The sequence below is a fragment of the Vidua macroura genome, chromosome 13 (assembly GCF_024509145.1).
Source record: "Vidua macroura isolate BioBank_ID:100142 chromosome 13, ASM2450914v1, whole genome shotgun sequence".
Lineage (NCBI taxonomy): Eukaryota > Metazoa > Chordata > Aves > Passeriformes > Viduidae > Vidua > Vidua macroura.
Window position 1 is genome coordinate 18,553,753 of NC_071583.1, and position 142,680 is coordinate 18,696,432.

Sequence of the window (142,680 nt, forward strand, 5' to 3'; positions counted from 1 at the left end):
TCTAGGCTGGGGACAGTGTGGCTGGGCAGTGCCCAGGCACAAAGGGACCTGGGGGCACTGGTTGACAGCCAGCTGAACATGAGCCAGCAGTGTGCCCTGCTGGCCAAGAAAGCCAATGGCTCCTGGCCTGGATCAGGAATGGTGAGGCCAGCAGGAGCAGGGAGCTCATTCTGCCCCTGTACTGGGCACTGGTGAGGGGACACCTGGAGTGCTGTGCCCAGCTCTGGCCCTCAGTTTGGGAAGGACATTGACACACTCGAGCACCTCCAGAGGAGACAGCGAGGCTGGAGAGGGGCTGGGAACACAAACCCTGTGAGGAGCAGCTGGGGGAGCTGGGGGTGCTCAGCCTGGAGAAAAGGAGACTCAGAGGTGGCCTTATCACTCTACAAGTTCCTGAAAGGTGGCTGTGCTCAGGTGGGGTCGGCTCTTTCTCCAGGAACTGACAGAACCAGAGGAGACAGTCTCAAGCTGTGCCAAGGGAAATACAGGTTGGAAGTTAGGAAAAGGTTTTTTACAGAAAGGGTGATAAAGTTCCAGCATGGCCTGCCCAGGGAGGTGGTGGAGTCACCATCCCTGGATGGGTTTAAACAAGCCTGGATGTGGCACTTGGTTTAGTTCAGGTGCTGGAACATGGGTTGGATTCGATGATCTTTGAGGTTTCTTCCAACCTGGTGATTCTGTGAATCCTGTGAATACACGACAGAAAATTCTCCACCTTTCCCATCTTCCTCTAGAATCTCCTGCTCCACCTGCGCCTGGATCTCCACGCCAGGAATTATTGTCTTGGCCACAAAGGCGGAGTCTTCCCTTAGGAACTGGGAAGAAACCAAGCCCAGGGAGCAGAAGGAGCAATTAAATCCATCTGGGGAGAGTTTTCCTCCCCCTTTGTGCTCGCTGGGAAAACGCTGCTCGCATTTGTAAAGCCGTGAAACACTTGTCCCATTGCAAACGCCTTTTCTTTTGCCAAGTGAACTCTCAAAAATTAGATATTATTGTGGGAAGCGCTGCCTAATGAGCCAGTGGCATTTAGAATATTCCGATTTTTCATTCCTACCATCCAGCTTTCCAGCCCTGAGAGTGCCATGAATAGGCTGTAGAAGCGCATGGGGTGGTCACAAGGACAATGGACCGGGGTTACAGCTGTTCCTGCAGCTGCCAGAGCCCCACCCGCCCCGAGCTGACAGGGAGGGACAGCAAAATGGCACTGCTGCACGCCGGGTGGCACCCCACTGTCACACCCAGCGCCCCACGGAGCTCTGCCCAGCAGGATCACAGCAGCACCAGAGTATCCGATAGATCTATAGCACTGTTCATATTTGATAGGAATAGAATAGAGAAACATATAGAAAAATATTATAATAATAGAATAATAGAATGATATGTGTTATTACTATATTGTTATACCACTGTATTACAATATTGCTATATTTTAATATTATAATAATATAATATTTAATATATTACATTACATCACATCATATTACATTATATATTATATTGTATTATATTATATTATATTATATTATATTATATTATATTATATTATATTACATTATATTATATTATATTATATTATATTATATTATATTATATTATATTATATTATATTATATTATATCGTATTATATTATATCATATTATATTATATCATATTATATTATATCATATTATATTATATTATATTATATTATATTATATTATGTTATGTTATGTTATGTTATGTTATGTTATGTTATGTTATATTATATTATTATATCTAATATATTATCTATATAGTATTATATATATTACAATATACAATGTAAGAGGTATAATATAATAATATAATTATTATATAATATAAATTATTAATATAATTATAATTAGCAATTACTTATAATCTATAGCATTATAATTATATTTTACTAATATAATTATATTATTAATATATTCTACTGACATTATTATGTTATTAGGAATAATAATATTATAATAATAATTATGTATATTCCTTATATTATTAAAATATAATATGATATGATATGATGTGATGGAATGGAATGGAATGGAATGGAATAATATAATATAATATAATATAATATAATATAATATAATATAATATAATATAATATAATATAATATAATATAATATAATATAATATAATATAATACAACATATTTATATATGATTTCTATATTATACATATTGATATCAAACCACTTGGTGTAGTTTGAACAACACAGCCAATGATATTTGATCATGAATAACCAAAATGGGGTAAGTTACAACCACTTTTAGAGGTCAAGAATTTATTTTGAGGGTCCAAAACTTTGCTTAGATTGCTGCAGTTTCACCTTCTAAAGCCTTTTATTAATTTCATAGTACACTTAACACTGAGTATTTTTTTAACAGATTCTTACATTCACACCAGGATTAAAAATATTAGTCAAGATTTCTTATTTTACACATGAAAAAATGTAAATTTTGCTCCTACGCCACCAATCCAGACCAGGAGCAGACTCAGAGTTCAGCCAAGCTGGCGATCAGCAGGTAGCAGGTCATGGAAAGTTCAGGTCCTCTCGGAATCCTCCCTTCAGGTTTTTCCCTGTGCACAGTCACAGAGCCTGCCTTTGGTATTTACACATCACCAGCTTCAGATGATTTTAACGTCAGTAAATCCTCAGGATGCAGCTGGGATGGAAATCCTGGCGAGTGCCACCACCCACAGAAATGTCCCAGTTCAGTGGTGCCATTCGAAGGGCTCAGGCTGCTGCCTGGGGATGTTTTCAGTCTGTTTTTCTTGACCAAAATGAAGCAAATTGAGCTTTTTCTTAGCAAAGCTTTTTTAAAAATATTTTGGATTTTTTTTCTCTTTCTCTGGGAACAGCGTTCAGAAAAGTAAATTCTGCCCCTTACCAAAAAAAAAAAAAAAAAAATCCACCAACCAATTAAAATCCAAAAAAAGCCACCAAACCCCACAACCAAAGAGAAGCATCAATTATCCCCTTAATCACCAAATCTTTTTAATTAATCCAAGGTGGGAAGTGGAAGTTTGACCAAAACCATGGTACACTTGCAGTGGTTTTAAAGATAAATGTCATTAAAAGTCATTAAACTTAAAAAAGTTTGGGGAAAGTGACCCACACCTGTCCTATGAATGTGGAGCAGGACATGGACTGCTCAGAGCTCCGTGCCTGGCTCAGAGTGAAGCCTGGTGCCTTCAGCACCCCCAAAACCAGCACCTCCCCACGCCAGGATACTGGAAAGCTCAAGCCAGGAAGGCAGGTGTTCCCAAATCCTCTGGGAAAACATGCAGCTGGCAGAAAAGCCTATCAAAATCATCACAGAATGAATAGATATTAATGGGAAAATAGAATTAGCAGTAATTAGTTCAGCATGGGGAAAGCTGTCTGATCCTGCCTCTTCTATTTTTCCACATCAGATATATTTGATAATGCTCTCTTCCCACACCTCATGCTTCCCAAATCCAAAATGCACTTAGATACACAGACAAAAAGAAAAGGAAAAAAAAAGTCTTTGTGCTACCTGTACCCCAAGGAGGGGACCCAAGCAGGCTGTGGCAGCCTGACCTTAAAAATGACACTTCACAGCACTGGAGCAGCATCTAAACAGAAAAAAATCCTGTGAACACTTTGATCTGGACAAAAAGCAGCACATCAGAGTGAATCCAAAGGATAACATTGCTCTTATTTCCATTAGACACCACCTAGAACTGCAGAAGAATCTTCTCTTCCTTGCTCCATAATTACAGGAATTTTGGAGCATCCTATTGAAACCCCTTCGGAGGTTTCTCTGCAGTGTGAATGCAAGGAAACTTTAAATGGAAATGCAAAGGGAAATTCAATAAAACGAAATAAACCAGGAGACCCCCATGAATCTATGATGTTTTCCCAAACGCCTTTGAGCTGCAAAGGATCCAGGTGTATGTGGATGAATATCAGAAAGTTTCTAAGAATAACATCTGTCAATCACTTAAGTACTTCTTAAATAGAACACAAACCACAAATTCAGTGTCATTATCCTTCATGCTACACCAGCTTTTTCTGTCCTTTTGGCGCTCCCAACACCTCTGATTTCAAAAACACAAACGTTTCCTTGGTGTCATAGCTGATAGCAAATAAAAATTTTAACACTTGCCCATGCTTTTTTTCCAGTTCCCTGCTCCGTGTCTCAGGAGCTGTGCAACAGCTGGAGAGGCAAATGGAAGCAGACACATTTACAGTGGATCATGTTCAGCCCCAATGGACTCTAAAGCTAATTTATCTGTCCAAAACCTCCCTGACACTTCTACATTTGAGCAGATTATTGCAAGGAAGAGAAAACCCCCAGGCATAAACGGAGAGTTCTGAAGGAGCTACGAGTTCATCAAATATTATTCTCTGTGAGAAGAGTGTAAATTTTTATATGTAAGCAAAATAATACATTTCCCTCAATGGGAGTCAGACTGGCAAATGGGCTGAATTTACTGGAGTCCATATTCCACAGGAAACTGGAAAACAGGAAGACAGGAAATTTGCACCTCAAAACTTTTTTTTTTCCCACCAAACTCCAGACAAGGAGCTTGCCATGGAAAATTGTCGTGCCCTCTGTACTGTGCTCAGGGCGTGTGGAGGGGTGAACCTGCCTTTACAACTCCACTGTCTGAGCTTCTATGTGGTTACAAGAGGAGTTATAAATCCTGAAAAAGCACATTTTTCAATGCTTCTACACTGCAGCATAGATCCTAAACCTGTTGGAGCATTTATTTCAAGGAAGAAAGGAATTCTGTGCTTGACCAAGATAAGATTAGCCTTAAATTAACTAGACAGCAGTGATTCAGGATAATGATTCAACAAAAGGGGAACAGCTTTAAACTAAAGAAGGAGAGATTGCCATGAGATGTTAGGAAGGAATTCCTGGCTGGGAGGGTGGGCAGCCCTGGCACAGGTGCCCAGAGCAGCTGTGGCTGCCCCTGGATCCCTGGCAGTGCCCAAGGCCAGGCTGGACAGGGCTGGAGCAGCCTGGGACAGTGGGAGGTGTCCCTGCCATGGCAGGGGGTCATGGGAATAAACCACATGGGCTCCATTTTCCTCGTGGTGGAAAAGCCCATTCTTTATTCACCTCACTCCTTTTTATACAGTTTTACAGACCTCATGTGGGACTCCCATTGGTCAGGAGCTTTTTGCCAATTACTTTATTGGTTATTAACAAGCTGTTATTCTGTATTGATTGGTCACTCAAACCCCCGGGGTGTACGTGCAGGGACAGTTGTTTGTGAGAGACAGTTTTCATTTTTATCTAAAGGTGTAAAACCAGTTTATACAGGTGTAAGTTGGTTTTTACCCAGGAATGGATGGTTATGTTGACCAACTGCTCACACCAGGATTGCTTTCACACGGGAACTTGCAAAGTGCTGGCTTGACTTAGAAGAAATGACAAGCTAATAGAGCAGGCCTGATTTTATAAGGCTTTTCTTTATGATTTTTCTACCTTACTACAACATGGGGTGGCATGGATGGGCTTTAAGGTCCCTCCCAACCCAAACCAGTCTGGGATTCTGTGGTTTTAAAGCAGAACAGGGCTCTTGGTGCTTTCCCTGGAAGCAGCACCAGCCCCACAAGCACAACCTGCTGGGATCCCACAACATCCTGAGATGCCAGACCTGGTCCTGCCCAGGGCAGGATTCCAGACAGGAATTCCATCCTTGAGAGCCAGACTGGAGGGCACCCACCTCACCTTTGTTAAGAACCCAAATATATTTAGTTACTGGTTGGAATTAGCAGGTGTTACTTAGAGCAGTGGTAAAAAGGGATCCTTTAATCAGAAACTGGCCTGTTAAAGTAACTGTGAATTTCCTCTAAACCTACTCAGCAGGTGGGTACCTGCCCTCCTCACACTCCCTCTCTCCCTTCATGTCCAGACTCCTCAAATTTATCCTGCAAACAAGCCCTGGTCCAGACACAATCACAGAATTTCATCTTGTCTCCACTGCAATCCACGTTTTCCTTCCTCATTGACCATTTGCAAATAAATCAAACAAAATGAGTCCCCAAGCAACTGCTGACTTGGCCCAAAGCTGAATAATCCACATCAATTCTGGCTGATGGCCCAGCAGAGCTACAAAGAATGAGGTTTTTCTAAGCTTCTGACATGCTTTTTATACAACTAAATAAGTCCAAAACCTCCAAGAAATTAGGTGTTTGCACAGAATGTAATAGAGCTGTGGAACTCCTCTGAAGAGATTCAGTTTTAAAAAGCAAAAAACAACAACAACAACAACAAAAAGAACCCTCAAACAAATTTGTGGGAGAAGCCTTTCCAAAGAGGAGACCTCTGGATCTTTTTTACCAAACTCTTCCTTTATTCCCTGTTGAAGATACAGTGCTAAATTAAATACTCCCTTTGACCCACCCAATTAAACTTGCTCTGAGTTCCACCATAAATTAAACATTCACCATTTAGGCAGGAATAAACAGCTCTATTAACCTATATTTGTTTCCCTCCAATTAATCCTGTCTGACAAACACCACTTGTAACCTCGCCTGACACACGAGAGTGTTTCAGTTTTTCAAGCACCTGTGCAATTTGAAGCATAAATATTCATTGTGGCAAAATTAACGTGCACTAATTATCGACCTGCTTTGCCTAGCAAGAGGCAGGATGGCAAAGGGGGCACTGAGATTTGTGTTTTTTACAGAGCTGAGCTCACAGACAGCTGCCTGCAACCAGCACTTACGTAAAATGGGAATTTTCTACAGCATCCAACATTTTCTTCAGCATCCAACCTACTGAAGTTAGAGCCCAAGAGGTTTCTAAGCACTGTTGGGATAATAATAACAAACAGAGCAAAGAAATTTAGCTGCAGTTTAATGCAATATTCTATCTTCCTCCTCTTCAGATTTCAGAAAGCCACAGACCCAAAGGGAAACTTGTCATGAAAAGAGGGAATCAGTTTTATTTCCTCACCAATACTTATTTTTTTTTAGTCAAACATTGCCATCCAGTGGCAGGAAAAACAGTGCTGGCACTGCCAACTAACAAATCCTGTCTCTTTTTCCAGTGCCACCTGGCCTCAGAATGACACAGGCAAATTAAGTTGTTAATTTTATTTCCTGCTGCCACATTCAGTTCTAATTTCACATTAGACAGCAGAAGGATTATGTAGGTAAAAATGCTCCTCTCTACAAGCTCAGCAGAGCAAATGCTGAGGTTTGAAAAGCATTTTTAAAATTTTCCTCGATGTTTCAGGGACTTTTCTGTTCCTACCCTGGCACCTGAGGCAGCTCAGAGTCTGTCCCAGCTCCCACTCTGGGCTGGAAATATGAACTGAACCCTTCATTTCTTTCTCCTGCATCAGGCTCTTCCATCAGATTCCATCAGATTCCATCAGATTCCATCAGATTCCAAGATCCAGCTACTCCCCAGCCCACCCTGCACTTTACTGCGGTCATAAGCAAACCCAACTCAGCTTTTTCCCCTACAGAAAACCTTCCCTCAGAGCATTTAACCAGCCACTAAGTAAAGGACTGCTGTAAATTAAACAACTCATTAAAAAAAAAAAAAAAAAAAACTGAAAAAGCTAAGCAAGGATATACATTCTGCTTAGCATAAAAAGTCATGTCCTGGTGGGATAATTCAGGGAAAAAAAATTCAGGAGATGAGACTTCTAATTAGAAACTGGGTGGGAAAAATTAAAAAATCCATACGCTTTCAAATTCCCAGAAGTCGTGCAAGTCGTTAACCTTTTAGCAGAATCCTCTAATTATGCTCATTTCTATTGTTAAGAAAAGATCACAGGGAGTGAATCTGCAGCCAGCATCTCTGAGCAGGGCCCTGATCACTGCAGGGTGCTCAGGAGCATCCCCAGAGGTGCTCAGGAGCATCCCCAGACAGGTTCTGGGCTCCCAGCTTGGCTGGAAAGGCATCAAATCTCTCATTTTGGCTTGGGTTTTTACAGAACAGCTTCTGGAGCAGCAAAATCCACTGTTTCAGCCCAATAATTTAGGCTTCACTCATCTTCCCTCGTTTAACCATCTGAATGTGGCTTAGAATCCTTGAAATTGGTCACTACACTTTCATCAAAGTTCTCCATTGCTCCCAAATAATTAATTATTCCCATATTCCAAATTCCCATTCATTATTCCCATCTGAGCAACTGCAGCTGCTGATTTTTCTAAGTGGGATAAGAATGAAATTCCTTCCACATCCCAATAAATGTCCTGGGGCATTTTGCTGCTAAAAGAATTGGTGATTGGTTTTCCTGGGAAGGAATATTTTAGCCAAGAGAAAGGAGAGGAAGTGGTCAGTTGAAGCAGTAATATTTTTGGCAGTTTGTTTTTAATTTTTAGGAAAAAAAATATTCATTGTACATCCTAGCACAGTGGGATTTTTGCCTGGTTATTTTAGTTCACACACACACACACAAAAAAAAAAGACATGTTACAAATTGAACTGGAATTCCACCTGTAGCACAAATTCTGAATTATCAGCATTTGAAACACTTACTTGACAACATTTTATCAAAATACACGAAGACTTCCTCCAAATAACAGGATTAAAAATACACATTCAAGGGTCAAACAGAGTGGAAAGTGAGTTTCCACATTAAAATGGAAAGTTTTTTGTCAGCCCAGTGCTGGCAGAGGTGGATGCTGTGCTGGTAAACCTCTCACAGGGTGCAGAACCTCGAGGGAGCAAAAGGTTTAACACAGACACACCAAAAAAAATGCAGAATATAACTTTCCCTTGGGAGAGGGCAAAGGGAGGGAAGGAACAAATACCTGAACTGTACTTTACTGAGTGCTGCTGAAGCAGCCTGAAAATCTTGAGATCTCCACGAGTTTCCCAAAGTTCCTCAGCTCCTGTGACGCTGAGCAGAGTGCAGGATGTGCACGGGAGGGGTCAGCTGGGGAAAAGGCTGCTCAGAAATTTGGGAAGCTGCAGGGCAGGTTTAACCCAGTCCATGAGGTGGCCTAAGAGATGATATCAAATCTCACAGGGAATTGCACATTTGATTTGTTTCATTCACACTTCCAGCCCCACAAGCTGGTACAGGCAGCTTAAAAGTGCCTTTTCTAGAAGGCTGGGTAGGTTTTTATTAATTTTTGTTGTTGTTTTCATCTGGGGTTTTTGCCAGTAGAGGCTGCTCTTTCGTTTTAGTTCAGAAATCACACCCCAGTCCCATAAACACAGCAGTCCAGGGAATCACATCCTGTGGAAATTGCTCCTTCTAGTGAAATCAGGAACACTTGAAATTAAGAAAACAAACACGTGCTTTACTGTAAATCCTACCTCACTCATTTATCTTCCAGTGCTTCTCAGCAAAACTTTCATCATTTCTGTTCATTTCATTCAGGTCAAAGGATTGAAAAGTTGCAACTTCATTCAGCAAATATATTAATTTCAGCAATATTTATCAGCTTTTCTACAATATTTATTGCTGAGATATTTGTGCACCTCAGGAGAAAGAGAGATTTCTTTTCTCAGCTCTGCAGCATGGAGAAAACTCTTAATCCATCTTTGCAAATGGGGAAAGTCTGGAAAACTTGGCTGGGAAAAGATGTCCAGCTGTGCAAATCTCACTCACTGCTTGCCCTGCATTTTAGGTTTGAGGATCTGAAGCATTTATCAGAGATTTTTAAGGAATATCACTTCTATTGCAACAACTCTCCTTGTTTTAGAAACAACTAAAAAATCCCTGAACACTCCAGGAGTTTACACTGACTCCAGGACTGCACAATCAGCATTACCCAGGAAAATGGCAGGGTAATAAACACAACAAAGACAAGGCACAGAAAGGAAATTAAGAAGTAAAGGCAGTGTTCTACTTCTACTGCAACAACTCTCCTTGTTTTAGAAATAATTATAAAATCCCTGAGAACAAGTGGGTTGTTGGGTGAGGAAGCAGCAGCAGAATGTGTCTGCAGGGGGACAGAACTTCATCCCAACAGCCAGGCCAAAGAGCAGAGCTCACAAAAAATGGACTGGGCTGCTGGAAGGGAAACTCTGCAGCTCTCAGGAAATCTGAATTGACAGGAATTTTAGATTTTCTTCAAAGTTTCACCGACAAGATCTCGCATGCAGGGACTGGCAGGCTCTGGGGTTACTCACCTGTCCTTTTTCAGAGTCTGGGAGGAGTTCACAGCAGGGATTTATGTGTCAGTCCAGCAAGAGGTGAAGCAACTCAGAATTCCCAGCCCTGCTGTCTGCACACATCAAATCCTCCCTCCCCTGTGTCCCTCACCCTCTCCATCCTCCACCTCTGCCCATCCACGTTAGTTCATCATTTAAAAATTGCACAAAGCAGTCCTGAAGGCAGCAGAACTTTCAAAACTTTCAAAATTTCTTATCAATTTCTGGACTGTCTTTTGAAGCCTGGAAAAGCTTTCCTCGCAGAACTGAATTCTGAAATTATTGTCTCACAATCTCCTGCTATCATTTGAAATAATACATGATATTTAAACCATCTGAAGAGAATTTTTTTTTCAGCACTTCAAGAAATCCTTCAGAAGTGTGCTGATGCTTCCTCAGAACAGCAGAGCTTCCTTATCAGTAACCAGGAACACAGGAAAGCACAATCAAACAAGAAAAGGAGAGTAACATTACATTAACCAGGGGTCATGATCTCAATTCTGTTTTTCCACGGAATGTTTCCTAGGAAAAACCAGAAGGAAACTAGAATCCTTCACTTTTAGCAATTAACTCTAATTCTTAGTGATTTTCCACATCATCATTCACGTTCTTCCTTTATTATTCCTGCTGAGTATCACCATGAAAATATTGTTTTTAACTGTAAACACTCCCAGATGAAGCATCCGTGCAAAAAACCACAGCAGCAGAACCTGCACTCATTATTCCACGTATTGGGAGGAGTTCTGGAGGTGATGAACTTTATTCCTTCCAGTGAGGGACACCAGGAAAATGCCCCTTCTGCAGCAGGTTAGGAGGCAAAGCTGGGGAAGCAAGCACAGCAAGGTGAAAATGTATCCATGTATTTATGGCTTTTATTCCCCTTCACTTCCTCACGACAAGAAACAAAGATGTAATTCCTCATCCTAATTCTGAAGAGTTTTTAAAGCCCCCTCTTTTTCCTCACACACTTATTTTTAACACATATTTTCACCTCAGAGCCATGATTTAAATACTTGTTTATGTACAGATGTATTTAAAGCATGACTTAAAGGCAGGACATGGTGAAAAAGGGAATTCTTCTCCCTAGCTGCAGTGCTTCTGCCTGGATTTAGGAAGTTATGATTTCCTCTAACCTGATCATGAGGCTCTAACTTGTGAAGTATTAAATCAAACCCATCCTTTGGAACTTCCCCCCATAAATTCAGCATTCTGTTCTCAGTGGCAGCAATCAGCACAAGCATCAAACATTTCTTTTTTTATCTGCAAAAACCTGTGCCTGGCAGATGTAGATCTGTCAGCAGGGCATTTTCTGCCACACAGTTTCTCTGGAAGCCTGTAAAAAATCGATGAGAATGCTGTTTACATTTTCAGCTGATAACTTGTACGGACATATCCTGTTCAAGCTTCCTCATGGACCTTTCCAGGGATTTTTTTGGAGATATCTAAGTAGTGATTAGAGCTGGAGGTGACGAAAGCACTGAAAGATGAACATTGCCAGTCTCCCATCAAAGCAAATCATGCATATTTTCTTGGCTCTGCTGTTTTTCCTCATGTCCCCTCTCTGCAGGTGCCCAGGTCCTTCCCTTTCCCTGGAATTCCTTGGTTGTTGCAGGACCATTGTCCTGCAGGCTGTCCCAAAGTCCCCCAGCCAATGTCTGCACTTCTCCCCACAATTAAATCCTCCAATTAAATCCATTTAAAGCTTTGTTAACCCCTCGCTGGCAAAGGCTGCACACAAACACAATGCAATAAAGCACAAATAATCCAACCACCCTCCATCCAACCCTCCTGAGGCTATCCTGGTGCCTTAGAAGCCAAAGTGGCTCTGGTTGGAGCCCAGGTCAGCTGAAAATCAGCCCCAGAGGAGCTCAGAGCTCTGAGTTCATGCCCTGCCTGTGAGCCCAGTGAGGCCACAGCTCCAAGGATGACCCAAGGGACACACACCAAGGGCTGAATGCTCCCTCAATGCCAAGGGATGAGCTTTTCTTTTCTTTTCTTTTCTTTTCTTTTCTTTTCTTTTCTTTTCTTTTCTTTTCTTTTCTTTTCTTTTCTTTTCTTTTCTTTTCTTTTCTTTTCTTTTCTTTTCTTTTCTTTTCTTTTCTTTTCTTTTCTTTTCTTTTCTTTTCTTTCTTTTTTCTCTCCTCTCCTCTCCTCTCCTCTCCTCTCCTCTCCTCTCCTCTCCTCTCCTCTCCTCTCCTCTCCTCTCCTCTCCTCTCCTCTCCTCTCCTCTCCTCTCCTCTCCTCTCCTCTCCTCTCCTCTCCTCTCCTCTCCTCTCCTCTCCTCTCCTCTCCTCTCCTCTCCTCTCCTCTCCTCTCCTCTCCTCTCCTCTCCTCTCCTCTCCTCTCCTCTCCTCTCCTCTCCTCTCCTCTCCTCTCCTCTCCTCTCCCCTCCTCTCCCCTCCCCTCCCCTCCCCTCCCCTCCCCTCCTCTCCCCTTCCCTTTTCCCTTCTTTTCCCTTCTTTTCCCTTTTCCCTTTTCCTTTTCCTTTTTTTTCCTTTTTTTTCCTTTCCTTTCCTCATTCACCCCTAGACATTGTCCCCCTGGCAGGAACAGCAGGATGCTCTCTCACAGGACTGGCAGCTCTTTGAAGAGGCAGTGAGAGGTGAAACTTTCAGTGAATCTGTGCTAAATGACAGGTCAACAGGAAGAGAAGGCAAAGTGAGTGTTTAAAAGGTACTTACTTCTACATCTTTTTTTATTTTTTTTTTAATGAAACATCACAGAGAAGATACTACTCTGTGTAAAAAGTATCAGCCAGGTTTTCAATTTAGAGAATCCCTGCACATGCTTTTGTGGTTTTCTCTGTCTTCCCTTTTTGTGAGCATTAGCAGGGAAGCCTTTAAAGTTATTTCTTCTAAAGCTTTCCTCCAGGGTTGAATTTCTGTGCAAACTTAGAGAAAATGGGCTAAAATCTGTGAATATCTGTCACTTCCAGGATGAAATCCCTGCTGTCTCTGGACACCACACCAGACTTCCTTCACCTGCTTGCTGCTTCAATCCAGACACTTCCTATATTCAGTTTTTCATCACCAGCTTATTACAGGAAGAAATTTTAGGGAAAAAAAGAATTCAGGGCACCACAACGCTGTGCACATGGGCTGATGCCTCAGGTTTAGCTTTTATATTTTCACATTCTGAGCTGCTTTAGTATGTGGGTCTGGGCTTCACATCAGGGGATGCTGAGCTCTCTGCACAGAGCAGGGAGACAAAACAATTCCTGCTCCAGCTGGGCACCAAGGACAAATGATCCAAAGCTCAGGCCCAAGAGCACAAACAGCGTGGGCTGGAGAGAGAAAAACAAGCAGGATGGGAGTGCCTGGGCTAAAGCTGGAATGGGACAATGAACTGCAAGGTGCAAATGGAGCAGAGCTGATCCCAGTGAGAGCCCCCGGGAGCGCTCGTGCATTTTGGGACCATTTTGGTTCCTCTTGGGTGCAGCCCTGGCTGGGCTCTGGTGCTGCCCAAGGTGGATCCATGGAGGAGATCCTTTGAATAAATCCCTGCTTTATTCTTTAGCTCTGTCCAGCCTCTGTTCTAGCTCAGCCTTCTCAAGGCATCAGGGCTGGCCCTTCAGTGATGCCCCAAACAGACCCCACAAAAACAAAGGAAAGGCATCCACCCACGGGTTTCTGACTGCAAGACTTCAAGGTTACAGCATTAAATGCCTTCCAGTTCTTCAGGTTTTAGAGATATTCTCTGTTTGTCTCAAAGCAGCAGTGGGAAACCACATTTCTGGGTTTGCTGGTATTGCTGACAGCCCATTTCCTTTCACTACCAACACTTTGGTTTGTTTGCTCCAAAAACCAAACAGACCTGGGCTGTTTCTTCTTCTAAACTCAAAATAAAGTCTTCAGTCACTCTTTATTTTGGATTTGTCTCCTCATTGAAGCTGGTTGTTAGAGAGACTAATAATAATAATACAACATCATTCTATTTCTACTTCTTGATGCTTCCTGTAGTTTTCTTTCTTTCCATTCCATCTACTTTCCCAGAATTTGTTCTTCCTCTCACGTCTTCATCGTCATTATGACAAGGCAAATGGAGAAAGAAAGAAATTAGGTTCAAAAAGCAGAAAGCTTCTTCTTTGCATCCAAAAGTAGCCAAAAATGACCAATTTTAAGGACAGAAACAGGACTCAGGTGAACCATGGTCACAATCTCTGAATAAGTTGTGGATTTTTACAGATCCTGAGGTAACTCTGGGACAGGATTTGTGTTGCACTGGGCATGGTTCCCATTCAAAGTGGGAACAGCAGCAAAACTGCTTCCATGCAGTTCTGACCAGGAGTATGACTTTATTTCAGCTTTTCCTGATTATTTCCATGATGTATATCCACTTACAGAGATATATTTTATGTATTTATTGTGTAGACCTTTCAAAGAAGTAATTTGCTCCTGTAAATTTTACATCATCTCAGTCTGGACAGAGCATTACCAAAGAATTTCTTCTCATGGAAAAAGGGAAAAATCCTCCTGTAAAGATGTAAAAATCCTGTAAAAATACTCCTTTTCCTGTAAAGATGTTGCCTCAGTTCCATGAAAGCAAATAAAAGGGAATTATATACCTGATTTAATTCTATTGTAAGAGATTGACCTGAGGGATTTCATGCCTGTAATTAAAAATTCTCAGTATTTGCTGGTGATGAGGTCTTACAATTATAATGATAATGATAATTTCTTGTACTGCCTAGGAAATAATGTGTTTATACAGAAGAAATGAGAGCAGCACCCTGTGGGGCAGTTTGCTGCCCTATGATGGTGCTTCATGAGCACCTGATGGAATTAGTGACCCTTCAAAGCCACTTCCGTGCACGCCTAGATAAATGAGAGCATTCTAGAATTAGCTACCCAAATAAATGCAGCGAAATACATTTCCACCTTTCCTGTGACCCAGCAGAATTAGGAGATCATTTCTTGTCAAAGAAATCACAATGATTTCCCTGGGGGCAAACCCAGGGCTCATTTGTTTTCTGCTCCTGTTCTGATTCACAATGCCCAGGAAGAAAATGGGACTGGAGGGCTCTCAGGAAGGAAATTAATGTCATTAATGTGGGAGCCCAAAGCTCTGTGGCTGGAAAAGAGAGGTGATTTATCCCTGCTAATTTACTGGGGGAGAGCAAGGACAACGCTCAGAAAAAACAGTCCTAGTTCATAAATATTCTGGATTTAGAGCACGAGCTGCAAAGCGGAATGATGAAATGATGATGTAAGACCATGAGAGGCTGAGGTGATGCCTTTTGGGCTACCTAAAATCAGAGGCCAGGCTGAATTAAGGGAATAAAAAGCAGTTCTATTTATTGAAGGGCCTTCAGAGTAGACAAAGCCCCCCAGGGCCTACACCCAAAAATGGACCACGGGTCAGGGTTTTTCACATTTTGAGCTGGGAAGGGGCTCAGCCTGGAGAAAAGGAGGCTCAGGAGGGACCCTGTGGCTCTGCACAGCTCCTGCCAGGAGGGGACAGCCAGGGGGATTTGGGATCCAGTCCCAGGGAACAGGGACAGGAGGAGAGGGAACGGCCTCAGGCCGGGCCAGGTGGGACTTGAGCAGGAATTTCCCCATGGAAAGGGAGCTCAGGCCTGGGAACTGCCCTGGGGGGTTGGGAGTGCCCATCCCTGGGGGTGTCCCAGGAATTCCTGGACGTGGCACTCAGAGCTCTGGGCTGGGGACAAGGTGAGCATGGGGCACAGCTGGAGCTCTTTTCCAATTTTTGTGATTTTATGTGCAGAAAAGTAGCTTTGGGAATGTTATCATCCTTCGTTACTCAGCATTACTTCTACTTTGCATTCCATTGTATAAAATGGAACACAAATTTCCAATGGAATTCATGGAATGGAATGGAATGCCAATTTCCAATGGAATACAAATTTCCAATGGAATAGATGGAACAGAATGGAATACAAATTTCCAGTGGAATCCATGGAATGGGATACAAATTTCCAATGGAATCCATGGCATGGAATAGAATGCAAATTTCCAATGGAATCAATGGAATAGAATGGAATACAAATTTCCAATGGAATACATGGAATGGAATGGAATACAAATTTCCAATGGAATGCAAATTTCCAATGGAATCCATGGAATGAAATGGAATACAAATCTCCAATGGAATCTGTGGAATGGAATGGAATGCAAATTTCCAACAGAATCCATGGAACAGAATGGAATACAAATTTCCAGTGGAATCCATGGCATGGAATGGAATGCAAATCTCCAATGGAATCCATGGAATAGAATGGAATAAAAATTTCCAATGGAATCCAAATTTCCAATGGAATCCATGGCATGGAATACAAATTTCCAATGTCACCACAGCCACTGCAGCTCTCAGCTCACCTGTGACAGCACAAAGGTTCCTGCAGTAAAGTCCAGATTTTGACACTTTGTCTGTGCAGAAACAAAATGCCCTCAGCTTCTCTCTTCCCCAGGGCTGCTAACTTTATGTTAGCCCTTCAGTTCAACACACAACATTTACACAAGACTGCAAACAGGGGGATCAGCCTTCACGTGGAGGCACAAGAGCTGAGGAATATTGGATTTTGCTCCCTGTCGAGGCTGTAATTGGGTCTGGGGTCTTCAAGGAGGCACGAGCAGCTGTTGGTTGATATAAGGTTGTTTATTGCAAGAATGCATCAGTCTTGAAGGCAAAGACTACAAGGTGTTGAAGTCTGTCCTAAAAGCTAAAGCTAACAGCTATTTTTTTAGCTAAAACCTAAAGATCCTTCTAATACAGGAGGTTTTATATACACAAAACAACCAATCAGATAAAAGCACAATTCTAAAATATTCTTTCTAAACCAATCTGAACTTAATTCTAGTGTGCAAAAGTAGTATGAAAATAGTGTCCATTCTTAGCTAATAATATAGATTTAGTTATATACATTAAATTAATAGATAGATTTAATTATATTGATTATATAATTAATAGATTTAATTATATTGATTTTATAATTAATTGTATCAATTAATTAAATTAATTCTATAAATAATTAATTATTCACAGAAATGTATATATTTAAATAAATAATGTGATTATTATATATTATAATAATTATAATAATATAGATATTATATACCATAATAATAATATATTATAGATTATAATAATTATAATAATATTATCTATTCACGCAAATGTACTATCTGCTTTCTTACTTAAAATTTACATATATCAGTTTATCTATTTACATGAATAGTTCTATCTATTTACACATATAGTTCTATCTGTTCTAGAGACGTAAGCAAAGTTTTTACTATGTTTTTGTTATGTTTTTATTATGTTTTTGTTATGTTTTTACTATGTTTTTCTTATGATTTTTACTATGTTTTTGTTATGATTTTTACTATGTTTTTGTTATGATTTTTACTATGTTTTTGTTGTGTTTAGGGCTATGTTACTGAACTTTAAGCTGGTCCTTTACTAGCTAGCATTGTTTCTTCAGGCACTTAAAATGTATTTCTCCTTACTTAAAACTATAACTTACTTAAAACTTAAACTTACCCTGCTACTTCATATCTATGTGGCTCAATATATCTTAATTTCTCTGAAGGCTTTAATTCAACCCCTGCATTCATCTCTCTCTCTCTGAAGAACTTGGAGAGGTTTGCATTCCAACACCTCCCCATGCCCCGTGGTGTACCTTAAATGGGATTATGTTCAAGTGTATACCTGTGAGCAGAGGACAAATCGTTCATTTAGTGGCTTTTTTCCCCCTGGGATCATTTTCTACTTTGTTTCAGTTTTATAGATAGATAGATAGATAGATAGATAGATAGATAGATAGATAGATAGATAAAACTTGTTTCTAGGCCATGCTTAGGTTTGTGAACTTAATTTCTTGCACTTCAGAGCACTCTGTGTTCAGAATGCTTTCCACTACTAAAATTCTGCTGAACTTTGCCTCAAAACAAATCTCTGTTCAAAGTTGTATGAACAGAGAAATAACAAAATGCCTTCAGATAAATGCACAGACTGGGGCAAAGGAAGGGGAGGAAAGGAATTTTGAGTTCCAGCAATCCCTTTCTGAGCTCAGCTCAAGCTGCTCTAGAAAACTTTTCACCTTGAACTCCCCTCCCAGTTCCACCCCAGAGATGCAAGGATAAGTGCACAGATGAGACCAACCTTTTTGTTTTGAAACAAAATAATAAACAGTACATGCAGTAGAAGGTGAAAACAACAGGATAAAGTGTCTGAAAAAGCATTTAATCTGCCACTGAAAGCCCTTCTGTCTCCCTCAATCCATCTTGCAATTATTAAGAACCCTTATCACTCATAAATATTTTTTTTACATAGGTTTTATGTAAATAGGTTTTAAGTAGACTTTTAAATCTAGGGCAGGGCAATGAATTCCACAAACACCACACCTTGTGCACAAAACAGCAGCAAAACGCTGCAACAGTTTCTGGTGCTATTTTTTACATTTTTCACGAGTGTAAGGCATTTCTCAGTGTACTTTTTTTCCCCTCACAAGTACAATCCAGGATGTTTCCCAAAGATTCTCCTGCATGGCCCAATTGCCCTTCCTCACAGCACAAAAAATCAGTCTGATTCATGAGGAGAGCAACTCCCAGATGTGGTCAAGCCATGTGGATTGTCACCTATGTTCTTATATTATCCTGAACTTAATTTATGTATTTTACTGGAAAGAGCCCTAAATACCTGGAAAAGTGAATTTCTGTGGCTGTAGCACAAGGATCTGTGAAAAGATTTGTACCCATTTGCTACATTTGTCCATTTCAAGAACTCTGTAAGAACGAGCAAGGATGCTAAATGAAACCTGGCTCCAGATTTTTGGTGTCTTTTTGGTCAAATTCACCACAACTGAACTGAGATAATTTGGATACAAACCACTTGGAAATATTTTAGCATTTAGCACCTTTCAGCCCTGAAAAGCTTACGAGGAGCAGCCACGGGAAGAGACAATTCCCAAAGACAATACTTGCAAAAGAAAGATGCAAAATGCTGCCAAAACCAAGCCTTAAAATGATTCAGATTCCTTCTAATGGCAGCAAAAACAAAGAGGAAAGCAATCTCTGCCTCCAAAACCCTGAGAACAGCTGAAACTCCCTCTTTCCTTGGAAGTTTAATTCTCCTGAAAAGGGATTTTGGATTTTTTATCAGCTTTGCTTTCAGTATTCCTTCACACATTTTCTGTGAAGGATATGTAAGCTGAAATTAAAGGTATTTGCCAACCCTGTGACCTCCAAAGTGCTGATGGAGCTGATGCCAACCTGCACTGTGGTTCCTGAGATGCTTTTTGTGCCATCACCATCCTCAAGAAGCATTAATGAAACATTTCAAACAGCTTGGTTCATTTTCCTCTCCCCTTAAAGCATATTTAAGATACAAATGTGTGATCAGAGAATCAATTTAGGTGGGAAAAGACCTCTAAGAGCATCAATCACACCCAGAAGTGCCAAGTCCACCACTAAATCATGTCCCTGAGTGCCACCTGTAGCTGCCTTTTAAATGGCAAAAACCACATTTACTCCTCTGTCACAAACAACCTAATGGAAAATTAATATAGAAATATTTTGTTCTGGCTGCCAGGTTTCTTCCTGTTGCTTCTTCAGAGCCAAGTAATAATTAGGGGGGAAAAAGAATTTTAAAAGAGGGAAATAATCAGAGTTTAAGTGGTTCAATGTTTAGACCCTGCACTTAGGAAACAACAGAGATCTGACATAATCCTTTTAATCACTCCTGTTGCAGCTACAGCACCTTTCCCCCAAGTGATCACATTCAGTGGTTGTATAAAATCTTTTTCCTCATAAAAGCTGTTGGCTTGGTTAGGAAGGCATCTTGGCTTTAACCTTAATTCTTAGTGTGAACAGATTTCACTTTCTCACTCATATCTGCAGTTTTTGGCATCAAATACAGTATAAGAATAAATTAAAAGTTGTTTAGGTAAGTCCACTTAAATTGGAGTATTTTTACAGATCTTAGGTTGAATCAAGTCACATTTTACAGATATTAATATACCCATCAATTGGGAAACAAATCCAATATTTTCTGTGTTACAAGGACAAGGATCTCCTGCTCTTTCCTCTGTCAGATATAAGAACTGGAAGCACGTAGAATAATGTATTAGAAAGGCAGCCTGATTTGAGCATCTTAAAGACTTGGCTTATGGAAAATAAATGTCTAATGAGAAAAAATAAAAATATTCTCAGCACTAAGAACCTGTCACAACAGCACTCAGCCACCAAGCAAAGAAAATTGCACTCAGACTTAAAATAATATTTTTAGAATAATATTCTCTCTGCTTTTCAGATAAATTAAAATCAGCTAAGGTTTCAATTCTTGGAAGTGAGGCGATTTTAGTGCATTTGCTACTTTGAAATTGATTCACCTCTCAGACAACAAATGTAGATTGGAGAGCAATTAGTGCCTTTGAAGGGCATTAAGAGACCTGCTATGTGCCACGTGCCCACAGCAGTTTCTTGCTGCAGCATCTGCTACCTCGAGAGGAAACTTGTTGTGCACTGCACGGACTGGTTTGGGACCTCAAAGCCCCTCCAGTGCCCCCCCTGCCATGGCAGGGACACCTCCCACTGTCCCAGGCTGCTCCAGCCCTGTCCAGCCTGGCCTTGGGCACTGCCAGGGATCCAGGGGCAGCCACAGCTGCTCTGGGCACCTGTGCCAGGGCTGCCCACCCTGCCAAGGAACAATTCCTGCCCAATCTCCCATCCAGCCCTGCCCTCTGCCAGTGTGAAGCCATTCCCCGTGTCCTGGCACTTGTAAATCATCTCTCTCCATCTTTCCTGCAGCCCCTCCAGGCCCTGCAAGGCCACCCTGAGCTCACCCCAAAGCTTCTCCTGCCCAGGTGAGCAATGCCAGCTGTGCCAGCCTTTCCTGCCAGCAGAGCTGCTCCATCCTCTGCTCCTCCTGGAGCTCCTCTGGGCTCTCTGCAGCAGCTCCAGGTCCCTCCAGGGCTGGCCAGGCTGGGGCAGCTCTGCAGGTGGGCTCTGACCTGAGCAGAGCAAGGGGGTGTTGTACAGGTTGTTACAGGGCTCAGAAGAGTAAAAAGCACACAAAAATTACCCAGCATCACAGGAGGGAAAAAAAAAATGAATAATATCAAATCCAGACGAGAAATAGAGGATAGTTACAGGCAGGTGGAATGCAAATAATCCAGCTGGCACATGTACAGCTATAAAGGGCACCCTGGGTTTGCTAAAGTGGGAGGGAATTATTGGCCAGGAGTTATTAAATTTGTACAGCTTCTCTTTGAGATGTGAACTAGACAAGGTTGCACCTATTGCCTGCAAAGGGATTTCAGGAGTCAGAAACAGCCAGCCTGGAATGCAGCTCCTTTGTCCACCACAAAGCACCCAAGGAAAGTGGTTTAGTGAACTGCAAAGGAAACTCGGGAGTGTTCTGATCCCCAGGATCAGCCCCACAGCATGGGCACAGCACCAGATTGTTCCTAAAACAACCCCATAAGTGACACCCAACTGACACCTCTGCAAAATCAGTGTTAAACCAAATCTGCGTTGCCACAGGTTTTATATTTTCATGTGGAAATGGGGTAGAAGGGAAAATGCAATTAGGAATCATAATCAAGTGTGCGAAAAATGAGTGGGAGAAGTTGGTATAGGCAAATTATTAAATATTATATATATTACCTATCATCACTTACTTGCAATCATAAATTCATACATGTAATATTTGCTTCCTATCCTGTGAACTGAGCTTAGGAAGAAATTAAATATGAAAAATAGGATGCCCTGAAGGAAAAAATAATGGGAGAATGACTACATTTATTTATGTAATGAGAATAAAACCACACTCACCTCCTTCTGACATACATAAAGCCATACAGAGGAATAGACACACAGTTCCACACTAAATAAAACATTTATAAATACACCCATTCACTGGGAATTATGGATCTGGACAATGAAAATTACACATTTCCACTTCTCAGGCTGTTTTTCAGCATCACCAAAAGGAGCATCACTAATTATTTTCCATCAGAGACCAGAAGAGCTCTTCACTGCCATCAGTAGAACTTCTCCAGGTGCTGAGATAAGAAACTGTGAGCACAGCTCAGGAACAACCTGCTGAGAATCACCTAAAAAACTCTGAACTCTTTCCTCCACTGCTCCTCCTCCAAGGAAATATTTCTGCCACCACTGCAGGCACAAAGGAGAGTGGCTCCTCAACACTGATTTAATTTTTTATTTCCCTTGCGGTACTGAGCTCCAGAATTCCCTGAAGCTGAGCTCGGGCTTTGTGTGGAATCTTGCCCAGGAAATGCAATCAGCCACTGTTCCTTCCTACTGAAACCATCTCAGAAGAGTCTGAAGCACTGAATCATAAATCAGTGAGCTCTCCTGGCAGGTCTGTGTCATTCCCTACATGATTAATTCTGAATATATCACCCAGAAGTAATGTGTACGCTTATAAATATCTAACATATATCTTGTCCACACACACACACACATCCAGGATATGTTGGACTTCCTGAGGCAAGGACAATCCTGAGGCAATTTTCAGGATGAAAAGTTTTTCAAAAACTTCTCAATGAAGAAAAGCAGGGAGTGGGAAGAAGCAACTTTTCATCCCTAAAAACTCAAAGGTATCTGTGAAAACAACTCAGTTTCTCTTTGCTGAATTCAGTCGAGGCCAAATTCAAGTTTCAGCTCCTCCAAGTCTCTTCAGGATCTAAAATAATTTCCTTTCCTCTTGCCCCTGGCCCCCTGCCAACAAAAGCCAATTGAATGTTCTCATTTCCACCATCTTCCTTCAATACACAGGGGCAGAACATAATTTTATTTCCCTTATCTTGAACATGAAAGTCTTTCTTCTTCCTTCCCAAAACACAATTACCAAACACTAAGAACTTCATTAAGTATCTAAAACTTAGGACTTTTGACCAGCAAAAGTGAAGCTTCTCAAAATTACTCATTCCCCCAGACTGCTTTTCAGGACACAAAACTCCTCATGTTTTCTAGTATCAATAAGACACAGATTTAAATTCATATTTTAAAACTGTAAGCATCAGACAGTGGCCTATGAGCACTTTCATGTGGTTTATGGTGGCTTAATGGCTAAAAAGAGCTCTGTGGTTCACTAAAAAAGCACCTGTGTGTTTTTAAAAGGCATTTATGTTTCAGTGCCTGGTGTGGAACGAGGCTCACCTTTCAGCTCCAGCTAAAAACAGATCATCACCTGCAGACAGATGGAATTAGAAAAGAACAGAATCCTCTTCCTGGCCAGTTTCTGTTCTTCCACAGAGACAATCAGCCAGTTTTGTTTAAAATTCATGGGCAATTACCCACCTTAACAGCTCCAGTGTGGCGGCAAGAATATAAACAGTATTTATGTTGGAAATTACAGCAATGTAAAGCAAACATTCACTCAATAGCATCAGAAGTAAAGAAAGACAGTGGAAAACAGCAATCAAAGTCCAGAATTTCTGGAAATCTCCAGCACAGCCAGCTCTTAGAAGGTCAAAAGCAGAGATGCTGGAACAGTCCATAGGAGAAGCATTAATATGAATAATCTATTTATGTGGTGGCTGAATACTAGAAAACACAAACAAACCAAAGAAATCCCAAAAAAATTCCCCCCACAAGGTGTTTCCATTCTTTACAAAAACTATAAAAAGAAAAACTCTGCAGAGTCACAGATCTGAAAAAAAATCAAGGTTCTTTTACTTCTTCCTTTCAGGAGCTTCCACAATGCTCCCATGTTACAGAAACTGATTTTTCTTGTCTCTTGTCACAGTCTGAAATAAATTAAACTCATCTCCTTTGGAGAAAACTCTGCATATCAACATCCATGCATGGAGAAATGGAAGTATTTTCACTAGGAAATATTGACTTTGATTGAATTAGAAAACTGAATCTGGTTTCTTTATTTGGCATTAATCACGGACGTGACCTTTTAGTTTTCGGATTATGTTCTGTTCACGACAGGAAAATTGGGGGGTCTGGAAGGAGGATTATTTATTTTCACCAGGGATTCACCCTCTACCCTTTGTATCCCTATGTGGAAAAGCTCAGACTGAATGCAAAGACCCCAAAAAATGAATGACAATGAAATTTTGTCCAACCTTCCCATACTGGCTTGTTCTGTGACTCAGCCCCACACCCATGCCCATCATAATTTGTAGGCTGACTGTGTTCCCTGGCTCACAACAACCCCCAAACCATGCAAAGAGATTTAAACCACAGATGCAAACAGTCAGCTCAGGATGAAAGTATGATTTCCCACACCAAAAGTTCTTCTTTTCATATTTAAACTGAATAACTAAAATAGCATTATTTGTAATGACACTTTCTTAGCCTTATTCCCTTGGTTAAAATATCAGAGGTTTATTCAATATATACACTGCCATAATAGATTTATTTCATGGTGTTAAAAAATGGTCAGACTATTTCCAGGCTGCCTACCTCATTCCTTCCTCCACTTCCATTCCCAATGAGACCCATCAAGGTTAACCACGACCCCCTTTAGTGTTTTACCCCATAATCTCATTTATTCAGTGCCTGAACTTCACATTAGGGGAGTAGTGACCAGAGTGAAGAGGAGGTGGAATTCCCATCCCTGGAAGCTTCCTAAAATTGAACAGAGCCAGGGCTGGCCAGCTCCAGGAGGGGCACGAATCCCTCTGGGACAGAGTGTGGATTGGGAGCTTTCTTTCAGGATTTCTGCCTGAAAGAGCTGGAATTGGGAGGTCAGGGTGTGATATCCCAGCTCAAACAATCCACTGGAGGTGGAAGACAGGGAAGGAGCAGTTTGCTCTGGATGGATGTCTGAGTGATTACACACCACCTTTGTCCCTCAGCACTTTTCTTCCTCCCCTATTCCAGAACCAAGGAGCTTTCAGACAGCAAAACTCCTTTTTTTTCCCCTCCTGCTTATGGTTAATATCTCTTCAGCCCTTGTGACACAATAGAGCCCTTTGAAATGGGTAGAAAGCTGTTTCTTATCTCCACTTATCTTTGCTGTGCAGTTTCTCTGACAGCAGTGTTTTATCCCATGCCAGAACAAATCCCTCGCTGTAAGCACAAAGAAACACTGAGCATATTTATAAAATAGAATAAATCTCCCCGTTTATCTGGGGCAGGGCCTCTCACAATCTGCAAGACAAAAATCGGGCAATTTCAGTCCCAAAAGCCAAGTTCTCAAGTGTTTTCTGAAGATTACTATTTTGAGATTTCTAGGGAAATTTTGCCACTTCACAGATCTCTAAGGGTGTAATTGCTGCTGATATTCTCAGGAACTTGCAGTTAACTTTTCCATGTGAATGTGTTTGACCTATGGCTGAAAAATTGACCAGCCAAACGGACAGGTAGGGCATTCACCTACACTTAAACAGATTTCCCAGAGGTGCCTGGCACGTTGGAACTATAATGGGAATTTTATATGGGATAAAATTTTATTTTATAATTGGATTTTTATATGATTTATACATCCCAGAGCTCCATTTCTCAGAACTGTCCAAACAAAACACCCACCAGACTGTCCAAACAAACCAAAAAAAAACCCAACAAAAAAAGGTCACTGGAGGCTGTTTAGCAAAGATAATATCCATTATACCTCTATTCGTTGATTTATATTAAAGGCAGCACCAGAAAAATTAAATTCTTTTTTTTAATTAATTAATTTATTTAAAGTATTAAATACTTCATGTTTATATAGCAATGCCGTGGATCCACTGATAACAAAGCAACCCCTAAGGATAAAAATAACACCCAACAGGTGAAGAACCAGCACAAAACAAATGTGGAGTCAGAGTTCAAACCTCACACCAGAAGTCCTGGTCAGGGAGTATCAAATTTAACTTGCCTGACTCATTTTTCTGCAGCCTGACCTGAGGGAAAGGGGATATGGGTGAGTCCATTATAAATTCATTTATAGAAGCATTTATAACTGCACAAACGTGGCTGGGACCCACGTGCCTCCTTTTTCAGCTCCATGAATGCTTAGGATGCTCTTAAGATGATGTTTTGCAGCTCAGCTTTTGCTTTGCAGGTGTTTAATTTGAGACTAAGAAACGTGGGCTTCATCTTCCACTCCCAGGATCTATAGGTGCACAGCTTCACATTTATTGGGCTCAGTCATAAATATGAACACAAATAATTATATAAATAATATAAATATATAAATAATATAAATATTATATATGCTAACTAAATGTTTTGGTAATTTTAAAAAGAGAGACAACCAAAAGAGAGAGAGGGGGATAAAGCCAATCCAATAGGCAATTTTTCAATGAGAAAAAAAAATTGCTAAGTGAATTTAATGACATTAAGTAGTCTCCCAAATTGGCAAGTTATGCACAATAACTGAATGGTTTATGTGAGTTGGAAGCAGCAAGTCACTGAGATCATTAAAGAGATAAAGCTTACAGATATTTCAAATACGTGCTGGCAACAGAATGCTTGCATCCAAAAGAATCAATAGAAGAAAATACAGAAAAACCACCCCAACCCAGATTTCAGCTATCATGAATCACTACTTTTGGCATAATGGGCATCAAAAAGAATTCACAAAGATTCACTCATCTGCATGAGTGGATTAATTTACTATTTATTATTTATTATAAATACAAACCTGTCAATTAAATCCAAAAATCTACTTTAATAATTGCTTGCAGTACTCTGAAGTTTAATATGCAGAATTAAAAACAAGAATAGTGGGCATGCCGACACAATGAACATTTAAAAAAACCCTGGCAAACACTCAAACACTTGCACTATTATTAGCCTGTTGCTCAGTTTTCCCAAATAAAAAGTAATGGTGGTGTAAATCAAGAGGGCTCCATGTCTCAGACCATAATCCATTTGCTTTGTTTGAAATTCCATCAGAGCTTGTTTGAAATAGGATTTCTTCAGAATCCTCCAGCAAAAGTAGCCTGGGTTGGAAGTTTTTAAGAGGAAGCTTGAAAAGCCTGAGAAATTTGTAACAGCCTGCTGAATTTGTAGGAGTATTTTGTGAAACTCTTATCGGTAATCCTCTGTGAGCTTGTTCACATGTTATGACAACTTTTGTATTGCCTGGCAATGCAAATTACAATTTCAAAATAAATACAGAGCTCTGGGCATGAGACAATAGAGGCACATCCCCGGGCTCCTTCCCGTGACAACTGGAGCTCTTCCAGGCTGTGACCAGCAGGGTGTCCTGGGGACAGGGAGGCCAGTGGCATCCTGGGGACATCAGGAAGAGCACTCCCAGCAGGTCAGGGAGGGATCCTGCCCCTGTGCCCAGCCCTGGGGGCACATCTGGAGTGACCCGGCCCCTGTGCCCAGCCCTGGGGGCACATCTGGAACTATCCTGCCCCTGTGCCCAGCCCTGCGAGCACATCTGGAACTATCCTGCCCCTGTGCCCAGCCCTGGGGGCACATCTGGAGCCATCCTGTCCCTCTGCCCAGCCTTGAGCAGAGACTGAGAGGCTCTGGGGTCTCCTCCCCGGGGATATTCCAGAGCTGTGTGCACACAATCCCATCCACATGCCCTGGGATGGTCCTACTGGAGCAGGGAGGTGGCACCAGCTGAGTCCCTGTGGTCACTTCCAGCCTGAGCCATGCTGGGATTCTGTGCTTTACTTTGGTCCTTTCCATATAAATGCAAATTCCAGTTCTACCTTCAGCAGCACAAAGCCCCTGGCGTTCTAAAGGAGGTTAAATCCAGTTTGGAACAAACACGTTTGCTGGGAGACAGGAACATCTCACAGCAACACTTCAGCAGGGGGTTAAGGCCTCCATCTCTGGTGGTGCTTGCAGGAAGCTTTGTCTGCATGGAAGAGGTCCAAAGGAGAATAAACACACAGAACAGTTGCAAATCAGTGTTATATAAAAAGTTATAAACATCCCTGATTTACAGTGTGCTACCTGAAACCTGTTTGCACTCGGCAAAAAGGTCAAACAGCAAAGGAGACTGAAGAGGAAACTGCTGCAGAAACATCCTGGGGTGGGCAGTGGGGCTGGGAGCACACAACTTGTTCTTCAAGTGCTGTGTACAGGCCCCAGCAAGAAAAGACTTTCATCTCTTGCACAACCATTTCCAGGGCAAAGGCTCTCAGCACAGAATGCCAGCATGGCTCAGGTGCCCCCTCCTGCTCCAGCAGGGCCATCCCAGGGCACGTGGACAGGGTTGTGTGCACACAGCTCTGGAACACCCCCAGGGAGGGACACTCCACACCCTCACTGCACAATCCAGCCGGTGCGTGGTCACTGCCCAGGGGAAAAGTTGTGCCTCCTGTCCAGGTGGAACTTCCTGGGCATCACTTCCCCTCTTCTGTTTCTCAGCACCACCGAGCAGAGCCTGGTCCCTGCTCTGACACCCAGAGACAGGACCCAAGATGGGTCCCAAAACCCAAATTGGGCTTATCATAATTGCAGTGGGACAGGGAACAATTCAAGAGCAAAAAGACTGCCTTAGTAACACCAAGAAAGGAGTTAATGGATGTAACACTTTGCTGAGAGTTGCACTTTTTGGCAGTGGATATTATCCTCTTAGGCTGAGGGCAGGCACATGGGGATTTCCTGTACTTTCCTGTTTGCTTATGGTGGAGAGGAATTGTGCAAAGCTTACAACTCCTCTTCACCAGTTTCTCAAACAATGAAGTTACCAAGTGCCCACCAATGCTGTTTGCAAAAAAAACACCATTGCACAATTTCTTTGTGACCTACATAACAAAATTCCCCGTTTGAATCCACGGAGAGTTTTGTGCAACACATTTCTAAACGTTTTTAAAACTCAGGGAAAAATAAGCATGATCTTAAAGAAAGGAATGAATATTAGTAAGATAGTTGCAAAAAAATCTCCCAAACCCTATGTGTATGTTTAACACAGAGCAGATGTACTGGACCTATGTGAATCACAAAAACATCAGTTTAGCTAAATATGCAATAATGTGTTACGCATGTGGGATTTTTCTAGGTCTTGAAGTAGTTGTGTAAGACAGCTCCACTAAAAGAAACTCCAGGTACTGCTGAGTCAGCCCCAGTGCCTGTCACCAGAGAAGGGTGACAGCCCTGGGACTGATGAGGGCTGGGATGCTCCCAGATCGGGACGTGCTGTCTGATGCTCCGCAGACTCTCGGGTTACCTCGGGTGAGCCCCCACGTCACCTCCCCGCTGCAGCCAGCTCACATTTCCACAGGTTTGCGGCCACACCCGGGGCTCTCCGGCGGGCGGGGAGAGCAGAGCGGAGCGCCAGAGCCGGGCTCTTCCCCGGAGAGAGCGGAGCGTCCCTCGGCAGCGTCCCGGAGCGCCGCGGCGGGAGGGGGCCGGCATCCCACCGCATCCCACCGCTTCTCAAAGCATCCCACCGCTTCCCAAAGCATCCCATCGCTTCCAGAGCATCCCATCGCTTCTCACCGCATCCCATCGCTTCTCAAAGCATCCCACCGCTTCTCAAAGCATCCCACCGCTTCCCAAAGCATCCCACCGCGTCCCAAAGCATCCCATCGCTTCCCAAAGCATCCCATCGCTTCTCACCGCATCCCATCGCTTCTCACCACATCCCATCGCTTCCCAAAGCATCCCATCGCTTCTCATAGCATCCCACCGCATCCCACCGCATCCCATCGCTTCCCACCGCTTTCCATCGCTTCCCATCGCATCCTCCGCCTCCGCCGCGCCCCGGCCCAGCCCAGCCCAGCCCCGGGCAGGAGGAGCGGCTCCGCCCGGCCCCGCTGCCCGAGCTGCCGCGGCCGCTGCCCGCTCTCCTCCTGGCTTTGGTGAGTGACCAGCGGCGGGGAAAGGCAGGAGGGAGCTGGGGCGAGGGGCAGCGGGAGGGATTGGAGGGATTGGAGGGATTGGAGGGACTGGGGGCATTGGAGGGATTGGGGGGATTGGAGGCTGGGGGGGCACAGGCGGCTCCTCGGAGCTCGCTTGTCCCCCCCGAGCGCAGCGAGAGGAGCGGGGGAGGAAAGCAAACAGGAGCAGCACAACTCACCAGCAAACACACCCCGCTTTTGAGAACTCTCCTCAGCACAAACTGGGAGCCCTTGGCAGATTCTGGCTGCTCCTTACCCGGCGCATCCCAGCCCAGAGCAGCAGAGGGGAGCGTGGAGCGAAGGGTCTCCCGTCGGGGCAAACCAAGCTGAAGAAAAATCCCCAAAAGTGCAGCAATACCCTGTAGGAAGCTCCGCCAGCTTTTCCCCCGGAGGACACTTGTCCAAGCTGCAGATCCAGCAGCTCCAAAGGTCCCCAGGCTCGCCCCCTGCCCCCGGGCAGAGAGGAGCCGCTGCGGGTCAGGCCAGCAAGGCCAGAGCACGGAGGGGATGCTCAGATGGACACGGGAAGGAAGGGAAGGGAAACAGATGGATAAAGTCCAGATTCCCCACTGTACTTAACGGCCACACTTGAATTAAGATGGTTCGGGGCAGTTCCTGTCTGCACAGAAAATATTTATGCTCTTCTTTCAAGCATCTTTCTGGTGAGGGAAGGGAAGGGAACATGGCAGGGAAGAACAGGCAGGGAGGGGTGGGTTCCTTGTTTTAAGGGAGAACAGTGGCTTGGCTGAAGAAAGAGGACGAGAAAGAACTTAAACCCTCACCCCCTTCTGAAAACAATTGTGCTCTTGCGAGGAAAAATCGAAAATGCATTATTTTCATACAGACCTTTCCTCAAATACAAGTCCAGCACGTCCTGAGGAGTCTGGCCCTACAGCAGGGACATAACCTGCCCTAAACCTTTTCCCATTCTTGATGCAGCCTTCCCAGGCTTTCCTTTACACACAGGAATGATGGAGAGGAATGGGAATTCTTGGATAAGATGTTTTTAAAGATTTTACTTGCATGACACCAGGCTCTCTCACTATTTAGAAACCTTGTGCCTCTTTACCATCTGCTTAATCCCACAAAAATCATTAAAGCTGCCTGAAAAAAAAAAAAAACAAAAACAAAAAAAAAAAAAAAACAAAAACAAAAAAAAACAAAAAATAAAAAAAAACCAAACAAAAAAAAAAAAAAAAAAAAAAAAACAAAAAACAAAAAACAAAAAACAAAAAACACCAAGGAGCTTGTTTAAGTCCGGTGTGTATTTCTATAAAGGAAAAGTTTTGTATTTTCAATGAGTTATTGCTAAAATATGAAGGAACTCATCAAATTACTACTGTAAATTCACCAGATGTTTGAAGAGACTGAAAATACAGGTTCCAAATTAAAGATGAAAAAAAATAAGTGACCTAAAATAAATGTTTCAGTAACAGGCTTTACTTTTATTCCCTGTACAAGGAGACAGTGACTCCTCACACCCACTAGGATTTTTAAATCTGTGCATTTCTGTGATGGATTTCACACAGTTCTAAAGCACCAAAAGCTCACTTGAGCTGAATTCAAGTAAATCCCCAAAGACTTTTTATTGTGATTCAACCTCACCATTGAAAGAACTCCCAGCTCTTATTCACATACATTATTTTTTACTTTTGTGAGTAGTGATCTCCCAAGCCACTTGGAAAGAACCAGATCTTTATGTTTGAATGACAGGGTGAGTTACATTTTTAAAAGTTAATTGTATTTCTAATGCAGAGGGATGAAGCCCACCAAGTTTTACAGTTGTCAGGGGTTGGAGTCAGCAGTAGCACAAGGTGAAGTCCAAAAAAATCAAGGTTTTTTTGCTATCCTTGTAGGAAAGATGTCCTGCTAGACTGAGTTGGGATAACAGGTTCCACACCCAGAACAGAAAGGCACCACTGCAGCTGCTCAGCTTTAAAGGAGCCACACTCCAGGGAAGTTCCCCTTTGTTTGTAAGGGATTTACAGCTCAAGGGTTTATTTCCTGCATCACAGCACAAAGGGCTTTTCTGCCATTACAGCAGTGATTTCACAGGTCTGGCACCTATAGCAAATTCTCTTTTTACACACAAGTGATGGAGAAAAGAATATAAGACAGCACAGCAGTACTTAAAGAAAAATACATTTAAATACTGTTGCTAAGAGATCACATTGATGACAAATTAGTTGATATTGATAATGTTTAGACAGGCAGGGAAAATTAATACCATATCTGGAAGCTTTGGGATTCTTGTCAAGATGAGTTTTTCCTCCAATCTCTTGGCAAAAATAATCCATATTTGGGAAATGCTATCACAAGGACAAGACTGGATTTTGTCATGGAAAAACTGACATTTCGAACAACTTAAACTAGAAAATTGAGCTGCTAAAAGAGGAGTTTTATGGAAGTCTGAGCTTACATTTGGAAGGCCAAAACATTCTTTGGAATGTGTCCATCTTCTGTTAACTCTTTTTAATATTCATGGAATACAGGCCAAGTGTTAAAGAGAGTTGTTTAAAAAATGCCAGCCAGCATCAAAAAAAGTCTGTTTCTATCTCCTGATAATTTCAGGTTAAGGCTGGAACTTAAACATAATAAATTTACTTAGGAAAAAAAAGGAAGTAAATACAGTGGTGGGTAGAAAATTGTTTCATTAAGTAGCTGGTTCTGTTGCTTGAAGGATACTGAAGCTACTCTTCCAAACTGTCCTGGCTGGGCTGAGACATTGTCATTTGAGTGGGAGCAACAGGCAGGTTTACCAAGTTTTTTCATTTACGTTTTATCATAAATATTCCTTGAATATTGGCAGGCATTGAATAGGGACTGTTCCCTTACAGAGAAATAAATGAGTTTTTGAGAGGGAAATTAATCAAACTTTTAGTGTGTTAGTACTTTCAACAACTCAAGGATAATTTAGGGGGAAAATCACTAGAAATAAATAAGCTTCTTAAGTAGAACAGAGTGAGTAAAGGCCATCTGAATTAAAATCTCACTTTCTGCTTGAATTTAGTCTGATGAACAAGAATTTTGCTTTTTGGAGCTGTAATTTCTTAAAAATCTATCAGCAAGAAACATGCCAGTTTCTGGAAACTTTCTCCCACTCAGTCAGGGCTTAATAGATTGCACCTGCACTAATGAGGCACCGAGGCATCCACTTAGCATCTCCCAGTAGATTCTTGCTCCTTGGAAATGTAATACAATAACAAATCATGATTGCTGAGCCTCCCTGTAGGAAAAGCTCTTTACAAACAGCAAAAATTAAGGAGGCATTTCATGGTAAGGTCAGGGTTTAGAATTTCCACAAAGCAATCCAAAGTTTTGGGCTGGTTTTTTTGGGGTTTTTTTGTTTGTGGTTTTTTGTTTGTTTGTTTGTTTGTTTGTTTGTTTTGTTTTTGTTTTTTGGTTTTTGGGTTTTTTTGGGTTTTTTTTGTTTGTTTTTTGTTTAAACCTGTTCTGTCTTAGTGAACTTTGTTTCAGTGTAATTAAACTGTGCAAACATTAAACCCCATTTATTCATTATTATTGCTTTCTTCTACTGGCAACTGAGTTAGAGATAAGGAATTACATCAGTAGCTCCTGAAGAAAGGGCACGTTAACCTGCTTTGGAGCAGGAGCACCCCTGATCAATTCTGCCAGTTGCTCCCTAAATCCTGCCCTATCCAACCTCAGCAGTGCTAAGGAGAAGGTTGGGGAAGCAGTGAACACCATTTACTGTATTCTGCTGTTTTATTCACAGAATCCCAGAACTGTTAGGGCTGGGAGGATCTCTGGAGATCATGCAGTCCAAGCCCAGATGCAGTTCATGCATTCCATAAGCAACCAAGAGAGCTGTCTAACCAGGCAGCTTTCTTTGCTGGTATTTTTTTTAGTTGAAGACTTAATTAAAGTTGCCTCTTCTCCCTTTATTTTGCCATGCATTTAAATGGAAGTACATGGGGGTGAAGTTCCAGCATCTTACACCAGCTCCTTGCCTTGGCCATGCCCCCTACACTTAAACACACTTGAAGAGGTGGAGACAAAGACAGCCTGGGATGCTGGTTTAAGACACGCTGGTTTAACACCCACGGAGTCATTTCTGTCCCCAACATCCATGGAATCATTTCTGTCCTCAACATCCAGGGAGTCATTTCTGTCCTTAACACCCATGGAGTCATTTCTGTCCTCAACACCCATGGAATCATTTCTGTCCTTAACACCCATGGAGTCATTTCTGTCCTCAACACCCATGGAATCATTTCTGTCCTTAAAACCCATGGAGTCATTTCTGTCCTCAACACCCATGGAATCATTTCTGTCCTCAACACCCATGGAATCATTTCTGTCCTTAACACCCATGGAGTCATTTCTGTCCTCAACACCCATGGAATCATTTCTGTCCTTAACACCCATGGAGTCATTTCTGTCCTTAACACCCATGGAGTCATTTCTGTCCTCAACACCCATGGAATCATTTCTGTCCTTAACACCCATGGAGTCATTTCTGTCCTTAAAACCCATGGAGTCATTTCTGTCCTCAACACCCATGGAATCATTTCTGTCCTTAAAACCCATGGAGTCATTTCTGTCCTCAACACCCATGGAATCATTTCTGTCCTTAACACCCACAGAGTCATTTCTGTCCTCAACACCCATGGAATCATTTCTGTCCTTAACACCCATGGAGTCATTTCTGTCCTCAACACCCATGGAATCATTTCTGTCCTTAACACCCATGGAGTCATTTCTATCCTCAACACCCATGGAATAATTTCTGTCCTCAACATCCATGGAACCATTTCTGTCCTTAACACCCATGGAGTCATTTCTATCCTCAACACCCATGGAATAATTTCTGTCCTCAACATCCATGGAACCAATTCTGTCCTCAACATCCATGGAGTCATTTCTGTCCTCAACACCCATGGAATAATTTCTGTCCTCAACACCCATTTCTGTCCTCGTTCTCAGGAGATGCTCGAGGTCTCTGTGAGCTGTGAGCAGCTGGCACAGAGGAATTGTCCTGGCAGAGCCTGAAGGAATCCAGGATCACAGCACTCCCCAGGGTGCTCCTGTCTCCTCTGCCTATGGATGCTGCTGGCACCAAGGACACAGCTCCTCTCCCGACACCCACCTGTGAGTAAAGCACAGGCAAGAAGGAATTTGACCTCTCATAAGGTTGAGCTTACACCCTGATTACTGGAATAAAAAGGATGAAGTTAAATGAAGTATTGCATCACTGAGTTTCAATAGGAAATGCTGATTATTGAACAATCTGTTGCATTGTATTGCTCTGGCCATGTTTAGAGTTCTGAGGGTGAGAAATCCCGTACATACCTCAGTGTGAGTTGTGTAAATACTTTGAGCAAATATATTCCAATTTCCTTCCTTATTGCTTTAAGAGATTTACCAGAATATAGACAAGCTATGAAATGGCACAGAATGTGTGTTACCCTCACAGACATTTTTCATCAATGGACTGGAGGCAGAATTTGGTCAGTTGATCATTTGCTCCAAGATGCAAAATATTATTAATCAATTCTGCACTGTGGATCAATACATGAAGTTAGCAGTTGGGAAGCAGAAGAAGCTTATTAATCCTGAAAAAATCTTATTATTTTGCATTTGATCTCAAATAGGCCTGGCATCTTTAAATGTTTGAAATCTGTGTGAGCCTAAATTGTGTAGGAAGAGATTACTCATTACCTATAATTTGAATGACTGCCTACTGACTGCCAACTGCTGGATTCTCAAACTGTTAGACGGAGGTTGTAAATAAGCACTGGCTTGTTTAAATTATTTGGTACAAAATATGTTAATATTGCTTTTTACTAGCACATTTTAAATTGGTTTGCCAATATGGAGTTTATGTTATGGTCCATGATCAGCTGTTTAATGAGATATAATGAATTAAAACTGTGAGGAATTAAATTTCTTCTTCAGATTGTGGGATCTGAAGAAATAGATGAAGCTCTATGAAAACTGTTTGGGATTGGTTAGTGGGGTTTCATAAAACACAAATTACCTGTATTTAAAATGTTGTAATTTTTTTTTATTTAGGAAAGCCCTAAAAGGGACAGTGCAAAGCTGAGGCACAAATTAGCTTTATTATCTTATTATTACAGCGACTGAGTATGTTTTTCTTTCTTTCCTCTAGTTCTGGAAATAAAAACCCCCAAGCAACCCAAGACGTTTTCATCCAGGAGTGCAAGCCATGACTGAAGGTCCAAGGCCTGGACGCCCACTCCGATTCTCACTCCGTGTGCCCGCAAAAAAGATGTCCAACAACACAACAGAGGCCTCCAGCAACGCTCCCCCAGCGCTCCTAGGCCTGCTCCTGGGAGGCATTTCCCTGGTCACCGTTGTCATGAACATTCTAGTGCTGTGTGCCGTGAAAATGGAGAAGAAGCTGCAGACTGTGGGTAATTTGTACATCGTGAGCCTCTCCATCGCCGACCTGATCGTGGGGGTGGCCGTGATGCCCCTGAACATCGTGGACCTGCTGAGCCCCCAGTGGCCCCTGGGGCTGGCAGCCTGCTTGTTCTGGCTCTCCATGGATTACGTGGCCAGCACGGCCTCGATTTTCAACCTCTTCATCCTGTGCGTGGACCGGTACCGCTCGGTGCAGCAGCCGCTCAGGTACCTCAAGTACCGCACCAAGATGAGAGCCTCGCTCCTCATCCTGGGGGTCTGGCTGCTCTCCTTCACCTGGGTCATCCCCATCCTGGGCTGGCACGTTTTTGCCAACAACGGGCAAAGGACGGTGGAGGAAAACAAGTGCGAGACGGAGTTCTTCAAAGTCACCTGGTTTAAAGTGCTGGCGGCCATTTTCAACTTCTACCTGCCCTCCCTGCTGATGTTGTGGTTCTACTGCAAAATCTTCAGGGCTGTTCGAAAGCACTGCCAGCACCGGGAGCTCAGCAATGGGTCTTACTGGGCTTCCATGGAAAAAAACACCATGCATCAGACCAAGACAAAGGATGAGAAAAATATTTGCCTCCAGGAGCAAATCTTAGGTGAGAACACCCCTGGTGCAGACAAGCAAAGCTCCCCAGAGCCCCAAAAAGTGGAGGCAGAGCTTCATTTCAGCCACCCAGCCAAGGCTTCGAAGGCCCTGTGTGATGGGAAGGTCCTGAAGTGGAGCTGTTTCTCTCTCACCACAGCCAAGCCTGAGCCCGGCTTGGATAGAGCAGGCAAGAGGGGGGCGTGTGCCACAAAAAAACCTGGGGATAAGGAGCAGCCTGGCTGCCAGGACAGCGACTCCAGCGGGGCATCAGACAACCACACCTTCACCGAGGCGGCCCCCCAGGCAGAGCCCAGCCCTACAGGAGCCTGCTGTCCTCAGGGAAGGAGCGAGCGCAGGGACTCCAGGGGAATGACGTTCCTGAGGAAGACCTGGCACGCCCTGCACAGCCATTCCAGGAGCATCCACCGGCACGGGAACAGGGAGAGGAAGGCAGCCAAGCAGCTGGGGGTGATCATGGCAGCCTTCATGATCTGCTGGATCCCCTACTTCGTGTTGTTCATGGTGATAACATTCCACGACCACAACCAGCTCTTAGAACTGCACAGGGGCACCATATGGCTGGGCTACATCAACTCCACCTTAAACCCATTCCTCTATCCTCTCTGTAACCAGAATTTCAAGAAGACTTTTAAAAAGATCCTTCACATTCATTGATGCTGGGCTGGGGTTTTGGAGCTCAAGTGCAGCCCAGGAGTTCAACCAGACAAAATGTTCCGGTTTCAAAGGATGGGTACAGTAAAAGACTGTGGCAAACTGTAATCTGTAAAGAAGTGGCAGTAAAAGTGGGAAATGTGCATTTAATAGTTTTAACACATTTGAAGAGCAACTTCAGGTCACGAATCTGAAAAACTCAAGGTCAGTACATGAACTGCTACACTGTTGTCAACCTTTTACCATTTGAGACCACCACTCCCATCACAGAAATGGAGGCACAATAAACCTCTCCAGTGATTGTAACTTATTCAGCTACAGAAAAGGAAGAAATCACATTTCTGTTATTGGCCAAAAACATTTTTCTCTTTCAACTTACTCCATTACATACATTGCTTGTGAAGTGAGATTTGCAAGTGGAGGTACTTTGCACAATCGAAGAAAGAAACTTGCAACTGTTTAAAAAGACTCCCCTATTTATTTATAGCTTCCTCCAAAGCACAAACTTTTCATTAAGTGTCAAGTTTTAGTGTGTATCCTACTGTATCTCTTTGATATCATGCTTATATTAACTGTACATTAACTTTGCTGAAAAAAAGTAGATTTTTTTATGTCCCAAAAGAGTTTCTGTGCTCAATATACTGTCACCATCTGCTCCAGAAGGGTGTGCTGCTGTTTCTAGACTTGAGGAATATAGCTGATTATACACAAAATATGTTTACCTTTTCTACCTTTTATATTTAATTGTATTTCACAAATCTTGCTGTCGAATATTTCAGGAGAAAAACACAATAATAGAATTCTCAATGTTTGATGAAAAGAGTTTAAGAAGATGTTGGAGTACAACTGAAAGCTGGGCTGGCTTTGATGTTACAAAGAAAAAAGAAATTCCTCTCATTCCTTTTGTTGTGCTGAAGAATTTCCCACATTCTGAACAGTTGCTTAATTGTATTTAAAGGATTCAATATTAAAAGAAGCCCTAATATATCTGCATTTTAATACATTGGGGAAATGTGCTAAAGGAATAAACTTAAATTCAGGCTATATCAGTGTATCATGCAAGGTTCAGAGATTAACTGACTTTGGTTTCAAGTTGCACTCAGGAAAAACTGCAATTAGGAATCTTAAATTTAGTAGAAATAAGGCAAAACGCAGAGAGAGAACATAAAACCAACAAAATTCATTGCAGAATTCAGACAACTTTTTCACTGCAGGAGGAACACCTGCACAAGTAGTAAAATGCACCTCTTTGGAGTAGAGAACAGAACTTTTTGAAACACATGCTCTAATCCCTGACCTTTCACAAACAATTGCTGAGGTTCACAGCCATTTAATTGTTTTTTTTCTATTCTGATTTCCAACAGCAATTCTGGCCAAAATGGATGGTAATTTAGATGATCCCTGAGGAAATAAAAGTCAGCCACAGTGATTAGTGCTGAAAAACACATTTACCCAAGGGCTGCTGAGAGGTATCATGAAATCTGTCCTGTTGATCATAAAAATTGCCTTTTCTGACCTTAAAATGTACTAATACATGAAAAATCCTCAGCAAGATCATTGAAAATTAGTCTAAAAATGGTGACTGTAACAACCAGAACCTTTGGTAAAAATAAACATTCAAACAGCTAAACCCTGCAAAATAAAGCTGCCTGATTTTTTTTTTTTATCTCAAGCCTATTTACCCATGATCTTTGTGTAACTGTGTTAACAGTAAAGACAGGGGATTTGTGATAACCACATTTTATAGCTATTAGATAACAATAAAACAGAGAAATGGGATAGTGTCTATTTTAAATAGCAAGTACCTAAGAACATTTCTGAGTTTGTTTCACTGAACAGGCAATTCCAGTGGCTCTGGATGTGAAGGAAGCAGATGAAAGCAAATTTCAGTAAATGGAGAAATGGAAGAAGCCTCCCACCAACAGAAGGCCAAGGCTCGAGAGAATATTTCAGGTGTGGTTTCCTGTAAAATGTTCTCAGCGTGTCCCAGTTGACAGCCAAGGTCAGAGGACACGGAGCTTCAGAGAAAATGAGAGTCTGGGGATTTCTTGGAGATGTGAAAAACACGTTCACTCTCTTGTAAAAATTTTAAAAGTTTAATAAAGGACCATAGGACCATAGAGCAAAGGTTGTTATGGCCGGGTGCATCTCGGCTCTCAGCCAAGAGCACACCTGCTATTTTGGAAACACCCTTTATATTCCATTTCTATTGCATCAGCCTGTTACATACTCATAAATTATGCATAGTAAACTTTTCCCCAAACTAGTTTACAAATTCCAAGAACTGTTTAGCATGGCTCCTCCTCAGTTCCGCCTTTTTAGGGCATGCACATTCCTTGGTTGTGGCTTCAGTCCATTCTTATCACCTCCAGTTACGGGCTTTGGGCCAGAACTGTCCGTGGTTTTGGTCCAAAACACGGTCCGTATTTTCTTCAGACGGGGAGTGCCGATGGTTGGCAGATCTGTACAGGTGTCCTCATCCTGTGCTCACTGGGTGTTATCCCATCCCAGCAGGCATTTTAACACAAGCACACTTACACCAGCTATTTCACTGAGCTTACTTAACAACAGGAATAGAAACTGTATCTTTATAACCAAGTCACTTTAACATCACACATCTAAAATCCGTTTTAGTACCTGCGAAAAGCCAGTATTACAGTATGTGTCCGTAACAGAGAGGCGCTGGCACTGAGTTTAGCCGCACAGGCCGCGCTCGGAGCGCTCCGCGGCCGCTGGGGACACCTGGTGGGACGGGAGCAGCCGCGGGCTGCGCGGCCCGCGCGGAACTGCACCGCTCTTCCCTCCGCAGGCAGGAGCGGAAACGTGACTGCAGGTGCGCGGTTAGGCGCTTTCCCACCAACTAAAATTAAATTCAATTACTGAGTTTCCCACTTTCCCAACTAAAGTTAAATTAAATGATTGGATTTTCTGAGGGCTCTGCTGTGTGCCGGGGAAGTTGGCGCAGCACGCGGCGCCGGGCACACGGCTCCAAGCGCTGCGGGACACGGGCCCGCCCGACCGCCGTGAGGATGCGGGGGATGCTACCGAGGGCGGGCGGCACCGCCGCATCCCGCCGGGACCGGGACCGGGATCGGGATCGGAACCGGAGCCGGCATCGGGCCGGAGCCGCCCTCCGCGCCCGGCACGCCATCATCCCGCGCCGCCCGGCCCGTCACATGCGCTCGGCTGCTGCAACATCACCGCCGTGCGCCGGCCCGCCATGCCGGAAGTGCGGAGCGAGCGGCGCAGCCGGTAAGGGAGAGCGGGCATGGAGCGGGCGGCTCCTGCCGGCCCGGCACCGGCCCGGCCCCGGGCACCGCCACCGGCACCGCCGGGTCACGGCACCAGCACCGTCCCCGCAGTGCCCCTTGCACCCCCGCGCTCGGTGTGTCCGGGCCTCAGCCGGCTCCCGGGGCTGCAGTCACGCGTAGCCGAGGCCGGGCGGCCGGGGCCGTGCCGCTGTGCGGTCAGGTCCCGTGTCAGGGTGCGGGGATGGTGCCATGTCCGTGTTCGGGGCCGGTACCGGTGCCGCGCTGGTGCTCTGTCGGTCCCGGCTCGCTGTGCGGGGCCGCTGCCGGTGCCGTGCCGCTGTGCGGGTCCCGGGGCCGTGTGGCTGTGCGGGGCTGGTCCCATGTCTGTGCTCGGGTCCGGGCCCGGTGCCCTGCAGGTCCTCTCTCAGTGCCGTGTCGCTGTGCAGGGCCGGTCCCTGTACCGGTCCCGGAGCTGTGTGGCTGTGCTGTTCCTGTGTCCGGGCCCGGTGCCGTGCTGGTCCTCTGTCAGTCCGTGTCGCTGTGCGGGGCCTGTGCCGGTCCCGGTGCCGTGTGCCTGTGCTGTTCCCGTGTCCATGTACAGGGACAGTGCCATGGACGTGTTCGGGGCCGGTCACGGTGCCATGTGGCTGTGTCATTCCCGTGTCCGTGTTCGGTCCCGGTGCCGTGTGTCGGTCCCGGTGCCGTGTGGCTGTGCTGGTGCTGTTCCCATGCCGGTCCCGGTGCCGTGTGGCTGTCCCGTGTCCGTGTTCGGTCCCGTTCCCGTGTCGGTCCCGGTGCCGTGTGGCTGTCCCGTTCCCGTGTCCGTGTTCGGTCCCGGTGCCGTGTGGCTGTGCCGGTGCCGGTGCCGTTCCCGTGTCCGTGTCGGTCCCGGTGCCGTGTGGCTGTCCCGTTCCCGTGTCCGTGTTCGGTCCCGGTGCCGTGTGGCTGTGCCGGTGCCGTTCCCGTGTCCGTGTTCGGTCCCGGTGCCGTGTGGCTGTGCCGGTGCCGTTCCCGTGTCCGTGTTCGGTCCCGGTGCCGTGTGCCGGTGCCGGTGCCGTTCCCGTGTCACGGAGCCCAGCCGGGCGCTGTGCGTGTTTCCGCAGGGCTCCGCCGCCGCTGGGCCATGGCCGCCGCCCGCGGGGCTCCGTGCCCCGCCGGGCTCTGCCCGCTGCAGTTCGCTCCCTTCAGCAGCGCGCTGGACGCGGGCTTCTGGCACGAGCTGACCCAGAGGAAACTCAACCAGTACCGGCTGGACGAGACGCCCAAGCTCATCAAGGGCTACTACTACAACGGTGAGCACGAGCCGCCGTGCCCGGCTCACGCAGCGCGCTCCTGGCGCGCCTCTGAGCCTCTGGCGTGTTTCGGGTGTTTGCTGAAACGCTGGAAGGAATGGCTGGGAATTATGTGTGTTTCACTGTAATTTACATCGACAAAAAAAGGGAAATAACCTGAATATTTTGGTTTAAAAGGAGCTTTTTTTGTTGCTGCTTTTTTTGTCCAGGTGATCCTTTGGGTTTGCCAGCTCGATTGACACTGGAGTTCAGTGCCTTTGACATGTAAGTACAGGCTGTGGTTTGCCTTCGTTTGTGTGTGGAGACACTTTCCTGGCATAACATTGATATATTAGTTAGAGAAACTTTACGTGAGAACAGACAACTCTACGTGAGAATAAATAAACAACCTTTTTACCAAAGGCTCTTGTTACAGTCACCATCATGTTTAGACCAATTTTCAATGATCTTGCTGCGGTTTTGTCGTGTATTACTTCATTTTAAGGTCAGAAAAGGCAATTTTCATGAATAACTAAATTAATTGATGTACTTTATAACAGTGGAGAGACTGCTTTGAGGCACAAAAAAAAATTAACTCCTTCTGGATGAATTTAAAATATTCTGAATTCTCAGATTCACTCACTTTCTACGTGTACATTTATATGAAATACTATTTTTTTTCCCATTTCCTCAGCTTTTTGCATTAGGAAGGTTTTTTTAGTCATTTGACTCCTTGGCTTATAGCTTAATTAGCATTTCAAATAGGTTTTAAGGTCCCTGGTTGTTACACTGTAATGTCCTCCAAAGTGTTTATCTATTATGACTGGAAAAATACCAGGTTTAGAGAGCAGTGTTAAAGGACGCAATAAAATCCATGAGATCTGTAAATTAAGGAAACATTGTAGGATTTTAACCTAATATATCTCAAAAATAAAATACTGATTGCAACAGCAGCTTCTCCAGCTGATGATGTTACCAACTATAGAAGCTGCTCAATCTTTTGTCTGGCTTGGGTTTCCTTTGGGATGTGTTCTAAACATCAAATTTTAACTAACTCTTTATGTGAGTACAAAACTGGCATCTAAGTTCAGCCTAAATTAGTTTTTCTCAGTGCAAATCCCATTTGTGACAGGTGGGTTCTGTTTGAACAGAAGTTAAAAGCTTCAATCCCTGATGGAGTGTCACTCTGCTTGGAGAGATCACAGATGCCAGATGTGGTTTTGAAGCCATGATGGAGATGTGTGTTTGCACATCTGGTTATTATTCCACCAATCCATGTTCATAAGGATTAATTAAGTTGTTAATGTTAATTTTGTTGCTGTGCCTCATCATTTGATTGAAGTTAACACCATAAGACAGATACTGCTGCTGTTGATGACTGTGTTAATTCCCAGAGTTTTCCTTCTTTTTTCCAGGAATGCTTCAATACCAGCACGTTGCTGTCCTGCTTTTGGAACGTTGTATAACACCAACACTTTTGAGACTTTCAAATCCTGTGATAAGAAAGCACTTCTGGACAAGGAAGCAAAAGAGGTGAGACTCAAAATCAAATCACAGTGTTTCCAAATCCCTTCTACCCCTTGAAGTGCTTTATACTCTGCCCCAAATTTGGAGATATTCCAGTCCTGAGCAGCCTCAGAATTTTGCTTATTCTGAAAGAAAGAGTTTGATGTTTGCTTTTTACTGTTCTCTACAAAAGAGTAGAATCTAACTTAATTAATGGTAACTAATTCTACATGGGGAACTCCATCACATTTTAAGCTCTGCAATGCTCTTGAAGCTGCCAGAGACTTAAGTTCTGCAGAGCACATATTTAAAATTGGCTTTCATACCCAAAAGCCAGCAGTGCCTGGTTTAAACCTCAGATTACTGCAATTTATCTGTGTGACAAAGAGATGGGGAAGCTCCACAGCAGCAAGAAGCCTGAGATAAGAAAGCAAGAAAAAGATGGGTGAGAGGGGCTGGTCTGCCTGCACTGCCACCAGTGTATTTAATGTCATGGCCTGGGGAGAGGTGAAGGTCAAATTTAAGATGCTTTACTTTGATCTGTCTTTTATTCCTTTAATTAATTGCCTTGAGTAACAAAGTTTTCATGCATATCTTCACTCCAAACTAGGAATTTTTTGCACTTCTGTGGCCTCATAATTCCCTGTTGTCTGACCTTTAAAATCCTTTTAACACAGATAATTGTATGAATTAATTCAGTTTAAAAAAATGCCAAAGAATGTGTATCTCCAGACTTCATAGGTAGCTGGAAGAATTACAGATTTTTGCAGCTGTTCTCATGTTCTCTGGTGTTTCTTTGCCCTTTTTCTTCCTTCTTGTCCCCACAATCCATGACAGATTTGGGAATCAATCAAATCTGGAGCTGCTCTGGAGAACCCAATGCTCTTGAACAGGTTCCTGCTGTTGACATTTGCAGTGAGTACAGACAATTTGTGTCTCCTCCTTGTAGTGGAAGTAGTGAAGTCATTTCTTTTTAGGAGTATTCATATATTTTGTATTAATGATAATGCTGCATTAATATATTTTTATATTATTTTCTACAAATGTATAAGATTACCGATGGCCTTACAGATAGCAGTAAAAGTAGAGCAGCTGTTTCATGTTGAAGAAATTGAAAGCTTTACTAAATGCTCCAGCTAACAAAGCCTGAAGGATTGTACACACATTGTCTCTTGAAATCTTAAATAAAAACATATACAGAGAATGAAGTCTTTTAGTATTTTTATGATTTTTTTAAAATCATTGTGATGTAAAGACCCCTGTGTTTTCCATGGTTAAAATCCATTAATTTAAATTAGTATTATATAATTTATTTTGATGTATCTCCTTATTACCTAATTTTACAATTTTTTTTCCCCTAGGATTTAAAAAAGTATCATTTCTATTACTGGTTTTGCTACCCTGCTCTCTGCTTCCCTGATGGAATTCAGATAACTCAGAAACCTGTCTGCCTTGGGGACAGGTTCTCACTAAATCAGGTATTCAAAATCCGAAAGATTGAGAATTCTGCAATACTGGGAACTTCTGGGAGCTTTAAAACTCAGTATTTTTTGTCACCACATCCTGAATTAATTGTAGACTCCTAATTTCTTTTTAAAACTTTACTTTTTTCTTTTTTTTTTTTTTTTTTTTTATTTCCATGATGGTTTGTTGTTTACCTTTTGTTCCATGATTGTTTAAATTATCTCAGTTTAGGTGCAGGTATGGCAGACAAATCCTGAAGAGGTGATTATGCTAAGCTATATATTTTATATTTATTTCTGAGATATATATATATATATATATATATATATATATATATATATATATATATATATGTTAAGCTGTATATAAAAATGAAAATTAATATGTAGTTATGTATACAGCTTTGGTTTTGAAACTCATTTAAAAGAAACCTTTATAAAGAGGCATCCCCTGAGTGAGCCAACTCATTAAAATTACAAAATTCTTAATAAAATGTGTGTTTAGACAAGAAAAAGAAGTTAATTTTTTAATTTTTTTAAGAAAAAACGAAACAATTTTTAGTTTCTTTGATATTGCAGTGCAAAACTGTTAAAGCTGTTGGTTCAGTTGTGTTGGCACTTTCAGGTTCAAGCCCTGCAGAAAGCCTACGATGACCTCTGCCAGGAGGAGGGCGTGACAGCCCTGCCTTATTTTTTAATTAAATATCATGATAATTCTGTCATGATATCCCTGCTGAAAAAGTGGGATGGCTTTTTTCAAGACCAAGGAGGAAAGGTAATGAGAATTTTATATAATTTTATATAATTAAATGTTTAACCTGTGAATGGTTTGAGGCTTTAATACTGAGCTGGGCACGGTGGCTGTGTCTTGAGGGTGGCTGTAAAATGATTTTTATGCTGTTTTGCCTTTGATTTGTTCTCTTGCTGACCTGTGCCCTGTCACTTTCTGATCATCCCAAAATCAGTGCAGAATTTTGAGTTGGGAGCAAGGCTTCAGTTGCTGGGCTTCCCTCCTAATTGTGTTTTTAAAGCAGCAAAGGTGCATTTATGCAATGAGCATCCAGTGTCCCTGAAGAGGCCAAACTGAATAAATCTCAAAGCTGTGGCAAAAGCTTCAGTAAAAACTAGTGTGCCCATGGATTAAATACTTACAAATATGCAAAATGTGTCTGCAGGCCTGCTCTGCCCAGAAGTTTTATTTAAAAATGCCAAGTAACCTTTGCATGACTGTGCATAGATGAGTTCTCATGTAGAACAATTTGATTTGCAGGTGACAGTTGGAGTTTATGATCCTTGTAATTTATCCCAGTATCCAGGATGGCCACTGAGAAACTTCCTGATCCTGGCAGCCCACAAATGGTACCTATTTTATTCTTTCCCACAAAGATTGTTTATTGGTTGATATTAAATGAGATCTATTTCTCCATGGTATTTCACTCAAATCACCCGCTTGAGATTTTGTTGTTTCCCTTGACATTATCTACTTGGAGTGATTCTGATTTTGTGCATTATTCTGTTTTTTACTTCTGTCAGTCACAAATTCCTATTAATCCTAATCCTCACATGGATGCATGCACCTGGCAAGGCCAGCTTCACACCTTGCCAGTACCCTCCAGCAGTGTCAAATCTTGCTTAAAATACTCTGTGAGTTTAAAGAATTAATTAGTGTCAAGTAATAGCAGACTTACATTTTAAAAATCAGATATTCTTAGGTTTTCTTTTTGTACCACTTTAGGTTTTTTGCTGGGGAGAAGAGTGGAAGAGGAGACACAATTTTACACTCTGGGTTTTGAAAGAAAGGATTTAAATTATCAAATGAATTTGGGTTTCTGTAACAAAACTGTAATTAGGTTGCACTTCCATAGTTTTGAGTGTTACATTTACACAGCCTTGGGGTTCAGAGGGGTTTAGGCACTAAAATTCTCATTTTCTGTTTAGGGATTTGAATCATAAGGAGGAAAAATGATACTTATTGAGAACTCAGAGATCTTGGTGCCACAGCAAAGTCCCAGCGTGTCACCTGATGTGTGCTCTGGTGCTTTTCTGCTTTTTATTCCCCTAAATCTGCAGTTTGTGCAGTGCTGGATAAATGCAAGGACAGGCTGACAGTGGCATTGCTTTGGAGCTGTGTCACACCAAACCAGTCATTTTCTTACACTTCAGGAATTATTTCTCTTTCTGTTCCTGATAAAGACAACAATGTTCAGTACCAAGACAAAAAGCCACATTCAGAACCTGCAAAAGACTAAACCTGTGTGAAATGGTGTTAAAACAAGTCCCTTTTCTATTAAAGAAGTTGCATGTCTGTCTCTGTTTCTCTTTGATTTTAATGGCAGGGGCAGTGCTCTGCAGAGGGTTGAGGTGCTCTGCTTCAGAGACAGGACCATGCAAGGGGTGAGAGACATCACACACAGCATCATCTTTGAAATCAAACTGCCAGAGGCACCCCTGGGCCCAGGTAATCCATTAAAAACATTTTTTCCCCTTTTTTTTTTCCTTCCTAATCACTGCTGACATGGCAAAATAAACTACTACTACAAAATGGTTACTTATGCCAAGTTATTTCAAATGGATTTTAAATTGTTTGAATTTCTGTTAAATGTCTCTAAAGGAAATGGTTCCTTTTTTGACTAAGAAAGAAGAGGAATATTCTCTCTTAATTTTTTTCCTCCTGTAATTGTGTTTCTAATTGAAAACTAAGAAAAATCCTGCTGGTGGCATAAAAAATACAATAAAACAGCAGTTTGTGTCATTTTTTTTCTTGTTGAATTTGTATACAGTCCCTCAGGTAGGAAAAAAATAATAGTGAATTTATGGGATGCAAAATTTCTGGGGAATTTCTAAAATGATAAAAACCTGCCCCAGAGTGGAACTGTTCCTTTAATGCCATGGTGACACATCCAGGTGTATTTTAAAGCAGTAGACTTGAAATGTTGAAACATAATGTCAGATTGAATTTCTAGGTACAGGAGAGTATCACAAAATTTCTCTACCTCAGGCAAAAAGTTATGAATGCTTCAGATATCATTGTTGCAAATTCTTTAATTATATATGATTAAGATACATAATTCTCCACTGAATTTGTAGATGGGTCTAGGGACCATGAAATGATGACTGAAATTGGCAAAATTGACTGAATAATGAATTTTCTGAGCTTGAATTGAAGATCTGATGGGGAATGATGCCAGCTCTGTGCTAGCTTTGAAGCTGAGCAAGCAAAAGCAGCACAGGGGACACCTGGGAGCAAAGAAATTCTCCAGGAACTTTCAGCTGATGTAAACAGCACAATTTGTATAGCAGGTTGTAAAGTACAGGTTATTTACTGGCAGGTTTAAAATAAGGTTTTTTTCCAACAAGGTCAAGTCCAAAAAAAAGTTCTTTTTTTCTGTCCTGTAATATTAATGCTTTTATTCTTTCTTGATTTTTTTTGTTTTGGTTTGGGTTTTTTTGTTGTTGTTGTTGTTGTTTTGTTTTCTTTGGGTTTTTGTTTGTTTGTTTTAAATATTTCAAACAGATTGTCCAAAAGCTGTTGGATGGGAGAAAAACCAAAAGGGAGGCATGGGGCCAAGGATGGTGAATCTCAGTGAATGCATGGATCCAAAAAGGTTTGGTTTTTATCTTTTAAATTCCCACGGTTTTCTTTCCTTGGGTTTAAGCCGTAGCAAGTTGAAATGTGAAATAGGTAAGAATATGCAGTAAAACATCCACTGGATATTGGAGGTGAGGACCTTCAGAGAGCAGTGCACTGCCTGCAGCAGAAATCTTGGCAATTCTGGACTCTAGTTGAGAATTCCGAATGCATTTATTTAAAACTGAGTGAGATGTAGGTCAGAGTGTTGCAGGCCTGTGGAATTTCACTGAATTCTTTAACCTGCAGGGTGCTAATGAAAATAAGCATGGGGGAAAGTTCATCCTTTGGGATTTGTCAGAGTGGGACAGGAAGGAGCTCAGGAAATGTGACTTCAGTAATTTTTATCATTCTGTACGTGATGTTTGGGCAATAGGTTGAAAAGAGTGGGGTTACAGAGTGTCTGCATGCGTGTCCTTGCCTTGGAAAAACCTCTTGGTCTGATGGTTCAGGTTCACATTTTGCCCATCAAGCAAAGCCATTTTTGTCAAGCATTTGTGGAAATTCTCAGAGTCTTCACAGACATTTAATAAAGTTCATTTCAGGGTTCTTAATTCTTTAGGTTTCTTGACCTTCTTTACTTGTGTAAATTATCTAAGTGCTTCCCAAAGAGGTGTTGGTAAAATGCCAGCCTTGCCAACTGCCATTTAAATCCTTGTTGGACAAATAATTTTCTGGATGCTGAAAAGATTTTATTTATGATGTGTGAGGGAATGAAACTTGCAGGAATCTGAGAGCTGTGGTGGTCTGGCTTGGTGAGAGTTTTAACACCCTGTGTTTGATGGGTATAAAAATCTGCCCCTTGCTTGAACACACATTTCCTACTTCATTTTCTTTCTCAAACTTCCACAAAGAAGTGCCCACATGCTTTAGGCACAAGTGGAGTATTTCATGTTAAGGGCAGGTGTAACTGGGTACAGGAAACCAGTTTTAGTCTAAAAAAGAAAAAAAATTTATGGACAAGTTATCTGTCTTAGCACTCAGCTTAACAGGAATCTTGGCTGAGATACCATTTTTATTTTCATACTTGCATTAATTTTATTACTAAAATCTTAGTTTTGGATTGTTACTTTTTCAGAAGCCTTTGTCTGTTTTTCATATTACCTATGTGTTACACTGCTGAATTCTTTCTCTCCTTTAAAAAAAATTCTTTTAAGTTAACTCATTCAGCTGAAATATCACTAATTCCTTTGCTGGTGAGGCACAGGAGGGTTCAGAAGTTGTTGTTATTTATTCCATGGCACAGGTTGGCAGAATCATCTGTGGATCTGAATTTGAAGTTGATGTGCTGGAGGTTGGTGCCTACTCTGGATTTGGAGAAGATTGTGGCTGCCAAGTGTCTGCTGCTGGGAGCTGGCACCCTGGGCTGTAGTGTTGCAAGGACCTTGATGGTAAATCCTTAATCTCACCAATAATCTCCTGTTTCTCATAAGATCTATATTTGTTTATTTTCTTTTGTCCAGCTGCTGTGACACATCGGAGACAAATTGCATTCTCTGCATCAGAATACACAGAATGCACATCAGTTATATTATAAATTGTAGGGAGGAGGTGAGAGCTGTACCTAAGGGAAATAAATAACTCAAGTTCTGCTGACATGAGATAGTAAGGGAACCTTGGCAGAATATTTTGAATTTATATTAAAAAAAGAAATCCTGGAACAAATTAACAAGCTATAAAGACCAAACTCACAGTGAAACACTTGAAATGACTGTGCTGGTCATTCCTTTCAGGGATGTTCACCCCTTTCCACAGAATTCAGCAGGATTTGAGGGATTTCTGTTAAATGCTATATTTGGACCTACTAAATTGTCCGTTCCCTTATTTCAGTTATCTCAAATAATTGCAAAAGCTTTTGTAGCTTAAAAAAGTGGACAGAACTCAACGTTGAGTGTGTGGCATTCCTCAAAAAGATTTCCCAAGGCTTTTGTAATTATCTTTATTAACTTTTGTTCTCCTTTAGGGCTGGGGGGTGAGGAAGATCACTTTTGTGGACAATGCAAAGATCTCCTACTCCAACCCCGTGCGGCAGCCGCTCTACGAGTTCGAGGATTGCCTGAGTGGGGGCAAGCCCAAGGCTCTGGCAGCAGCAGACAGGCTGCAGAAAATCTTCCCAGGAGTGGTGAGATCATTATTTCCATGTTGCTGTCACTGGGGAAAAAAGGAAAAGAAAAAAAAAGTGACTTTAAATTGCTATTCCAAGTTTTAGTAGTTAAATGTTAAAAACACCGCACAGGTGTTCTGAAATATTTCAGTTGGTTACTGAAATATTTTACTTCAAATTTCTGTTCCTGGAAACTTTATTGAGGTAAATATCTGTAGCAATGAAATAGAATTAAGTGATTTTGTAGCTTATTGATAGTGAAGTGAATTTTTTTTCCTGTCTAGGGTGTCCTAAGGAGCTTTGAGTAATGCCAGGTCAGACATATTAATTGTTTACTCTGGGAGCAGGTCTTGAGGGAAGTAATAAATGTATTTTTGAGATTTCCTATTATGTTTTAGACCCCAAATTTGCAGTTTTCTCTAAATTGATTTTCTACATTAGAAGATATTGCTTAGTTTTTAACTGCCAGCAAAGAGAACAACATACAGTCCCCTTTTTTAAATGTCATTCTAATATTTTCTAAGATGGTAACTAAATATTTTGGATAATTTGGAGGCATTTTAAAACTTTTCTTAGATTCCTGAGATTTTGGGACTCAGTGGAATGAGCAAGATCTTTCTTTGGGGATATGTATGGACATTTACTCCTCTGTAAAATAATGCCAATGTGCCCTTTGAGCTCTTTTTGCCATTGTTGGGCTGCCAAAGTGCACCTCAATCACTTTGGCTGGTGACTGCTGTCTTAGTTCTGAGGGACATTTATTCAGATAAAATTGTTGGAGCTGCCAGACTTGACTCTATTCCTACAGCTACAATGCCTGGATTGAGCTTATTTTGAAATTCTGGTAGGATTTTAGTATTTACAAACCACATTGACCATTTTGTGGTGCAGTTAGTTCCAGCTTATTTATTTTAATTTCTTAAACAAAAACTTTCCCTCCTGAGTCACCAGCAGTGTCAGCTGAGCTGATCTAATCAATCAGCACAGGCTTGATGAGTTATCCATGAATACTTGACTCAGGCACAGCATGGAAAAGGCACAGCCTTTTGGAGGAGATCATGACCCTGAAATGAAAGCCTGCCCCAGTAATTTCCTGATGTCTGTGGTGATGGTACAGAGGGGAAAAAAAGGTGGATCCTTTGGTATGGTTAATGCAGCTGTTCCCCACAGTCATTTCTCCAAGCTGCTAGGTGGGCCTGCTTCTTTTTATCCTCGGGGATATTTATATATTTATATATTTATATGTTTATATGTTTATATATGTTTATAATTTATGTATTTATATATGTTATTTATGCATGTTCACCCTTCTGGTCATTTGACTCACCTGGATTTATGAGTTGTGCAGGTAATTAATTGGGCTGTGCAAAGGCACATTCCACCAACCTTCCTTTCCTCTCTTCCCATGGAATTTTATGCTTGGTTCATCCAGTTTTTACATTTTGGTTTTTACCTTTTCCTGCAGCGCCAAGCAGGGAGGCTTTGGCAAGGCTTGTACTTCTGTAACATAAATGAGGGATCCATCCTTGCCTTCCAGCAGATGGTGGCAGCTTGTGCTGACACATTTCCAGAGGAGTGAATGAATTGTTTGCACTGTACATGCATTGTGTAGATGCTGATTTGGCTCAATGTTTGCTCTCAGTATGTCCTGCCCAAGGAAGGGGCTGGAAGAGGGAGATGTTTCTGCTACAGGGACAAACTCCTCCAGCTCTGCTGTGACAAGTCTCAGAAGTGCTTTTTGCTGTCTCATGTTCCCACATGGCTGGGGAATTACAGGGAAATCATCTGAGGATGTTGTTCTTCTCAGGAATTGAAAATAAAGAGCAGCGTGTGTGATGCTGCACGTGGCGGTGACTGAGGCAGGATTTAGCAGCAGAAATGCGAACTGCAGCCTGTTAAAATCGTGTGGGAAGGGGCTGGAAAGAGACTCAGGACACAAGTTTTAATCACAGATCATAATCATGTGTAAATGTGGCTGCTTGGCTTGGGGGTGGTGTTTGTAACCCCTGGGATCAGGAGCAGTTCCACTCTGTTCTTGTAGTGATTTGCTAGGCCTGCTAAGACTTTGAGTCTGTTCTGCATAAATACAGACTGAGAAACTCCAGCACTGTGCTTTGGTGCACAGCACTGCCACACAGAGAGGTGGAAGGAGCAGAGCTGCCGTCCTGACAAAGGGATACTGAATTTGTGCTCTGATTTGTGTTGAATTTTACACCTGTTTAATCACAGGGTTACCTTCTGGTGATTTTCTGTCTGCCTCCCTCCAGAGCTCTGAGGGCTATAACATGAGCATCCCCATGCCAGGCCACAAAGTGAATTTTACACCTGTTTAATCACAAGGTTGTCTTCTAAACTGATGATTTTCTGTCTGCCTCCCTCCAGAGCTCTGAAGGTTATAACATGAGCATCCCCGTGCCAGGCCACCCAGTGAATTTTACACCTGTTTAATCACAAGGTTACTTTCTGTACTGATGGTTTTCTGTCTGCCTCCCTCCAGAGCTCTGAGGGCTATAACATGAGCATCCCCATGCCAGGCCACCCAGTGAATTTTTCGGAGGTGACGATGGCCCAGGCTCGGAAGGACGTGGCGCAGCTGGAGGAGCTCATCGAGGCCCACGACGTTGTGTTCCTGCTGATGGACACTCGGGAGAGCCGCTGGCTGCCCGCTGTCATCGCAGCCAGCAAGAGGAAGGTGTGCTACAATCCAGTCATTTCCTTGCCTTTCAATCTCCCTTTATCCTAAATCCATTTCTGGCCCTGAGCAATGGCCTTCTGTTTCTTGATAGCACAAATGAGCTTCCCTTTGCCAGTGCAGAGATCAGTGTCCCTTTAGTGAGGGCTTCTCTGGATTACAAACTTTACACTGAGCTGTAAGTGTGTGGAACTTGATCACTTAATCCTCCTGGCCTTGCACCTGTGGTCATTCTCTCTATTTTAGCTGTTTAAAAACAGCACAGAAATGACAAAAAGAGCAATTTTGCAAAGCTTGTTGTCTCCTTAACAGAAGTCCGATCCCATTCTCCAGAGGACTGACTCTCCGTGTTTGTTACAAATTAAAATAAATAATATTAACCCTTCACACAGCCCAGGCAGAGTGTTCTTGGCATTGTGTTTGTGCTACTCATGGACACAAAATTCCTGCTACCTACTGAGCAGCAGTTTATTGGGAGCAGGAGTTTGAGGCAGAAATCATGCGAATAAAGCAATTTCTGATTTTTCTGTTCTCTATCAGAGCCGCCAATATGAGCATCTTGAAGTTCACTTTTTGAATCTTTTTGAAAACAATTCAAATCAGCCAACTCCCAATTATTATGTGAATTGGCTGATTTTTATTACTATTTGATATTGTTATCACAAAATATTCACGTTGTTTGGGTACCATATAGCACTTTTTTTCTTCAACTCAGCCCAAACTCTACTTTCAAATGTGTTAACAGTTTTTCAAAAATTCCATTTCAAAATTCCAAAATTTGAAGCTGGGAAGTGCCAGGGCCAGCCTACTCTTCCACATGGTATGGTTGGGAATTTCCAGCAATATGTGGAGTTTTATGTGCATATTTTATATGAATCCTGTCTGGTTTAATCAGGATAAAGTAGTTTTATGATCTCCAAAACTTCTCTCCCATGTTTTCTTAGCCAGCAGTGCCCCTCTACATTTTTCTTGCAGCATTCATATAATTTTAAGGATAAATTTTGAAACTTTTTTGTGTTGGGAGTTCTCTGTCACTGAAGAAACACAGCAGGGAAATCTCGAGGTGTCCAAAGAAATGCTCAGTATTTTATGTTGGTAAACACTCAGTGAGAGCTCTGCTTCAGATGTGATTTTGTGTACTGCACAGTTTGGCCCCAGAGGTCTCAAAAAGGAAATAAAGGAGATGGTGAGAGATGATTTGTGTACAATGCACACCACCAGGTCTGGGTAGCAGCAGGAGTTGTTCTCCCCACTTCACCATTCAAGTGCCTTGATGATCTTTGCCATTCCTGCAGTCCTTGCCCAAAACAAGCACCTCAGACAAACCAACCCCTCAAATGCTAAATCCTCATGTCAGATGTTAAATCTCTGTTCCTGCTGAGCACTGGCCCTTCTTAAAATTTGCTTCTTTTTTATTTTGGTAATCCATGCCAAAAAATACTTTTCCATTTGTCTCTTGTACTTTTCCATTGTCTCTTTATCAAAAGCAGATGATTTTTTTTTAATTAAGGCTCAATTAGTTAGAATGAAATAGTTACCTGCCTGTAAGCTGAGAAGAAAGGAACAGAAAGATTGCAGTGGGGATTCTTTAACAATATTAGTAATTTCTGCTATTAGCAGCTCTTAGTCATATTTTGGAAGTGGAACACCATATTCAGGTTTTACAGGCAGATGCAGTGAGAAGAAGCAGTCTTTTAATTGCTGTAGCCCTGGACAGATTGAACAGCAGGGTTCCACTTCAGGACTGAGGAAAAATAAACTACTCCAAGGCTGAAAGAATATGCAGAAATAATTGGAAATACTGAGAACGATGATGAGACTCAAAGCTTGCTAATTAAGATGACTAATTCTTGAGAGAGCTTCCCTCAGAGTTCTTCTTTTAAATAATTCCTGGCTGGGAGAATGGAAAACGAGGAAGTGCTGCACCAGAATTTCTATCAACAGGAGCTGCAGATGAAGCAGTGCATCTTCCTTTATATTTGGCTGGCTGCAGCCACCACTGTGTTCATATTTGTGCTCCAGATTCCTCTGTGCACTTGCCACAAAGTGGAGAGAAAGGGGAAATGAGGACAGAGGAATTGTGCAGCACAGCTGCTCCTGCTCCCCATGTGACTAAGCAGATGCAGATGAAGCCCATAAGTGATCATTAATTGCTTTCCTTACTGAGCAGAAATTGCTTTGGATAACAGATGGCATTTCATTGCTTGAAGCTGCTGCTGCTTTTTTGTCACAAGTTTGTGTAACAACTAGAGGGAGTCATTCATTCAGAGCAGATTGCCCTGAAAGGCTCAGGGAAGGACAAGGCTTTGTGACTTTCTGAAACAGACTTTTATTTTGGTTTTGGTTTTTTTCTAAGGGCTTGACATGTGGAATTCTGCACCTTTCACAAACTCTGTTGTTTATGGCTAAGGTGGTAAATATGCAGTTAATGGGTTGATCATCCATCTACAGCGTGTGGGTTTTTTGGCATTTATAGTGAATAAAAACCTCGAGGCTGCTTTTTTCTTCCCCTCCCTTTTTGGCTCACTTAAAATCTGTTGTTCTCTCTTTATTGTTCACAGTTGGTCATCAACGCTGCCTTGGGATTTGACACTTTTGTTGTTATGAGACACGGCCTAAAGAAACCAAAACAGCAAGAATCTGGTGATTCACATTTCAGCAACGCCTCTGCTTCTTCTGATCTGCTGGGATCCTCTCTTTTCTCAAATATCCCTGGCTACAAACTGGGCTGCTACTTCTGCAATGATGTTGTGGCACCAGGGGATGTGAGTAGAACCTTGTGCAAATGGTGATTATGTCTCTCTTCCTTTGGGACTGGAATTTTTATTTGGTTTTAATGGTGTTTCATAAAGGGATCTGTGCTGTGTTGATGCACATGAGGTAGAGAAATAGCTGATTTTCATTTGGAAAATGACAGATATGATTTGCACAGCACTAGAGGTGTCCTGTACAGGGCACCTTTGGAGTTGTTCTGCCTTCCCTTCAGAGCTGTCTGTGTTTGTAGTCCACCAGGGATCGGACACTGGACCAGCAGTGCACGGTCAGTCGGCCTGGACTGGCCATGGTGGCTGGAGCCCTGGCAGTGGAGCTGATGGTTTCTGTCCTGCAGCATCCAGAAGGGTGAGCCATTGCTGCTGTTCTCTGAGCAATCAGACCAATTGAATAGAATCTTTAGTGAGGAGGAGGAATTGCACCTCAAGAAGGACAATTCTGTGAGGGGGATGTTGTCTGGAAATTAAAATTAATGCAGTATGCAGTGTTCGAGGGAACTGCTTCATCAAGTCTTAAGTTTTTCTTCTGTCTCTGAATTTAACCTCAGAAAAGTATTAAGAATCTTTCAAAAGAAGAGGATGTTGCTCTTAGTAATCTTGGATTCCTTTTCCTTTGATGAGGAGCTGTTGTAATGTGAAGGGCTTCGAGATAAGCCCCGTGTTGCAAATCTTATTTAAAACTCTGTGTGTGATACAGAAAATTACTCTGAAATTCTGCACCTTGAACGTGAGGCTTGTTTTCTCTCATTAAAACCTGGGAGAGAAAAAGTGACTTAGGAGTTGAAGATGAGTCTCAGACTGATTTATATGTATTTCTCATGCTGAGTCTTGGTTCCTACGAAACAGACTTTCCACGTAGATCCCTTGACTCATTCGAAGCTGTAACAAAATGTCTGGAAGCTGACTGGAAATTCTGAGTGTGTTGTCTTGCTCTAATTTTCCCTGTTGTGTTTTTGGCAGTGGTTATGCTGTGGCCAGCAGCAGTGATGACAGAATGAATGAACCACCCACTTCCCTTGGGCTTGTTCCTCACCAGGTAAATAATTGGTGATAAAACCTTTTGTTGAAGAGCTGGGAACTGATCATCACAGATGTTGTGTCTTTAAAAAACTGCTGATTACATTCCCCAGAGGACTGACTCTCCATGTTCATTAAAAATAAAAATAAAAATAAATAATTAATAATTAATATTATATGTTATAATATTAATATATTAGTTATATATTATATAATAATATATTGTATTATATTAGATTGGATTAGATATTATATTAGATTAGATATTAGATTATATATATTATATAATATTATTATATAATATATTATATATATATTCTGTAGTATTATGTACTATTATTTTATATATTAAATAATATTATTAATAGAGATATCATATTATTTGTTAATAAATAATTAATATTAACCCATTACACAGCCCAGGGTGTGTGCTACTCATGGGCACAAAATTCCTGGTACCTACTGAGCAGCAGTTTGTTGGGAGCAGGAATTTGGAGCAGAAATTAAGTGAATAAAGCAATTTCTGACTTTTCTGTTCTCCATCAGATCCGCCAACATGAGCATCTTAAAGTTCACTTTTTGAATCTCCTCAGAGTTTGAAATCAATTCAAATCAGCCAACTCCCAATTATTATGTGAATTGGCTGGTTTTAATTATTTATTATTGTTATCACAAAATCTTCATGTTGTTTTGGTATCATACAGCACTTTTTTCTTCAACTCAACCCAAACTCTACTTTCAAATGTGTTAACAGTTGTTCAAAAATTCAGTTTTAAAACTTCAAAATTGTGGTGTTATTCGTTGTACTGCAGAGTTTGTTAAGTTCTGTGCCTGGCACACAATCTCTTCATTGTAATAAACAGATTAAAAAGGGTGATCAGTACTCCCAGGAGTTCACAACTGAAGTGATCAAACCCTGCTGCAAAGCGTTTTCAGAGCTCCCTCTGCTAGCAGAAATAGTGGTCTGGAATTTTAAAATTGCCTATCAGTAATACCATATTAACATCATTATTGAAGAATGAACAACAGTTAAGAGTTCAGACTCTAGAAATGGGGAAAAAATGTGTTTAAGCTGTCACACCATGACTTTTTATTTTTCGTGGAGCTTTGCACTCTGAAAAGGCCAACTGCAGATGGTGCTGTGCCTCTTTTTCTGGTGAAATAATGCTGCATTTAGGCAGTTGTGCCATTATTTGTACAGAAAAAAGCAGTAATATGGACACAGTATAAATTCACTATAAGTTTTATTGGGAGTGACTGTTTGAACGTGATATTCTTGTTATGGAGTGTGTATATGTCCAGTTCATGTTGAATTTTGGAAATGGTTAAAATAGTAATGTGATTTTTTTTCTTTTTCATCTTCTAGATCCGAGGATTTTTATCCAGATTTGATAATGTTCTTCCAGTCAGCCTGGCATTTGATAAGTGCACAGCCTGTTCAGCCAAGGTAAGGCTGAGTCTGTGCATTTCTAGGTCAATTTTGGGGAACTTTTTGACATTTTCTCTGACTTCTTTAGGGCTTGGAATCTGTTCCCACTTCAGCTAAAAGTTCTTTTTCCCTCATAATCTTCTTTTTTAGCTGTTTTCCAAGTTTCTTTGGCATCACCTCTTAGCATGGTGCTCTTTTTATCTCCACATAAATGCTGCCATCAGCTGAAGAATCCAAGCAGAGATTGACCAAGACATTTCTGAAAAGGTCATCACAAAAATACTGTCATTATCTTTCAGCTTTGTAGAAAGAAATGAGATTGGTCTTATTTAAGAAATCCTTTCTGATGTCTGAAATTGAATAAATACCCCTTTAGCCTTCTGCAGCTTAATGTCTTTCCAAATAGGCAAAATTGTCGAAATTTCTGGTTTGTGATACGAAACCGACAAAGAATGAACAATTGAGGGGAAAAATTGCTTCTTACCATTTCTTTATTGAGCAGATTGTTGATTTTGCTGCTGGTGCTGCCAGTCCTGAGTCACCTCAGAGTTCCCAGCTGTTTCTTGGCTCTCTGGGGCAGCTCTTGCATTGTTTCCCTCTCCTGTGGCCTTCAAAAGTTCCCTCTGGCAAGTTTTTTCTGGCCGTGGAGTGCAACTTCCAGAAGTTTTCCCTGGGATCTCTCAGCAGGGAGATTCAGAGGGTTTTTGCCTCATGGTTTGGAGTGCCATGAATTTATTTCACCCCCCCTGTACCTTGAGGAAGTGCTTGCAGGAAGTTCTTTCTGTTCCTTTCTCTGCCCTCGTCCTCCTTTCAAAGAGCCATCAAACAATAATGGGGCACTGGCATCTTTAGGAGAACTTGCACAATATCTTCTTCTCCAGTGATCCTTTTTTCTTCCCCTCTGGGCTGTCTGGGTACATCTGACAAGTTTTGAAGGACTCTCAATGTGCATTTTCTCTTCAAAAGTTGAAGCACTAAAGTTGAGTGTTCCTAAAAATAACAGCAGCTGGATCTACACTGCTGAAGAGCTGAAAGCTCAGCAGTAGCTGAAACCTTGATGGTGGAGAATTTAAACTGTTAGAAGAAGCTTTTTTCTTTCTCTTTTCCTCTTATTTTCTCCTTATCTCCAATTCAGGAAACAGTGCCATGTAAAAACAATAAAAACGTACATCCACGCAGATAAATTCAATGCAGGGATCAATTTTTCCTTAGCAAATCATTTCCTCTTGGAGGTCATTTTAAGAGAGCCCCGTTTTACATAAACAGACTTGATGATTTAATAAAAACTGCCTTGGATTTTAGCAGCTGTGCTATTCCCAGAGAGATCACTTTTCATGTGGTTTGGGGATTGAATTTCTTGTGTGCTGAAAAGGTTGCTCCATTGGCTCACGGATTTCCTTACAGTAGAAACACAGCTTTTGTTTACTTTGCTAACTTTATTTATTAGCATAAGAATATGTCACCCTGCATTATGGGGAAATCTGATGCTGATGCTTTGAAATGACAAATCCAATTACGATTTAATTGCAGTCTCTATGTTGGTTTGTTGTGTGAGGGTTTGTTTTTTAATAAGGTAATTTAGTATTTCATCCTGCTCCATGTCAGAATTACTGGAGGTTCAGACTTTCAGCACAGATAGAATTGAATTTGCTGGCATTGTGTTCATTGTGTTTTCCTTTTGTCAGCATTCTCCTTCTTGAGATCTTGTCACTCTGTAACTCTTAAAGCACAAAACGAATGAATTGGGAATTTTAGAAGAATTCCAGTACATCCTGAAGCCATCCAGCCCAGCTAGAGGACTCAGGAGAAGCTGCTAATGATCTGCATGTTTGGAGATTTGAGTCCTTTTCATTTTGACTCAGGCATTTCTTCATTTCTCTGCTTTTGAAGCTGCAGAGGCCAGACATGCAAGCGGCCAACTCTTCCTTACCCAGAATTGTCCTGCCCAGGCCACGCGCCAGAGAAGCTTCCTGCAGGCAGTTGTTCAGGAGTTTTGGGATGGTCGCAGCAGGAAACCAATCTGTTTTTATTCTGGGCCAATTTTTCCTTGTATGATTCCCCCTCTGTCTTATTCTGCTCCTGCAGAAGCTGTGCTGGAATGTCAAATATCCCTGTCAGAGCTCAGGGCACCGAGAGAGCAGCGAGAGCTCTTGTGGTGCCAAACTTGTTCTGGCACCAGCAAGGGAGACTCCTGAGTTCTTTAGGATGGATATTTGTTGGACAATACTTTTGTCTGACTTAGAGATGGGACAACTGAGAGGCACTTTGAAAACCTTTATTCCATTTTAGTCTCATGAGAAGAGTGAGACAATACAGATGTCGTAATTCACGCTATCACAATTAGAAGCTGAGAATTTCCTAATTACAAAACACTGTAAGCATTTCTTGGCCTATCAGCTTTTTACACCATGCTATAGATGCCTTAAAGCCAATCATCTAAAACTCCTCATAAATCTTACTACAATGTATCTTTCATAGTTCTATTTCTCTAAAGTATCTAATCCTATTTACAAAGCCATCCTTTGGACCTTGTTTCTAGCTCCATTTCTCCCTCAACAATATCTGTCCTATTCCATGCCATTTCTAAATCAGCATTTCTTATCTCAAAGTTTACATACAAATACATACTGTGTAAACCTTCTATCAAGCCCTAAAAACTCTCTACAAATCCCACAGCTACTCATTTGTAACAACTGCTTTACTTACAGGAGAGAACGTTAGTTATTACTGACTGGGTTAATTAACCTGTTTACCCTGGTGGGGCAAAATTGGGCTGTTTGCTCTTTATGTTATAGTGAGAAGTGTTGCAATTCCTTGGGAAACAGATCTGACTGATCCTTGCAGAAAACTGGTTAAAGCCTTAAATCCTGAATGTTAAAAAATGGATGTATCTTAATGCAAAACTGCCAGTGTTCCTGTTTTAATGAGGGCAATGAACATTTCCTTTTATTGTTCCCCTTCTTGTGCATCATGCAATGAACGAGGAGACCCCACAGATGCAGAGTTTAATGTCACAAGAGATAATTGCCACCAAGCAACCCGGATATAAAGATGTAGAAAGCCTCTCTTTTTACCCATAGCTCACATTTCTTCCAGAATTAAAATTTAGCACCCATGTGCTGGAAATCTCACTTTTTCTCCTTAAAGAGATTTCTCTTTCCCCTACTACAGTTATTCTCATGTGTAACTACCCCCACTATGAAATGTATAAAAATCAGCACAAGGTTCTCTGCTAATTTTCAAGTTCTTTCCCACCTTTCTGCTCCATTTGCTGGGAACTTGAGCTGCTGAAGTGGCTTTTTACCCGCTGAGTTCACGCTGAATGTTTCTCAGTTTCATTGCGTGTCACGAAGGGGCAGACACTGAGATCAGGGATGGCATTGTTGGCATTATGTTACAATTTCTGTTTTCAGTCAGGATATTCCCCTGCCCTTGCAGATGTTTTCCCTTTTTACCATCTCAGGAATACATGAAACCCTTCTGCTGAGCACTGGGGTTGCGTAAGTTATTTATGAGTGTTTCAGTTTGGAAATCTGTCATCAAGGAGCCTCAACAATGCTCTCATTGTTCTCCTCTGCTAACTGCTGTGCCTGCATTTTTATTTGAAATTGTTCTGATCACTTATGACAGCAACCTGCAAGATTCACTCACTCACTGATGTTTTTCAGTTGAGATAATTCTGATTTTGATTCCAGGCCCTTCAGATTTGCCCTGACTGCACCAAGACATTCCTCTGTGCTTTCTCCCAGTAGCAATGGATGATCTGTCAATGAAATTCCTTTAAATCTTTTTATATTATACATTTCTCAATTCAAGTATTGTGTGGATGTAAAAGTCATGGGGGAAAAAAGCCTTGGTTGTTCCTGTGCTAAAAAAAATGAAAAAGTCTCTTGCAGATCTTGCAGAAATTATGAAGGAAATGGGGAGAAATGTTTGTCCTTCAGGAATGAAGATTTCAAAAACTTAAGAGAATGTTTCAATGACTTCACAGCACAGCTACAGGAACAATTCTTTTAAAACAGAGTCCATATATAACTTGCCTTATTTCCTGAATTTACATGTGTGAGCATTTGACAAGTCTCTGTACAGTGCAGCCTCTGTATTAATACTGGATAGATTTCATTGAGACTTGAAGAATGAATTGTTAATACACCCAGGCACATTCTCAGCATCCTGAGTTAAATGTAGGACTTCTTTTAGAAATGAATAAAAATGAATTTTCCCATTGTTACATTTAAATTTCAAAATAGCAGGGTTTAAAGGAAAGAGGAAACCTGCCATTGTTCGAGACAATGGAATAATTTCTGACAGGTTGTATTTCTGTTGCATTTAAACGAAATTTTATGGGTCTTAAAGGGTTTTTTGTTTGGGATTTTTCCCAGTATTTCTTCTTCCAATTCAATTCTAACTACAATTAGGACAAAGTAAAGGACTATCAATGAGGAAAAAAAAACAGCATCACTGTAGTTTTCTGCTACTGACATGTTCAATATCTACCTGAGCCTAGAATATAATTTTTAATTATTTATATTAGAGATAATCTGTGCTGTCTTGTCATCTCTCTTTGAAGATATCACACACCTTTTCTGTCAGTTAAAACAAAACTCAACTAAAATACTTTGGCTTGAAATACCTGCCTACAAGAACTGCAAAAACCAGCCTGGTTGGTTTTAATCCACTGAACTGGATTAAAATTCAGGAATATTCAATGTGTGGTGCTGGGGTGATGATGATGGTGTTCATCCCACAATCAATTCCAGCCCTCATTCTGTAGGATTCCACCTGGAACTCAAAAGATCAGTCATTTATTTTGCTGGATATAAGCAATTTGTAGTTGTTCTTTTTTCCTTCCTTAAGATTTTTGCATTTTTGCAGACAAGTGCTCTCTATTTCCTAGTTTATTGAGAAGTTATTCAGTTATTATTAGTTATTCAGTTTTTATTATTCCCAAGTTATTCAGTTATTCCAAGGATTCAGTGCATATTCATGGAGACACAATATTTTAAATTCTGTATGTTGTTTCTCATTTTAATTTATCTTTTCTATTTTAATTGTTGTACTTGTTTTTCAGTTGTTTTTCTGCATTCTCATTGCAGTCTTTGACAGGTGTCTGTCTTCCCTGCTGTCCGTTTTCTTCAGCTTAACTAACCATCAGCTTTGCTTTAGGGGGAAGCTGATCTTTGTTTGCAAATATTTTTGAACAGTTTAAGCTAGGTTTGACTTTTTTTCCAGTTTTCCACAGTGCTGATATATCTGTCCTTACAGAATTGTTTGTTTTGTTTAAAATTGGAAGAAGGGAGGGAATTCAATTTTGAGAGATGGTAAAATAGCAGAAATCTATGAAATCCAGTAAATATGGTTTTGAAGAAAATGCTGTTGCTCCTCCAGTGCTGTTTCCATAGGTATTGCAGCACATCCAGATTCTAAACCCCTCTGCTCTGAAATAGTCCTCAGAATGTGGATTTTTCAGCTGGAGCTGTGGCTTTGGGGAGCAGCTGCAGATTGTGCCCGAGGCAGAGCCACTGTTGGCTGCTGGGTGTGTGACAGATCTGCCTCCTTGCTGAAGTGGGGAGGGCTGCCTGGAATAAATGAATTTCCTGGGCAGCACCCAGGCCCTGCTGGCTGCTGGTGCCTCCAGCCAGCCCTGCAGAGCTGGGCCACTCCTGCCTGTGGCAATCCCACACTTTGTGCAGGCAGCCAAAGCATCACTCAGCATCAGGCAGTTGCTTTGCTGGGAGAGCAATCATTTCTTTACGTGTTGGCAAGTGCCTTTGCTTCTCTCCCAGCTTTAGGGGTTCTCTGCAGACAGTGGATGCTGCTCCTTCAGAAAACTGGGCATTAGGTGCCTGTCCCTGTGCATGTCTAAGCCAAGATCCAGCCCCAAATTGTCCTTCCCGTGGGATGGGGCTGGGAAGGATCAGGGATTTCTGCCTCCCTCTACAGCAGAGGGTGACTGATGCCAGCAGGAGCTGGAGCCAAGCATGCTGGGACTGCTGATGAGCTCAGCAGCAGAAATGCTGGACAGGAAGCAGAGTGGGGATAAATGAAGTTGTAAATATCCAAGTTGTAAACATCCATCCTGTGGAAAACGTGGAGTGAGCAGGGAGGGGACTGAAGGGTGTACCCACGTGCTCAGGGAGGTCAGGACACAGGATCTGATGGTGCTGGCTATCAAAAACCCCTTTTGTGCCCCTTTCTCACTCTCTAAAATGAGATGCTGATTTTTCTGATTGGTCCTTTTGTTTCCTTTCATATCTCTGTACTCTGTTTTCAGGCAGGGAATGCTTTCAGCTGGTGTGCTGTGCAATGAAACTTCCTTAGACTGGCTGGAATCTGGGGATGCTGTTACATTTGAAATAAGTTGGGAGAAATATTTAAGAAAGGAAAGAGCAGCTAAAATTAAAATCCTGCAGTTTTATCTGTCAGATATTTTTAGAGAAAATGGCTACTTGATGAGGCACATCAAGATTATTCCAGAAAACAATGCTTGCATCTCCCAAGAACTAAATGTTGAAAGGCCATGCTTAAACTGGCATTTCTTAAATTTCTGAGAACTCTACTTTCCTCCTTTGCATTATTCTGAAGAAACTGAAAAATCCCAAGCTAAAAAATCCCTGTTGAGACCTTTCAGAGCTGACTCTTCAGTGAGTTAATTCTCCATTTTCTGCCCGTTGCAGTTCAAAATCATGGTAGGCAACAGCAACAGGCAAAGCTCATTTGTATCACTCCTCTCCTCCTCTGAATTAAAACAACAATCTCTTCCTTAAATGGTTTTTCAGCACATTGTACTTGGATTAGTTAAGGTTTTATACTGATTTGCTTTCATTTTTAATACTGATGATGGGAGGGAAAAGAGAGAAGTGTGTGTGTGCAGAGGGTGAGTTCATGATTTGGACACGAGCCCAAAATTATGCCATTTTTGTCTCGTGCTTTCTAAATTTCCAGTGTTTCCAGCATGGCCCTGTTCAGTGCACACCTGGAGCACAGCTTGCTGCAGAACTTTGTTCTTCAGACTTAGTCATGAGTGAATGCACAAGTTTTAGGTAATTTCATTTGAGGTAATTTTTGGAGTATTATCTTTTTTCATGTAATATTGTCAGACTTTCCTGTTCCAAACCCATGAACTGAGGCCCTGAAAAATCATTCCATGATCCTCACAAAAGTGCAATTTTATTGCCTTCCTTTTCACAGCTGTATTACAGCATCACCTTATTAGACTTTTCTTGACAACTTTTTAGGCTCAGATGGCAATAAAAATTGAGAAGTTTGTGAAAAGGAAGGAGGGAATGAGGATTTTTTTAAGGAAACCAGAATTATGGGTTGTGTGGTGAAATTTTGAATATTAACTTAGTGGCTCAGCTTGTTCTCATTCAGGAGGATTCTTCACAGCATAAAACTTTCATTCAATCACTGTTTGAACAGCAGATACATTGAATTTTGAAGAATGGATCTGGCAAGACTTTTTCACATCTGTCTTATTTTCCAAATATCTTTTCAGCAGGTGAACAGTAAATTTCTATCCTTGCTGTGATAAGCAGGGAGTTGACAGCATGTAAAAATTTATCCAGGCCTGTCCAGTTTCTAAACAGAGCCTTGAATATTGGGATATTTTGTGACTCTGAAATGTTTAGTGAAGTACCTGTCCCCTTTTAAGGGAGGGGAGTGTTTAAATCCAGGAACTTGTTTTAGGGGTAAGTTACCTAGAAATCTTATTTAGTGTAAATAATCCAGGAACTTGTTTTGGGGGTAAATTACCCAGAAATCTTATTTAGTGTAAATAATCCAGCTGGTAGCATTGACTCCGTGTTTTATTTTTCCTGGAAATAAACAGCACTGGTTCAAGGTCCGCAGATGCAACCTACTTTGAAAAGGGAAAAAAAAAAAAAAGCCAAACCAAATGTAAATACTGGTAAAAAAAAGTTTGAAATTGATGTGACAGAAATAAAACAAGAGCCAATTTTGCAGCAGTAGTCAGTTTCTTTGGGTTAGGAGCCTGTTTTTTGTGTTTTTGCTTAAGCAGATATTAACTTTTCTGCTCTAAAGCAATCCTGGAGCCAGATTCTCTCTCTGAATGTCTTTGTACCCAGCAATTGAGAGGACTTTGTGCAGAATGCTGTTAAAAAGAATATAACACCAAGGCTGCACATCTGTTTCTCATTTCAAAGCAAGTCTTTTTACTCCAAGCCTGTATTTTTTTCCTTCTGCCATGAGATTTGGGGTTTTTTTAACTTCAGTAAACAGGCCAGAAGAAAAAGATTGCTCATGAAATGGGTTACTGGGTATCATTTACTCAGAAAGCCTTGGCAATCCATGGATTTGGTCCTGTTGGGATGGTGTGCATCCACAGCTTGATTTGTTCTATTAAAATGCCATTGTGTAAACAAAAAAAAAAAAAAAAAAAAAATCTGGAATTCTGGCTCTGTGAAGTGGAGGCTGAAATCAAGGTTGTGGCATCAGCCTGAGAGATTTGCATGGCAGGAGAGGGTGGTGTGAAAATGGGGGTTCTCCTGGCAGTGTTTGCAGCAGCCATGAAATCCAGAAGGAATTGGTGATTTGCAGCTCTCCTAAGCTCTGAAAAGTGACCTGCAGGTGAGGAAAAGATAAGAGTTCCTTAATAAATCCTTCCTGCTCCAGCTTGCCAGGCTGGGTGCAAGAATTATGTATTTCTGGTTCTTTGCTGTGCTTTTATAATTTTTTCCTGCCTGGAAAATGAATTGCTGCATAGTGACACATCACTGAAGGACTGGGTTTATTCCCTGCAAAAGTTCACGTGGGATTTTGTACATCTGTGGTCAGACAGTAACTGGTTTGAGATGAAGAATCACGCAAGTTGTAGCATCTCTCAAGTATTTTGCTCTTGTAGAGCTGTTCCTTGGGAGGATCTCAGTGGGACCAAGGATGAGAATTGTTCAGAAGTGCAAAAGCAAATTCATGCCAGCCTTGGGCCTTTGGGCTCTGCTGGATGTGATTAAATAGGAGAAAATTTCCTTTCCATGCAACAACAAATCGGTCACTTATTAAATCTGGAAACATTTTTTAGAATTATTTTGTGTGTCTATTTGCTGTTCAGACTGGTTTTATTCCTGTGTGATTACTCCCTGTGTGGTCTCCTGGCACAGGAATCTGAGATTATTTTGCCTCGTTCTTTTTCCTTTCTGAGGGCTGGTCAGTGGCTGCTGAACAAATCTGTGCCCTGTTCCATGTATCAGAGAAAGGCTGCTGCTGAATTTGGGGAGGAAAGGTTAGATGTGGGCAGCTTCGTGGAATTCCTCCTTTCTGTGGCACTGGGAAGTTTTCATCATCTCAGTTGGGAAATAAAGTTCCTGAGGGAGACAAAATGTTCTCCCAGTCACTGCCTATATTAAAGGGATTTCATTGGAGTGGATATCTTCTTCAATGGTGCCTGCTCAGGAGCAAATGTGCTGCTGCAGGTGTTTGTTTGCCTCTCTGATATGACATTTGTTGGCTCATGAGCCTGGAATTCTGGGTTTAAAACTACTTAACAAATACTTCCATTCAGCAGGCTGTCCTCTTTGTAAAAAGCAAGTCGTTATAATCAGCAAGGACACTTTTTAATACAGCTTTTCAGCTTCTGTGCTTGCTGCTGGGGGGGAAAAAATGTTCTTTATTGCTGTGCTTTTAGGTTTTTAAGATCCTGTGTGTATGGTCAGATTTGTCACCCAAATCTGAATTTGCCATTGTGGCACCATGGAAGGTCTCTGCCACACAGGGAGATAACAAAGCTATTGCTATCTTTCCATAGCAATAAATTTAGTCATGTTAATGTGTACCAGTACAAAAAAAAAAAATCTAACAGTAATGTGCCTGCAACTCCTGGATCTGTGACCTTATTAATAGTTTGTTCATTTTATTAATATCTATATGAATTTTAATAAATCGGATTATATTTTATATAATAATTTATATTTGTAAAAATTATTTATTTCTAATGTATATGTTTAGATGTATTAATTTTAATTTGTTTTAGCTTATTTGTATTTGTTAAATTATTAATTTAAAAATTTTACTAATAGTAATACTTCAAAAGGCACTTAATGAGAGACTTCTTGGCATTTTCCACCAAAGGGCACTTGGATTTAAGGAGAGCTGTTCCAGGTGCTCCATGCCCAGGCAGTGCTGGCCACTTTGGGTGCCAGGGTGAGCTCAGGAATTCCTGGCAGGGGCTGGCAAGGTCTGCCCATCCCTGAGATAAACCAGGGCACCTCCTGCTCAGCATCCTGGCACTCTGGATTCCTGCACTGACTGAGGGAGCAGCACCTGGAAATTCTCACTCCAGGCTCAAATCCCAGTTTTTGGGAGGCAGGATCAAAGCAGAGTTTGCTGAATAACAAACCCAGCCAGGTTTAAGGGCTGCTTGATGGATGAGCTGTGTATAGAAAGGTTGCTCTCAATTCCCTGCTCTGCTCGTAGTATTTGCACAGCCCAAGGTGGTTTACATCTTTTAATAAGTTTTGCCCCTGGGAAGAGACAAAAATATCTCAGTGTTGTTGTCCCTGCGTTTCTCTGAGGTGCTGTAATAATTTAAACTACGGCTGAGGTTCACTGTGCAGGCTGGGGATGGTTTCAGTGGGCCAAGAACTCTGATCTGTCCTGCAGCACCAAAAATCTGGGTAGTGATTCCTCCAAAAACCTTGTGGGGAAAAAAAAGCCAAAAAAATTCCTGCCAGGGTCAGGAATTCCCATAGGCAGGGCTGTGAACACACTCCAGGGTTAGAAATTGTGTGAGAGACTGCTGCACTTGGGTTGTTCCAGTGGGATTTTGAAGCCCAGAATTCTCATTGAATGTGTAAATCCACAGTGCAGTCCCACCATATTTAGTGGATGATATTGAAAGGACACATCTCCAGAAAGATGCTGAAGTTGCTCAGTTCTCTGTATTGCATTGCGAACCTTCTTGTTACTTCATCTATCTCAGGAATAAAAAACCCAAGAAATTACAAAGCAATGCTCCCAATAAGTTTTTTTAAAATCCCTTTTTCTTTTTAAATTCATGATTGTATTTATCAGTCATTGTACACACACACCAACCCCCCTATGGCAAAACAAGTCTTTAAAGTATGAAGAACAATTTCTGTAGATTCAGGAAGAGAACGTGAAGTGCTGATTTGGTTTATTTTAGAAGAATAAGTGTGTTCAGGAATGTGCCAAATGTTTGATAATCTCCTTTTATATATCTGTCTTCTTTTTCATAGTTGTGTTTCAGTTGTTTCTGTTTGTGTTTTTTGAGACCTAATTATGCATTAGATAGTTTTGCATGAAGAGCTGGGTGAGGATCCCTGTCTGTTTTTAGTAGTAAACTTAGAATCTTGTCAGCTAAATATAAATATGGTTTCTAGTGAGCCTGAATTCCTGTAGGACTCAGTGTAAAAGCTCACAGGATGTGTTTTGCTGAAGAATGTTGTTGGGCTGGGCAAGTTCCCACAGTTTTATCAATGAAATGGTGTTTGAGACCTTTAGGCATTGTTAAACTAGAGAGGATTTCTGAGAGTAAGTTGTGATTGGATGAATTCTGATAGGAGTATTTCCATTCTTGTGAAAATCCTGCCTCCTCTGGGTCCTGGTGATCCTTCCCTGTCACACATTCTGCTCCTTTCTCATTAAATGTCTGTGGCTTTGAGGTCCCTGCATAAATCCTGCTCTGCTCCTTGAAGTTCTGCAGGAAAAGCTGTTTGGAATGAATCAAGCTCAGCTGCTTCATCTGAGAGCAGGGGATGAAATGATCAGAACTTGGAACAAAAATAAGGAAACAATGGATCCTGGGATTGCTCAGGCATAAATTCCTCCCATTTTCTGCCTGCCTGCTGTCACAAAACGTGTAGGATTGGGGTCATGTTTGATATTTATCTTCTCTTCCCTCAATCTGCATCTCACTGGCTTGAAATCAGCCTGGCAACTCCTTCCCTAAAGCTGAAATAAAATTCTTCATGGTCAGGGCTTGAGAGGAGCAGAAACCAAACCTCATGGTTCTTGTGGGAGCCTGTAAGATTGCCCAAATTAAAAATAAACTGGGAAAATGTAAGCAGAAAAAATAGAGAAAGGTACAAGAGCCTCAGAGCCACGAATCTCTGGAGGCTGGGGGGATGTTGGGCTTGGACACCTACTCGGGGAATTTGTTCAGGCTGTCCCAGCATGGTTCTTTCCCTGCACTGACACACTGGAACAGGCTTTTACTGTGTTTTGTGGCACTCAAATGCTCCTTTCATGGCTGTGCAGCCAAGTTTTCCTTCTTGCCCTGTCATCTGTCTTGTGTTATAAGCTTAAAAATGTATTTAAAGCAGGAAATCTTAAACCCCACTGCTCTTCCCTCTTGCTTGCACCTTTCCTCACTGTAGAAATTGAGTTGGGGAAAATGATTGTTCTGTTCTCTGTCATTTTTACCTCTTTGTGCTATCCAGTCATTTTCTGAGTGTTCAGAAAGATTCTGCTTTTATTTTGTGAGCCAAATACGGGGGTGAATCAGATTATGGGTATTGTATTTGAAATACTTCTCTGTTTGTTTATTTGGCAGGTCCTTGAGCAGTATGAACGAGAAGGGTTTAATTTCCTAGCTAAAGTTTTTAATTCTTCACATTCCTTCCTGGAAGATTTGACAGGTCTGACTTTATTGCACCAGGAGACACAGGCTGCTGAGGTAAGCAAATAAAATTTGGATGTTAATTAATCATGTGGTCAAATGATTATTAAGAGAATTAAGCAGTGGAATTTCATTTACAGAATGAAATCATTTACAATGATTTAGACATTTTCTTAAATTAATTGTAACTTTCTGTATCTGAGTCTTTAAATATTAATTTAAAGGAAGCAGGTGACTTGGGTTATGTGGTGTGAGGAAATCAACTGCAATTTTAGGTCAATTAAAATGTAATTATGCTGCTTGATGGATTATAATGTGGGGGGGAAATGCTGTTTACCCGCCCAGTGACAAAAAATGGAATTTGGGCAGAAACTTGGGGGCGTGTTTGATCTCATGGACAGCAGCACTGGTGATAACTCAATACTGAGTTGTGATGCTGTGTTCCATAAAAAATCAAACAGGTGTCTCCTAATATTATATTTAACAGTGATTTGTATTCCTTCCTCCCCCTGCCAATATCTCTACCCTTGTGCATCATCATTGAATTTTGGCACAGCTGTATCCCAGGGATGCTTCTGAAGCAGTGGTTTTGCAGTCCCTGCAGCCTGTGCAAGTGCTGGGGCTGTTTTTTCAGCTGGAAAGGGCTCCACAGTGTTTCTTAATAAAGTTTTGGGTGGATAATCATGACTTTGCTCTCTGTCTCATGTTTAACCTTTGAGAAATAATTGTAGCAGATGCTGGAAACATGAACTCTGAAATGCCTAATGCATTCTGAAGTCAGCATGGTCATACCTAGAAAAAATTGAAATATATATATGAGAGGGATCCCAGAAGGGAAAACAAGCACCCTTTAACACGTGCTACTCATTAACAGCAGCAATAATTAAAGTCTGATTTCCAGGCCTGACTGTCGGTGTCTAGGTTGCTAATGTAAAATGTAAAAAAAAAATTAGTACTGTATTATTTAGCAGGTATTAATCCATAAATCCCTTTTGCAGCCTCAGAGTAGGTGTTTGTTAGTGAGGTTTTAGATATTCTCTACAAAATACAGAGTCTGGTGGGAGCTTGCTACAACTTACTGAAGCTCAAAGTTTTGCTTAAAACCCAGAATTTGTGTCCTTTCAAAACTCCTGGGGAACTTCAGTGTGGTTTATGCAGTGAAATCACTGCTCAGAGGTGGAAAATCTGACATACAAAGCATTTGCAGAGCTCATGCTTTCAAATTAGGTTAATTGCCATAAAACCAGGGAGCTGGCTTGATTCTTCCCTGTAGGATTGCTGCATTTTTGGGAAAATCCATCTCTTTCAGCAGTGAACCAGTGGAGCAGTCTTGGTGAACCTGTGTTTCTGAATGGCAAGGGCTGACAGGGCAGATTATTGGTGGAGATTCTGGAGCACCCCTGCTTGCTCTGGGTTAAAAACCAGTTCTTCGTTGCATTTTGCCACTGAAAAACATTACATTTTGGCTCTGAAAAACAAAGAGCTTGTTCTGTGCTCCTCCACAAGTCTCTCAGTTCATCATCTGGGGCAATTCTTAAATTTTTTAGGTGCACAAGAGAGTGCCTTTAATATCTTTTCTGCAGAATTACTCTCCTTTAATATCTTTTCTGCAGATTTACTCTCCTGTCTTGAGCCCCTTTTCTCTTGTATTCCGAGCTCCTTTTTCTCACGTTGCAGCTGGGCACTGTGAGCTCTGCAGAATGATTTTTTTGGGTTTCTGGCTGCTTTGGAGCTGCTCTTGGCAGAAAGTGTTCCCTAAAATGGAGCCATTGGAATGGCTAAGGTTGGTGCTCCTTTGATTTGAGATATTCTCAATGCACTCTAAAGACTGCAGCAAAAGCACTGAGGGGTTTCACCAGGTGTGGATGGCCTGGTTTGGGATGGGAATGTTTTCTTTTTCTGGTGAGAAATTATCTGCTTTTCACCACTCAAACTCTTCAGAGAGATTTTGTGGATTATTGATGCATTTGGAGGCCATAAAATGGCTTTTGGTAACTGCAGATTTTCCTTTTCTGTCTAGTAAAATCTGTCCAGTGCTAGTCCAGACCTATAAAGAAAATAGACTTGTAAAGTTAGTTGTCATCCAGCCTTCTATTTACCCAGTAACATCATAATTGGGTTGTAATTCCATATATAAATCCCTGATATTTCACTAATAAACCTGCATCTGATAGGGGAACTACTCAATCTTGTGCTTATTTTTAAAAGGTTCTCTGTTAGAATGTGCATTCCTTCAGAGCATTTCACTGAACATTTTGCCAAGGGTGTTTTGTTGTGGTCAGAAAAAGTGTTGTGCTGCTCTTACATTTCAATTTTTGTTAATAGCTTTTATTTCTAATTCACCTAAATGCTTTGTTGCTTTCATGCTGTGTGTGTAAAAGTGCTTTAATGAGAAAATTTTTCTAAGTTTTGAGTTTGCCTAAAAGAGACTCTGGATAAGTGTGTTCTGTAGGAGTGACTGTTAAATGCAACATTTTTGGATAGCCTGAATTTCCATGAAAACTCCCCCCACATTATTAGCACTGAGTGTGTTTGCCCAGATTTAAGGAACACAATTTGCAGTAAGATATGGGAGACCTTTCACTTAGTGAAGATCTTTCTTTACTTGCACTGTTTAATTCCTATTCCAGGGCTGTGCTGTTGACCATAATATTTTAATACATTTGAATATGTGTAAAGTTTTAATACATTTAAAACGTAATTAACTTAAACATTTAATACACTGTTTAAAAATATGTTTAAAATTTTAATACATTTAAAGAGGTTTAAAGTTGATACAAATTGCAGGATTTTTAGTCAATAGAACACCTATATCTTAAATCATAAATATTCTCCATGACTTCCTTAGCATGACAATTAATAAATAATAACACCAGCAAGCTTTCCTATCCTGTCTTGAACAGACAGCACACTTCAGGCATCTGCTCCTTCCACATCTGGCTTTAATTTAGGTTCTGTGGAACATTTTGGGTTTTTTTTTCCCCAGTTCAATCTTGCTGTGCAGCTTGGGCAGCACATGTGATGCCACGGGCTGGGAGGGGCAGGGGGAGCTGTGGGGAGCTCCCATGTCAGCTCCCTGTTGGCACTGGGTGCAGTTCATCTGGGGAGCTGCTGGGAGCTCAGAATTGCTGCTTTCCACATCACTCGGGCTCCTCTCTGCAAAGCTCAGCTTTTAAACTTGACCCTTGCTCGCCCTGTGGTCCAGTTTAATGGCTGGGCTTAAAACAGAGGCAGCCTGAGCGTCCTTGGGTTGTTAATCAGGGCTGGGGCTGTGGAACTGGAGGCAGAAAAGTGAATAATTTCCAGGTCACAGCTTGGCTGGGCTGCCCAGGACTGCTCCATATCAGTGCATCCCTAAACCCAGCTGGTTTGTTCCCCACATGCTCCAGATCAACCCTGCAAAGGGCTCATCTGTACAGATGTTGTGAAGATGCTTTTCCTCTAAAATTTCTAATTCAAGCTAAAATTTTCTCCTCATGAACAGCAGCTTTGCTGATATGCTCAACTCACTTCTCTCTGTAATTCCCTGTAATTCTCCTTTCTCTCTGGAATAAGACACAAGTGTAAATATGCTTTTCTTACTTTGCATTTCAATTCCTGAGCTACTTGGATGTTTTACTGCACCTCCTGCTTTCATCAGGATGAAAGAAGATTATAAAACACACACCAGAAATACAATTTTCACTTGGTTTTCTGATTCAAAAACCCTCTTGCAATCCAAGAGGGTCATAAAGAGCTTTGGGAAAAAAAAAATCAAATCTGTAGCAGAGTTCCTATATTTGAATGTGAATTTAAAGGTCAGGTATGGTGCCAGCAGGTCATTATGTCTGTGTTATTTTACTTCAGTAATGTTGTATTTCAAGTTCTCTCACAAAAAGAAAAGGTATCAGTAGTTTCTGTGGTAAGTTCTTGGAGCCAGTGAATGAGACCTGTTTGGCATTTCCAAAATCCCTTTTTTGTGCTGGTTTACTGTATCCCAAACAATCCTAATTAATGGGAAAAAAAAAAAAAAAAAAGGATTCACACTAGTAAAATGCTCAGAGAAAATACAGACAACCCAATTTTATCATTTCTGCACTTATTTGAGGTTTGTGCCTGATAATTTTTCAGTAATTTCTTGAGGAACAAGGCTTAGCTGTAGAATAAGCAGCTGGTGTTAAAAAGGAACTTTGTGTTTGTCCTAATTTGGAAGAAAATTCAGAATTTCCAGTGTGCTTTTCTATTAAAAATATCCTGCTTGTTTCTGATTCTGCATTACATTATGCAGTGTATTTGATGCTGAAACAATAACATATGAAGAGCCAAAAAAAAACCCCAAGCAAAACAGAAAAACCCAGCTACAACAATATTGTAACAGTAAATTCTCTAACTTGGCAATTTTTCTCTGTTAGCCAAGTATTATTCAGAATTTAATTTTATTTGGTGTTATGAAAACATCCTAAAGAAATCATTACTGATGGGTAGCCCAAAATTAATATTTGAGACTTTTCTGTGATTGTCAGCTTTTTTGTTTCCCTTCATGTTTTTAATCTGGTGCATTTCTGGAGAAATTAACTTTGACAGATTCAGGCCTGCCCTGGAATTTCTTTCCTAAGAGATTAAGAGATTAATTTGTTTTCTTTCAGGAGGTGCGTTGGTTTTTTTTCTTTTTGAGTTTTCTCATGATGTCAATTAGTGTCATCATTTTTCTTCATTTATCAAGTAATGTTTCCTGGCTCTTTGAACAATGGTAATTTTTTTTTTTTTTTTTTTTGCTGATGCCTTTTGCTACTTTTGGAAGGGTTTAGAAATATCTGTAAAGTGGTGCCTCTGTTTGCTACCAAAACATGAGCTCCTTGCCTTTCCCTTGATACCTTCGATGATAATTTCAATTATTATCATTAATTATATTCAAATGATCTTCCTGGGACTTACGTCAGAGAGTGATGTGCACAAAGATTCCTGTTTCATGGGATACCTGAATAAATGTGTGTTTGTCCCTTCAGGGCAGGGAGGGACTTGTGCACACATTTATTTTTTTTGGAGGGAAGAACAGTTGGTTGGTATCCAGTTATCATTTTTGTTTGAGATGTCAAATATATGGGGGAAAAAGCCCCACTGAAAGAAATGGAATAATGGCATTTGGGTTAGCAACAGGTTTTTTTGCTTTTTTTTTTTTCATGGGTTTTTCATAGGGTTATTTTTTGATGTCTCTTCATGAGGTCAAGCACAACTTTAATTTACAATTAAGGGTTATTTTTTTTTAACTGAATTGCTGTCTTAGTGTCAAAACATTGCTAGAGTTTAAATCTCCATGTAAAATTTCACAGTCTCCTGTAACTTTAAAATGGAAAGTGCTAATAGGAATAAATCTATTCCTGTTAAATAGAAAGTGCTAAAGGAATGAATCTATTATCTCATCACTTTCTATGTGAGGGGCAGAGGCTTTGCAAGAAGCACCTGGACCAAACCTGCAGCAGCATTAACTCTGTTCTTCACGAAGCTTCTGCAGACAATGATTGCTGGCTGGATTTCCTCTTGGTGAGCAGTATTGATGAGTGCAGGTGATCAATATCAGCCCTTCTCTCCCAGGGGGGCTCTGGGCTTTCCTCTTTCAGTAGCAATCACCTGCAGTCCTGCTGCAGAGGTGCCCTGCTCTTCTTCATGACTCCTTTTAATTGCCCTCGTTAGAGCAGCACCTGAACAAGGAGTATTGGGGCTGATGAAGAAATGTTTTGATTTGTGCTGTGGTGGTAAATGATGTTAAATTGCACTTTATTGAAGATTTTAGAGTAATTTTAGCTAACGATGAGCACAGCACTCCAAAATTTTGAAGGGAACTGCTAGACTGAAGCTGTAAAATCTTTATTTTGGGGAAGCAGTTCTCTTCTAGAAAGAGTTTCAAAGTCTCTTGACTCTTCTTCCTTGGAAGGAAAAAAATCTCCAGTAAAGGAGAAGTAATACAATTCAGGGATTAAATCTCTTCCATTCCAATATGCTTTGTCACAAAGAAGAATGAATAGACTGTTCAAGATGCTTTCTGTTATTCTCATGTGAAGAATAAGAAATTACACAACATAGACAAACACGCTGATGAACTTCTTTAATTAAGACCATAAATTCTACAATGTGCATCTCAGTCCAAGAGTATATGAGTGCTTGTTCAAATAAATTTTTTTTAAAAAGAGGAAAGTTTGCTGCTGGCCAAATCAGTGCCAGATTTCAATGAACACCAGTTGTTGTAGCCTTTCCCAGAGGTGCTGTGAATGTCTTGGGGCAGGGCTGCCTCAGCACCCCCTCAAGTGTTAATTAAGTTACTTCATTTGGGATGAATGTGCTCTGGTCATCCTGGAGCCTGCGAAATGTTGTCCACCAGAATATTTTCATTTTTAACTGTGTTTGCCTCCGGACAATCAGATTTCCTCTGGAAACACCTCCTGGACTTCTCTGGGGGCATTTCTGTCAGGGGGAGCCCATGCAGACAATTACCACATCCCCCAAGTGCATTGGTGCTCTGTTATTGCCACCAGCTGTTTCACACCCCAAAACCTCTCTGCACAGGCAGCAGTGGCTTCTTTTCAACTTTGGGACCGATTTTCCTGTAAATATAGGTGGAATATAGGAGATATATAAGAATATAGGAAATGGTAATAAATGAAGTAGATTGAAATGTGAAGAGCTGCTGGAAAATCCTGTGGATTTAGCACAGCCTCTCTTCAATGCCAGCAGTTGCTAAGTCACAGAGGAAATTAAGCACCACAAATTTTAAGAACAGAACATCAATTTTAAGACATGCTCCTGTTTGGAAATCTCATATGGAAAACTGTTTGTGAACAACTTCTCAGCTGAAATTTTCACCATGTGGCTCAGGGTTTCTTCCTTTGTGAGCCATGAAATAATTTTACCAGAGTGAGTGTTACAAGATTTGCATCCATGTTGCTACTGAGTTTGGTTGACACTAATTTATAAAACAGGCAGATTTGAAAGCCTTTAAAATGAATATTAACCTAGCTCTTACTGGCCTGAGCACTCTTTCTATTTGAAAGCTTTCCTGGTGTTTGCACTTTAATGAACATCTCTGCAAAGTGCTGGTGTTTCCTTTCCCTCAATGTAGTTCAGGTTCTCCTGAAGTTTCCTTTTTCCAGCACTTTTTTGGAACACATTAAAACCTGGCTTCCAGCTGAAATATACTATGCAGCATAGTTGTTTTTATGGAATTGGCTGTAGTCCTGGGGAAACCACCTGATATCTTAGGAGTGATAAAAATTAATGACCAATTCTGTAGTTAAAACCCAACTTTGATTCCAAGATGAGCCACTTTGTGCCTGAGAAGATAAGGATTGGTTCTCTCTTATCTCTTCAGTGATAATTTTTCCTTAGCAGTGACTTCTCTTAGTTAATTTAATGTCAAATTAATGGGAAAGTTAAATCTTGTAAATTGTAAATTAAAGTTGTGCCTGACCTCATGAAGAGACATCAAAAAATTCTGCGTCGTTATGCATGTAATAAAAAATCAGCCAAGAGAAAAGTGTCTCACTTCTAAGCTTGGAGATAATAACATCTAAAAAAAAAAAAGGTTTAGGATGAGTTTCTGTTTTCTTGGTCTGTCAACCTTTAAAAACCCCACTCTAGGTATTAAATAATGTGCTTTAAATTAGTGCTGAGTTATTGCATTTTGTAGTGTTGAGTCTGGGACACCAAAGCTTTTCCTACGTGTGATGTTTCACGAAGCAAAAGCTGCCTGTGGGTTACTGAGTTTGTTGTTATTTTCATATACAGGAAAACTTTTTGTTATCCTACAGGTGTGGTGATGATTTTTAGTCATTTAATTGTTAAACAGCAACCTTAAAATAATGTTGTTTTACTGGATAAATAGGAGTGGGTTTAGTAAATAGAAAATGCTAGCCCTGCAAATCTAACAACAGAACTTTTTAAAAGTCAGGCTGAGCTGCAAGCCATGGTAGGAAGGAAATTCATGGCTAAAATGTGATCAGCTCCCAGAGCTGATTTGAAGTCGGTGTGGAGCAGTTCTGCTGCCATCTCTGTGCAGGAGGGTGTATGTGCAGATGTTGTCTGATTACTGAAGTGTAAAATATTGCAAAATGGCCATTTAATGGCACAGGGCTGTCTAAGACAAGAGGTGAACTGACTCTGTTCCAGTCAAAACACAGAAGTAAACAGAATAAAACTGGTCTAGTTAGAATGACCTTAAAGCTGTGAGATTATGGAAATAAATCTGGAGAAAAACTCTACGTGTGCAAGTATGTCAGTACTTTGTCATCTGAAGATAACAGTTCTGTTGAAGTACTTGTTATATACAAAATAAACTCCTGTAATTGTAAAGTACTGACTCAAGCCCACCAGGCAATGAATTTAATCCCCTGCAAGTCAAGTGTGAAATCCAATAGGTTTGTCAACGAATACAAAAAATCCGTGGCCAGGAAATAGATACAAACTGTGATTTAGGTGGAGATAACTGCTGAGAGGCTTATTTATTTTTTGGGAACTAAAGTCAGTCACGGAAACAGAGAAGGGAGGCACAAGTAAACCTGTAAAGAATTAAGCAACCACTTTCCAGCCTCTCAAGGGGATAGGGGTTAAGAGATACAGTTTTAAAAGTCTTTATGTTGTTGAAAAGTTTATTTGTCTAATGTCTACTGAGACAGCGTGCCAACAACAGCAAACCCAGTAAAAGTTAGAAAGAGAAAACTCCTACTGGAAGAGAATATGAAGGCATAACAAAGCTGTTTAGAAATATTACAGTGCAGCAGCTGGTTTTGCTAATGCTTCTTGGTTATTAAAAAAAAAAATAATCATCTAAGTCCTAATTCCCTTTGTCTTCTCACTCTGAGTAGCTGCAGTGTGTGAAGCTTGCTGGCCCATGACTCATTCTCCCCACTCATGCTATTTCTTTGAATAGCCCTTGTAAAAACATGCATTTTGTGTTAGTTGTCTTAGCTGGCAATCGAGGAGGCTTTTTTTTTTCTCCCTGGGTGAGTGATTTATGTGTGCTAATCTCTGGATCTGCCTTTGCCACACATGGTGCCTATGAAAACACTGCTGGTGCTGTACCTGGGATTGCTGTGCTCACCTTTCTGCAAGAGTAACTCAGGCACTAAAACTCCTTTCATCTCTTCCTCCACAAGCAATAGTCTCATAGCTAAGAAATTCTGACACCTTGGGCTTCTTTTCAGGGACAGGCAGTCGTGAAACTGAGGCTGGATTTCAGTTCTTACTAGATCTGAAAAGGGTAACGAGCAAAGAAGATGCAAATGCAAAGTAAGATGTTATTTCCAGCCCCTAAAAGAAACCTCTTGGCATTTGATACTTCTGCTCTCTGGATTTAATCTATATTTTAGTGTTTGGATCAAATTGTTGAATGCATTTAATATGCAATTTAATATGGTTTAATTTGTAGATCCATGCCTGCAGATTATGTTTGGGTTGCTCAACAAAGTAAAATCTTGATTATAGCCAAACATTTTGATAAAGTTCAAGGAGCTGACTGTGACTTTCCTTTTTGTACGGTGGAAATGAGAGATGGTTATGGGAGATTTAGGAAAAGGAAGTAATGCTGTTAAATATCATTTTAATGAAGTTGAGGCATGAAGGTCACAAAGTTTTCTGTTAAGTGAGGTAAATTCAAGCAGGGTTGGTCAGTGATACCATCCCTTTAGGTTATAGCTGCTGGAGGATGCTGCAGGAGTTTTCAGGACAATACTAGAGAAAAGTCAGTGTATTTGGAAAATTGCTAGGATTTAGGTTCTTCTTATTTCTTATCTTATTCTATTTCTTATGAAATAGAAGAATGTAGCTTTCATTAAGAAGTTCCTAAATTGAAGAATAAATGTTTTGATGATTGTGTCCTCTGCATTCGAAGGTGAATGATATTCCCAGTTCTAGCACGAAGTCTGCAATCCTTCCTTCTGGTGAGAGGGTTTTTTTTTTCATTCTTCAGTTTAAAAGCCAAGAAAAAGAGTTTGTGGCAGACAAAACTGCCTATAGAATAGAGTGGCTGTTTGGGATTGTTATTTTAATGTGAAGGGATGAGGTAATAGAGCACAGCAATAACCAGCAAGCTGCAATCTTTGACTCCAGCATCGACGACTCCACAGGCCTGATCTTTATTGGACTTTTTTTTAAATTTGGGAGGAAGGGGGGGGCTCTGATTAGCATATCTGTTTCAGGAAGAGTATCAAGAGTTCTCTAATTTCATATTTAAATCTGGGAACTGATTAATACTTGAGGCATGCAGAGAGCTATAACATGAAGGCTGTTGTTACTATAGTGAGATGCTATTACAGACATCACAAGACTTGTTATACAAGGAAACATGATTACTTTGGATTAAAGGAGTTGCCAAAGGCTTGAAGGATTTATTGGTGCTGCTGCTTGGAGTTATATATAACTTCATTATTTTGTTGAAAACATTGAGATCTAGAATTAATGAAGCACAGTAAATGCTGCTGAAATGAATCAGCAGGTTTGACAGCTTTGAACTGACACTGAGCCACTGATGAACTTTCTGGGAGCATTCTTTAGGCCTCCAGATCACTGGATGATGTACAGAAAGGAATAAACCCAGCTTTTGCACAGAGAAATGAAGCTTAATGAGTGCAGTGAGGTGCAGCAGAGTTGATGTGATCAAGATCATATTTCTGAAATGACGTGTAATTCCTGAGCTTGTGGGGGAGGAAATGGCCTGAGCTGCTGGGGATGGGCTGGATCTCTGGGATCAAACATTCTGGGAGCAGTGGGGATCTGCAGAGCTGGGAGCAAGGATGAGAGACAGCAAGGGTCATGTGGGTCTGGGCAAAGCAAGGGGAAGTGGGGAATCTGACTTTAGAAACAAAGGACTGGAATTGGCCTTTTTTCCTGCAAAACTTGGTCACGGGTGGTGTAATTAGAGGGGAAATGCAGATGTGAAACAGCTCTGCAGTGTGCTGGGCTTTTCTGTGTGACTTCAGAGTTCAGTGCATCTCACATCCACTGCATCATTTCATTCATCTCAGCTGGATAAAACTGGCAGCATTTTGACATTGCTTCCCTAACCCAGCTCAGAGAGTGCTGGGAGATCCAGAAATGCTTTCTAGACAGCTGCATTCCCTTCCTGTCTGTGCAGTCTGCAGTACTGCAGAGATGTTTCAAAAGCAGATGATTAATTGCAAATTATTTATTGCTTTCTTAAAATGAGCTCAGCAGTCATCATTTGCTCTTGATACCACGATGCAGAATTAGTGCTGTGGGAATTAATGTGAGTCTGAATGAGAAATGAGCCGTAATCAATGATGAAAGGTTTTTAAGTTTTGAAATAAGTCTTACAACATTAATCCCTTACAAGCAATACTATAAAGAGAAAATATGTAATGGCAGAAATTGTTCTTGAGCTGCCTTTGACTCTCCCCTCTGTAATGTGAGTCATGAATTTAGTTATGTAAAAATATGACTAAGTCCCTTCTGCTTTGAGGTACAGCCCTGGGTGAAATGCAGTATGAGATTGGATTTCAGTAAATTGGACAACTTCTTTCCCAGTCTTTTTAACTTTGAATTTGGGACAAAACTACATCAAAAGCTGGAATAGCTTCCTCATCTAACTGTTCCATGGCCGAGTGGGTTTTTTTTTCTCTTCAGATAGTGTCTGATTACTAAATTAAGCTCTCAGCATCAATAAATCATTTCCCTGCAGAGTAAAACCTATAATTTTTCATACCTGTTGTCTTTTGTACCTTTTGAAATATCTCTCTGGGGGCTGTGGAGCAGCTCCCAGGGCAGGTACAGCAGACAGAGAGCACAAAGGAATCCAGGTGCATGTTGTGCTTTGCTGGGGTGACAAGCTGGGCACATTCCAGAGGATTTGCAGGAGCTGGGCGAGCTCTGGGAGCATGCTGGGGTTATGGGGTTTACAGAGCGAGGAGCCCAGTGAAAAACCAAATGAGGGGTTTTTCAGGAGTCCCATACACCGTGTGGTGTGACCCATGTGGGACTCACCAGGGCACTCCTATTCCCAGGAAACAGCTGGGGAAGCACAGAGGATCACTCCTGGTCCTGCAGGGATCACTCCTGGTCCTGCAGGGATCATTGCTGATCCTGCAGGGATCACTCCTGGTCCTGCAGGGATCATTGCTGATCCTGCAGGGATCACTCCTGGTCCTGCAGGATCACTCCTGGTCCTGCAGGGATCACTCCTGGTCCTGCAGGAGCACACCTTAGAGCCCAGCCCAGCCCAGCCTGGTGCTGGGATGTGTTTCTCACCATTTGGAGGTAAATCAGAGTCTGCAGAGCCAGCTGTGTGGAAAAGCTGTCCTGGTCTGAAGTGTTGCCTTGCAGACCCCATTGGCCAAGTGGCACTGGAATATTTTAATTTAGGACTTCTCATTTCATGCTGTGAGGGGCATCACAGAATCAAAATCTTCAAAAGCAAAACGCTGTTTGTTCTGGATGTCAAAGAGTTGGAGGGCAGAAGGGAAGAATGGAAATAAGCTCTTGCCCAGATTATAAATTAGTGGCAATTAGAAAAAATCTGTTAGTCCACAAAACCCAACAGCTGGGATTTCTCCAGCCCTGCAAGCCCTCAGCTCATTTTTCTCTCTGTATCCCACCCAAAGGTATTTTAAAGCTGAATGAAGACAGTTCTCATTCTTTATTGTGCTTATATTGACATAGTCACAGATGTTACTGCTATGCAAACCACTGGTATTATTTTTGCTCTTAAGTACTTTCCTGGTTTCCCTTTTGCTGTGACAATTTTGTCATTGTTGCTGGGAGCTGGAGCTATTTCATTCATGGGCCACAAATGTTTTCTGTTAAACATTCAAAACCTCCCATCCTCCTATTGTGCTCTTCCAGTTTACTATGAAGTGCTCCAGCCCCATCCAACAGTTTGGTTTAAACCTTCCTCCCTTCCTGTTATTTTTAACATTTTCTCAGTTTTGCTTTAGGTCTCCAAAATGTATCATTGCTGTGAATTTAGTGATGAAAATCTCCTGTCTCATTCACTCACTCCAATTCCATTTCTTGCCTCCTTTGGATTTCCCTGCGTCCCAGCACTTCTGCTCCCACGTCCTCCGTGCTCATAATTTCTGTTTGGTTCACACCTGCTTGCATTGGCTTTGAATGTCCCCTTTGCATCCTCTGGATGTTGGATTTTAAACAAAAATGTTCATCTTCTCATCTTCCAGATTTGCAGATTTACTCCAAGTTATTTCATGGTAAACTCTTGGAATCAACGCTTCCAGCTTCCTGTTATTTTTGTATTCTTTTGTTCTAATGGTATTTGTAAGCTGATATAGGAATGCTTCTAAACAATTTACTTTTCAATAATGGACTTGGGTTTTTAGCAGAGTGTTATAAAAAATGCTGCTCATTACTGGCCTTTTCTTGCACTTTTCCTGAGCCTTGTCATGTTAAAAAAAAACCTCATTTTTCTTCAGTCTTTCTGCTCTTTCACAATAATCTGGTTGAGTAATCCAGCATTTATTCAATTTATGCTTGCAAACACTTCCATTTTAAACAGCTACTGGACAAATGAATTGCATCAGTAATCCTGTAGTGCTGTTCACTGATTTATACTTAATTTTTATACTTCTGTTTGTTTGCATTTAACTATTTAAATTTCTTCTGTGCAAAGACTGGATTTAAGGTTAGGCTCAGGTCCTGTGTTTTATTCTGTTTGTTCCTTTAGTGAGGTGACTGCCTTGCCCAGCATTTATTCTGTTCTCCCCATAAAGTCAGTTTAATATTCTGGTTGATTTTCCATTCTTCTTGTACAAACATGCACCTTCCAATATTTGCATCCCCATTGAGCAATAAGAAATTGTCAGTACCTGTTTTTCCTGCCTGTTGAGTATCAGGTGTAATTTACCAGGCATTTTTGGGAAATATTCCTTCAGCCCATTGCCCCTTGTCAGCAGCCTCCCTCAGCCCTGTGTGCCTGGGGAATTATTCCAGTGCACAGCTCTTGCCAAGGCCTGTTACCTCCACACTGACAATTAAACATCAAAAGTTACACTTTAAGCCCTAACATTTATATTTAAAAAAAAGCTTTTTTAAATCTTGTTTTTCCTCTATCTTCTTCATGCCTGTAACTAATTTAATTTCTTGGAAATTTAAGGCTGTCCACAGGATACTGATGGCCTCAGATGCCTTTTTTTTTTTTTTTTTAATATATTTCCATTGCCAGAGTGAGATGTGTGCCCCTACTCAGACAAGACTGAGTCCATCTGTTGTTGCCCCTATTTTTTCTGTCGGGATTTTTCCTTTTTCTTCTGAACTTTTCACTGGAGGTTTTGCTGTTATTTCACCCCAATTCCATGGAAAGAGTGGAGCACACAGAAAAGCTGGGCTGAATCTCTTGTATTGCAGCTTTTGTAGCAAAGCTGCTGTGGGCCCTTGGGTTTTGTGTGGTTTTGTTACAAACCAGAGTGTGCTGACATCACCAACAGTGCCCAAATTTGTTTTCATCCCCCTGACACAAACAGAAAGGAGAAGGAGCCCCTTCTATTCCCATTTTTTGTCCAGCTCAGGTCTCTCCATAGCTTTTTATTGAGCAGAAAAGGCAAGGAAGTGAAAATCAGAGAGAGCTTTGTCATCCTTGTTCTCACCATCAACTCCAGCACACTGAAAGTCGCATTTTTATCCCTGGCAATTGAGTAACTGTTCACAGAAAAATACTGCAAGTTCTTGGAATTACAAACATATCAGGCCATGAGCCAAGCTTCCCTGGCTAGGCAGTGGCAAAAGCTGCCAGTGGATCTGAGTTTTATGTGGGGTTTTTTTTTTCTGCTGTTCTCTCTGAGATCATCAAAACTTATTGCAGCAAGGATTCAATATTGGATTTGAATTGTTGTTCCGGAGTTTAAATGGGAATTCTCACTTACGGAGCAGCCATCAGATCCTAGCTGAAGTTGTTCATCTGGAAATTTTAAATTAAGTTTTATCCCAGTACATTAGTAATTTTAGCAGAATGTTCTCATCCAAAATGAAAATCAGATGTTCTTCATGGAAATAGGGAAGTCCAGACAATGGGTATTGTGTTTAGGTTACAAGACTTGTGGTCTTCCTTTCTTTTAATTTTATTTTTGTTGTTTACGTTGCAGACGAGTCTTTGTTCATTCTAAGGAATAAAGCTATTAGTTTAAAAGCACTATTTTTTTAAAAGTTTGTATCCAAAAATATTTCTCTTGAGCTGTATAAAAAATTGGATTTTCTGGAAATTCATTGCCTTCATGAATGGACTCCTGGTGAGCGAGGAATTTTTATGACTCCCTTAAAAAAACAATTGCAGGCATTCCACAAATAAACAATACATTGATTTGGGGGTGCATTTTAATGGCTATTTTATAATTATTTCTTCTCCAGTGTTTATTTCAGTATGGTATGTTGTAATTTTTAGCTGAGTTATCCTAAGAATTCCCTTGTACAGCAGAGAGCAGAGCTTTGGAGCAGGAGCCAGTTCCCAAGTGCAGACCCACGCCTGCCTCTGATACTTCACTGATTTCCATGAGTCCTGCAGGAAGAGCTGGAATAGTTCAGGCCAACTGCTTTCAACTTCTTTTTGCATCTTGTTTTGGCAATTCTGATCTCTTTTCCTCAATTAGATTTTCCTCCCGTGTCTCTCATTAATAAAAGTCACATGAGGTTTTTCTTTTGTTTGATTTCTCTCCTTTCAGGGCTGTCTTTGCTGAATAGTTGCCCACATCCCATTGGATTTGCCTTTTCCTGTGTGTAAACCCTTGTGAGTGGCAGTCCTGATTTTCCTGGCACAAGAACCAGTGCCCAGTTCGTGTCCACAGCAGCACAAACCCTGACATTGCACAAGAGGCTTGTTGGAAAAATTGGGATAAGGGGCACTGAAGAATCCTGGGCTGCTCCTTGTCCCACAGGGAGCAGCAGTTCCATCACTGTTGCTTTTGGACAGGGTTTACTTTTTACTGCTCTATCTGCAGATAATCCAGGAGGTGCTGGTGCCACCACCAGCACAGTTTGTGATTCAGCTCATGCTCAGTTGCTGCAGTATTTTTTCTGATTTTGAGTCATGTCAATAATATTTTGTTCACCCTGAGAGAGCTCAGAGTGAAAATGGTGGCATTTAGAAAATGAAAGATGTTTTTCAGCCAGGATGAACCGGGGGTTTCAGATGTTTGGGTCTTACTTTCCTTTTGGTCAAACCTCTGTGCGTGTCACTTACGGGCTCAACAAATTTTTCCTCAACTTCTATAATCCATGAGGTAGAAATGTTGCTGTTCTTTACAGAACAAACCAGATTAACTGGCAGCTTTTTTGCTTGCAGCAGCCCTTGGTGTGTGTTTGGGAGCAGAGAGAACTGAAGTTCCTTCTGTGTGTGCACATAAATAACAGAAAATATAAATATGGACAGCAGTGCCACCAGTGACCAGATCTTGTCAGTCCTTCCTCGTTGGAGGCAGCCTGGCAGCCTTTCAAAGCTTGCTGCTGTCAGAAAATCATGAAACAGAAAAAAATACAAATCAAAGATGCCCCGATCTCCTTCCAGCTCTGCAAGAGCAGAAAGTCACTGTGTCAGAAAGCAGATCACATCTCAGTTTTCCAGAGAGCAGAGCTGCCAGGGCTGCTCTGCTGTTCAGGGGCTCAGGGAGGGAGCAGGATGCTGTGGAGCAACAAAGTTCCCTGGGATTTGCCCACTCTCGGCAGAGTCCCTTATTTTTCTGTCTGAATCAGTATTTCTGACTGTGACAAAGTGATTGATGAGTTCAGCACCAGCCTGGCCTCAGCAAACAGATCAAAGAAATGGATGTAAGCATCAGAGCAAGGAGAAGTAGGTGTCCAAAATGGGCTCGTCTTGGTGTTTTTAGAAGGTGAAACGAAGCTGGGTTTGTGCAAGTTCAAACTTGGCAGGACTCTTATGATTTTTACTTAATTGATGAATTTCACAGAGGTTTTATTTCATCAGCATAAAAACTCTTTGCAAAAGACAAATGTTTTTCTTGTAGAGGAGCTGAGCAATCAACTTCTTTGTTTCTACAGAACCCCCAGCAGCAAAAAGAGTCATTGAAAAGCAGAGCCCCTCGCTGCTTTATTGCTCTACTAAAAATTGGTATTTGTACTTTTTAAGAGCAATTGGAGAGATTCAGTTTTAGTCAGCTGTATCTTAAAGCTGCAAATCTGAAATAACTTGTCATTTATTTTGCGAATTCCTTGAAAATTTTATTATTTAACTGTCCCAGCAGTTCTGCCTGCAGAGATTTCTTGCTGCTTTCTTGTATGATAGAAAGCTAGTGGGTAAAGTGAATTATCACAGAGAAAGCAACGTCTTCTGAGCAGTGCTGATCATTTCCAAGAGAATTAAAGCAGAGGGGAGCAAACTTGGGTGAAACTTGGGTGTCATTTATTAATTAGCAACACAATTCTGAAGGACCTTTTCAAATCTCAGTTCCAACTGAATTTCCGTTCATTTTCACTCAGCTGTATCTTAAAGCTGAAAAGCTGAATTTGTCATTTCTTTTGCAAACTCCTTAAATTTTGTTAACTTTTAACTTTATTTTTAATTACATTTAACTTTAATTTAACTAACTCTAATTAAACTTCTAACTTTAATTTTTTTTTTTTAATTTTTATTATTTAACTGTCCAAACAATTCTGCCTGCAGAGATTTCTTACTGCTTTCTTTTATGATAGAAAAGCTAGTGGGTAAAGTGAATTATCACAGAGAAAGCAACATCTTCACATTGTATTTCCCTCTGAGTTCTTCCCAATACCAAACGAACGTGCAGCCTCTGTTTGAAATAATTAGTCGTGGTTTACTGGGGGAATTTTGGGACTTTCATGTTGCACTAGCTTTTGATGAAAATTTCCCTGCACTGCCTTATTTAATTCTGGCCATCTGGATTAAAAGGCTCTCTTAATCTTAAATACAGATTGTAACTCTTTCTTTTGGAGTGTGCTGCCATAAAATTCGGGCAGCCTTCCAGCTTTCTTCATTAAAGCTTTCTTTATTATGGTTTGTCGGCCATTAAATGATTGTTATGCACAATGGGCACTTGATTATAATTTGCTGGAGCTGGGAATCACTAACAGCAGTAACGCAGTTCTGTAATTAAAAGCAAGCATGTTTATACCTGCTAGCATCTCCTGAGACCTGCTGAGGGTGAGGAGAAAACAGACTTGAAAGGCAACAATTTCTGCTAATAAGACGTTGAAGGGCTCTAAATCTGCCAGTGTTTTATGCTGTGCTGTGGAAGTGGGATTTTTTTCCCATAATAACTGGGTTTGAACCAAAATCTGTGGTTTGTGACAGGGATAAAAGGGCAGTTTGATTTGTCATAAATCTCCTCAGATCTTTGATTTTTTTGTTTGTTTGTTTGTTTGAGGTTAGAAAGAAATGTGACTTTCTTGCAGAAAAAGAGCGATTGGGGATTATCAGATCCTTTCTGAGTTTTGTTCTGCTCTTGTGGGTTGTTTATCAGGGAGCTCAATCTCACTCTAACTGTTTTTTCACCTGTAAAGTTTTAAAAAATTGTGAGAAAATTGCTTGCCTTAAAGTTATTTAAAAGGAAGTTTTTCATGGGTGTTTGTGCCATTTACTTTTATACTTTAGCTGTAGGGAAGTTGAAAGAAATAAATGTAAATTTGTCCAAGCTGCACAGTTGAACTCTTACGGGCAAGCGTGGCATAGCTGGTGGTGTCATTTAATCTGATTTTAGCAGTATTTTATGGATAACCTAACGTAGATACATTTAATAACGTAGATCATTTAATAAATATTAGAAAATATTTGTGTATAACATTGAAGTTCTGTAGCAGCTTTGTATTTTTTTTTTTTTTCCTGAGCTTGTGTCTCCTAAAATTCCATCTTTGAGATACCTCCTAGTAAATCTGCACCTGGAAAACTTTCCTGGGAGCTGAATTTGTGCACATTTGGTGAGATGAAGCTGCTTAATGAAAATAATTTCATTTTCAATTTTACAAGCATCTGTTTGGCTGGAAACAATTTTCTGCCCCAGCTGAGAACTCGAGAGATGCAAACGTTGTGTGTGCAACAGATTCCTGTCTTGCAGGTCAGTGTTGGTCTGCAGGAACTGTGCATACAGGAGGTCAGAAATTTGCTTTTTAACATCTCTCAAATTGATCTCAAATTGGAGCTCTCAAATCAGTACTCAAAACATTTGTAATGGACTAAAATAGAGGATAATGTGGGTTTGCAAGATAGTGCAAAAACCAAGGAAGGCTGCAGAATTTAAGTGTTCTCTCCCACAGTTCTAATCAGAATTCTAACAACAACAATTCTAATCAGTAAAAGCAGTTCTAATCAGAGTTGTTGATGATTTCATCAGGAGTTTTCAGTCTTGTTAAACAAGTGAGGAACACAGACTGGAATAAAAGCAGTTTATAATTCTGCCTTTCCTCAGCATGGGAGCCCTGACATTTGGTGGACACACAGTTGAGATGTTCAGATCTTCTGAGGAAAATCTTAATAACTTGGAAATTCAGAGTTACCTGGAAAATCCTTTCTTTTCCTTTTTATGAGGGTTTTTTTTGTTTTGTTTTGTTTTGTTTTTTTATACCTTTGCTGATTTTGGAAAAAGTAGAAGGCTTTTCTTGTGAATCTAATTTCTCAATGGCAAGCTCTTGCAGTGTCTCTGCCAAGAGTTTATTTCACATGTGTTCAGTCCAGTTTTCTGTTCACATATGTGAAATAACATCTTGGCAAGTGGTAAACAAAATATATACAGCAAAGAGAGAGAGACCCGTGGTTTTCATTGAAGTGAAAAGATGTATTTTATGAAATAATCCTTTCATTGAAGTGAGTAATTAAAGCTAGAATAAATAAGATCTTATGAGAGATTGCACAGTAATTATGTAACTTTTAAGAAAAAAGAGTTGATGGTAATGAAGTCTTTTCACTTGACTGGGTTTTTTTTTGGAAGAGGGCAGGATCATGTGATGATGTAGCACAGTGTGTGAGAGCAGTTTGCTGCTGCAAGATCCAAACATCCCAAAGTGATTTCCAGAGCCCAGATGTTTATCAGTTTCTCTTCTGGAAGGGAGCAGGAAGGTTTCTATTCCAGGTTTTCAGTGGTGTAACTCCTCCTTTGTCCAGGGACACTGGGCACTTGTGCATGGCCCACAGAGAATTTATGGTTGAGGAGAGAAAATTACTCCTGCGAGAGAAATTTTCCCTTCTCCCTGAGAATTGTGAGAAAAATTAGCCCAAGCAATCCCTGGGTCAGGAAAAAACAATAAATATATATATATATATATATAATATATAAAATAAATAAATATAAAATGTAGCATATTATACCTGCTAGCATCTCCTGAGAGCTGCTGAGGATGAGAAAAGAGTTGAAAGGCAACAATTCTGCTACTAAGACTGTTTTCCTGTTGTATTTCCTGGAGTGTCCTCAGAGCATTTATCTGACCTCCAGAGATATTCTGAGGTGATTTTTTATTATTGGCTCAATTTATCAGAGCATGGTACTAAAAACACCAAATTTCTGGGTTTGATCCCTGTGTGGGCATTCACTTAACGGTTGAATTTATATTATTACAACTAAAAATACACTTTAAGATATTTTAATCACATGTCTACTTGTCTGCTTTCACAAAGTAACTAAGATTCATGAAGTTGATTTAAATCCCTAATCCTTCCAGATAGCATAATTTCACAGGAGAAGGGAAAACCTAGAAAGCAAGCAAAACCTAGTTTAAAATTTAAAAGAAAAAAAAGTCAAAACAAAACCAAATGTTGATCTTTATTTGCTGTATGATAGTTCTAGTTCCAAACAGAAAACGAATGACATTGAAATTGCATATTGTGAGTTGGGGATGCATTCTTTTACCATTTATTTCTCTAACCAGCAAAAGAGAGGTATTTTTCCTGTCCCTTTGTATTTCAGCCTTGCTGTGTTCTCTGTGCTTGGTTGGAAATGCAGCTGTACTTGATTTGACATGGGCAGTTACAGTCTGACAACAGCACAACAACAATTCACGGTGAATTAAACTGTACTCGGCCTCCTTTTAGCTCTGAAATGTATATGGCAATCTAGAATTGTAGCAAATAAGAAGAATGTTTTTATAGCTTTCATAGGAACCTGGTGCTAATCAAATATGTTCAAGGCACTCCCGTGCAAATGCTGTGAGATTGTGGAGGGTCTGTGCACAGAACCTGTGCCACGAGCCCTTTTATGAAAGGGTTTTGTTTCAAAAATCAGAATCAAAGAGCTGCTGAGCGCTGTGGCTCTCAAAAATGCTCCCTCAAGCTTTCCTGCTGTGGTTATGGGGAATAAAGTCAGGGTCTTTTCATGATCATAACTCTTAATATGTTTTGGCAGATTTTTTTAAATTTGAAAGTAGGTTTTGCTTGCTTTCTAGTTTTCCCCTTCTCTGAAATCATCATGTTATCTGGTAGGATTAGGTATTTAAATCAGCTTCATTAATCTTAGTTACTTTGTGAAAACAGACAAGTAGATATGTGATTAAAATATCTTAAAGTGTATTTTTAGTTGTAATAATATAAATCCAGCTCTAGATAGAATTTATTCCTGCAGTTCTTTCCAAAGTGCAGGCAGATCCTGTTGTTTGTACTTAAGGTAGGTATCTGTAGTAACAATCAATTGCTGAAAAATTATAATTTCAAGATATTTAGTGGTATTTCTCTCTAACGTCATAAGGTGCAGTAACTTTGCAGCCACTGCCCCATTGCAAGGGCAATTGTTGTAATAATATAAATCTAAATAATAGTTGTAATAATAGAAATCCAACTCTAAATAGAATTTATTCCTGCAGTTCTTTCCAAAGTGCAGGCAGATCCTGTTGTTTGTATTTAAGGTAGGTATCTGTAGTAACAATCAAATGCTGAGAAATTACAATTTCAAGCTATTTAATGGTCTTTCTAATGTCATAAGGTGCAGTAACTTTGCAGCCACTGCCCCATTGCAAGGGCTGTGCTTTGAACAATTTCAAACCATTTCCATATTTACAGGGAACTTTACAACATGCAGCTCTGTTTGATTTGTTCTGTGGAAGGGAATTAGAGGAGATAACATCTCAAGTCTTTATGTGATGCTTGCAGTACAGTTGTGTCTTTTTGAAGGATTAATTTGAGAAGTGAAGCCTCTGGGGGATTTCTCAATATCTATCAGAATTTTCACACGCAGGCATCTTGAACTCCTTGAAGTTACTCAATTCCAGTCAGTATCTTCAGGTTATGAATTAGTTCCTAATTAGCATGATGGAGTTTTGACAGAAATTAATGAAGTCTTGAGAGCTGTTGCCTGTGTAGCAGACTTTTCCCAGCTGTCCTCCAGAACTTCTGTAGGGAAAATCAGAGAAATTCAGACTTAGCCAGAGTGCAGGTATGACAAAATGTGATTCCCAATTGCATTGTCTCACACTTCAGTTCAGCTCTCCTGTCTGGAGTGTCCATGGTTTCACGCCTCTCCAAGGAGGAAGAAATTAAAAAAAAAAAAAAAGGTATTTTCAGCAACTAAGACCCCACTATTCCAACTTCTTCTTCAGTTCACTGAGAAATGCTTTTCTTTAGGAAAATCTGACACATTTTTCTGCCTAGGAGAGAAAAGAAGCCACTTCAGCAGTGAAGATGTAGGTGACAAATTCACTTTGGTATTTATCTTGGTTGTGCTTGGTTGCTATAGAAAGTATTTGAAAAGTCAAATTACAAAAACTCTGTTGGAAGTGGCTGAAATCTATTTTTCTCCATTCAACAGTCAAATGTATTAAAATTCCCATGCATTAAAATACTCATCTTCAGATATTTTGGGCGTTTTATGGGATAAAAATAACACTAATTGCAGATTTGGACCGTGCCTCTTGTATGCACTCAGCTCCTGAACTGTGCTACCAGTGACATTCCTGCTGCTGTTATTCCAGGGGAGCCTTTGTTGTTAATTCTGCAGCCAAACTGCTGGAGTTTCATGTCTGTGGAGCCTCACATCACAATTTAAATAGAGCATTGTGAATGTAGAAATGGCAGGCAAATATCCCAAACCTGAGAGCTGGAGCTTGGCTGGCCCTCTGCGTGGGGATTCAGCGTTTGGGGTGCTGAGGTTGGTGTTCAGCAAAGATTTGGGTAAGAGCAGCAGAGGAGGGGTTTGGCTGATCATTTCCAGCTCCTGCACACAGCAGTGGCCCTCTCCTGTTTCCAGGAGAGTCACAGGAAAGCAACTTGGCAGCACCAGCCCGGCAAGGGCACGGGCTGCACGACGGGCGCGGCACCGCGGAGCAGCGCAGGGCAGGGATGGATGGATGGATGGCGGCGTCCGGCAGATCTGCCTGCTGTTCCTCAGGAGCACGTGAGCAGTCAGGCCTCCCTCTTCTTCCTCATCCTCCTCCTCCTCCTTCTCTCTTCCTCCTCTTCCTCCTACTCTTGCAGATGTGTCTGCCTGCTGTTCCTCAGGAGCATGTGAGCAGTGAGGCCTCCCTCTTCTTCCTCCTCCTCATCCTCCTCCTCCTCTCTTCCTCCTCTTCCTCCTACTCTTGCAGATCCTGCCTGCTGTTCCTCAGGAGCACGTGAGCAATGAGGCCTCTTCCTCCTTCTTCCTCATCCTCATCCTCCTCCTCTTCCTCCTCTCCTCCTCCTCTTCCTCCTCTCTTCCTCCTCTTCCTCCTCTTCCTCCTCTCTTCCTTCTCTTCCTCCTGCTCTTGCAGATCCGTCTGCCTGGTGTTCCTCAGGATCACCTGAGCAGTAAATCTGCCCTCCCTCTTCCTCTTCCTCTTCCTCATCCTCATCCTCATCCTCTTCCTCCTCTCTTCCTCCTCTTCCTCCTCTTCCTCCTCTTCCTCCTCTTCCTCCTCCTCTTCCTTCTCTTCCTCCTCTTCCTCCTCTTCCTCCTCTTCTTCCTCTTCTTCCTCTTCTTCCTCCTCATCCTCCTCATCCTGCTCGTCTTCTTGCAGATCCATCTGCCTGGTGTTCCTCAGCAGCACATGAGGAGTAAATCTCTCTTCCTCCTCTTCTTCCTCTTCTTCCTTCTCTTCCTTCCTCTTCCTTCCTCTTCCTTCCTCTTCCTACTCTTCATCCTCCTCCCTCTTCCTCCTCCTCCCCCTCTTCCCCCTCTTTCTCCTCTTCCTCCTCTTCCTCCTCTTCCTCCTTCTCTTCCTTCTCTTCCTTCTCTTCCTTCTCTTCCTTCTCCTCCTCTTCCTCCTCCTCTTCCTCCTCTTCTTCCTCATCCTCCTCCTCCCCCTCCTCATCCCCCCTTGCTCATCCCCATCCTGGTTGGAGGGTCCTGGTGCAATTCTAAGCTGCCAGGACCTGATCCAGTCCTTTTCTGCTCTGTTCTGGCTTTTTAGTTAATTTTCCAGCTACCTGTGAATCAGAACTGGAGCTGTGGCACTGTGGGCCTTGGAATGTGGGCTAGAGATGGAATTCTTATTTCTGTTTTGTAGAGCTACATCTGTGGCTCTGGGTTTTGTAAGATGCTGACCAAAATTGAGTGTATTAAAATATATTTGCACATGGAAACTCAAGCTTCTATTGTGTGTGGTGGTTTGAAAATTACCAAGGAAAAGCTTCTCTGAAAAGTGCTGGATTTTGGAAGTATTTCTGCTGTCATGCTGTCCTTGTTTTAGTTGTGTTAAATAGAAAAATACATAGCAGTCAGGGAGTTGTTCTTTATTGTGCCCGAGTTGCCTTTTGGGGGATTTCAATAATTAAGTGAGGGGGATATTTTAATATTTAAAGGGAAAAAAAAATCAAATGTCATTTGACTGTAAAAATACTCTTTTTCCTTTTTTGCCAGGAGGAAAATAATCCTAAATTGAGAGGTGTCTTTAGCTTGTTTGGACTTGTTAATCTTAACTAAATAAAACAACCTCTAAACTGTTTGCTTTGACTGAATTTTTCCTCATAGTTAAAAAAGTAAGGTTACCCCTGTCCATTGTTTCCTTTACTCGAGGGTTTGTTATGATATTATTTAGAAGGAAGTCATGTCCTTGAATTGGTGTTGAAACCTGGTTTCTGATTGAGGTTAAACTTAAAGAAAAGGGGCAATTTACAGGACAGGCTTCATTTGTGTGAGGCTGAACAAAAATCATTCTGCTGTCGTGGATAAAAAACCTTTAGCCATAAATACTTGTCATTTTACAAAGCAGAAGTTTTGAGTTTTGTTCACAGGAGTGTGGTGAGTGTTGAGATTTTGATTTTAAATTTCCAGTGCAAGCAGAGGGCTCTTCATTCTGAGGGGACTTCATAGGGTCCTGAGGAATGGGTTTGGGTTTAAAAGTGATTTCATTCCACACTTTCATACTTTTATCTAATTTAAATTCTTTTTTAATAATCCCGTAATTAAGGCACTGCACTTGGAACACATTTCTGTCTTTCTAAGCAGAAAACTCTGTCAGAGGTGGGGAAGCAAAAAGGTGAAGACAGTGACATTATCCCAGGGGAAAAAGTGTCCATGGGATGAGTTTCCCATACCATAAATGACCTCCCGGTGTCCCTAACTTCAGTTTTTCTATATTTCTATGCAAAACTCTAATAATTCTTGACATAATGAAAGATTTAAAGATGAATTAAGTATAAATATGGAGAATATGTGTGGAACTTTGTGCTTGCAATGGAGACAGCAAGATGAGGAAATGATATTTATAGAAATCTTGGAGCTTTCAAAAGACTGTAGAAATTGAAATTCTGGAGAATCAATGCATGCTAATAATCCAGAAAGAAAAAAGCAAAATAACAAGGAATGTTCGTGGTCAATCTTTTAAAAATGTGTTCCTGCAGGACCTCTCAGAGCCCTGGAGTGCTTGTGCTGAGGATTTGCTTTCATTTGATCTTTTCAGCTGTGCACTCTGCAAATGCATCAGATTGTGCAGATGAGGCAAATGGTTGCTGCCTTTTCTCCTGCCCCTGGAAGCCCTCAGCTATCCTCACAGCTCAGCTTCTAATTCTGTCTGTGATTCTAAAAAAGCCTGGGAAACAGCAAATTGTTCTAGTATGTGGTGAAAATATAAGGGCATGGTGGTAACCAGCACCATGGGAAGAATTATTTTCCACCCTAATTAGTACTCAGTACTCTTAGAAAGTATTGGTAATAACACCCTCAGCTTTTTTTTTTTTTGGTTTGGTTTGGTTTGGTTTTTTTTTTTTTTTTTTTTTTTGGCTTCTTGTTTTTCATTGGAGCAATAGAAGCAATGTTTGGAGAAATAAATATCATAGCTTATCTTGAGGAGGATTCTTTCTCAAGGGGAAAACCTTGCTAAGTTCATGAACTTCTTCCAACGGTAGGATTAAGATCCTGCTGGGCCAGATTTATCAAAGACATTATTCCATTAGTGAAGATGAGAAAGTGAGCAGTATTTCAGTCCTGCTGAGTCTTTACAAGCTCCTGGGTTGAATGCTTGCAGGAACAGGAATGTTGGCTCAGGAAAGGTGGGGAGCGTGTCAGTGCCTCTGCCAGGCAGCACCGCCGTGCATTTCAGCTGGGAGAGAAATGCCAGGTACTGGGATGCATCTGGGAGGCTGCAAATAAATATTTGGGTTGGCCATGTCTTTAAAATGCGTTTCAATTGATTTTATTGAGGCTGGCATCCTTCCAGAAGTGCTGAACAAACACTTTGGGATCCCATCCCTCATCAGTGAGATAAATGCCAAAATTCTGGTTGACTTCAAAGGGAGGAGAATGAAGATCTCAGTCCCCAAAAGACACAGTGTGGTTTTATGTCCTGAACAGGAGGATCAGGCTTTGTTTGACAGGCAGGAATCAGGACCTGCAGGGAGGCAAGTGATTCCTCAGTGTTCCAATCACTGGAGGCACGTGGAACCTGGGCTCAGCCTGGTTTGAGCCTGGTTTTAAAGATGTTTTCTCTCTTTAGATGTGTTGTTAAGCAGTCAGGATGTCACAGCTTGCACTGAGCAAAAAAACTCCTTCAGTGATCCAATTGTCCAAATGAATGCTTGCTTCAGTCTTTTTTAATCTGATTTTTCAGCTGGAGTTGGTGACGTGGAACAATGAATGTCCTGCAGCAGTAGCAGGCAAGGAGGAAGCACAGCAGGGTGGCAGGGAAGGAAATACCTTGTGGTAGGGAGGGAAATAACCTTGTAGTAGGGAGGGAAATCCCTTGTTTTAGAGGCACTGAGAAGCTGGAAGAGCAGAACAACCTCTTGGTGTAGAATAGTTACTGGTCAAGGAAAAAGCTGCAAAATTTGGGGTGCCTGGAGCTCACTGATTTGCTCTGAGACTGTTTGACCACACAGCTCCATTCAGCCATCCCCATTCCCTTTTTAGGGCTTTTAGGACTGCTGTTGGATTCTGTTTGGGTTTTATTCCTCCCAGGTCACCTTCCCACTCCATTTCCCAGTGCCAGTCCCTGGGAGGGTTTGGGGGCTCAAATCCAGCAGGGATTGGAGGGGATTGAGTGGTCAGGCCAAAATGGGGAGTGCGAGCTCAGATTTTGGTGGGGATTGGTGGATGGTTTGATGGAAACTGTTCTGCTGTTCATGGCTGGATGCTTCTCCTATTCCAAGCAGCTTTTCATTCATCATGAGACTCTTGGCTGTAAAACATTCTCTGGAAAATTTTAGATAAAAAGTCTCTTTGTTAACTTCCTCCTTCCAAATTCTCCACATCTCCTCTCCTGTGTCTCACTTTCTCTTCTGAGTCAATGATGGCAGCTATGCCCATTTATAATTTTCTAATTTAAACATAATTTTCTTGCATTGTGCCAAGCCAGGCACCAGGGTTTTTTTAAGTTGCACTGATTGAGATCATTATTTTTCCTTCTGCACGTTGTTGTTCACTACTCAGTTAATACATGGAAGAAATTATCCATTTGAGAATCATGGATTGAAGAGAAAATTTTCACTAATTAACTCTATTATAAAACATTTAGGAAGAGTTTTAACATTAGTAACAATATTTAGGTCTCCCACTATGAATAACCTGCTTATTTTCTTGCATTTCAAAGTCAGAATATACAGATATTTGTGGGGAGGACGTGTGCAGCATCCCAAGACCCAGCTCATAGGTAAAGATTTCTCCTTTTGATGGGTGGCTTCTTTGTAGTTCAACAAATAAACAAAAAATAAAAAGTTTTCCTTTGAGCCAGAGATGGGAATTTCATTCAGCTGTGGAGACAGCTGATGTGCCTTGAGGCAAAATAAGGGAAGAAACAGATGGCCATAAAAGGAGAAGCACTAGGGAATAAAATAATTGAAAATTCCAAGCAAGAGTTTAGAAATAAAATCTGTGGAAGCTTACTGTACATAAACAAAAATCCAAGGTAAGAATCCTGCATTTTTGTTTGAATCTTAAAGGGAATAACCCGGGTAACTTTGCATTCACAGTCCTGTCTGGGGCTTCGTGCTCTGTGGGAAGTTTTGCCATGTTCCATGGGATATGCATATCATGTAAATAAAAAGTATATTATTTTAAATTGAATTTTACCTGCATTTGTCTGCAGGATGTTTTGACTGTGTTTGTTAGTGTTTTCTGCTCATAAAAATTAAAAACAGCGCGAGTCAAAACAGTTAAAAATTCAAATTGGCCTTGCAGTGTTATGGACTCCCTTTGAATTTCGCAATGTCATCAAACACATTCTCTGTGGACCTTACAATGTCTGCAACTATAAATATCTCTTCTTAGGTAGGGGAATAATTCTTCAGGATTAAATAATGACTGTTCAGACTCTCTATTCTGGCTCTTGGAGAAACATTTGTGTGCATCCAAACCAGGCCATTTTATGATTCTGTGATCTTGGTCATGATTTTAATTACTATATTTGAAAAGTCTTATTTGGGTGTAATTTGGACATTCCTGTGGGTCCCTTCCAACTCAGAATATTCTGTGATTCTTGAGTACTGTGACAAGCCACTACAGCGTGTTGGGACTGTGTGTCTGTCTGTCCCAGATTCTGATTTATGTGCTGTCAAAAAGGTATTCTTCTCCTGAAACTGAACTTCTGTTCACTCACTGAGGAGGGGAAAAACCCCTCCTTACCTTATATGTGTAGGTCAGCATAAACCATTGCATTTTGGCTTCCTTTCAAGAAATCCTCTTTATTTCTTGGTTGGTTGTTTCTTTCCAGTGTCTCTGAGTGAGGCAAACCCCGATTAAAAGAGCACTGAACACGTATCAAAGGCACAGAACTGTTTCCAGGGACATTTCTTCATTTTTATGTTGTAAGAGTAATTATAACGAGTTTGATTTGCAGCTGCTGCCGGAGCAACTCCTGCAGTCGAGTCAACTTGGAGAAGGTTAAAAATACGGTGGGATAAGCCTGGGCTTCAGCCAGGGAGAAAAATTCTGTTCCTACTTGCCCAGCATGAAGTGCAGAGCTCTCTCCTGCCCCTCTTTTCCTTCTCCCCCTCGTAGCCACGAGCACTCTGTCATGTTGACACTGGCACTGGAGCTGTCTTGCTTTGAGTTTGAAAGAAGCACTTTTATCATTTCTAATACGCAGCCTAGGGCCAAAACAGACAAAGCAATTTGGGAGGACGAGGTTCAGCAGGAGGCTGGAATTCCCATTGTGCAGCCCTTTGGGAATGGGAGTCTGGAGCAGTTTTTATCACAGTCATGAGTGATAAAAGCTGCCCTGCTTGGTCAGCTGAGCTCCACTGGGGTGGGGATGGGCTCGTGGCACCAGGCCTGGAACACAACAGTTGTGATCTGCTTTGTTAGAGCTGTCAGAAGTAACCCATCTCGTTTAATCTGCTTCTTAAACTGCAAAAATCATAATGTTCCCCATATATCACAATGTTTCAGATTGACTTATTCTGTTAAATCCAGTTCTTAAACTTCAAAAATCATAATATTCCCATATATCACAATATTTGAGATTCACTTATTTTGTTTAATCCTGTTCTTAAATTGCAAAAATCATAATATTCCCCATATATCACAATGTTTCAGATTGATTTATTTTGTTAAATCCAGTTCTTAAACTTCAAAAATCATAATATTCCCATACATCCCATTATTTAAAACTCACTTATTTTGTTCGATCTGGTTCTTAAACTTCAAAAATCATAATATTCCCATATATCACAATATTTGAGATTTGCTTATTTTGTTCAGTCTGATTCCTAAATTTCAAAAATCATAGTATTGTCATATATCCCAATATTTAAAACTCACTTATTTTGTTCAATCTAGTTCTTAAACTTCGAAAATCATAATATTCCCATATATCCCAGTATTTCTCAAAAGGTGCTGGTGCAGTTCATTGTTTTGACCCTTCCAGAGAAGTTAATTCCTCAGGCAGATGTGCCACCAGTCCTGGAGATGCCTTGAGTGGAGCAGGAGGATCTTTGTGTGGCACTGATACTTTTTCATCCCCAGGCTTTTCTCTTTTCTCAAGCCCCATCTGGCCCTGTCCCCTCAGTTTTTCTCTCCAGTGTTTTACACAAAGGATTTTTTCATTCCAGAACTCTTTGTCCTTGATTTCAGTCGCCAGAGGCTTCTCCATGTTTTGATTTGTGCATCTTGTGACCAAACTCCCAGCTTGTCTTAAAAAATGATTTGATTTGATTTGATTTCAGTCTCCTTTTGAACTCTCCTCCCCAGCGCTGTCAGTGTTCTGACACCTTCTTTCTCCTGCAGGATGTTTCCACTCTGCAGTGATTTTAGAACCCAGGCAATAAATCTTTCATCTCAGTTTCTATGAAACACTTCCAATAAATCTCCTTTAACTCATTTTTTCGGAGAGTTGTCATCAATAATCAGGCAACCTAAACATGTTTATCCTTCAGTCTCACTGCTGCATGATTTCATCAGTTTAGGTGCTGCCCTTTCTGGAGATGCTTCTAATTTCCTTTTTTTATGAATTGCAAATCAAAGTGACACCACCACTTTCTCAGAGTAACAAAAATTCCCTTTATTAATGTAATTGTGCCATAGTGAATAAGTCAAGGAACACAATTGCATCCCATTATCCTGCTGGTCTGATGTCCTTTGACTTCTGTTACAAACATGAAGAAATGCAACACCTACCCCATTCCCCATTGTCTTTTGGTAAACCTTGACTCGCTGCATCATTTCCCATAAATTTTTATGGCACTTTTTCTCTTTGCATGAACTTTTATAATTATAATAATTTGTGCTGCCTTTTGAGTGATTTGTTGGGGTTTGACTCCTTTCTTCTTGTTAGCAGCAGTGCCAGAATGTAAAAACCAGATTCCCCCAATGAAATAATGGGATGTGCCTGCCCAGCTTTGTGCTTGGGCTCCATATGAATTTCATTTCTCCTTGGTGTGGGAAAAGTTCTAGTCTGGAGATAAATCCCTTTTTGATTGGCTGCTCTAAATAAAGCAAACAGCAGTTGTCTCTAAACTGATGGCACTGATGTTATCCCTTCCCCAGATTAGAACTTGGAGACATTGATGGAGGTAAATAATTTCTTTTATTGAACCTGATCTTTTAGGGTTTTTTGCTCATGAAAAATAAACCCTCCTCAGTTCTTTAACGAGACATGAAGCCTAGACATAGTTTTTTGTTCAGAAGGGATGAAGTTTAAAGTAAGTTTAAACTATTTATTAAATGTATTTTTATATATTAATTAAGAATTTGGTACAATAAATTGTGTCTGTATCACATGCAAGGCTTAAAATTCTCCAGAATTCAAAATTAAGCTGAAGGGAAGGGTGGATATTTCCATAAAAATATAAAAACTCCAACAGAATCAGTCCACATTTGGTCATACCATGCTCCCAATGAGACAGAGAGATCCAAATTAGTTAGATTTGTGTGCTAGTGTATTAGCACACAAAAAATGTATGTAATGTGCCAATTAGCACACAAATAATGTGTGTAATGTGCTATTATTAAATAATTTGCTGGTTGAGGGACATGAACCCAGCTTTGTGGAGCAGGAAGAGCTTTTGGCTGGGTTGGAACACAGGTTAAAAACCTTGCTAGAATATTTTAGAAAGAATCCTGCTACCTGCTCCATCCTTTTAGAAATGAAGGCAGCAGTTATTGATCTGTGGTTCCCGTTGCTGTCCTCAGTGAGTACTGTGACAAGCCACGACAGTGTGTTGGGGTTGTGTGTCTGTCTGTCCCAAATTCTAATTTACATGCTGTCAAAAAAAGTTACACATTACACAAACTCCAGACTGCAGCTCAGTTTGGAGATGTCTCCAAGCCATTGCTAAATTCAAAATCCCTCCAGCCATCACTGGCAGTGCTGGGGATTGTTCCTTTCCCTGCTCAGTTGGGAGCTCCTGGTCACAGCTGCCTGCTGTGTCACCAGCTGTGTGGCCAGCCTGGCTCAGGGGGGGTTCTCAGATGGAAAAAAAGGGGTGGAAAAACAACTCTGGAGAGCTGCTTGACCTGTGTGGAAAGAGGCAGTGCAGATGTGTTGTAATATCCTTCCCCCTGAGCAGACATGATTAAACAGACTTTGTCTGCTCCCAACAATTAAGGAGTTTGCAGGGCCCCATGCAAGTTCCAGCTTGCTCCCAAATGGGTGAGGAGTTTTTCGGTTTGTGCACAGATGTTTTAGCTGTTCATGGTCTCTTCATTTTGGGGCTTGCTCAAGAACTTTAATTTTTCAAGCAACACCTCAGTCTTCACTGCCAGCCTCTGGATTTTTGGGTTCCCTGGAAGCAGCGCTCTGTACAGCCCAAAAGCAGGCCTTGTTTTCTGTGAGAGCAAAGCCAGAAAATCCAGTGCTGTTTATTCCTGGCCACAAGAGCTTTCTGTCATCATGACTCACAGAAAGACCCTGAGAAGCTCTGCTCAGGTTTTTATTTACTGGAGACTCCTGAGTGTCAGTCTGGAGCTCTGCAGTGACATCCCCGGGGTGCAGGCTGAGGCAGGGGCAGCTTTTGCACAATTAATAAGAGAAGGAGCAGGGAAATCACTAATTAAAGCTCAGAAATAAATGAGGTTTTTCGTGCTGGATGGGGTGATCACCTGGCTGCCCCAGCACTGAGGGTGTGCTTTGGAGAATCCTTCAGCTCTGAGGAAGGCTCAAAGGCTGGACACACCCAGGGATTTCGATAAGGGCTTGGTGCTCTCCCATCCCTCATTGTCTCTGGCAATTGGAGAAGTTTGCTGAAGGCAGTCTCCAGTCCTGACTGCTCTTCATCCCAGAAAATGAAGTGTGCAGATGCAAACCTGAGCTGGGATGGTTAAAGGGTGGGTGGGTTTTAGTGTTGCTGGTTAATGTCATGGAACTTTTGTTGTTGTTGTTGCTGGGATTTTAGTGGGGCTGCAGAAGGTTCCATGAGCAGTTCCTTCCTTGCATCACCAACCTCACTCTGAACAATGTTTAAGTATCAGGTCAGTGGGAAATGAGTACATCACACTAAGACAGCTTCATTTAGTCCTTCAGGAACCTTTTGAACTAAAAACCAGCTCCTTGACTTTCAAAACAAGAATTATAAAGCATGATTTTGTACTATTTATAGATTGTTTATCTATTGAAATAATTAGCATTTGGTTAAATATTTAAATTTGCTGTTTAGGTTTTTCAGCTGGAGCTTCACTGCAGTGCATGCTGAGCAGCACATGAAAAGCAAATGCCACCCTTCTTTCCTATAGCAATCCCCTCTGTGCCACCAGGAAATAAATAAGAGTTAATTAGATAAAACAACTTTAAAATATTTAAAACTGTACATTTTAAGACTATTGTTACTATACTTTCTTACATATTAAGTTTGTTGTAGACAATGTATTAAACTTCTAATAAGACAATAATTACAACTTAAAGACTAAACAAAGTCTTATGTATTTCAAGCTTCAAATTAAAAAAGATTCAGTTAAGATGCTAAACCCACTGGAGGATTAAATTGTTCATGACAAATATGACTGATTCATTTCAGTAACATCACAATGGCAGTACAGCTTAACTTGTTTAATACCCTCTGTTATTACATTGATAGTTTGTCTTAGAGAAGGAAGAAATTGCTTTTTAAAAGGAGGTTATTCCTTTAGGTGAATTATATGTGAGCAGGAAGATTCTTAAGGCTTGCTTTATCTTGAAGAGTGCACTGATGGAGCTGTGATTTGTAAAAATCACCCCTGTAAACAGGTTTATTCTTTCCATTACAACTGTGTGTGTCTGGAATAATTTATCAGGGTTGCCTGTACTAGGTTGGTCACTACAGACTTCTGTCTGTGGAAGAAACAGCTCATGGCTTTAAAGATGAAGGTAAACTTTGCTTAATCTTCACAATGCAGCTAAACTGTATTAAATGTTGTGCAGAGGGGCAGGGAAGAATGTCTCTTAATTAAGATTTAGCTCATTAGAAGATATCTTGTGCTACCCATAATGGAAAATGAAATGGGGAAAAGCAGCCATCCCTGATGTGGAGGAAATCAAAACCTCAGGTTTTAGTTGCAATTTAAAAATTTTATACAGTTCTGAGGATAAAGAACTTCAGTAGAATAGTGATGCTTTTATTTATCACACCAGAAGAGAAATACCAGAGGTACATAACAGCTCTTAAATAAACTTTGTGCTAAAGTAGTAGGACTTGAAAGGTTAATGCAGAAGAGGGGTCTGAAAATACAAAATTCACTTGTGTGAGCTCCCAGTGGGGATGTTTGGGTGGAATCCTGCTCCTGGGAAAACTGTACTTTGTGTTGCATGTCCTTTATGGGGTTGTTTGGGTTGGGGTTTGGGTTTTTTTGAAGTCTCTGCATTGCACAACAGTTGAATGCAGCACTGGTGTTTTGCAAGAACGTTCCATTGAGCCAGAAAAAGGGATGTGAAGATTTGGTCTGGAATCAGGATGAGCATGAGGTGGTTCTGGAGCTGAGCTTGGGATGCAGCTTCCAGCATCCCTGGCAGTGCCCAAGGGATGGACACTGGGGCTTGGAGCAGCCTGGGACAGTGAAAGTGTCCCTACCCATGGCAGGGGTGGCACTGGATGGGCTTTGAGGTCCCTCTCAACCCAAACCATCCTGGGATTCTGTGACTCCAGAAGTGTAATATGATTTTAAATGTTTATAAAAGACTATAAACCTCTTTGGGGGGTGGGGGAAAATATATAAATTGTAATTTATATATATATATATAGTTTATATTATATAAAATATAAATATATCATATTTATTATAATATAATATATTTTGAACTAAATAAATATATAATATATATTATATAGATAATTATATATATAAATATATATAAAATATATTTTATATATAACACTTTAATATTATATGTTATATAATATAGATTTATATAATCTATATATAATACAGATTTTTATATATTATATATTTATATAAATATTTATATATATAATATATATATTTATATAAATATTTATATATATATATATATATATATATGTAAATATTTTTCTTTCTTTTTTTTGGCACCTGTGAAGGTGTCACTCATGGCATATTCTGTTCTCCGAGAGCTGCTGGAGCCTGCTCCTCCTGGCACCAAATGTTGCTGGAATGGCAGTTCTGGGCTGGGTGCTCTGGGGTATGTCCCTGCTGAATGCTGATGGAGCCTGGAATCACCTGGCATGAGAGGGATAGCCCTGAGGGCCCTGCAGTGTTTGACCATTTTCTGTTTGAATTCAAACTCTTTAATTGTGCAAAATTATTCAAAACAACCTCATAAGTGTATTCCAGGTCTTTCTTTGCAGGGGAAGAAGAGGTGAAATGACAAAAATGAGATCTTTAGGATAATGTAGGCTTAGTGCCATGAAGAAGTGAAGTTTGTTCTCATAGTAGAGGAGATCTGTTGTTTGTTTTAGGATGATTTTATGGCCAGTCCACTGAACATCCCAGTTCTGGATTCCCATTCTGAAACCACTCTCACTCTGTTTGCTGCCTGCAGCCACATTTTGAAGTGGCTTCTCACTCTGTCGCTCTCAGCTGGACTCGCGCGTTCTCTGCCATCCCATAAACTCCTGGAACTGCAATCACAGAACAGGCCAGGAGATCAAAGCCACCCCAGATGGGGGGAGAAGGGAATTCTGAGCCAAAACAAGCTGTTTGCCTTGTAAGCAGCTGGAGCCTCTGCTGGAGCACATCTGGGACATCCCCGGAGCTCCGCGGGGCGCTCCCGGGGCTGGGATCACGGAGGGCTGCAGCTGGGCTTTGCTAAGCCTGACTGGGCAGAATAAACCTGGACCAACAGGGTTGGCTGGGAGCTGGATCAGGCTGCAGGGGCTGTGTTTGTTCCTCTGAGCCCAGCTGAGGAAGTGCAGCAGGAGGGGTTTGGTTTGGGATTGCTGAACCGTTCGGCGCCCTCAGAGACTCGGTTGGTTGGGGTGGTCATGGACTCTTCCAGCAGCTTTGGGATAAGGTTCACCCTCCACCAGGAGCTTGGGAGAACATTGCTTTGGTCCTGGGAATGAAAAACCAACAGCAGAGCAAGTGGGCACCCCCTTTGTTACAGCAGATCCAGGGAAAAATTGGGAATTAAACAAGATTCGATAGCTGGGACACAACTGCTTGCACATAATCTCTTTAGTCCAGCAGATGCTGGAATTCTGTGGTGAGAAAATCAAAAGCAATTTTGAAAGGGCTTGCAGAATCCAGATCCCTGCAAAAGCCTCCAGCCCAAAATCTCATCAAAATTCTTGTTGGTTCCATTTCTGTTTTGATTGAAGGGTTACAGGAGTAAATCTGACACTTGGCCCCAAATTTCCAGCAGAATCTGGGCTGAACTTATGGTTTTAAATCAGCACATAAGTTTTTGAGTGAAGTTGAGGCTGCCTCTTTTGTTTACTGTTAATTTATTGTTATTTTATTGTTAATTTATTGTTAATTGTTAATTTATTGTTAATTTTTTGCATGGGCCTAGCAAACGTTTCCAGAGCAGGGCAAGGTGCTTGCAGAGGTCTCTCACTGCTGAGGCACCTTCTGCTTTTTCAGGTTTTTCTGTCCCTTTGAAACAAAACCAAACCAGAAACCTGATCTGCCTGTTCTATTTCTAGAACATCATTACCTCACCTTTAATTACTGATTTTTTTCCTCTTTGTGCTTTTATACCAGCACTGGCAATTTTCTGGGTAATATTTATTTTGATAAACCTGATGGGAAAAGTGACAGGATTAATCAGGAGGGAAACTGGCACGTAAGATTTTAAAACAAATGGGTTTATCCTCCCTAAGTTTCTAAAGTATATAATATGAAATAAATCTGAAAATCCAGCATCCCCTGAGCATTTAACACTGCAAACCATGTTCTTTTATTCCCTCAATTCATATTTTCACAAATGATTTTTGTTTCTAACTATGTGAAGATCATTCCTCCTGTAAGAGAGGAGAGAGAAGGGAGTTTTCCCTACCTTCTTGCTGCCTCCTCCACAAGATAGAAATGTTGTGTATACACCACATGGATCTCCATGGAAGCAATGATGAGATTAGTGAGGTCACTGGGTAAATCAAAGTTTTCATGAATTCATATTTTGATTGCATTTCAAGTTTTCTGTTGCTTATGTGTTACAGACAGTGCATGAGGAGATCTGGTTATACTAAAGCTGTGCACAGAATTCACATGTAAGATGACATAACTGCACGTGGGACATGTGTTCATTTTTTTTTTTTCTGCCAAATGTTATTTTCTGATAATGGGAATTGAGCTGAAAAGGATCCCCGTTGTTGGGTTTGGAATTATTTAGAATAATGTACATTTTTGCTTGTGTTTGCCAGCTACACTTGGTGAGGATGGAGTGTGGTTGATCAAACAGGAAAATGCTGAAACTTGACTCATATCTGGGTTAGGTGACTTTCCAATAATATTTTATTGTTATGGGAATCTCTGTCTCATCTGAAAATGATCTGTGCTCTTCAGTCAGTCACTAAGGCCTCGGGGATTTCTGTGATTTTTTTTTTTTCCCCATGTAGAATTTGAGGGTTTTTTGAAAAGAAGAGGAATAATTTCCCAGTTCTCAGGGACAGTGTTCCTTTATGATCTGATTTGCAAATGTCAGTCCAAGTTCCTTCTCCCACCCAAAATCTCTTTTTTCCCCTTGTAGAATTTGAGGGTTTTTTGAAAAGAAGAGGAATAATTTCCCAGTTCTCAGGGACAGTGTCCCTTCATGATCTGATTTGCAAATGTCAGTCCAAGTTCCTTCTCCCACCCAAAATCTCTGATTCCACAGAGGGTGCAGAGAATGAGCCCTGCCTGGCCAGCCAGCTGGGATTTCCTCAGAACAAATGAGAATTATCTGGTGTTAGGTGAACAGAACTCTGGAATTCAGCATCTTTAAGCTCTTGGGAAGACTGGGTGAGTGTGCTGCTCTTGCCAGGAGGGTGTTGCTCTCTCCGGGGCTGTGAAGAAGCATTTGTGAGGATGATGATGGTGAGGATGATGATAATGATAGAAGACATATTTATGGACTTGTGGTAGCTATGGGCTAATATAACCAAGGTGATCCTTGTTTCAAGAGATGATTTAATCTCATATTTGGATGTAAAAACACTGGAGCAGGGGCTCTTGGAGAGGCTGTGAGATCTCAGAATTGTTTGAAACTCAAAACTGGAGAAACCATTCTGGAATCTGGGGTGGTTCTGTGACAGGAGCTGAACACCCTGAGGCTGTGGGCCCTGCTTTGGGTGAAGGGTGACAAAAATGATTTCCAGAGGTGTCCTGGAGCTCAGGGATTCTGTGCCCCTTAGAGCACTGAGGGTCCCTTAAGTCCCATCTTTTATAATCTCTTCATTACTTCTGGCTTGTTTATCCCTGCAGTTCAGCTGTGGAGTTAATCTGCTGCTCGTTTTTAATCACTAATTACCAAATGTTTGATTCTTATGACGTGAAAGCTCATTTAGAGGCCTCTGACAGCAGTTCTGCATCACCTGGGAATTAAAAAGATGCAGTGGGACAAGGGAAACTCTGGATTTACAGCAAAACAAATAAAGCCTGGGAATACAAATTAAAAGAAAAAAAAAACAAATAAAGGCAGTTGGAGTGGCACATACTCAGGTGTAGAAATGGGTTCATTATTCTGAGATCCATTTATGTATCCAATCCATGTTTCCTGTAAAAGCCTTGAAAGTAAATTTGCCTCTATATCTGTACTATCCATTTTTTGCAGGACTTATAAATATGATGAATATAAATTTACAGTTTTATTTTTAATGCAAAACCTGGGCACATCAAAGGGGGAAGGTGATAGAAGAATTCAGATATACTATTAAATACTACAATGTTTTATTTTCATTTCAGTCGAAGGCTTTCTATCAGATTTAATCATTCCTATGACAGAATTTCCATTAATTGTGGCTTCCTTCAAACACACGTTCTCCTTGGACAGCTGCCTGTTGGTGGTAGTAAAATGAAGTTGAAAATCCCACACAAAACAGAATAATGGCATCATCAAACGTGCTTGGGGGTGTGTTTATTCATTTTCCCACTTGTTTGCAGTTTTTAAGAGCCTGAAGAAAAGTAGTAGAAAGTCTCCTCTTAGAGACTTTGCAACAGCTCCAGTGCTGAAAAATGCCCTTTTCAGCTCAAAGGCAGGAGAGAAATTGGGTTTGTGTTTGCTGCTGCTGTGTTTGGGGCTTTTCTTCCCTCATAGAACAAGGAACAATGGAAGGAAATCTGTCTGGGGCATTTTTATACCAGAAAAACCCTCGTGTGCATTTTTTTTTTTCCTTTTTTTTTTGTATTGTTTTGTTAATTGTTAGTCGTGACCAGAAAAAAATCCTTTTTGTGAATATTTTCATGCCATTTTCTACGAATACCTGGGAAAACTGCTCTAAACCCAGGAGGGACTAATTAGTGCTTGGTGCTACTGCTTGGAACTAGAGATATTAAAAAGACTTTCTGGCTAAAGGTTTATTTTTAAATAAATATTTACTTGCCTTTTTCTGTTTTGTTCTTAAAAATACCTTTCAAAGCCATTCAGATATCAGTTCTACAAGAATTTTAGGCTTTAAGGTCTCTTCCATCCCAAACCATTCTGTGCTTTTATGTACTCTACATGGATTTAAAAAAAAAATAATACAAGAGGAACTTGTAGAAGAGTTGCTGTTTGTTGAGATCAAAATGAGAATGTCCCATCACCCTGACCTTGCAAGCTGTGGCTGTGGGCTGAAAATAAAGAATTTTGGAAAGGCTGGAAGGGCAAAACAAGCAGCATTGAAAAAAAAAAAAAAAAAAGGTACAAGGCTGATGGACTTGATTTTATTGCAAGATAGTGCAGGGAAGGCTGTGGGGGCAGACACAGAAAAAGAGAATTTGTGGAGGTACAAGGGATGCCAGGGATTTGCCAGCCAGGTCAGCTAGCAGGGATAGAGCCACTGTGTGCAGGGATCTGGAGAAATTATCCACCCTTTCCTGCACCTGCTGCTTAAATAAAGCAGCTTGAAGAAAGAAATGCAGTTCCTGTAAGCCTTGGATTTGATTTTTCTTTTTTTGTTTGGGTTAATTTCTGTATGTTTAAGTTTGGAATTGATGTGTCAGCTGAAGGACGAAATATCTGATAGTTAATTATTCAGATTATGGCCTGCTTCTGGGTATAGTTGGATTAGAGGAAGTTAGAAGGTATTTTTTAAAAAAAACTTTGGGGGATGACTGTAGGATGGGGTCTTGCACTGGGAGCACAGGTGGATCCTTGGTGGAGTTCATCCTCCAGCTGCAGGCAACCAGAGGAGTCATAAAATGGGAAAATAATAAAGCCTGGCTAGGTGACACCAGCTTTGGAGCTGTTGTTGTGGAAGTTCACTTTGCAGGTACCACCAGGTGTTCCTGTGCTAGGGAGGAAATGCAAGACTCCCAATTCCATTGGATTTATTGCAAGTGCAGTCTGGAGCTGTGGAAATCAATCAGTGGCAATTGGGGGCTTTCCCCCCACTCATTCTTCCTATTATTTATTATTAAATCTATTTTAATTTATTCATATAATTTATTTTTATTATTTATTTATATTTATTTATAAAATTTCTCTTTCTATTATATTTATATTTATAAGCTAAATATTAATGTTTATGTTATATTTATATTATTTTTATTCTTGAACCTTGGACACCAAGGAGTGCTCTGAGCAAAGCAAAATCTCCCCTTTGTGCACCCTCTTGGGTGTTCACCTGGGGCTTTTTTCCTGTGGGAAAGGGGGATGGGCAGGGAATTGTTGAGTATGGAATTCTCAGAGGGTGCTGGGCTCGAGGGAGATGAGGGAAGTGCTCACTGTGCAGAGGAGAGAGGTGAAAGGAGGGTGCTGAACGTTGTCATTGCCCCCTCAGTCTGACTGCACAGGCTGCAGGTTGGAACTTGCCGGGATTTCATGAATTCCAAGGTGCAGTTTGGGGGTTGGTGCTGTTCCTGAGATGCAGCCAGGGATGGAGCAGGTCCCACAGGGGTGGTGCAGCCTGCTCTGGCCAGGTCACCTCAGCACATTCAGCCACAAATCCACACACACCTGGGGATGCTGAGGCAGATACCCACCCTGCACAGTGATTTAGGCTGCCCAGAGTCCTGGTGTGTCCTCTCTGTGGTAAAGCACACAGCTAGAACACAATTTACCTCATATCTGTCCAAAAACTCACATTTTATTGCTGTGAAATAGCAAAAAGTTGCTTGAATGTGTTCTCTTCTCGTTAAAAATCCTGATTGTTTCTAAATCATAGACTGAGATTTGATGATGATTGCTCTGTCAAGCCCTGTTCTCATGTGATCCTCAGCTGTGCTGTTTGACTGATGGCAACATTTCATTTTCAGCCTTCAGAATTTGACTCTTTACTCCTCACCATATGTAAAGCATTCATAACACCGCAAACCCTCTGGTTTGCATAAAAAATCTCCTCCAGGACCTCCTGAGCAGCGTGTTTTGGTCCATGTGTCTGTAAATTAGCCTCACTTGTGTGTAGAAAACAACACATGTGGGGCTTGGTTGGTTGTTTGTTGGAGGCAAGAAACTTCTCAGAATCCCCTGAGGGTACATTTCTATTCTTGCAAGTTTATTTAGAAGATAAACAGTCGTTATCTGTTTGAATCACAGCTGTTAATTGAAAGATGCAAAGCCTGGCTAGGTGACACCAGCTTTGGAGCTGTTGTTGTGGAAGTTCACTTTGCAGGTACCACCAGGTGTTCCTGTGCTAGGGAGGAAATGCAAGACTCCCAATTCCATTGGATTTACTGCAAGTGCAGTAAGGAGCTGTAGAAATTAATCAGTGGGAATTTGTGGCTTCCCCCCCCCCTCGTTCTTCCAATTATTGTTGAAAATAATAGGTGGACTTGCAAGAAAACAAGTGTGGGAATCCTTCCCTTCTCCTGAATAGCCATAATTTGCATGTGAAATTTAAGAAGCTCTCCAAAGAAGTTTGAATGGAAAAGCAGGTATTGGAAGGAGCAGGTGCACTCAGATAATCTGCCCAGGTTTGTGCAGGCTGGGGTGGGGCTGACAGCTGCTTCAGTATCTCCTCATTCCCTGACTTCTCCTGTCTTTGCCTGTAGCTGTGTTTGGGTTTGCCTCACCCAGGTGTGCTGCATGACAGAGGAGACGTGAAAAAAATCCAAATTCACAGCTTGGTTTGGAAATCAGACTCTCTTGACAGTCATTTCACACACTGTCCTTCTTGGCTTTCTGTATTTTATTTCCTCTCTTAAAAGGTTCACTCCTTTGAAGTCATCCCCAGAGTTTGCACAGTCATCATCTATTAAAGTTTACACATCATTTTTTGAAAACATCTATTGCTCCTAGTCAGGAGCCTGTGATTATTTAGCTGTCAGTATTTGACACAACTTCCTTTGCACAATCCCATGGAGCTTGTTTTCTTGAAGTGAATTTGCAATTGTTAACTTCTGTATTGAATTTTTCTCTTTTGTTTTATGTTTTCCTCTTCCCTCTCTGCATGTACTTTGTTAAGATACCACTACCCTGTTCTTTCTAAACCTTTGTAAATTGGACACAAAATGCTGTGCTGGAAGTTTGGAAGTGTCCAAGGCCAAGTTGGATTTGGGTTGGAACAATTTGGGATAGTGGGAGGTGTCCCTGCCCATGGAATAAAATGAGCTTTAAGTCCCTTTCAACCCAAGCCATTCTATGGTTTACTGGTTCTGACTGCTCTGAGATTGCATGAAGTGTAAACTGGCTGGTAAAACTCTGTTCTCATGGAGGGAAGATACTTTCAAACATTTAAAAATCATCCTCTTCAATCCAGGATGTTTGAGTGTTGGTTAAATACCTGGGAGTCTCATTGTCAGCGTTTTTGTGAATATTTTTTGTTAAAAGCCTCCTTTTTGTTCAAAGCCTCCTAGAAGAGAGCTGAGCTTTAGATAGGAGAGTTTCCTTGCCAGGGCTGCAGTCTGTGGGCTTTGTTTTCAGGCTCTGGGCTAGGGGGACTGTCTGAACTTGGGATTTCTGCTTTTCTCTGGCTTGAATCATACCCTAAACTCTATTTAAAGATTTTGTTTTTTGTATTTATTTTCCACATCCTTGACCCTGACTGGCGAGCTGGACATTTGTGTTTGCCTTGGCACGCTCCGAGCTGCTCATCTAGGGCAGGATGAAAACTCTTTTTTTCCTTTTGTAAACAAACTGTTCCTCAGGATTTTCCATAAGGATTTACACCACCATTTTGTGCCTCTTCTAGGAACAGAGAAAACCTTGCCATTCAGAGCTTTCCTTTTACACAGCTCCTAGCAGTGCAGAGAAATGTTTGATTTTATGTCTTTCCCTAGGTTGGATTGGAAGAACTTTTTTCAGAACGTTTTTAAATTCCAGAAGTAGTCCATTTTTTTTTCCTCTGAGGGTTTATTAAAGCTATAGGTCAATAGGCATTGTTGCCTGTCTAGAAAAGGGGTTATTTGTACTTTTTATTTGTCTACCCATGGCAGTGAGAACAGGGCCCCATTGTCCCAGGCACTGTGTGCATGTAAAATACTGCTTTGTGCCCTGAAGAATTTACAGCCTAAATAACTGCTCCTGCTCTGCTGCCAGGGGGGTTTGATATATTTTAGTGGCCAGGATGTAAAATGAGAGAATAACTCAGCTGGCCACTTGATGCCAACACACAAGTTGTGTTTTGGACCAGAGGAACTGAGTTTTATTTCCCCTGGGACACAGAAATGCTGCTGCTCCTTTGGTCAGGTCATGGCCAGCGAGGGATTTCTGGGGGCTGTGTGCTCTGGAAAAATGGCATTTTTGTGCTTCTCCTCCAAACCACTTGTCATGTGTCTTCTGCAGCACTCCACAAGAGTTGCAGATAATTTGTGCAAGTTTGAAAAGCTCCCAGTCACGGATGCAGTTTTATGTACCATAAACTTGGTGTTGTTGGTATTGAATCCAGCTCGAGGCTCAGGACCCGTGTTAGTCCTGAGCTTAAACCCTGCCCGGTGCAAAGAGGCTCCTTGCCATGAGCTAAACCTCTAAAATATCAGAAAAAGTGTTTTAGGAGCATCCCTGTTTCTCAGGAAGAAAAAGCTTGGTGGATATAATGAGAATATGGTCTCTCCCAGATAGCTCTGCAAATCCCTGGTGTGAATTTGCACCTCAGTGTGCTCACAAGGACACCTGGATATTCTGTGAAAAAATCTTTTTTTCCCCACTCTATAACCATTTACTGGCCAAGGGCAAGTCAGAAAGTAAAAGCACAATTCTGTTACACAGCAGAAAAAAAAAAAAAGGTGTCGTTTAATTCTTTTTTAAGCAGTAGAAAGGTACAAATCTCCACATAACTTCTTGTCCTTAAGATGCTACTTGTGGGATTAATACCTAAGTGTAAAATGACCAGTTAATTATTTGTGCATATCTAGAAATTTTTCTGCAGTGTTTAGTAAAATAAGCAGTTTATTAGAAGTGATTACTCACGTGAAGTGTGTGCCAATAAGTCAGCAAACCAACCCAGAATGGCTGGGGTTTGGTCTGAGCCTTACTGTAAATGATAATAAATAGCAAATAACCAAATTGATTTATTTTCTGTAAATGACAATAAATAGCAAATAGCCAAAGTGACAAATGCTGAAAAGTAGATGTTAAAAATACCTCCAAGATGACCAAAAAAAAAAACCCTTACTGTAAATGATAATAAATACCAAATAGACAAAGTGACAAATGCTGAAAAGTAGATGTTAAAAATACTCCCAAGATGACAAATAATTGTTGGTGTGTGGTTGTTAACAGAAGAGAAAATACTGAATTTTCTGTAACGCTCCATTGGTGCTAGTCAGCAGTTCATAAAATGCTATTTATTATTGCTTTTAAACAGCAATGTGAACTTTTAAGAGTGTTTTAAGAGCATATTTCAACTGCACAAGCTAAAATTCCTTTTTTTGTTGCAGATCTGGGACATGAGTGATGATGAAACAATTTGAAATCAGGTGCTGAGGAGTAGGAGGATGCTCTGGAGTGCAGCCCTGCCTTTTATCTCTGCTTTGAGGAGTTAATGATTGCTTACCCCTCCTGACTGCTGGAAAGACAAACAAACAGAACCCACGTTTTGCCATGAATAACTTCCCTGAAAAAGCAGTCTCTTATGGACAGAACTCACCATGTTTTCATTTTTATTGTGTAAATAACTGCAGCAATGTGCTTATGTTTAAACCTGGTCTGTCTTTTTTTTTTTTTTTTTTTTTTTTTTGTGGTTTTTTTTTTTTTTTTTAAGCTTCTAAATATGGCTTACATATAAAAAATGCTGCTTAAGTAACTTCGGGTGGTTTGTTTGGGCCAGGTTTTCCTTTGCTTCTCAGTGGCCATGTCCAAGCAGCATTTCTGAATGGCTTTTTTCATCTCTCTCAGATTTGGGGCACTTTAGTTGGAATTTGTGAAGATTGAGCATTTTCTGCTCTTGGGAATTAAATTTAATGTTTAAAGGTGGGGAGGAGTGGGTAAGGACCTGAACCTGTTGCCTCCACCACAGGAATTATTTGCAAACATGAATTCCAGGTGCAGCTGTTCTGGATGTGTCCACGCAGTTGTTATTCCCTGTGAAGATCCCATCTTTTCATGCTATGGAAACAAAGTGGTTTGACTGATTTTTGCCCAGGAAAGACCAAAATAGATTTATGTCATGATTAGGCTCCCCTGAAGCTCAGAGAAGGCTCTGGTATATGGTAAAAAATTGCTGTAGGAGGTGGTGGGTCATTGATTCAGTCAAAACCTGTGGGGAAATGCTTCAGTGAAATGAGAAATTTGTTCTCTGACTTTGCTGTCTTGGGTGTGGTCATGCAGAACCTTGCAGGTGTTCAAAAAGAGCCATTCTCCTTTCCTTTTTGGTTTGTTGAATTTTTTCAAGTGGCTTCATAAGCAAAAACAGATGTTGGAGAATCCTTGAGTTTAAAAAAATAGCTTGAGAAAAATCTTGGGTTTTTTCTTGAGAAAAATCTTGAGAAAAAGCTTGAGTTTTAAAATCTCAAAGTACATTTTGCTGCAAAATGGAAAGTGACTCTATTGGTCTTAGCTTGGAATAGGCTTTAGAAGGAAATTTGAAATCCCTTCCATAGCTTTATATTGTGGGGTTTATGAGTTAACTCACTTAGAAGGAATGCAAATCACTTTATCTGCCAAGCAGCCTCTATTTCCCAGATATATTATGAAAATTAGTTGGTCAATCCAATTATTTTAGTTCCTTCCTTAACATAAGCTCTGAAGATTTTTTTTTGGTAGAGAATTTCCCAGCTTCTCTCTCATCAGAACAAGTTCAGCCAGGTCAAGAATATGCAACTCCCATCTTCTGATCAAAAAAGAAGATTTATTGAAACTGCTGAGGTTTGCACCAAGTGTCTAAAATAGCCATTATTGTGTAAAATAGCCATTATTGTATAAAATGGCCATTATTCCTATTTATTTATTATCATAATCATTATATTTAGATGATTTCTTACATAGGGCAATGTCTAGTTTAGGTAACCTAAGTGTAATAAAAAATACAGGAATGCAATATATTTTGGAAATCAGAGCTGGTAATCAGAGCAAATCACCTCTTGGTGGTCAGGCACTGAAAACTGAGATTTAAACCCTGAAATCTGCATTTTTAAAGCAGTTAAAATACATCATGACTTTCCAGGCATGTTTTCAGCCATGCCATAGTGCAGCTGGAGCCACGAGTTGGTGCCAGGAGAGTTTAAAGGGAATAATCTGCTTTTTTTATCTTTGGGAGCTGCTGACTGTGGAGTGTAAATGGCTCTGCAGTTTGGGGTTATCTAAGACTTGAAAGCTGCACATCTTTCTGAGCCTGGTAAACATTAATAATTGTTTAGAGCACCTGAAACTCTGCTTGGGCAGTGTCTGTGCAGGGGAGCAGGAAGGGTTCAGGCTCAGGGTCAGTGCCATGTGTCCTTCCCTCTGTCACTGCAGTGCCAGCAGCTCTCCCAGGCTGGGCTCTTTCCTGGCCACATGCTCCCCTGATGTCCCTGATGTGCAGAAACTTTTCACTCTGGCTTGGAATATCTTCCCTTGTCTGACTAAAACGTTGTTTTTGTTCTCCTCATGAACCAGAATTGTTCTTGTTCCAGCAGAGCTGCTGGGATTGTTTCCTCACTGGAAAGGAAGCAGGGAAGCTTCCATGTCTGTGCTCTGAAAGCTTCTGAGCTCTGGGTTTTCATGGGTTTTGGTGCCCTGTTTTCCTTTCCCTTTCCCTTTCCCTTTCCCTTTCCCTCTCCTCTCCTCTCCTCTCCTCTCCTCTCCTCTCCTCTCCTCTCCTCTCCTCTCCTCTCCTCTCCTCTCCTCTCCTCTCCTCTCCTCTCCTCTCCTCTCCTCTCCTCTCCTCTCCTCTCCTCTCCTCTCCTCTCCTCTCCTCTCCTCTCCTCTCCTCTCCTCTCCTCTCCTCTCCTCTCCTCTCCTCTCCTCTCCTCTCCTCTCCTCTCCTCTCCTCTCCTCTCCTCTCCTCTCCTCTCCTCTCCTCTCCTCTCCTCTCCTCTCCCCAGTGCTGCAGGCTCCCTGCAGGAGGGCTCTCAGTCACTCCCACGTTCATCTCCATTTCCAGTTCACCTCCATTCCCAGTGGCAGACTTCCCCTGAATTAGCAGGGAGGGATTCTCTAGAGCAGGCCTTTTTTAAATTACTGCTTTTACTGAATTTCTGGGCATTTACTGAGTGAGAATCCATTCCAATGAATGAATGAATGCACATTCAAATACTAAGAGCAGATGAACACATTTATTTGGTGCCCTGTATGCACTTACTGCAGGATTTGTGCTTGCTGTTTAATGGGACAAGTTAAATTTTCCCTTTCTTCATGGAGGAGCTGGGATTTTAATGTTATTTGTGCTGCCAGGAGCTCCTCCAGCATGGCAGCAGTGAAGAGAAAAATACTGAATTTTCTCCATTGGTGCCAGTCAACAGTTCAAAAAATGCTATTTATGATTCCTTTTAAACAGGAGATTTAAACAGTAAACAGTGAAGAAGCTGAAGGCAGGGCTTTCCAGATGTGAACCAAACCTGCTGGGAAGAGGGAATCCTCAGAAGATCCTGCTCACATTCTGCAGTTATCTGACAGGAATATACTGGCATTTTATGGCAGCCTGCAGCTGTGACACCCCCATGCCTCATCTGGGGACATTTAATTCTGCTAGAAGGTCTCAGTGGAGAGCTCTGACACCACTTTTGTACTGAGCATTAAAGAAACTGATGGAATGAATGACAGCTTCTGTTGTGATTTCCCACTTGTGCCAGCTGGAATTCTGCCTCACCATCACCCCTGCAGTGTGTGCTGCTGGCTGGGGTTTGGAATGTGTGAACCACGTCCATCAGAGTGAGGAGTGTGAGGTTCTGTGGGATTCCCGTGCCTGGAGCCCTGCACCCTGGGGATGGATTTCCCTCAGGGCCAGCTGGAGCTGTCCTGGTGCCATCACAGCGTGCCCAGAGCCCTGCCCAGGGTGCTGCTCTGGCTCTGGAGCCTTCAGCTCTGGGGTGTGTAAGGGAGGGAGGCCCAAGTGTGCAAATCACCCTGAGATAGGGAGGAAGGCTCACGATGGCCCAGACAGGGTGGTTGAGAAGGACCCACAGGAGTTCCTTTCCCAGGATGGCTCCCAGGAACTGAGGAGATTCTGCTTCAGTAGAAAGCAGCAGCACTGGAGGTGTTTTGGCACAACAAAGGAAACTGCAGTGGCTGTTCCAGGCCTTAAAATCATGGAGTTTGAGCTTGGAAAAATGTTTTCCCTTCCCTGCGCCCTCAGAGAAGCCCAGTGAGGTAAACTAAAACACCCATTTTGTCATCTTTGATACTCTTATCCCACTTTCTGCATGTCCCTGCCCATGGCGGGGGGGGGCACTAGATCATCTTAAAGGTCCTCTCCAGCCCCTTAAGATCATATGGCTCTAATCTTGTTCCTTTGTATAAATTCTGGCTGCTCACCTTGAACAGATGCAACAGAAGTATTTGCAAAATTGAGTGACTCTGCCATCTATAAGCACTTGATTTTAGTTTTTCACTTGTGCTCTCATTTAGAATACTCACTGAAATGGGTTTTCTTTCTGAGGTTTGCTCTGTGGAACCGTATGCTAACACTTGTTTCTCCCTCTTAGTGAGCCAGTTCTTCCTGAGTATCTGTTAACCTGCCTAACTGGGGTTGGTGATGGAATCAGAGGAGCATTTGCCTGGAAAAGACCCTTTGATCACCAAGGCCAAGGGTTCCTCCAGCCCTCCAGGCTCTCCACTGCTCTGGGACTGTGCTGGGCCACAAAGAACTCACCCAGCTCCCAGTTTCCCTCTGAGTTTCTTCCCCTTTATCCTCACCATAAAACCAGTGAGATTCTGAGCTGTTTTTTGGGAACAGACTTTGCTGTGCAGGATTCTCATCGAGGCCAGGGATGGGTGAGGTCACTGCTGGTGATCAAGGACACTCTGCCTCTCACTGAATCCATGAGTTTATTTTTATATAGTTCCTCTTCAAAGTAGAACCAGATTTTAAGAGTTCCAGGCGAGTCCCAGCTCTCGATTCTGGTGGGAATAGGAAGGATTGCTGACATTCTTGCAGAAGGAAATCCATTTCAAGCTGGCACACCCCCAGCCTGTCTGCTCCTTCCACGTGCTCCAGGCCACTCCAGGTGTCCCTGGCTCAGGGATTGCTGCTCTGGGGCTTTGCATTCAGCGTGCACACAGGGAAAGAGAGCAGGAGCAGCTCAGTGGTGGGATTTTACTGCCAGATCCTGAATGTCTTCTTGAAATAACAATGCAAGGCCTTCCTTAGAAACAAGTAAGCGTTTATACTCCAAAGAGAGGCATTAAAGAAGAATTTGCAACATGGGAAATTTTAGGTGACTTCATAAGAAACAGAGCCTGGAAGATGTCTCCAGCCTGTTACCATTTGGCTTCATTAATTCCTTTTTTTCTTATTTTAATTTCATTTTCAGTGCAGCCCATGTGCTCTTGCATATCGTGCCAGAATGAAACTTTCCTTCCAGAGGCTGTTGTGCACCTCTGCTCCTGCAGAGCACCTGGATTAACTGTTAGAAAAGGCAGAAATATTACACTAGGAGGACTTTGGACTGTGCCAGGGTGTAAATTCCTAACCCATGAAAACCCTGCCTACCTGCCCCATTTCCAGCTCTCCTTCCCTTGCAGCTGCCTGGGCCTTCTCCAGAGCCCAAAAGCACCACCCAGGCCATGCTTTAGGTTTGACATTATCTGGACCTGCCCCCTCTGCTGCCTCTTCAGCTTTCCACTATAATCATTTCTGCAAAGTTCATTTTCTTACCTGTGCAGCACTTGGCAGGTTTGGAAGTAAAAATACCCTAACAGTTTATTGACTTTTTTATTCCCTCTCATTTTACTTTTATTGATAAACTATCAAGAATCTCTCAGCTTTATTCTCACTTTCCCTGGGTCAGAAGTGTTGTTTTGTTGCCACGTTGAAGGCTTAATGACCAGGCTGGGCTCTGCTCCTCTGTAGCCCCCTTTTTCTTCAGGCCAGCACTGCCACCCACAATCCTCATCCTTCCACCAGTCCAGCTGGAAAGGAATCCCTGGAATGAGTCACTTGAGGATTATTTTAACCAGGCTGAAGCTCCTCCCAGAAGAATTAACAGCTCTAAGCTGGAGTGGCAGTGATGTGCTTTAAGCACCTTCAGCTATTCCATGACTTAGGGCAGCAGTTTTCTCACCTCATTTCCCAGCCCAGGTGAGCTCACCCCAGGGTGAGGATGCAGCTGATGATGTATTTAAATTCAAGCTCTAATTGCCGCCTCACTAATTACAGTATCAGCCTGCTGTGACTTACCTTAGCACTTTCTCAAATGCAGTGGAATAATTTAGGATAGATTTTCAGAAGCCACCAGTTATTTGTCAGAACTTAACCAGCACAGGTTCTTTCTGCTTAATCAAGCCAGAGCTCCTTTGCCATTGGAGCTCCTTGGGCTTAGGGGAGAAAAGGACAATCAGAAGTTCTAAAAACAGCCTGGGTTGTGTTTCCTGGCTGGCAGGGAGCACCAGTCCTTCCATCCATCTCCCTAAATGCCTGTTTCCTCCTGCTCCTGCATGGATGTTTGTGTAGGACATTTTTAGGAAGCACAATGGGCTTTGTCTCTGCAGTGAAGGTCACACGCACACGTGCCTTTCATTTTACATGTAAAAAATGTCAAATTGCTTCTTAACAAAATATTGTACTGAGCTAACAGGAAAGAACAGGAGCAGCTGTACAGTGCTGCGCTGCTCCAAACCAAAAGCCAAATCATAGAGTTTTCAAACATGATTCCTTGTAATTTCCCTCCTCTCCCATCCAGTTACTTTCTGTTCTTACATTCCTTGGCTATGGGTTGCTGCTTCAGTAGCCTGAGCATGCAAAAATTCAGGCTCGTGTGGAACTTCAGCCCTGGCACTGGGACACTTGACTTGTGCAAGATCTCAGCAGGATGATTCACAGTTTGATTGTCAGTGAAATACTGCTGTGCACTGCGGAGTTTGGGAAGGGGGGATGTTAAACTGGGGAGCTCTAGGGTTTTGCCTTCGTTTCTCTTCTGGTCTAATGGTCTTCATGGTCTTCTGATGGTCTTCACTCATCTCTCAGAAGCTGCACTGGTGCATCCTGCACTGCAGGGTTCAAGGCATGTGAAATGCAGGCTGGAGGCTCATTGCTGGAATGGTTTTGCTTCCCAGGTGAAACCAGTGCAGGCCAAAGCTGCCTGGAGCAGAGCTGCTGGAATTGTTTCCTCACTGGAAAAGAAGGAGGGAAGGAGGGAAGCTTCCGTGTCTGTGCTCTGAAAGCATTTGAGCTCTGGGTTTTGATGGGTTTTGGTGTCCATTCTTTCCTCTTTCTGTTTCTTTTCCCTTTCCTCCTCTCCCCAGTGCCACAGGCACTGCAGGAGGGCTCTCAGTGACCCCCACCTTCATCTCCATTCCGTGACAGACTTCCCCCAGTTCAGCAGGGAGGGATTCTCCAAAGCAGGCACAGTTTTCCTTGAGGTTTTTGCTTTGTCTGGGAGTGTTTTTATTTTCATTTTGTGCTTCCAAGGCTGACTTTTATCCAGTTATTCCGTAGGTGTTACCACTTCCTCAGGAACCTGTGACTCAGGTGATGTTTAAATGCCATGACATCACCAGCTCCCCCTCGGAACTGCTGCTTTCCTCAACAGGGCTCCTGGCTTTGCTTTTAGTACTCCCAGCTCTGCTTTGAGGTTTTCTGTGTGTGAGGGGGGAGGGATGAAGGGATTTCATTCCTTGAGGCTGCCCTACCATTCCCAGGATCCACATTTTAGCCTTTTGAATTGCTGAAATTGCCAATGTGGCTTCAAATGGGAGATCCATATTTATACACCAGCTGTTTATGAATGAAGTCGTTGTAATCAGGCCTTAGTAGAGGTTCTGCTGTTGAAAACTGGGTTTAATTCCCTCCTGGTCTGGAGAAGGGAGCAGATGAGGGGAGGAAAAGGTCTGAGCATGGGTTTCCAGCGTTATTTTGGAAGCAATGCAAACAAAAGGTGTCTTTTCACTCTTTTCCCACTGCTGGGCAGTGAAGGGACACCCAGCAGTGTGTACTGCACGGGGGATTGCAGAGTTTCCTGCAGGGGGGATTGCAGAGTTCCTCCCCCAGCACAGCTCAGTGTGGGTGCTTGGCTGGGTGAGGAGCAGCTCTGGGGCAGAGCAGGGTGTCCCCAGAGGCAGTGGTGGCAGCAGGAAGGCCTAGGGGGGGTGGGCACAGCTGTGCAGCTGTTTCCTTCCTGGCCAGCAGCCCCTGGCCACGTCACTGTCACTGTCACTGTCACTGTCACTGTCACTGCAGCAGGACCTGCTGGGGAGCTGCAGAGCACTCAGGGTAGGAATGCTGGCCATGGCAGGAATGTGTGCCCAGGTCATGGATCCAGGCTGCTCCTGGGCAGCTCAGGGGCTGGGCTGCTTCTTGTGGTGCACAGCATCCCTGTGTTTGGCCTGTGGTGTGAGCAGCAGCAGCTTTGGAGCCTGGCAGAGCTCTGCAGCAGAGCTTTGGGGTGGCTCTGCCTGGGTGTTCTCACTGGGCAGGAACAGCCTCTGTGGTGGCATTTAAAGCAAAACCTAAAGGGAGGTGGGGTCAGGGCTGCTCCAGGTCCTGGTCTTTCTCCCAGTGATGTCAGAATCTGGCACTATTACGACTTAAAGTTATTTTTCAGGTGACCCGTTAGGCCAAAGTTCTTTTAAAAAGGGTCTGTATCTCTTCTGCATCTATTTCTACTTTTTCTGATTTTTTTTTTATATTCATCTTACCTTCCTAAAGTTGCTGTTGAGTTGCCCTTGGGTCCTTTATTTTCTAAATTACCCTATAAATTACTTTTAACAAAAAGCTCTCACTCAAGTCCCACCCAGAGGACAGATCCTATTGCTATATCCAGTGATTTCTCATTTTTGGCACCAAGTTGGGGACACTGAGATGCAGGTGGTGTGAATGTGATCACATCACAATTATTTGGTTACACACAAAGGCAATTTTCCTCTAATTAAAACATTTGCTGTTGCTTGTCTCTTGCATGCATTTAGCCACTATTTGTGATTTTTCCTTGGGCAGCACTTGGGATGACTGAGCTGTAAATTCTGCCCTATGAACTCAGTTGAGTTTAGCAACACTACAAAGTTAAGCCAGGGGTTTTTTAGCCCTGCTTTGCAAGGCAGGGATGGAGCAGCTTTGCCCTGTGGCTGGACAGGTCCTGGTTTCATTTCCAGCCATGGTGGGATCTGTGCATTTCTTTTCCTGTGGATAGTATTTGGAAATGTCATTAAGAGATTCAGTGAGATAACTTCAAGAAAGCAATTCCTAAAAGTCCTGTGGGAGCAGAGAAGAACAAAATACCTGTTGATGTGAGATACTGGAGAAGAATGGGACTGAAATGTCACTGGGGTGTCAGGAGGGGCTGACACTCAGGACATGGGGACGTGCAGCACAGCACATTTCAGACTCTGACCAAAGCACTTCTAAATTATTCCGTTGCTTTAGCTGTAGGTGATTTCAGACATTCTCTAAGCCAAGGTGTCACAGTTTGGAGTTTAATATCATTAATTCCTGGGCTTTTTGCAAACACTGCTATTTAAAGCACCTTTGTGCCCTCTGTGACTGCGCAGCCGTGGGAAGGTGGTGGAGGCAGACCTCCCTGGGCTGTGTGAGGCCAGGGAAAGGCCCTGAGTTCTGAGCTGGTTCAGAGGAGACTGCAGTGAGGCAGAGCAAGACCAAGCTCCATGGAGGCAGCTGGGCAAGAGAGTGAATAGTGCAGATTCTGGGGTGATGCAGCTCTGCCTCCCCTCTGACGCTGCTGCTGCCTTGCAGCTGAATTTGGACAACTGCTCCAGGAGTGGTTCCTGGAATTCCTGGAATCCAATTTTTGGATGCCTAGCTTGGCATGCTCTTTGATGGTGTTTTAAACTGGGTTTCAAAGTTCTGAGAGAAGTCTGATGTCAAATGTAAAGACAATCTTACCCTAAGTACGTATTTTTAAAAGTTGTGTGTGTGAAAGAGGATTAAATAAATCTGCACTTAACTTCTAACTGCTCTCTGTTTCAGTTTGGCTCTTTCCTGCAGGTGTGTTCTGGGCACAGGATGGGCACTGGGCTTTGTGGAACAAATCAGCTGAAATAGAGGAGTCACCAAAGAGCTTTGCTGTTCTTGTGGAAAACAAACAACAGGAAGGGAAATGTTTTTTGAATGCTCTTTTTTAAAAGGAGTGTCTGGTTTTGAGGCTCATGGTGTTTGTTCCCCATCCCAGTGCCAGGAGCTTGGCTTTGTCTCAGTGATCCCAGAGGGATTCAGACCCACACTCAGCTGGAATTGGGGTCCAAGAGCTCAGCAAATGTAAAATGCTGAGAGAGGCAGGGAATGGTGCCTGTGTCCTCCCAGGCCTGCACTGACATGTCGAGCTCTGTGCCCAGGAACCAAAGCTTTGGATTCATTTGGTGTGCCTTGACTTTGGTAATGGAACAGAATGAAGAAGCAAGTAAGAATTGGGCTTGGGTTTTTTTTTTTTATAATAATTCTTAATTAACAAGCATTTCTCAATCCTGATCATATATTATAAATATACTTCAGAGGAGAGAAGAAATGGGGGGTTTGTTCACTTCCTGAGTGAGCTACAGAGCAGTGTTCATGAACTCAGTACAAAGTGTAAATAAGTTGCTGTTACCTGTAATTTGTTGGGCTCTACAGTGGTGTTACTGATATTTTTGTGTTTTACAAACCTTTCCCAGTGTTGTCATTGGCTTTTTTCCCCAGTTAAACTTTTCACTAAAAAAAAAAAAAAGTACAAAACTTCCATTATGAGAGAAGAGCAAATGAACTGAAAACTCCTTTGAAAGCTTCACCCACTGCCCCAAATCTCTGCTGTAGTGAAGCTCCAGCAATTCTTTTGTCCTTCCACGTTAATGTTTTCCTTCCCTCCCTTATTGCAGCTCTAGATGAGAGATAAGAAGAGGAACCTGGAGGAGAGGCAGGAAAAGCAGCTGGCTGAAGCCAGGGCCGCCCCAGTTTGGAGCTTTCCCAGCACAGGTATTGCCACTCGTTTGGGGGGCTCCAGTTCATCCCCCTGGCTGCTGACAGCTTTGGCACATCCCTTTTTCTGCCCAGCCTTTGTCTCTGGGGAGTTCTCCTGAGGCTCAGCATCCATTCTTTTTCTTTTGCAGGGCCCCCACACTGTTGTGGGGTTTCCAGATTTTGTGGAACTACAGGGAGCTGTGGCTGTGAGGCTTCCAAGGGTCCCAGGCAGCTCTCACTCCTCTGTGGCATAATTGAAGTGCTGTTTCTCTCTTGTCACCCAGCTCCTCTGGTGCTCTCAGGAAGGGCAGGAATGCTGTTCTGAATTTGTACCTAGAGAGCAATTAAAGCAACAGATTTGCTTGAGCAGACTCCCCACCCACAAGCTGAACAAATAAGTGCAAATCTGGAAGGTTCACTTGTGATTTTGTAGCTCAGTGAACAATCCCTGTGCTACCCAAACACCATCCTGTGTGGGAGCTCTTGCTCTGCTTGGGTTTGAGGTTGGACTGGAGCTGATTCCCACTTTGGGGATGCAGAGCTCAGCAGTGGAGGTTTCCTGAGGGGAGAATCTTTGCTTTTCACCAGTCTGGGTAAATTGCAGCTTTCTCAACTCTCAAAATATTGCTGCTCTCCCAGCACTGGGGTTTTGTTGTTTTGTGTTCCTCCAATTCCCAAGGATCTGTTTTATTTTTTCTCTAATTTCAAAATGAACCCATCTGTTTTGTGGCTGTGTCAAAAAGACTTGAAAATGTGAAGCTAAATGCCTCAAGAACAGAATTAACTCCAAATGTCATTATTCAGAATAACCTGATTTTAATTTCGCTCCTGAAAAATTGGAGTGAAATCTCTTCTGAGTGTTGGGAGTGCACAACACAGTGGTGAGATATCCTTTTGTCGTGGTTTGACATGGAAGTGAATTTTTTCAAGAAGTTGACTCAAACCAATCAGTGGTCAGGTTTAGATATTGGCACCTGGAGTAACCACTGAAGGTATAGACACGCCTCTGAGAACACAGAGGGTTAAAAGCAAGAACTCCCAGGGGAACTGTCTCTTTAGTTCCAGAGAGAGAACTCCAGAGAGTGCAGACTCTCCCCTGCCCAGCCATGGGCTGGGTGCGGGAGGGGAAGCCACGCGGCCTTGTCCAGGTAGGCTGAGGGGCTGAGGGTCTGGAAGTTTCTGAATTCAGAGTTTTTCTCGAGGACTTTCTTTACATATGTACAAGGAAGTGTGCCTGTAACATACAGAGATGCAGTGGTTTCCCTGACTGGCCATCACAGGATGACGTTATACACTCCTCTATACTAAGAAACTTCTGTTGCCTGGGAATTACAAAGCTTCAAGCACTTCTAGAGGCTTTCCCCCGTGCAACTTCACTAGGTCCCTCTCTGCTCAACTCTCAAGCCTGTCCAGGTGCTCAGTGAAAGGCAGCACAGCCGTGTGGTTCATCAGCCCCTGCTCCCACTTCTGTCCCATCAGCAAACGTGCTGAGGGAGCGCTCCGTCCCTTCTGCCGGGTCACTGGGGAATAAGGCAAACTAGACTGGCCCCAGCACGGCCCCCTGAGCTCGCAGCTATCTGAGTTTGGAGCTCCACTGTCCACTTCTCTACGCCGCTGTCCCTGAGCTGCCCCACGACCGTGATATGGGAGGCCGGGACAAAGCCTCGCTGAAGTCCCGGCTGACAACAGCCACTGCTCTCCCCTCACAAACCCAGCCAGCCAGTGCAGCAGAGGTGGCTGTGAGATTGGCCAAGCATGGTTTTCTGTCGCTGCAGAGATGGACACAAGGCATACACATACACCTGTGCAGTGACAACAATGGCTTCTTCATTATTACAAATTGTTCTCAAGATTTATACCCCTAAAAAAGTCTGATCCTAAGGCACTAGTTACATCCAAACAGCTCATTCTATGCAATGGACAAAGCAATAGCTTATTGTATTTTATTGCTACAAAGCATTTAACGTCAATAATTCACTGGCAAGAGTTTACCACAAATTATTAAGGCACATACGCTGCTGACTAAGGCACATATCCTCTAACTACCAGTAACTCTGATGTGTTTTTCAGTTTCCATGCTAACGGCCTTGCTTTCTTCCTTGCCATGCATAAACTCGTATTTTATTCATTTCTTCTTCTGCAAACTCAGTCGTTTGCCCTGCAGGACAGCAGCTAAGCCCATCCACGGTTTTCCCTTCCTGTTATTCCACACTCTTAGAGATGACATCCGGGAGGAGATATTCTGTCACCTTTCTGGGGATGGAGCTGAGGCTGATGGGCCTGCAGTTTCCTGGCTGCTTCTTAGTGCCCTTTAGGAAGACTGGCAAGATGCTGGCTTTCCTCCACTGTCCACGCCTCTCTCTGAGGGTATCACCATCCCTGACCTGCTGGCAGAGGGCCCTGTGCCAGAGGCAGCAGCAGAGATTTCCCTTGGCCCCAAAAGGGAACGCTGGGCTCAGGCCATGTGTCAGTGCGACCTGGCAACGGGAGGAGAAGGCTGGGCCGGACGCTGCTGCCCAGGGACCAGAGGGACCCCACACCTCGGGATCTGGGCCTGTGCTGCAAACTCCCCACACTCTTCTTTCTGCCACAGAGAGAGGACCAGCACCTGGAGGAGGCCATGGGTGCTCCGGCTCAGGGACTCACCGCTGACAGCTGCCATGTCTCACAGCAAGCAGGAGGGCCCTGGTGCCAGGGAGCCAGGTGAGGGCAAAGCCGCCCTCCCACGGCCTGGCCCAGGGGCTCCTGTGGCAGGCGATGTGGGGCCCAGGGCAGAGGCAGGGGGAGGCAGGAGCTGCTCAGCCATGCCGTGGCTGGGAGCCTCCTTCCTCCCCAAGTGGGGCCCAGCTGGGCCAGGGGCAGCTCCTGGGACACCCGTGCCCGCAATGGCCCCTGCTCTCCAAGGCCTCCAGCCCTGCCCATCAGCCAGGCAGGCAGGCAGGGGCAGAGCAGCCCTTGGGGCCGATGCTGCTGCAGGCAAAGAGCCCCGCAGAGGTGCCCATGCCCGCTGCCATTGGCTCTGTGCCCTGCAGCCTGCAGGCTGTGTCGCCGTGCAGAGGCTGACCCCTGTGCTTCCCCAGGCCCTGGCAAACAGCTCCCGTGCTGCCCAGGGCACCCACGGGCGCTGCTGGGGCCTCACACCAACCAGAACCAGCTGGGGTGTGACAGCTCTGCTGCTCTGGGCACGGCTCTCGGGCAAAGCCCTCGCGTGTCCCTGGGCTGGGGGCAGTGCCCAGGTCGGGCTTGGCAGAGCCCGTCCGCTCCTGGAGGGCTGGGGGCACTGCTCTGCTCCGGCCCGGCCGGGTCTGGGGGGCCTTTGGCATTCCTGCTTGCCCTTCCAGCCACCAGGGATGAGTGGTGCTCAATGGCCCCAGCCTGCCCGGACAGGCAGGACTGGAGCCTTCCCGTGGCTCCCCAGCACCCAAGACCATCAGCCCCAGCTCGGAAACACTGCCTAACAGGCTTTGCCAATCTTTTTTCCTGTTAGACCCTTGAAGGCACTTTGAAAGTAACATTGTTTGGCAACTTCTTCAAGGAACAAAAGTGACACGCTTCTAATCAGTAAAAGGTTTATTGGTTTCTTTGTACTTTCTATCTGGTATCCTTATGCTTCCTTCAGCATTCCGGAAAATAATGAAAATCTAACCAATTCTTCGGAGAAGGTTCTGAATCCACTGTTAGGAGAAGTCTCTAAATTCACTCTTTCTCTTAAATACATTCTTGACATATAGTTAAGTAGCTGCTCCTGTAACAGACAAAGATCTAGTGATTTCCCTGACTGGACAACACAACATGATGTTATACACACCGGTACACTAAAACACTTTTGTTCCCGGGGAGTTACAAAGTTGCAGGCTCTTCTCCAGGCCCTGAATTAATTCTGCACGCCCATTCATACCTCCATTTCCTCCCCATGCTCAGCTTTCACCTAGAGTTCCCAGGGAACAGATCTTACATACTCACCTCAAGCAACAATCTACGTCTGTCTTCCCAACTCTCTTTCTCTTCACTGAGCTCTGCTGATCTACAAAATAACTTTGGGCCCTCTGCACAAAACAAAGAACCAATTAATAGGCTTAAACACTTTGGATTGTGCTGCTGCTTCTAACAATGATGGACAACACAGCAATAATGTTCTTCAGAAGTCAATTCTTCCCATCCTTCCTGTTCGCTTGCCCCCCACCAGACGTTGGCTCCAACAGAAATCTTCCCTACTGCAGCCTGGTGTACGAAGAACCGTGAAAGGCAGCAGCAGTTTTCCTCAACGTGCTGCAATCTAAATTGCACTGAAATAGCAGCTGTTTCATTAGGAGCTCAGCACCAGGATCGCACTTCTTCCCCCAGAACTGAGGCCTGCTAAGGACTGAGCTCTCCGTTTTAACACACTCTGTAAATCAGACAGGCTGGAAGATTGCTGGGCACTAACTGTGTGAACACAGCAATACGTTTCAGCAGCGTCATCGAATCAGTCTCGAGAAACGCACATCATTTAAGCCTGTCTGAAGATTCCACTCTACAAAACATATAACAAGCAATCGTTTTGCTGGCCTTTGCAATTTTGGGGGACTCTGTATGTTTCCTTTGGTTGTTGTTTTCTTTGTTTCTAAATACAAAATTCACTGGATTCAGAAGAGAAAACCCCAGACTCATTAGGACGAAGAACCACAGGGACATATGTGGCTGACAAGAACATTCAACATTCCTAATGGTAAGCCCAGAAAGACAGGAAAAAGTTAAAGATGATATTAGTACCTGAAAGGATCCAAAATATCTAGGTAAACTGTCAAGTGGCTAATGTTTTGGTAAGCTCTAAAAGTCCAGATTCCTATTAGGCAATTACCTGAAAGAAAAGAAAGCCAGAAATCTTCTTGGCCTTTATTTTACCAGGACTTTCTCACCACAACTGTGAGATTCTCCCACAACTGTGGGATTCTACTACAACTTTGACCACAAGTAAGGATGCCAAATTTTGACTAGAAAACATTCATAAGCAGGCAGCATTTTTTCCTCCTCACAGAATTCCAGAAACAGTTTAAAAAACAATACAAAAGGGGGTAAAGAAATTCTGTCGTACCTCTTGGGCATTCATCATCTTTGGAGAAAAAGAAAACTCCAGCACTCCCTGTGCGTGGTAAAGAAAGAAACCTAGACAAGTACAAAGGGATTTTAGCATCCTAAATTGTACTATCAAATCCCACAAAGACAAGTTAAAACTGTAGTGCTTCAGAGAAAGCATTGGTATACATTGAAAAGCTTTATTCCCCAGTAACCAAATAGAGCTTTCTATTAAAAAAATAAACCACTTCTTAAAAGAAAACTGACTGTGTCTTTGGCTTTTGGCCAAACTCAGTTTGGAGTTGGTCAAACCAAAATGACCCAGTTAATTTCTTGTGCTCAACGTCTCTCTCTTCATATTCAACTTCACATCACGTGGGCTGCTGGGCATTTTGACTCTGGGCAGCACAAATGGTTTTCCAAGATGACTTTCATTGCTCAGAGGTGTGCAATGTCAGTTTCCCATTTCCTGAGCGCTGCTATTAATATTCCCACACCATCCAACTACTACAGCCAAGTAGACAACAAATAGAAACGGAACTTGCATTTCTCGGTCCTTTTCAATTTCTCACGTCTCAGGCTCATCAGCACCCTCAGAACGGCTGTCTTGGAAACGTGGATCCTCTTGCCATGTGACTTTTACCGGCTTTATTGTTCCAAGTCCGCAAGGCTCTGCAATAACAGCACCAAAAAAGAAACAAAGCCGCCAAAACCAGATTATTCCTCCACTTGTCAGGAAAAGTTCCTCCTTTCAAGACAAATATTTACAGTGGAGAAGACAGATTTAGGAAGGACAGAATCTGCTCCTGCCTGATTTTCTGAGCTACATCTCTGCTCCAGGATTTTCCAGTTTGTTCTAGGGGTCTCTTCTGTGTTCATAAGCATTTATCATTGCATTCAGAAGACACTGAATTCCTTCTGAATTCAGCACAAGTGTGGGAGGCTGGTTGCTTTGTCTTGTTGCATTGGTTTCTTTTTTTTTAATATTTGGCATAACTTCACACAGTTCCTCTTCTCTCCTTCAGGACTGTGACTCGATTTAATGTTGTTTCATCTTCTTTTCACAAGGCCTCATGTTATCTACGGTAAGAACACCCCAGTGATCATGTGTCATTCCGTTTCCTTTTTCTAAAGGTCCAAGAATACAATTCAGTAACAAACAGAATGTTCAACTCCAGGATTTAGCTCCTCCCTCTACATTAACACAAATTTCCTTTAAAATCTTGTTGGGTTCTATGAAACTTGGTAAGACTGGTGTGTCACCTTTCTCCCTGTTTGAGAAATTCAGGGCATGACAACAAGCTTTTTCACCACTCAGCAAAAACCGCAATGCCTTCTCAAAGCATGCCTTTCAGAATGCCTGAGATGCAAGCATGAGTTACCTCTCATTAATCCACCACAGCCTCGGCAAGCAGAAATGAAGATCAAAATGCTTCTGCCTAATTACCGACTTCTGCTGCTGAAAACCCCCTGCATCCTGACCTTCTTTACACCATATTGCCCTACAGTGCCTGCCAGAAGCTCTTCCCTAGAAATGGCACCGTTAGAAGGGTTCTGCTGTTACCTTCTTTGATGCACAAGTCCTCTGTGTCTCCAAAGAAGGAAAACTTGAAAGCACTCGGCTCCTGAGCTGCGTCGTTCTCAGGCAAAGGTCCCAAATGGTCATCTGGGGCAGAGTCCTGCACGTCGTCCTCTTTGTCCCAGGGTATTTCCACAGTCTTTTCTGGTTTGTTCTTTCAAGGTCCAAGCAAGTTTTTTAAATCAGCAGCAATACAGCAATCGATTTCTTCAGGCATTTGAGGCAGTGTGTCACTCTCTTCTCTCTTCTTCCTTTTGGCTTTACTGAAATGAGATTGTTCAAGGATAGCAACACAGCACACGTCCTTTTCAAAGACAGCTTCCCTGAGAGCCACCTGGCTCTGAATGTCTCCCTAACCGTATCCAAGCCCATCAAGGAGTGGTTCCTTTTCAAGGGTAGGCAGTGGGGAAACATCTGAGGTTGGAGTCGAAGGGCAAGAACAAGAGTCCTTTTTCATTTGCTACGTCCTTAAGAGACTTTTCACTCAATACATGGCAAGACAGAAATCAAGGTATTTAGCATAAGACCACTTTCCTGCCAGTAGAAATGCCAAGAGCTAATATGGTTTTCTCACAGACCTGCAAATCTCAAGGTCCCTGCACTGACCGCTCTCACCTTCACTTCCGGCGGCGAACAGATGGAAAGAAAGAAAAGATGACACTATGTGCTGCTGTTGGAGGTCCCAGTTGAGACCCGATGTCGCAGGCGGGAGCGGTTGCTCCTGCGGGACACCCCTGACGGTGCCCCCCTGCGCCTGGGCCTCTGAGCCCTTGCTGCTGTCCTGCTGCTCCTGTCCTGGCCACTCCTGGACAGGACAGGTTGATTCGAGGCCCGGCGCTGCAGGCGGGAGCGGCTGCGTCTGGGGGATGTCCCTGACGACGTCTCCCTTGGCCTGGGCCTCTCAGCGCTTGATGTTGTCCTGTGGCTCCTGTCACGGCGACTCCTGGACCGGACAGGCGGACGCTGGGCCTGACCTTGCTGGCGGGAGCGGCTGCGTCTGGGGGATGTCCCTGACGACGTCTCCCTTGGCCTGGGCATCTCAGTCCTTGGTCTTGTCCGGCTGCTCCTGTCACGGCGACTCCTGGACCGGACAGGCGGACTCTGGGCCTGACCTTGCTGGCAGGCGCGGCTGCGTCTGGGGGATGCCCGTGAAGGTGTCTCCCTTGGCCTGGGCCTCTCAGTCCTTGTGGTTGTCCTCCTGCTCCTGTCACAGGGACTCCTCGATCGGACAGGTCCATCTGGGGCCCGACCTTGCTGGCGAGAGCGGGTTGGCCTGCAGCCGGGCCCAGCACGTCTGGAATGGACCCTGTCCTCAGGGTCAGAGGAGCTGCTGTACGTTGAGCTTGATGTGCTGGGGTTGCTGGTGTCCAGTGAAGAAGACAGCAGAGACTGCAGCCATACTGTGTGCTGGTGGCTGCTGCTGGGCTCCGCTGATGGAGACTGGGGATCCAGCCCCGATGGCACCAGGGTGCTGGAGCTGGGGCTGATGGCCTCAGGTGCTGAGGAGCCATCAGCAGGCTCCAGTCCTGACTGTCTGGTCAGGCTGGGGCCACTGAGCTCTAACTCAACCCTGGAAGCTGTAAGGCCAAGCAGGAATGTGAAAGACCACCCAGGCCCGAGGCAAGCCGGGCCAGAGCAGAACCCCCAGCCCTTCAGGAGCAGACGGGCTCTGCCAAGCCCAGCCTGGGCACTGTCCCCAGCCCAGGGGCACCGGCTGCTTTGCCTCCTACCCGTTCCGAGACCAGCACAGCTGTCACACTCCCAGCTCTCTATGCGGTTTCTCAGGCCAGAGCAGCGCCTGTGGGTGCCCTCAGCAGCGCAGGAGGAGCACAGGAGCAGTTCCCAGGGCCTGGGGAGGCAAACGGGCTCGTGGACATCGTGTCCACAGCACAGGATTGTCCAGACAAACTCTTCTGTTTCTTTCCCCTGTGAGCCCTTGAAGTGACACACGTATCCTGCAGAGCCTCAGGTGCAGCTCCCCAGCTTACCCCTCTTCCTCTGCGTCCTCCCTGCCTCCTGGGTAAAGGCAATCCCTGGCAGTGCACCTGCTGTGCCTCTCTCCTAGATCCGCAAAGGCATAGTTGTCCTCCCATGCTGGGTCTCTGATGGGGAAAGGAAAAGCTGATGAGTTTCTGATGTCCTGCCCTCATGGAGGTACAGGTTGTCCCCGCTCTTTCTCCAGCGCTTTTCCAAGTCCTGCGTGAAGCTGAAGCCCAGACTCACAGGGCACATAGCACAGCACTTGCACCTCCTGTCCTGTGAGCCAGGCAGAAGGACACCAACCTGAAGGGAATTCGGATCCCCATGGTGAACATTTCAACCGTGAATGCCGCCTTGTCTCTGCACAGGGGGCACTGGAAGGCTAAAGCACCAGCGCACATGGCCTGTCCCTGCAGGGCAAACAGAAGCAGGGTGAGCAAGGCCCTGGTGCTGCTGAGCACCTGCTGTGCCCCGGGGCGGAGGGGATGGCTCCTACCTGGATGCAGTCCCTGTGGAACCAGGCCCTTTTGCACGCTGGGCACACCAGGGTTCTGAAGGTCTTTCTATCCTCCACAGGCTCCATGCAGATGAGGCAATCGGTGCCCGGCTCTGGAGTCGCCTCCACGTCCTGCTCTGGACTGTGCTCAGGGCAGAAGGAGCTGGAGGAAAATGGATGGGCAAAGTGAGAAATGTTGGATCTTCTCCCAGGGGCGACCAGGAGTGGGGAGGAGGTACCTGTAATCTGGAATATACTGTGTGACACAGCCGCCCTCCTTGGCACAGGGCAGGTGGAACCATCTGTCACAGTCCTCCTTGCAACACTTGATGGTTGCCCCGCTCTGGCCACAGACGCAGCAGTGCTGGAAAGAGCCAAGCAGCCCCATCAGCAGCAGCCTCGGGGCCTCCCCAGGCAGCCCCACGGCTCCAGGCAGGGCGTAGGATGTGGCCACTGCTGGGTCTCAGCCCACAGAGCCGTCTGGCGGAGGAGGCTCCTGTGCCAGAGCCTCTGTGCAGCTGCTGGGAGCCAGACTTTGTCCCACAGCCGGCCGGAAGGGCAGGCCTTTCATTCCAAGTGTCTGGGCTCAGCTCTGGCAAACCTGGCCTGGCACAAATCTCCCTGCTCTTGTCAGGCTCTCACCTTTTGTGCCGCCTGCCGAACTGCAAATTGGATATCTCTAGGAAAAAATCCCACGAATCCAAGAAAATCGTCGTCTTGACGAAAAAGTAGAGTGGCAAAGAACTGCAGCAAAGGGGATGAGCAGATGAGGAGAGAGAGGCAGGAACTGCCCATTGCAATGGTGGAGGGAGCGCCCGGAACCACTCACCAGGCAGAACTCATGGGCACAGACCCCGCAGTCCTCCAGTTTGTCACCGCAGATGTCCCGGTCAGCCTCTGCACGGCGACACAGCATGCAGGCTGCAGGGCACAGAGCCAATGGCAGCGGGCATGAGCACCTCTGCGGGGCTCTTTGCCTGCAGCAGCATCGGCCCCAAGGGCTGCTCTGCCCCTGCCTGCCTGCCTGGCTGATGGGCAGGGCTGGAGGCCTTGGAGAGCAGGGGCCATTGCGGGCACGGGTGGCCCAGGAGCTGCCCCTGGCCCAGCTGGGCCCCACTTGGGGAGGAAGGAGGCTCCCAGCCACGGCATGGCTGAGCAGCTCCTGCCTCCCCCTGCCTCTGCCCTGGGCCCCACATCGCCTGCCACAAGAGCCCCTGGGCCAGGCCGTGGGAGGGCGGCTTTGCCCTCACCTGGCTCCCTGTCACCAGGGCCCTCCTGCTTGCTGTGAGACATGGCAGCTGTCAGTGGTGAGTCCCTGTCCTGAAACGCCACCGTCTCCTCCAGGTGCTGGTCCTCTCTCTGTGGGAGAGAGAAGAGTGTGGGGAGTTTGCAGCACAGGCCCAGAGCCACGAGGGCACCAGTCCCTGGTCAGCCCTGCGTGAGCCCTGCTCCTGTCCGTCTTCTCCTCCCGTCGTCACGTCGAGGAACACCGCAGTCTGCTCTGGTTGTTCCTCCGCTGATTCTGGGCAGGGAGAGGCAGGTGAGCCTGCAGCACAGGCCCAGATCCCGAGGTGTGGGGTCCCTCTGGTCCCTGGGCAGCAGCGTCCGGCCCAGCCTTCTCCTCCCGTTGCCAGGTCGCACTGACACACGGCCTGAGCCCAGCTTGGCCCTTTTGGGGTCTTGGTCGCACGGGTCACAATGGCCACTCTGACATCAGCATCGTGCAGCCAAAATCGGGGCAGCCACAGCCTCAGGTCCCTGGCAACCACTCAAGGCGGCCCCCTTGGGAACCCAGGTTCTCAGATGGGTGCAAAGGTTTGGTCAGCAGGGAACCAGGCAGGGACTCCTGCAGCGAGTGCAGGGTCAAATGCCAGGCCCCGAGGCAACCCTCGGGCACTGCTCTGCTGCTGCTCCTGGTGCTGCTCCTGCAACTTTCACACAGACACAGAGCTGCCTGCTCTGTCTCAACCCTGTTCAGCACTGGACAGCAGGACACAGTCAAATGTTGTCTTGGCTATATGATTGAATTATTTATAGTGGAAGAGAGACAGTCCGGGACCTGAGATGTTAGAAGAAGAAATTTTTAGGTGGGAGGAGATGATGGAGTGGCTTTTGGCTGGACTTTGCTTGTTGGCCATGGACTGAACCAGATTCTTCTGCAATTGAGACTGCATTTTGGGGGATGCAGTGGTGACCCAAAGAGACCTGCTTCAGCAACCACCAGCACAGGAATGGCAAGAACAGAGAAAAGCTGAGGAGGGAATGATGATGCCCTCTGTCTTCAGGAAGAAGATGATCTCTGTTCTTGGACCTTTGGCCCCAGGGGAAAATGGGGGGGACTGTAGTCCCAAGATGAGAAGCTGAACTGTTGTCTCTTTTAGTCCGTAGCAAAGCATCCTTAAAAAAACCCTATAAGCAGTCTGTCCATGCATAGTAATAAAAGCACTGTAACATAGAAAAAGAAAGTGTCATACTAACAAATTTTCTCCGGGCAGTTACCATGTATAACATGGAAACACAGGAAGTAACAACTGTCTTTCCTGGGGGATCTATAGTACAAAAGAGACTCTTCTCTCCCTTGATAAACTAAATATTGATTATCTAAAGGGTAACAACTTAATCAAGAATCCCAAGTGATGTCTCACTGTAGTTACTTTAAAAATTAAGTGAAAAGAAAAGTGTTTTAGAAAGTCTTCATCCTAGATTGAGTGTGTACATCTTATACAGTAATCATAGTTTAATAAAGTTGGTTTTTTTTTTTCATTTGTTATTAAACTTGGGCCTGCTCTGCTCTGTTCCTATTAACATCTCACAACATTTCTGTTGGGAAGGTGTATTTTCATAAAAGCACTAGCATTGCGCCAGTGTCAAACCATAACACACACACAAAAAAAAAAAAAAAACCCAAACCCTGCTGCAAACATTGAATTGACACAAAAAGCATATTCCTCTTCAGAAACACAGGCTAACACTTTGGACCAAAGTTTTTTCCTATTAGATCTTTGAAAGGATTTCCAAAGTAACATTGGCAACTTCTTCAAGGAACAAACAGGAAATGCTTCTGACCTGGAAAAGTAGATTTATTGATTTGCTTTCACTTTCCTTTTGGAATCCTTACGCTTTGCCTGGCATTCCAGAAAATCATGAAAATCCAACATAATATTAGAGGAAGTTTCTGAATTCAGAGTTTTTCTCGAGGACTTTCTTTACATACGTACAAGGAAGTGTGCCTGTAACATACAGAGATGCAGTGGTTTCCTTGACTGGTCATCACAAGATGACGTTATACACTCCTCTATACTAAAAAACTTCTGTTGCCTGGGAATTACAAAGCTTCAAGCATTTCTAGAGGCTTTCCCCTGTGCAACTTCACTAGGTCCCTCTCTGCTCAACTCTCAAGCCTGTCCAGGTGCTCAGTGAAAGGCAGCACAGCCGTGTGGTTCATCAGCCCCTGCTCCCGCTTCTGTCCCATCAGCAAACGTGCTGAGGGAGCGCTCCGTCCCTTCTGCCGGGTCACTGGGGAATAAGGCAAACTAGACTGGCCCCAGCACGGCCCCCTGAGCTCGCAGCTATCTGAGTTTGGAGCTCCACTGTCCACTTCTCTACGCCGCTGTCCCTGAGCTGCCCCACGACCGTGATATGGGAGGCCGGGACAAAGCCTCGCTGAAGTCCCGGCTGACAACAGCCACTGCTCTCCCCTCACAAACCCAGCCAGCCAGTGCAGCAGAGGTGGCTGTGAGATTGGCCAAGCATGGTTTTCTGTCGCTGCAGAGATGGACACAAGGCATACACATACACCTGTGCAGTGACAACAATGGCTTCTTCTTCTTTACAAATTGTTCTCAAGATTTATACCCCTAAAAAAGTCTGATCCTAAGGCACTAGTTACATCCAAACAGCTCATTCTATGCAATGGACAAAGCAATAGCTTATTGTATTTTATTGCTACAAAGCATTTAACGTCAATAATTCACTGGCAAGAGTTTACCACAAATCATTAAGGCACATACGCTGCTGACTAAGGCACGTATCCTCTAACTACCAGTAACTCTGATGTGTTTTTCAGTTTCCATGCTAACGGCCTTGCTTTCTTCCTTGCCATGCATAAACTCGTATTTTATTCATTTCTTCTTCTGCAAACTCAGTCGTTTGCCCTGCAGGACAGCAGCTAAGCCCATCCACGGTTTTCCCTTCCTGTTATTCCACACTCTTAGAGATGACATCCGGGAGGAGATATTCTGTCACCTTTCTGGGGATGGAGCTGAGGCTGATGGGCCTGCAGTTTCCTGGCTGCTTCTTAGTGCCCTTTAGGAAGACTGGCAAGATGCTGGCTTTCCTCCACTGTCCACGCCTCTCTCTGGGGGTATCACCATCCCTGACCTGCTGGCAGAGGGCCCTGTGCCAGAGGCAGCAGCAGAGATTTCCCTTGGCCCCAAAAGGGAACGCTGGGCTCAGGCCGTGTGTCAGTGCGACCTGACAACGGGAGGAGAAGGCTGGGCCGGACGCTGCTGCCCAGGGACCAGAGGGACCCCACACCTCGGGATCTGGGCCTGTGCTGCAAACTCCCCACACTCTTCTTTCTGCCACAGAGAGAGGACCAGCACCTGGAGGAGGCCATGGGTGCTCCGGCTCAGGGACTCACCGCTGACAGCTGCCATGCCTTACAGCAAGCAGGAGGGCCCTGGTGCCAGGGAGCCAGGTGAGGGCAAAGCCGCCCTCCCACGGCCTGGCCCAGGGGCTCTTGTGGCAGGCGATGTGGGGCCCAGGGCAGAGGCAGGGGGAGGCAGGAGCTGCTCAGCCATGCCGTGGCTGGGAGCCTCCTTCCTCCCCAAGTGGGGCCCAGCTGGGCCAGGGGCAGCTCCTGGGCCACCCGTGCCCGCAATGGCCCCTGCTCTCCAAGGCCTCCAGCCCTGCCCATCAGCCAGGCAGGCAGGCAGGGGCAGAGCAGCCCTTGGGGCCGATGCTGCTGAAGGCAAAGAGCCCCGCAGAGGTGCCCATGCCCGCTGCCATTGGCTCTGTGCCCTGCAGCCTGCAGGCTGTGTCGCCGTGCAGAGGCTGACCCCTGTGCTTCCCCAGGCCCTGGCAAACAGCTCCCGTGCTGCCCAGGGCACCCACGGGCGCTGCTGGGGCCTCACACCAACCAGAACCAGCTGGGGTGTGACAGCTCTGCTGCTCTGGGCACGGCTCTCGGGCAAAGCCCTCGCGTGTCCCTGGGCTGGGGGCAGTGCCCAGGTCGGGCTTGGCAGAGCCCGTCCGCTCCTGGAGGGCTGGGGGCACTGCTCTGCTCCGGCCCGGCCGGGTCTGGGGGGCCTTTGGCATTCCTGCTTGCCCTTCCAGCCACCAGGGATGAGCCGGAGCTCAATGGCCCCAGCCTGGCCGGACAGGCAGGACTGGAGCCTTCCCGTGGCTCCCCAGCACCCAAGACCATCAGCCCCAGCTCGGAAACACTGCCTAACAGGCTTTGCCAATCTTTTTTCCTGTTAGACCCTTGAAGGCATTTTGAAAGTAACATTGTTTGGCAACTTCTTCAAGGAACAAAAGTGACACGCTTCTAATCAGTAAAAGGTTTATTGGTTTCTTTGTACTTTCTATCTGGTATCCTTATGCTTCCTTCAGCATTCCGGAAAATAATGAAAATCTAACCAATTCTTCGGAGAAGGTTCTGAATCCACTGTTAGGAGAAGTCTCTAAATTCACTCTTTCTCTTAAATACATTCTTGACATATAGTTAAGTAGCTGCTCCTGTAACAGACAAAGATCTAGTGATTTCCCTGACTGGACAACACAACATGATGTTATACACACCGGTACACTAAAACACTTTTGTTCCCGGGGAGTTACAAAGTTGCAGGCTCTTCTCCAGGCCCTGAATTAATTCTGCACGCCCATTCATACCTCCATTTCCTCCCCGTGCTCAGCTTTCACCTAGAGTTCCCAGGGAACAGATCTTACATACTCACCTCAAGCAACAATCTACGTCTGTCTTCCCAACTCTCTTTCTCTTCACTGAGCTCTGCTGATCTACAAAATAACTTTGGGCCCTCTGCACAAAACAAAGAACCAATTAATAGGCTTAAACACTTTGGATTGTGCTGCTGCTTCTAACAATGATGGACAACACAGCAATAATGTTCTTCAGAAGTCAATTCTTCCCATCCTTCCTGTTCGCTTGCCCCCCACCAGACGTTGGCTCCAACAGAAATCTTCCCTACTGCAGCCTGGTGTACGAAGAACCGTGAAAGGCTGCGGCAGTTTTCCTCAACGTGCTGCAATCTAAATTGCACTGAAATAGCAGCTGTTTCATTAGGAGCTCAGCACCAGGATCGCACTTCTTCCCCCAGAACTGAGGCCTGCTAAGGACTGAGCTCTCCATTTTAACACACTCTGTAAATCAGACAGGCTGGAAGATTGCTGGGCACTAACTGTGTGAACACAGCAATACGTTTCAGCAGCGTCATCGAATCAGTCTCGAGAAACGCACATCATTTAAGCCTGTCTGAAGATTCCACTCTACAAAACATATAACAAGCAATCGTTTTGCTGGCCTTTGCAATTTTGGGGGACTCTGTATGTTTCCTTTGGTTGTTGTTTTCTTTGTTTCTAAATACAAAATTCACTGGATTCAGAAGAGAAAACCCCAGACTCATTAGGACGAAGAA

The 142,680-nt window shown here is 42.7% G+C and overlaps 3 protein-coding genes and 2 long non-coding RNA genes across 6 annotated transcripts in view; 2 read left to right on the plus strand and 3 right to left on the minus strand.

Annotated features, from left to right (window-relative positions):
- Positions 1–29,794: 29,794 nt before the first annotated feature.
- Positions 29,795–39,722, plus strand: HRH1 (histamine receptor H1). The gene is made up of 3 exons (XM_053989097.1): positions 29,795–29,807; positions 34,794–34,958; positions 35,980–39,722. Exon 3 carries the CDS (start codon positions 36,037–36,039, stop codon positions 37,501–37,503), a length of 1,467 nt encoding a protein of 488 aa, XP_053845072.1. The 5' UTR covers positions 29,795–29,807; positions 34,794–34,958; positions 35,980–36,036; the 3' UTR covers positions 37,504–39,722.
- A 598-nt stretch (positions 39,723–40,320) lies between these two features.
- Positions 40,321–116,593, plus strand: ATG7 (autophagy related 7). The gene is made up of 19 exons (XM_053989098.1): positions 40,321–40,752; positions 41,855–42,043; positions 42,253–42,307; positions 43,438–43,555; positions 44,366–44,443; positions 44,890–45,006; positions 45,617–45,766; positions 46,262–46,350; positions 47,328–47,449; positions 48,506–48,596; positions 49,866–50,010; positions 50,583–50,741; positions 53,221–53,415; positions 55,977–56,180; positions 56,420–56,535; positions 57,147–57,222; positions 58,570–58,650; positions 71,162–71,284; positions 116,332–116,593. The coding sequence occupies exons 1-19, from the start codon at positions 40,416–40,418 to the stop codon at positions 116,362–116,364; spliced, it is 2,478 nt and encodes an 825-aa protein (XP_053845073.1). The 5' UTR covers positions 40,321–40,415; the 3' UTR covers positions 116,365–116,593.
- A 13,870-nt stretch (positions 116,594–130,463) lies between these two features.
- On the minus strand, positions 130,464–133,651 carry LOC128813765 (uncharacterized). 2 transcript variants are annotated; one of them, XR_008439169.1, is made up of 6 exons: positions 133,531–133,651; positions 132,508–132,638; positions 131,986–132,056; positions 131,664–131,751; positions 130,875–130,957; positions 130,464–130,656 (listed from the first exon to the last, which is right to left on the minus strand). It is a non-coding gene; the product is annotated as an uncharacterized LOC128813765 (long non-coding RNA). The 2 variants fall into 2 exon arrangements; XR_008439168.1 differs by lacking the exon at positions 133,531–133,651 and adding an exon at positions 132,735–133,032.
- An 8-nt stretch (positions 133,652–133,659) lies between these two features.
- LOC128813764 (PHD finger protein 7-like) lies at positions 133,660–137,473 on the minus strand. The gene is made up of 10 exons (XM_053989099.1): positions 137,272–137,473; positions 136,851–136,942; positions 136,664–136,765; positions 136,261–136,385; positions 136,022–136,184; positions 135,829–135,935; positions 135,534–135,647; positions 135,276–135,394; positions 134,161–135,122; positions 133,660–133,808 (listed from the first exon to the last, which is right to left on the minus strand). Exons 1-9 carry the CDS (start codon positions 137,312–137,314, stop codon positions 134,206–134,208), a joined length of 1,782 nt encoding a protein of 593 aa, XP_053845074.1. The 5' UTR covers positions 137,315–137,473; the 3' UTR covers positions 133,660–133,808; positions 134,161–134,205.
- A 4,097-nt stretch (positions 137,474–141,570) lies between these two features.
- LOC128814173 (uncharacterized) overlaps positions 141,571–142,680 on the minus strand; it is a 1,694-nt gene continuing 584 nt past the window's right edge. The window contains exons 3-4 of the long non-coding RNA XR_008439281.1: positions 141,982–142,064; positions 141,571–141,763 (exon numbers count right to left, since the gene is read on the minus strand). This is a non-coding gene — a long non-coding RNA (uncharacterized LOC128814173). The remainder of the gene's footprint in view (positions 141,764–141,981; positions 142,065–142,680) is intronic.

Bases quoted from the DNA above. Each gene is read 5' to 3' on its own strand.
- HRH1 (XM_053989097.1), top strand. From the start codon at position 36,037: ATGACTGAAGGTCCAAGGCCTGGACGCCCACTCCGATTCTCACTCCGT.
- ATG7 (XM_053989098.1), top strand. From the start codon at position 40,416: ATGATTGGATTTTCTGAGGGCTCTGCTGTGTGCCGGGGAAGTTGGCGC. The intron at 56,181-56,419 runs GTGAGTAGAACC...CTGTGTTTGTAG, and splicing joins ATGTTGTGGCACCAGGGGAT to TCCACCAGGGATCGGACACT. The intron at 58,651-71,161 runs GTAAGGCTGAGT...TTTATTTGGCAG, and splicing joins GCACAGCCTGTTCAGCCAAG to GTCCTTGAGCAGTATGAACG.
- LOC128813764 (XM_053989099.1), bottom strand. From the start codon at position 137,314: ATGTCTCACAGCAAGCAGGAGGGCCCTGGTGACAGGGAGCCAG. The intron at 136,943-137,271 runs GTGAGGGCAAAG...TGTGCCCTGCAG, and splicing joins CCCTGGTGACAGGGAGCCAG to CCTGCATGCTGTGTCGCCGT. The intron at 136,185-136,260 runs GTACCTCCTCCC...ATTTTCCTCCAG, and splicing joins CAGTATATTCCAGATTACAG to CTCCTTCTGCCCTGAGCACA.